Source organism: Perca flavescens, chromosome 5 (assembly GCF_004354835.1).
Source record: "Perca flavescens isolate YP-PL-M2 chromosome 5, PFLA_1.0, whole genome shotgun sequence".
NCBI classification, from domain to species: domain Eukaryota; kingdom Metazoa; phylum Chordata; class Actinopteri; order Perciformes; family Percidae; genus Perca; species Perca flavescens.
Genome location: NC_041335.1, coordinates 13,709,058 through 13,826,327, shown reverse-complemented (window position 1 = coordinate 13,826,327; position 117,270 = coordinate 13,709,058). Strand labels below are relative to the sequence as shown.

General features: G+C 38.8%; 8 protein-coding genes and 1 non-coding gene across 14 annotated transcripts; 5 read left to right on the top strand and 4 right to left on the bottom strand.

Moving 5' to 3' along the window:
• Positions 1 to 7,921: 7,921 nt before the first annotated feature.
• On the bottom strand, positions 7,922 to 11,854 carry shld3 (shieldin complex subunit 3). Its single transcript, XM_028578662.1, has 3 exons — positions 11,699 to 11,854; positions 10,107 to 10,846; positions 7,922 to 8,544 (listed from the first exon to the last, which is right to left on the bottom strand). Exons 2-3 carry the CDS (start codon positions 10,722 to 10,724, stop codon positions 8,341 to 8,343), a joined length of 822 nt encoding a protein of 273 aa, XP_028434463.1. The 5' UTR covers positions 10,725 to 10,846; positions 11,699 to 11,854; the 3' UTR covers positions 7,922 to 8,340.
• Positions 11,855 to 14,975: 3,121 nt separating this feature from the next.
• Positions 14,976 to 27,872, bottom strand: LOC114555270 (serine/threonine-protein phosphatase 2A catalytic subunit beta isoform). The gene is made up of 8 exons (XM_028577557.1): positions 27,380 to 27,872; positions 25,814 to 25,852; positions 23,393 to 23,563; positions 21,566 to 21,739; positions 21,169 to 21,258; positions 20,808 to 20,969; positions 19,630 to 19,748; positions 14,976 to 15,696 (listed from the first exon to the last, which is right to left on the bottom strand). Exons 1-8 carry the CDS (start codon positions 27,479 to 27,481, stop codon positions 15,624 to 15,626), a joined length of 930 nt encoding a protein of 309 aa, XP_028433358.1. The 5' UTR covers positions 27,482 to 27,872; the 3' UTR covers positions 14,976 to 15,623.
• A 606-nt stretch (positions 27,873 to 28,478) lies between these two features.
• srp19 (signal recognition particle 19) lies at positions 28,479 to 34,662 on the top strand. The gene is made up of 5 exons (XM_028578256.1): positions 28,479 to 28,727; positions 30,407 to 30,482; positions 32,739 to 32,810; positions 32,906 to 33,014; positions 34,102 to 34,662. The coding sequence occupies exons 1-5, from the start codon at positions 28,690 to 28,692 to the stop codon at positions 34,230 to 34,232; spliced, it is 426 nt and encodes a 141-aa protein (XP_028434057.1). The 5' UTR covers positions 28,479 to 28,689; the 3' UTR covers positions 34,233 to 34,662.
• A 927-nt stretch (positions 34,663 to 35,589) lies between these two features.
• Positions 35,590 to 40,108, top strand: rsph14 (radial spoke head 14 homolog). Of its 2 annotated transcripts, none has more exons than XM_028578917.1 (6): positions 35,590 to 35,930; positions 36,735 to 36,840; positions 37,348 to 37,466; positions 37,880 to 38,117; positions 38,986 to 39,122; positions 39,750 to 40,108. In XM_028578917.1, the coding sequence occupies exons 1-6, from the start codon at positions 35,756 to 35,758 to the stop codon at positions 40,031 to 40,033; spliced, it is 1,059 nt and encodes a 352-aa protein (XP_028434718.1). In that variant the 5' UTR covers positions 35,590 to 35,755; the 3' UTR covers positions 40,034 to 40,108. The 2 variants fall into 2 exon arrangements, with proteins under 2 accessions (XP_028434718.1, XP_028434719.1); XM_028578918.1 differs by having other exon boundaries at positions 35,591 to 35,930; positions 36,738 to 36,840.
• Positions 40,109 to 41,655: 1,547 nt separating this feature from the next.
• On the top strand, positions 41,656 to 68,236 carry LOC114555741 (dematin). 5 transcript variants are annotated; one of them, XM_028578365.1, is made up of 18 exons: positions 41,656 to 41,735; positions 53,773 to 53,820; positions 56,237 to 56,302; positions 57,571 to 57,605; positions 58,678 to 58,758; positions 58,929 to 59,057; positions 61,159 to 61,203; positions 61,733 to 61,934; positions 62,920 to 62,964; positions 63,294 to 63,449; positions 64,269 to 64,378; positions 64,482 to 64,587; positions 65,109 to 65,167; positions 65,249 to 65,291; positions 65,464 to 65,471; positions 65,645 to 65,701; positions 66,783 to 66,863; positions 67,436 to 68,236. In XM_028578365.1, exons 4-18 carry the CDS (start codon positions 57,594 to 57,596, stop codon positions 67,547 to 67,549), a joined length of 1,248 nt encoding a protein of 415 aa, XP_028434166.1. In that variant the 5' UTR covers positions 41,656 to 41,735; positions 53,773 to 53,820; positions 56,237 to 56,302; positions 57,571 to 57,593; the 3' UTR covers positions 67,550 to 68,236. The 5 variants fall into 5 exon arrangements, with proteins under 5 accessions (XP_028434166.1, XP_028434165.1, XP_028434163.1 ...); XM_028578364.1 differs by having other exon boundaries at positions 61,736 to 61,934; positions 65,109 to 65,291; XM_028578362.1 differs by having other exon boundaries at positions 65,109 to 65,291.
• A 5,088-nt stretch (positions 68,237 to 73,324) lies between these two features.
• si:dkey-220o5.5 (actin filament-associated protein 1-like 2) lies at positions 73,325 to 91,160 on the top strand. The gene is made up of 16 exons (XM_028577797.1): positions 73,325 to 73,416; positions 79,593 to 79,730; positions 81,107 to 81,184; positions 81,420 to 81,478; positions 83,227 to 83,338; positions 83,465 to 83,700; positions 83,994 to 84,173; positions 85,642 to 85,728; positions 86,202 to 86,271; positions 87,872 to 88,095; positions 88,177 to 88,286; positions 88,922 to 89,039; positions 89,190 to 89,277; positions 89,677 to 89,843; positions 90,029 to 90,139; positions 90,937 to 91,160. Exons 1-16 carry the CDS (start codon positions 73,335 to 73,337, stop codon positions 90,961 to 90,963), a joined length of 1,887 nt encoding a protein of 628 aa, XP_028433598.1. The 5' UTR covers positions 73,325 to 73,334; the 3' UTR covers positions 90,964 to 91,160.
• A 4,146-nt stretch (positions 91,161 to 95,306) lies between these two features.
• LOC114555264 (ras-related protein Rab-14) lies at positions 95,307 to 102,143 on the top strand. Its single transcript, XM_028577550.1, has 8 exons — positions 95,307 to 95,487; positions 95,980 to 96,038; positions 97,302 to 97,355; positions 97,636 to 97,813; positions 97,934 to 98,000; positions 98,797 to 98,884; positions 99,029 to 99,059; positions 99,743 to 102,143. Exons 2-8 carry the CDS (start codon positions 95,987 to 95,989, stop codon positions 99,918 to 99,920), a joined length of 648 nt encoding a protein of 215 aa, XP_028433351.1. The 5' UTR covers positions 95,307 to 95,487; positions 95,980 to 95,986; the 3' UTR covers positions 99,921 to 102,143.
• Positions 102,144 to 105,978: 3,835 nt separating this feature from the next.
• On the bottom strand, positions 105,979 to 110,935 carry mak16 (MAK16 homolog (S. cerevisiae)). Its single transcript, XM_028578491.1, has 10 exons — positions 110,743 to 110,935; positions 110,296 to 110,345; positions 109,386 to 109,495; positions 109,193 to 109,257; positions 108,110 to 108,261; positions 107,786 to 107,840; positions 107,590 to 107,664; positions 107,315 to 107,437; positions 107,125 to 107,190; positions 105,979 to 106,480 (listed from the first exon to the last, which is right to left on the bottom strand). Exons 1-10 carry the CDS (start codon positions 110,755 to 110,757, stop codon positions 106,262 to 106,264), a joined length of 930 nt encoding a protein of 309 aa, XP_028434292.1. The 5' UTR covers positions 110,758 to 110,935; the 3' UTR covers positions 105,979 to 106,261.
• Positions 110,936 to 111,531: 596 nt separating this feature from the next.
• On the bottom strand, positions 111,532 to 111,632 carry LOC114556442 (small nucleolar RNA U13). Its single transcript, XR_003692685.1, has one exon. It is a non-coding gene; the product is annotated as a small nucleolar RNA U13 (small nucleolar RNA).
• Between the last annotated feature and the right edge of the window lie 5,638 nt (positions 111,633 to 117,270).

Genomic DNA, 117,270 nt, shown 5'->3' with positions numbered 1-117,270 from the left:
CAAAAAAATCTTGCGAGGTAACTTGTTGTCAGAAGATAACATTGGAAAACGTTAGTGAGAGTTGGAGAAAGGAGTGCTGGGAAGAGTTTATTGTGTTGGGAGATCAAATTTTTGTTTTTGCGCATAAGGGCAAAAATTTCCACTAATTAACCCTGACAAACACACCTGTGACAGGAGAAGAAATAAAACCAAAGAAAATTTTCAAAGGTGACTACCTCAGGTAATGTTATTAACTCATTGTTGAGAGAACACCAAGGGTTTAGCAGGAGTTATCTCCATAATGTAGTCAGACACTAACAATCTAAGCCAGTCAGTGGCAAAATCAGACACTAACAATCTAAGCCAGTCGGTGGCAAAACCAGCAAAAAACACTGATGGTGCTTGATTGCGCAAATCCATGCAGTTGGAATAACTTTGAAAAATCTAAAATTTGGGCATAAAAGACATTAAGTTTTTATTTTCAGTTATTTCACACTTAAATTTAGACTTTTTGTTAAAGTAAACATCAGACAGTCAATTCCCGACATGTGTTCATTCATGCAGGTTTTTATGATGAAGATCCTTCAGATCAGTAAAAGAAACTCTAAAATGGGAATAGTCATCAAAATAAAAAGGAAAAGCTGTCCGCATTTGAATGAAAGCACTTAAGGTGTGTTTGCATAAACTTTTGGCCTGTACTGTATGTCTGATTGATGTTTTGGTACTCACCTTCTGACTGGAAATATGTTTTCCATCTTGTGGTTTAGGCGACATTAGTTTGTGTGTGTGTGTGTGTGTGTGTGTGTGTGTGTGTGTGTGTAAAAAGCTGTTGCTGAGGAAGCAGCTGAAGGAAACTGAAGTGTGTGAGTCACATCGAGCCAATTCTCAGGCTGAAAACAGTTTCTTCAGACCAAAAATGAGACTTTCAGTGACAACTTGAAACATCAACATGATTTATGATAAACATTGGGGTATCCTCTTTCTTTTGCACAATAAAAAAGGTTTTTTTTTCAACATGGATGGCAATGAAAATAAATTAGTTTACCAAAGTTGCCAGTGGACAAAAAGTTGCCTCAGTCCCCTGTCTTTGACACTTCAACTACTGTCTGTTCAAAATAAATAAAAACAAACTAGGATGTTTTTATTGTTTGTGTTTTTGGCAGCCAAAAATACTGTTAATAATGTTAATGTATAATGTTTGTAATATCGTCTAATTCTTGTTTGTTTATGTTACAAAATGAATATCAAGAAATACATCTTTATCAGATTTTTTTTTAACTCTCAAATGTCAAGTGCAAAAATCTAATATTTATCAGACTGCACTGTTAAACATTCAGACTTTTAAGCTTTGGATATTTCCAGAGAAAATTAAAACATTTAAAAAATAAAAAGGAAACGCATTGAATGAGAAGGGCCCTATTTTAACTGATCTAATTGATGTTTTGGTACTCACCTTCTGAAAGTCGGTCCTCACAGACGCAGGACGGCTTAGTACCTTTGGGGCATTGGAATTATGATAAACTCCACGCGGAAAGTTTTCTCCTGGCACCAGAAAGAATATTTTTATTTGTAATCTTTTTGCATGTTTATGAATATCTGCTACATCTTTATCAGATTTTTTTTTAACTCTCAAATGTCAAGTGCAAAAATCTAATATTTATCAGACTGCACTGTTAAACATTCAGACTTTTAGCTTTGGATGTAACAAAACATAAAAAGTGTGCGCCTTTAACGTCTAAGCGCACTAACCTAGACGCATTTTACTAATTCACTGTTAAAATAATAATGAAATGCTGTGTTATTGACTTTAGACCAGCTGCCTCAAGATAGCAATACGCCAAGAATTCACCTTAACACACCTCCCTATAGACCAGCACGCCCATGGGTGCAAAGATGGGCACAGGTGCATTTGCTATTTAAACGATGTGGGCGCTGGACGGGAAACTGACAACTGCGTCGATCTTAAACTAGCAAAGACACTTGCGTCGGGCTTTGCGCTGCGCCGGGTCCAAGATAGGGCCCAAAGTCTTAATTAGCACTGAACCCTTGTGAGTTTAATAGATTCATTTATTAAAATGCCTTTCCAATTTTAATAATTAAATTACTTTAAAATTACATTTATTCAGTCATTTATCAATTAAAAAAAGCAAACATTTGCTACTTTGTAAACTGAATATTGCTGTTTTTTTAGCCGACAGATCCAACTAAACAGGCTAAATCAAAAGAGAAACTGTAGAGATTATTAAATAATCTTTTGTTGTATAATTGTATAAAGAAGCTTAAATGTCTGGTGGGAGGATTCGTTCTTTGCTGGTTGAGTAAGAAAGACTATCAGTTAGGGTGCACAATGAAAGAACGTTTGACATTTAAATTGATAACATCAGAGTCAATACAACCTGTCTGAGCCAACATGAGGGGGAGGGGACCCATTCCTCATAAAAAAGCAGCGACATAAAACAAAAAGTCCATCTACAGTTATACCCAGAATCAGGTGAATATACAAGCAGCTTTTTTTCCACATATGAGCAATTTGCTTTGGTGTTTTGGTGCTTACAGTGACGATAAACATAGTCAAAGAAAATAATTAAGAAGAATAATTAAAGTCTTGTTTCTCTCCAAACGGGTGAAATGGAAACTTTAATCCTCCTGTAGGTGTAAAAAAGTTGTTTGTTTTGCTGTGTGTGAAATAAACTAAGATGAAGAGTGACGGTTGTGTGTCACTGCAGCTTTATTTTTTCTATTTTTGGGTATTTCTGCCTTTATTGGATAGGAAAGCTGAGATACAGTACAGGCCAAAAGTTTGGACACACCTTCTCATTCAATGCATTTACTTTATTTTCATGACTATTTACATTGTAGATTCTCACTGAAGGCATCAAAATTATGAATGAACACACATGGAATTATGTACTTAACAAAAAAGTGTGAAATAACTGAAAACATGTCTTATATTTTAAATTGCTCAAAGTAGCCACCCTTTGCTTTTTTTGATAACTCTGCAAACCCTTGGTGTTCTCTCAATGAGCTTCATGAGGTAGTCACCTGAAATGGTTTTCACTTCACAGGTGTGCTTGGTCAGGGTTAATTAGTGGCATTTTTTCCCTTATTAATAAAAAAGCAAAGGGTGGCTACTTTGAAGAATCTAAAATATAAGACATGTTTTCAGTTATTTCACACTTTTTTGTTAAGTACATAATTCCATATGTGTTCATTCATAGTTTTGATGCCTTCAGTCAGAATCTACAATGTAAATAGTCATGAAAATAAATAAAAAAATGCATTGAATGAGAAGGTGTGTCCAAACTTTTGGCCTGTACTGTATGAGAGGAGAGAGAGGGGGGAAGACATGCAGGAAAACCGTCACAGGTCAGATTTGAACCCTGGCACTTCTGCGTCAAGGAATAAACCTCTGCCTATGTGCACCCGCTCTACCAACTGAGCTAACCTTCCACACTGCAGCTTTATTTAAACAATGGTTGGATCGTTGTTGTTCAGTTTGAGGTCATGACGCCTGACTAATCCCCTGATTGATGATCGGATGGATTTCTCGCAGGTCAGAAATTGTCCAAAATGACTGCTGTATAAAAGGTCTGTAAACTAAAGATTATTTTACGATTATTGGAGGAATATTTTACATGTTGTTTTTTGAGACGGCTGGGATATAGGAACTGATATAAAATTGAACTTTCCTGCAGAACAGACACCATGTTGTTGCATCTTCCACCTGTGATTTTCTTTCCCATTTCTTATCACCTTTTCTTTCTTTCTGTCTGTCTTTCTTTCTTGTCACAGAACTTTCTCTCTATAGAGTCAACAACATTGTTAAGGACATGGACCAGGGCTTCCATGTTTACGTACAGTGTAAACATTAAAGTTGTAGTTGTGCTGAAGGTACGTACAAGATCACTGGAAAACACGGTCTTTGCCCAGCTTAACTGGGACAAACCAGACTTAACTGTGTCTCACCAGTCGGTGTGTTGTCTTACCTGTGTGGTCTCATTGAAGCCCGGCAGCCAGCCGATCTCCGAAGGACGCTCTTCTGCTCCGTTGCTGCAGCCGAGAGCGAGCAGTGCTCCTTTACTGACCAGCAGCATGTCTCCAACATGCAGGTCGATGTCCTCCTCCCTCTCCTTCTTGTAGTCGTACAGCGCTCGGTACTGAAAGCCCTCAGAGGTCATCGTGAAGGCTGACAGCTGAGTATGGCTTTACTATAACTAACAAAAACAGCTCTGAATAGAAAAAAATATAGAAAAATAGGCTTTCTGTGATCCTGAGTAGATTTAATGAGGAGAATGTAGACTGACTAAATATGGCGTCTCCAGCTGTCTGTGTGTTTCTCCTGTCTCCATGTCTACTTAAGTCCTGTCATCCCTCCAGGCCGAGCCACAGCCGCCCAATCAAAGCATCTTCGCCATTCATGAACAGAAGTCTCAGCAGAGGTGGTGGCCACATCTGGGGAGGCGAAGAATCAACCTGTGAGACGAGAGCAGGGCAAAGTTTAGCAGCATGCAGGAGCAGGGCCGAAACGATTAGTCAATCCATACAGAAAATGTCTCAGCAGCTACTTTGATAATTGATACACGGTTTCACCATCGGGCCTTGTTTCAACGGTTCAGGCTGGTGGTGGTGTAATGTTGTGGGGGATATTTTCTTGGCACACTTTGGGCCCCCTAACTAATTGAGCATTGATTAAACACCAAAGCCTACCTGAGTATTGTTGCTGACCATTTCCATCCCTGTAAGACCACAATGCACCCATCTAAGGCTACTTCCAGCAGGGTAACACGCCATGCCACAAAGCTCAAATCATCTCAAACTGTTTTTTTAACATGACAATGAGTGCTTTGTACTGAAATGGCCTCTACAGTCACCCAATCTCAAGCCAATGCAGCACCTTTGAGTGTGGTGAAACGGGAGACTCGCATCACGAATGTGCAGCCATCAAATCTGCAGCAATTGAATTATGCTATAATTTCGATATAGACCAAAATCTCTGAGGAATGTTTCCAGCACCTTGTTGAATCTATGCCACAAATAATTAAGGCAGTTCTGAAGGTAAAAGTGGTTCCAACCCAGTACTAGCAAGGTGTACCTTATTAAGTGGCCGGTGAGTGTATATGAATTGATATTTCAGGATTTCACATCTGCACACGGTATTAACAGCCAAATGTGCACTTACCAGTTTATTATCTCATATGTACCTAATAAACTGGAAATAATGTATATTTTATATACAACTTCTCAAACATGGAAAAGTTCTGTTTTCTGTTTTTGTGTTGAATTTCATAAACGGGTATTTATTTTTTTATCATATTTTGGTTAGTGGTTTGTGGTAAACATGCTATTATGAAACTCAAAACACGTGGGTGTGTGCTCCACATGATGTGGGCACTTCAACATCACAATTTACAATTCTGACACTTTAATTTAACTAAAAATATGACAAGAAAATTAAAACTAGTCCAAAACCCAAACATAGTCCGCTTACACAAATATAAAACTAGAGCTAAAACCATTAGATCAGGGGTGTCAAACTCAATTTCACTAAGGGCCACACTGGAAAATAATAATCAAATCAAGGGCCAGACATGTAAAGTTTATTGACATGGCTTATTTAATCAAAAAAGTAAAGAAAAAAATTGACTGCATTACTAACTGTATCTTATAGCTTTGTCAATTACAATTTGGTCCACACAAAGCCCTAAAAAAACGTCAGCAAAGATTTTCCTGTCTTTTGGTCTGGCGCACAACTAGGTGGGCCAAATTGTATTGTGAACCTATACTGATATGCAGGCCGGACCAAAATTAGCAAAATTAGTTGTTTAAACATTTTTCAAGTTATAAACAAAATATGGCCTAGTTCCAGCTCAATTGTTTGGATTTCTCACTTTTCATTGTTTTGCATGTTAGTAAACTTGAGTATCTGACAAAATAAGACTTTTTTTTCCATCTTCGTGTTTACAAAATTAAGATGGGTATTTATTACCTTATAACCCACATGATTGATTGAGAAAATTGTTGAATAATCAATAAATCATTAAATAAATTGTTAGTTGTAGCACTATGTACAAAACAGAGAAAATTATCAATTCCTTGCATTCTGTACTAAATTAAAAAAAAATTGCAAATATCTTTTCTCTGTTGTATATACTGTATTGTTGTACATATTGTATTTTATAGTTATATTTCAAACACAGTACTGAAGGAGGAAAACAAGCATTTCAATGCAATATATGTTAAGTATGTGACTAATGTGAATAATCAACATGTTATTGCTTGTTTTAATAACTTAAACAGTAATCGATAATCAAACTTGATATGAATACATTCTTGTTTTAAACTGTCATTTTCAGGTTTACAAAATTAAGATGGTTATTTATTACCTTATAAAGCACACCATTAATCAGAAACATGTAAATTAATTGATAGTTAAATGAATCGTCAGTTGCTGAATCTTTAGATGCACATTGAAGAAGCTTGATCATTAGACATTTTTACTTGAGTGAATGACTTGAAAACAAAAATCTATAATCAAACGTATATTAATATAAATTAATAATATTTAAATTAACCTTCGTGACATACATATATTATTAGGCCGATCGTTTTAGGACTATGTACACGTAAGAATAAACTATAGGTCAGTTTCAACATAAATCTATTTATTTTCTGACAGGATATAATCACTTAGAAGCAAATCAAATGTAATATAAAGGAATTCCAGACTATAAAGTATTATAAAGAAGATACAAGATAAAATGCACATAAAACAAGCTTTTTAAATGGGCTTTCGTTAAGTAAACAGAGAACGAGGAAAAACGGATCAGACTGAAAATGTAAGGTACTTTCCGATTCGCGGTGTTGAACAAAGAAAAAAGTTAGTCTGTAATCCTAATCTACACTCCCACAGTTAGCCTTTGAGATAAATAGTGTAACATAGTCTAATAAAAGCAACAGGCATGATACAGACACACTGAATATTTCAGGAAACGGGAAACGACAATGCATGCCAGTGTTAGCTTAGCCTGCTAGCTTGGTATCAGTCGCTCCAAACGTCTCACCTTTCTTTACTTTTTCACCAATTAAAATCTCCAGCAAAGCGAACAACGGACGCCATGGTGGTGCAACGAACATACACGACGTCTAGATGTCCTCCAAACTGAAATATTCCGATATTTAGATCGATATTTTTTAATAAGAAAACACTCATGTATCAGCCGTCTGATTTTTGCAGCTAGACTAGAAGTAGTCAAGTTAGCAAATAGTATAAGCACTTCCGGTACGGACTGTCAAAATAAAACGTGTTTTATTTAATTAAAATACGACAAACTTGAAACTTAAGTCACTTTTCATGTGAATCTGATGTGTTAAAATAAGTTACAATTTATATTAACAGATTAGAAAAGTCTACCCTAATGACACATTTTACTGCGTTACATAACCGTGTAAAGAGCAGAATTGACACGTTCCGGACGGCTTTCAAGATAAAATACTTCTGGCGAACATGTGTTGCAAAATTAATGAGTTACACAGCAGCAGCGACAAAATAATGTTATTTTAAGAGATATTGTTTACGAATACAAACATAGTCCATTATCTTCTTTTAAAAATCACGTTTCCGTAATGTTAAGAGACCAAACATGGATTTAAGAGATTACAACCGATTACAGTTGAGCAGGGAGGCAGGGTACTGACGCCACATCCTTTGACCTAGATTTGAATGCAGTGTGCAGGAGACCATAGCAACAAAAGAGAGAGAGAGTGTGTGTTTGTGATGGGGGTTTACTGTATTCATGCTGTCCTCATTTATTCAGGCCTTATACAAGCAGGCACCGCAGTCTTCTGTGTGTGTGTGTGTGTGTGTGTGTGTGTGTCTGCAGTTTTTCCAGAAAACACTGCACATCACATGCTGGGCCATCCATCCATCACTACACACAGTGTATTTAAACAATTATATCTTTATTTACATTAGCGAGACAATCAATATAAAAATACTATCATAAGCATCTGTTCTCAAATTTATATATATACACACACACACACGTCAACACCATATCCTGGTTTTAGAAACCAGTGGTCAAATATTCCTCACAGCCTGTCACCAGTATATGGCCTAGTAGTTCAGAACCACTGCATTAGATGAAAAAAGTAATGTGATCACTAACATCAGTAGTATTCATAGTTTCCCCAAGATGGGATAAATATATCAAGTAAATTAGTAAACAATCAAGACTGCATGTTTGTCCTCTAATTATGGAGGCATCTTCAGTGTGATCGTAACATCTGGACCTATAAACATGTTAGTCATATTTGATTCTGGGCCTTCTTTGTATTGATCATACTGTTCCAGCTGCTGCTCATCTACATGCTGAAGATGTTTCCCAGTTTGTGAACCGACAGGCAGATCCTCCCCGACAGATGCAGCTCGCCCTTCAGGACACGTCCCACCTGCTCGGACTGGATAACGTCACAAAACACCCAGATCTCCGCCCGCTCCCTCTGGATGTTGGCGTTACACGTCTGCAGCCTGGAGCTCTGCATGGCCCGGCTCAGAGTCCGCCACACCTGCAGGGATAAGGACCAACAGGTGGGATGAGGCAAGGAAGACGATGATGAAACAGAGATGAAGAAAAGAAAATTAGACAAGAAGGATAAGAAGAAGAGAGAAAACGGGGCCTTTATTTTGTGCACGACAGCTAAAGACATGAAAGGGTAAAGAGAGAGGGAATGACATGCAGCAAAGGGTCGCAGCTCGGAGGCGAACCCGCAGCTGCTGCTCTGCCAGGTGAGCTACCCAGGCACACAAATTAATTCTTCTGACTATCTGTAACATTTCATGATGATTCATGAAAAGAAAAACTCAAATTACCAAAGAGAAGTCCAGCTACACAACAAAATCAAACTCGTATAATATACTAAAATATGGCAAAAGTACATTTTGTAGAAACTAAACTTCAGAATGTCAGAAAACAGTGAAAAGCAGTTATAATATAGTTATAAGCAATTTTACACAGCTCAAAGTCATGTAATCTAGTTGCTTGTTTGATTCAACCAACACTCCAACATACAGAAATATTCAGTTAAGTATCATCTTGTAACTTGATTTGCAATTGCCACTTTACCCTGAGCTCAGTCTAAACCCGGTAGTCTCGCAACCACACTGCATTCCGGGATGGGAGAAAAACCTTCTCGGTTTAATCACAACTTTCAAAAGTTGTTTTAGTCGTGCAACAGAAAACTCAGAGTTGACAGATAGTCTAGCTAGCTGTCTGGATTCACCCTGCAGAGATCTGAGGAGCAGTTAACCATAGTCCTCATAAATCCACCGGAGTTTAAAATTACAACACAAAGAAAGCAGAAGATAATGGACATCCGGCCGAAAAGAGTGAAATCCGGCGGAATTTCCGTCGGCATTGGAGCAATCGCGGAAGTGGAACATTGTGGATATAGGCTACTAAAACCTGGTGATGTATTGAGTTGCAGCAGGAACTGAGCACATTGGAAAAAACAAACTGAAGGATCACAATACATCCAATAGTTGTTGAAACATCTCAACAACTATTGGATGTATTGTGATAAAAAAAAAAAAATGTATTTAAAAATTTGCCCTCCATATGAATAGTAATAACTTTAGTAATCCTCTGACTTTTCATCTATCGGCATCATCAGGTCAACATGTTAATGAGTCCAATACTTTGGTTTATGACTAAATACCCGCAGAACTAATGACATTCCCATCATCCTCAGCTGGACTCCATGTTCACGGATAATAAGCTAATAATTATTAATTATGAATGAAACTAAGATGGTGAACATTATTTATAACATAATTTATATTATGCCTTCTAAACATCAGCATGTTAGCATTGTCATTGTGAGTCTGTTAGCATGCTGACTGTAGCCTAATGTTTAGGGCGCATATCACACCACCCCAACGTCCACGGTAAGATTCCCGCCGGTCCAGGGGAACTGAGTTGCATCTCATACCTTCCTTTCTCCTCACATCTACTGTCTCGCTCTAAAGCCTTTCAAATAAAGTTAATGATAATAATTATTCTCCAATAGTATTCAGCCTCAAAGAGCTGCTAGCATGGCTCCTAGTCCTGTTACATGAATAATCTACTGACCTGTTCAATGTCTCTAGCCGCCCCACAGTTGTGCCGACAGATCACCCATTTGGCTCTCTGGTGGAGGTGGAGCCTGTGGGTCGACACCATGTTACGAAACTGCTTGGACAGCGACTGGGAGCTCTGCAGCAGAACTCCTTTATGTGTAAAGATGCTCCAGGACCGTTTGACCGGCGAGTCAGTCACAGGGACGCCGTCTTTGCCTTTGTGTTTTTCAGGAGGCAGTCTGGTGACCTCTCTCTCTGGGAGGAGAGGGTTTTGGGTCTCTGAGACGCAGGCGGCATCTTTAGGTTCTTGTGGATTTTCAGCTGGTGTTGATGGTTGGTTATGAGGTCTTTCAGCAATGAGACGGTCAACTTCAGGTTCTTGCAGTTGGATTTGTGCTGTGTGAGTGTGTGTCCTGCTGTCAGAGACGAGTAAATCCCCTGAGCATGTGATGATGGGAGCTGGTTTGGCCGGTCTGATGGGCAGGTGGCGATCTGCGGCGCTGGGGGACCAGGGGCTGAAGACTGGAGGTGTCCGGCAGGGGAAAGTCTCCAGAAGCTTCTCTGTCCTCTCTAACAGACAGCTGAACCCAGCAGCTGATCCAGGCTGATAGTGCAGAACCACATCATCCATACAGATCAAATGACTGACTGCACCACGCTCCTCCTCCTCCTCCTCCTCCTCCTCATCTTCCTCCTCATGATGAGGTTGGTTTAGCTTGACAATGCAATGAATGATAGTAACACAGCAGGAGTCTGTGGAAATTCAAGTAGAATGCTGGTTTAACAGTTACTGAAACTGTACATGTAAAATGTACATTATTAAATCTTGTGACAATAAAACTTAAAACATGTATCCGAACCAATTACCAAAACTGAGGCACAAGAGTTAACCCGGTCTTAAATGATATGGCAATAGCCATATTAAATAGCACAAAATGAACACTACAGTCAGCTAATACCTCAATTCACCCCATGTCTTGTTTTTATATGTATGTATGAATGTCTCTTTGTAACTGGAGCCTTGGCAAAGACAATTTTCTGGAACCCTGTGTTACAGACAATAAAGTATTATCTTATCTTATCTTATGAACTGCTGCCACCTTGAGCCGAAGACTTCCTGTGGTTGGTTAGAGGAAACGCATAACTTAGCTAGCTAGTAACGATGCAGCATTAATATAAAAATCACCTAACTGAGCTAGCTAAATGAAAGAGATGAGAACAAACTGTTTGGCGAGAGAAACAGAAAGCCGTAACGTTAACTTATTAAAGTAAATCTGATCAATCTTAATGTTAAATCTACGACAATTTTAAATACTATCGACAGGAAAAGATTTGCTCAGCATTTAGCTTATGCTTTAATTGATTTGACGGTTACGGTTTAATACAACTAATTCAGGAGCCCACGGTTTCTAAAGCACCCTCACCGGTAGCTAGCTAATGTTTTTAGCTTATAATGCTAGCGGACGACGGCTAGCTGCCGTTAGCTAAACACAGCTAACAAGCTAAGAAACCCGATGGCGCCGTTACAGGCGTCAATCAGGTAGTTAACACTCACCTGTTCTCTTATTACATACATGGTACAGTCCAATAACACATAAAACCAACCTTTAAATCAGCTGTTTGTGGTCTTCTCTCAACAGCCAACAAGGAGTAAAGCTCCAACCATTGACATATATAAAAGGTTCCAACCAACTAGCAAGCTAATATGAGCTGCGTCCCAATTCTGTTGCGCGCTTCCCGGACACTCTCGCGATACTTGAAATAACGTGATCTTCTTCTTCTTCTTCTTCTTCTTCTTCTTTTTCTTTTTCTTTTTCTTTTTCTTTTTCTTTTTCTTCTTCTTCTTCTTCTTCTTCTTCTTCTTATATAGCTTGAAATCATTATGGAAATCATCCATGTGCTTCACTATGATATTAGGTTACCATGGCTACCAAATAAACTTTTGATGAAAAAACAGTAGGAAAGTGCCTTTATGCAGAGCGTGTTGGTAATTATATACTGTCTATGGTAATGACGGCTAAACCATGGGACATGTAGAAATTAAGCAAAATAAAGTAAAAAATGCATATATATGCTTAATCTGTGCATGTAGTTTATTAGTATCATATTTTTTTTAATTAATTTGTGATAAATAATGTTTGAGATATGGCATGACATGTGAAAACTCTTGTGGCGGACAACACCAAAACACAGATATTGTACCACAAAACACCAATAAAATGTGTTAAAATCATTAGTAAGAGCAGCCATAAAAAAGGTCTAGGCTTGTTTTTGTTTATACTAGTTAGTGGTGCTAAAATATATTAGATTTAATTTGTTTTTAATAGAATTACACCCTGTGGACAGAAATAGGCCCGAATTCTGGGAAATACCCATATACATAGGCGGCGCTAGGCTATTTTTAAAAATCATCTCAGCACCCCTGAAAATAAAGTCCTTATTGTGATAATGTGAGATCGTTTAGTGCTCAAAGTAGTGGCGGTTTTTGGCACAGGCAAACCGAGCAGCCACTTAACTTAAAAAAATGTATAAATAATCCTCTGTGCCGCGAAGCGTTTTTCTGTTTTCTATCATTTCACTGTGTGGGGAATTGGCAGATCAGCGCCCCCAGCAGCTGCAGGCGCCCTGCTTGCTGAGAGAGGTCAGCACCCCCTACTTTCACAATGAAATGGACTAGTCCGTCCCACAGTGCGCCGCCAAAGATAAACGGTCACAGGAGAAATGGGAAGTACACAGAGACGGAGAAAGACGAGTCTAAATATATATATATACTGTCTATGGTCTAAACCTTTTTGTTATGTCAATGGTCTAAACGCCAAAATGAAAAAAAGTTACCCAAGCGGCTCAAATAAAAGAAAAAAGCGAAAAGACATGTTTTCGGGAGTAGCAGGACCTTCATCAGCTCTACTTTGGTAGACTACACAATGCATTCTCTGTTGATTAGTTGATTACATTTGCCTTCTGGTTGACAGCACAAAGGAGCGAGGAGAATAGAGAGGGAGAAGGGCAGAGAGAGCAAGATGAACAAGGTGAGAAAATGGCTAGGTAGCCTATAAGACATGTATATAGTAGGACTACTGTGTTTTATTTTCTCTTTTATTTGAAGATTATTTTCTAGTTGATTACAAAATGTTTTGTATGTGATTGTCAGTGATATGACGGAGGGAAGGAGATAGAGGGAGAGAGGAGGATGGGGAGATAGAGAGAAGGATGGAGAGAGAGTGGACAAAGAGAGGGACCTGGAAGAACCAGGTGAGAAAGTGGACATATATTATACGGGCAAAAACACTTAAAACATTCCATTCACATTATATTTACATATGCATTTCATGGAGGACTAGGCTCTTAAGAAAAAGAGATGTTGTGTTTTCCCCATCTGGTTCAGAGGCATTATTAGATTAGATGAAAAAGTTGAAAATCAACAGCAGAAAAAAACATGAATAATCTTGTCTAAAAATATGTTAAGGCTTATTTTACCATTCAAGGTATGTGCAGGGGTGTAGCTCCAAATTCTGGGCCCTGTGAAAGGCATTTTCTATGGGCCCCTCCTGCAGCCAAAGCTATGAATTCTAGCATATTTTTGGGCCCTCCTCACATGAGGGCCCTGGGCACTCAGTCCCCTCCCCCAGTCCAACACCCCTGGGTATGTGTGCTGCAATAATCATGCTTTGTAGTTTCCATCTTTTTTCACAGCAGATGCCTTGAATCTGTTGATAGTTTGTCATAATTGCATATCTCAATCTGTCTATTTCTTTCCCCAAAACTCACAAGAAGTCATGATTTAAGGGTTTAAAAAAAAAAAATCTTACGGGAGCATGCCCCCAAACCCCCCTAGCTTAACTGCTATCAACTTTTCATTAGGAGCTGAGCACCCCCAAAGGTCAGATCCTAGAATCGCCCCTGCCCATATATATAATTATATTCTCCCATCGAGGTGTTTATTAATATGTAAAGTAAAGGGGTTTGGGTATCGACCAAACCCCAGCAAAATTATCAGTGTAGTAATGAAGTATTTAGATCCATTACGTAAGTAAAAGTACTACACACTAAAAAGACTCTGCTCCAGTAAAAGTCCTGCATTGAAAAGGTTCCTTTAGTAAGTGTGTAAGTATAATCATGAAAATGTAGTTAAAGTATCTACAAAATGTCCCATTTGACTGTTATTCTATTATATCATTAGATCACCCATGCATTAATGTAAAAGCAGGATTTTACTGTTGTAGTTGGTTGAGGTGGAGCTCATTTAGAACTATTAACTAATGATTATTTTTATTATGGGTTTATCGGCTGATTATTTTCTTCATTAATTCATTGGTTTGTTAAAATAGTGAGAAATGGCGTCATAATGCCACAATGTTTTTTGCCCAACCAACATTTTAAACCTCAACATTATTAATGCGTTCATTAACATTAACAAAATGAACAACCTGTAAATGTTTATACATGAAAAATGACCATCAAAATAGTTTCACAGTCATTTTGTCAATCAACTAATGAACTAATGATTTCAGCTGTACTTGTATAACATGTTGGAGTTAAAGTTATAACCAAACGGATTTTATTGACCTCTTTATATGTTGTGTAACAATCTTAATTTGTAAAGTAACTAAAGCTGTCAGATAAATGTAGTGGAATAGAAGTAGATGGTGGTATAAAAAGAAAATATTCCAGTTAAGTACCTCAAAATTACCATTGCAAAAATACTAGCCTGAGGTCATACTGGGTGAGAATATGAAGAACTTCCCGACCTCAAATGTTGTGGGCTGAGCTAAGTTCGGCTGGCATCCAGGCTACAAAAATACAGTACTTGAATTACTAAGTCTCTTTAAAAAAGGTATATAAAGTATTAATCGAGCTAAATAAAAGACACTGACACAGTGCAGTAGTTTGTCAATAGGACATTTTTATTTCATACGTCTGTTGTCTTTATTCAAATAACAGTAATATACTTGCTGAGATGACCACCGGCTGCAGCCTGGACAGCTAAAACTGACAGCTGTACTACTTGAAGCAATTTGTTTTTCCCTCCTTTTTTAAAATTATTCTTGCAACAGAAAAAAGCATATATGCAATGAAGAAGAAGTGTGGTGTGGTGGTGACATTGTCAGGTAGGTAGGGTTATAGTACTGGTCTAAAAAAAAAAAAAAAAAAAAAAACTAAAGAAAGAAACATTGCGCGCGTTGTACATGTTGTAAAAAGGATCAGAATATGGCACATTTGGTCCACGTTGGTAGTTTTATTATCTCGTTTTCAAACATGTAATAAACAAAACAAAAGAAAACTGATCATCATAGTTTTTCCCCCAGAAGCACAGCATTAATGACAGCATATTGAAAACAAGACTGTAGAGGGGGCCGTTCTTTAGGTTTCTCTCTTTTTGTTAAAATCTTGGTTCATCAGCCAATTGTTTATTTCTATTCTCCCTGGTACAGTATTATTTTATTAATATCTTCTTTCCATCCAAAATGAGGAGGTGGGGGGTTAGGTGGGTGGAGGTTTGTAGATGATTGACAGGGATGGTTTTGGACATTCACAGGAAGTAGTCAGGAGTGCGTCTGGTCACGTGGGGCTCGCCGCGGCGGGGGGCGGGGTCAAACTGAAGACTGTGGAGACAGAAAAGGATCGTTATTGACGACATCAAACAATAAGGTTGAGTACCGAAACCCATGTGCTAATATGGCAGACGGTGTGATCACTGGTGAGCCTCGTGGTGCATTCAAAGTTATTATTACCCTACTAGTACTAATACCCTAGTAGTGGTTGTTTTAGTCTAACAGCAATTTACTGGTAAATGTGTTAGTTATAAGTTATTATTACATTAATAAATCATTTAATTATGACCGTATGGCCTTAATAATTGCAATAAACAAGCCGTTCTTTAATGTCGCCGACTGTTTTGTGCTTCCCCCCCCTTCTTTTTAATATTTAAAAAAACTAAAACAAATTGGTTTAGGCACAGTTTTAAAAGTATCGCTTTAGCACCGGTATCGAGAAGAAAACAAACGTTACCCAACCCTAATAAACAATTATACATTAATCTTTAAAGGTGCAATATGTAATATTGTATGTAATACTGGCAGCTAGCGGTTAAAATAGTTAGTGCTCTACCAATTCAAAATACTGGAGAGTCGTTTCCCCCGCCCCCTCCTGCCCAGACTCGAAGTTCACGGGGGTGGCCAGGCTGAGACCGCAGCATTCACAACAATGTTGCTAGACGCTTTTCTCACATAGCCAGACATTACTCCACAGCACAGCAGAGTAGCTAACGTTAGATGCTAGTCTCACATAGCCAGACATTACTCCACAGCACAGCAGAGTAGCTAACGTTAGATGCTAGTCTCACATAGCCAGACATTACTCCACAGCACAGCAGAGTAGCTAACGTTAGATGCTAGTCTCACATAGCCAGACGTTACTCCACAGCACAGCGGAGTAGCTAACGGTAGATGCTAGTCTCACATAGCCAGACATTACTCCACAGCACAGCCGAGTAGCTAACGTTAGATGCTGGCTATATTGACAGTCATAAAAGCCTGTGCTCACGCGGAGCTCTGTAACCAACTGACAGACACACTTTCTCGGCTAAAAATTACAGTATGAACCACTAAAAACACAACAACCTCACCGTCCTCTCCACACGCCAGTCAGGCACACTTCCTCGGCTTAGAATTACAATACGAAACACTAAAAATACCACTACCTTGCCGACGGAACACACTTCATTGGCTTAGAATTACGGCAACAATCGCTAAACACACTGCAAACTCACAGTCCTCTCTTTCCGATTTACAGCCCCCCTCTCGTGGCTTAAAATAACTCACCGTTGTCGGCTCCAGCCGCTGAACTACACGTTGTAAACAGCCATGGGCTGCATGCCTGGTCCTCCCGGTAACGTTAGCAGGGTTATCATGGCGGCGTTAGCCAGGACCAGTCGGGATCACTTTATCGGCTGTCTCAATTGTTTTTGCGAGTAACCAACTCGGGTACTCTAGCTATATAATTCAATGTGAGTACACAAATGTTGAAATGACAAAAAATGCCCATCCCTAGTAGCTGTGATAAATTAGCCTGAAGCTAATGCTTACCTGTTCAGGAGAAAATAAGCCAACTCTGCGTCCTTTTGGGATCTAAGCTGTCTCCATCTTTCAAATACATCTCCAATATTTACCAGGGGGTTGTTACATCTCTGGTCACGCAACTGTTAGAAACGGTTTTCTTTTTTTATGTCATGTAGAATCTATCTCCGTTGATCCTGTTCGTTTGTTTGCTGCTTTCATGGCTGTACTACCGTTACAGCTGTAGCGCGCTGGGTTTACGTTTTTACAGGTATATCTGGCAACCCGGCCTGCCTGTCAAACTGGGCTGTTGATAACAACACACAGATCAAAACATAAACATAAATTTTCAAAAAGAAAAAATACTGACATTAGCATTGTTGTCAGAAAAGATAGTATTTCAGTTTAACATGTTTCCTTAATATCTGATGAGGCATTGGTGTCATTTTTGGATTTATTACAGTACAAATATTACATATTGGACCTTTAAAATGGGGGTGAATCGTATCGGCAGTTGCTGCATATGTATGTTGAATTTATCAGATTGTTGGCTGTGCATCAAGATGCCTAGACAAGAGATGCCCATTCCCAATGTGGAGACTTGATGTTAATGCAACATGTAGGGTCAATGTGGCGGGATGATTTGCTTAATTTGGGGGACGTTTTTTCACTTTTGTGAAATGTAATTTAAAATATTCCCACTTTACATCCTTTTAATCTAAAAAATGGTGACATATTAGCATGCTAATGTGCAACACTGAACCTTTACGCAATAACTAGTTTTGATTGGAGTAAACATTGAACAGATGAGAGCACTCAGAATCTGCTTACTTTCACTTTTACATCCAGCCACATGTATTTAACCTTGTGACAGACAGGAGTGGATATCATTTGACTTTAACCATAACTAACATCTGTTAGTCATGTGTTTAGTTGACCATAATAACGAAGAATTCACAGAGCTTTCCTAGCCATCTTTCTCTCGGAGGTCTCTTAGCCAGGTTTCACAAACGTGGCAATGAAAAACAATTGGCTTGTGTCATGAGACGTGTTTTAAAGCCCAAAATCTTTTTATTTAACATGAGTCTGCAATGAACCGAGAACCAAGGTTCTGTCTAAATAAAAACAGCAAGGATCATCTCTGCTGAATACCTGACAATAGAGCAATTTATCCTTTCATGTTGGGAACAATATGCACTCCTTAGTCAATATTTTGGTTTTAGACACTGTACAGCTGGCCATTATGTAAGGGTTAATGACCGACAGGGTGTCCATTGTCAGGTATTAATGGACGACGGCGAGGCGTGAACTGTCTGACGCGCAGCTCATCAAGTTAATCAATACCTGACAATGGACACCGTCAAGGGCATTAACCCGCTTACATCATGGTCACTTGCCAAATAAAAATCATATTTTACAATCGAAATCTAAAGTTAAACAATAACGGTTTCCCTGGCTACACCTGAAGTCCTCAATCATTCCCATCCCATAAGATTCTTATGCAATGCAAATGTTATTCCCTGCTCAAAGGAATAGAACAGACCTTCAATACGACTTGCCACCCTTAGCAACGGGAGATATTTATAGTCAGCTCAGATTGTAGAACCCTTCAGCTCAGCTCCGAGCCATTAAGCTAATACTATGCTAGCAAGATCCAAAGTCAACAACATTGTGTACAGTTGGCAATCAGTACAAATAATTTGTATATTTTATATTTGTATTCAGTATATTTAACATCAAGAAAAGCTAGCTATCCATTCATGTCATTATCCCAAAAACAATATAATGACTTTTACTAACAATTTTAGCGCCATCCTGTGGTGTTAAGAGGACGAGGCACTGAAGCACTACATTACTACTTCCTTGGAACTTTAGTAAGTGTAAACACTTTTTTATGGACACCATGCAGCCAATCAGAATCGAGTATTCACCCAGACAATCGAATAATAAAATACTTATTTTACATATTTTTCATTGTACATTTCTATTTTATATTCTTAACTTGTTTATTTCTATCATCTTTTACTACATTTATTGGTATGGACGAAAATACCAAGGTAAATTCCTTATATGAAAACCTACTGTAGCAATAAACCTGATTATTATTTTAAGATTTTGCTGTATTTTTCATTCTGCAAATGTTTCAAACAATTTTTGGCCTACATGCGCAGTTGAGCGAGAATAATAAAAAAAAGGAACTGCATCACTTACATAGCCGTCTTTGAAAAATACAGGTTATTCCACAAAGCTACGGAGGGTCAGTACAAGAGGCTTCACTTAGTTTAAGTAGCAGATACTGGCCGGCTGCACGACAGCTAATGTAGCCAGATATTGTCTACGCTACTCTCATTGGTGCACGTTGTAATACATTATGTAGAAAGGTTACAGGTCATGAAAGAATAAATCTAATTTTAAAAATAAATTCAGTCCATCGCTCAGCCCTACCGGAAAATGAGGTAAACATGAAGTCCATATACTTACAAAGAGTATTTCAGAGTGTCGTCCAGTTCCATGATGGCTGCCTGGTTTCCACAGCGGTAACAGTAGTTTGGAGCACTAAAAATGGTCACCACATTCTTATCATGGCCCCAGTTGTAGCCCTGAAGGTACAATAAAATGTGTTAGACCGGTAAAGGATCCTCTTGTATAACTGTGGCGGTATTTGAAAACGCCTACTATACTAGCAATATGTACCAATTTGGCTAAAATGTTGCTTGTAGTATGCAAACAAAAGCCAAACCTGCAGTATGCCAAAAATACCTGGATGTTGTACTTATTCAAAAAAAAATCTCAAGTATGCATTGGAACGGCCTACCTCGCCTACTATGTCCCACCATGCAAAGAGCTCGGTCATAACCACGTTCACTTTCCAAATCGGAATCTGGCTAAGCCTTGCCGAGCATACTGTTCAGTATTTAGAATACAGCCTGTATTTGCCTGCAAATATTTATTTTTTTAACACAAAGTGTGTGTCAGGTGGAGAGATTCTCACACCGAACCAGTGGGAGTAAAACTGGTACAGAAACAGGAATTGGAGAAGCACTGCACCATTACAACTTCATTATATTAGGTTGTCATGGAGATGAGGGGGTTTTTAACGTTCTTCAGTCCACTTGTGGGGGAGCATGTGTGTCAACGTAAATTTTTCAAGCAAAAATGCCAAACATTTTCTGGTTCTAGCTTTTTACATATAAAGATTTGCTGCTTGTTTTATCACATAAAAAGATAGTAAATTTTATATTTTGGACAGATAATATACTAAAAAACTATAAAACTAAACTCACCACGGGCACACAGCGACAAACCCAAATCAACACAGAACCCTGTAATCAAACATTATCTAACAAGTGTAGTAAAGCGGATAACGGTGCTCGGTTAGCACATTGACAGAAAGTTTGAAAGCAACAAACATGTATAAACAGAGTAACATTAGTGTTAGCCACCATGCTAACAGCATTGATAGCTTTGCCAAACGGCACTATCTTTTAGCGGTTTATTAGCAACCCGTTTCTTGCAGACTGTCCCATTAATGAGAATACAGCTACTAGTTAATATATGAAGTCGAAGTGGACACTGACAGCTAAAGGGCAGCTAACATTATCGACTTATATTCAAATCCCGAAATTCGTTCCAACAGCACTAGCGTGTGTGTATGTTACCTCCATGACCAGCTGATGGGCGCGGGACACCAGAGTGAGGCCGTTGGCGTGGTTGAAGGTTTCAGAGATGTCCTGTCCAAAGGTGTAGCCGGCACCTCGGGGAGAGATGCCCCACCCACCACGATCATCAGGGTCTGACCACAGCAGGTCACACATCGGGCCCTGAGACGGAGAAAAAAAAAAAAAAAAAAAAAAAATCACTATTACTATTCAGTGCAGCATATCCTATTTTTTTCTGAGCCAAACACTTATTACCATCCACATTACCAACACACCAACACAGGCTTATTTGGACTCAATCCCACACAAATGCACTACTTGAATTGAAATTCAGTGTTTCAGCATTTCGATGTGTGTGTACCTCATGTGGGACTTCCTGCAGGCGGTCCAGAGCGCGTATGTGATCCAGAGTGTCTATGGAGGGAGACAAACCTCCGTGGAGACAGAAGATCTGAAATAAAAACCAGAAAGAAATGACGCTGATTGAAGATACTCTGCACTATTAAAACGTGAGAGGGCCTCTGCAACAAGGCAAAGACTTCTCTCTATCACATATTTATCACATACACATATTTAAAAACTAAGAAACAGCAGCTTTCTCCCTTTGACAGTGACTACTTGCGGTTACAGCATCATGTAACATCCCGTACCAGAGGATGTACATCACAACACAAAAACACCACATCGTTTCACTGGCAAAAAGATGATGGGAATCAGTAATTAAAGGACAGACACGTTTTCCAGGCTAATCCTCCTACCTGTCCGTCCACCAGCGCGGTGAGTGGCAGGTAGTCAAACAGGTCTGTGAAGTACTTCCAGACATTGGCGTTGCCATACTTCCTCAGGCACTCATCGTAGAAGCCGTAGACCTGCGTGATCTGCCGCGACTCGTGGTTCCCTCGCAGGATGGTGATTCGCTCCTGGAAACGAACCTGTAAAAAACAAAAAAAACTGAGTTAAGGAATATGTTTAAATCTGTTAACTGTGAAAAAAAAAAGAGAAGGTACTTTGTGTTTTCCTAGTCTGTTTTTTTGCACATGTATTACTGAAAAATGAATTTGTAAACTAACTAACTATAGGGATGTAACCGGAATTTTTTTTCATTTAGAGCTATAGAGATAAATCAATTAATCGATTAGATGATAAACTGGTTTCATTACCAATTAATCGTTTTCAATCAAAAATGCAAAATATTCTCAAGTTCCGGTTTCTCAAATATAAGAGATTTGCTACTTTTCTTTGTCTTATGTGATAATAAACTGAACAGAGTTTTGGACTGTTTGTAATAAAAAAAAATAAAAAGGACATTTGAAGAGGTCACCTTGGATTTTGGGAAATTGGAATGGGCATTTTCTGACATTTTGTAGAGCAAACTATTAATCGAGATAATAATCAGCAGATTAATCAAATAAAGAAATTGTTAGGTGTAGCCCTGTTGTAATTATCTGCCGACAATTCTCTGAATTAATACTTTTGTTTGTTCACTTTTGTTTAAGCAAAACCAGTTCAGACTAAGCGGAGGTTATTTTTAGTTGCGTTGACGCAGGCATACCAAGAGGTTCAGTCTCCTGCTTATTAGATTTGTTACAATAAATGATGTAATGTCAGCAGGCCTGTAGCCTCGCAGTGTTAAGACTTTAAATTTAGAGCTCAGATTGATCTTTAAATCGGGAAACCTCCAGAGAATCAGATGCGCTCAATGTGGGAATGGTAAATTGATAAAAGGACACCTAAAATTTTATAATCCATGCTGTACTTTTCTCATCAACTTTATTTTAGAAATCTGACATTTTGTGAACATAAACCATGTTTTTATTGTTTGAAAATTTCATATGAAGACCAATAACAGCCCTGCAAGTGGTGTGTTCATCCAAGCCGGTAATAGTGCGTTCACAGTGCCCGAGTTTTGCGCAAATTCAGCAGCATTTAGCCATTAACGCTGTTAGCGCTTCACGCTCTCTCTCCCTTTAGGATCGGCTCATCAGCTGTATGAGCTCCGTATGTAAATACAAATATTGATTTAAAAATGTTATTTTATCTATGATCAAACCTCCATCAATGGCATCGGTCTGTAATTCTTAGCAACAGTCTTATAAAGATATACATTGTCACATCGCCCAGCTCTAAAGCACATACATTTATATCACATATCAGTTCTTCTCAGCCACATACAATAATCAATGGTAATAAAATAAAACCATTTAACGTGACCTGGGCACAAATAAGCAGCAGAAAAATCAATAATTATTAATTGTGTACGTTTAACTAAAATCTTGACTTCTGAGAGGAAAAGCTTCCCATCGGCTGTAACTAACAGTAGTGACGATGTTTGCTGCAGGTCTAAAGGGGTCATAACAACCCTACTTTGAGTTTATAGGTGTACAACATCTCCTGACAGCCTCCTGCCACATACAAGAAGAATTATAACTAACATCACTATCTACAGCCGGCAGAGACCTTTTTTAATGAAATGTATAACTTTTTAAAGGCTTATTTTGGGGGTAGCTGAACGCTAAGACTTAAGAAATCTGCAGATATCCTGAGATTATTGTGAACCAAACCGAGAGCATAGTGACAGGGTTTACCTTTAGCGTGACGAGCAGAGTGACCGTCTCCACAGAGTAGTAGCCTCTGTCGACGTAGTCTCCCATGAACAGGTAGTTGGTGTCGGGAGACTTGCCTCCGATCTTAAACAGCTCCATCAGGTCGTGGAACTGCCCGTGAACGTCGCCACAAACCGTCACGGGGCATCGCACCTGAGGACACAGGCGAATGGTCCCGGCCAAGTTTAACAGTAATGAAACAATTACATTTCCCCGGCACAGATTAACAAAACACTTATCAAATGACAAGATTTCATTTTGAGATGAAGCTTTGGGTTTTCAATTAGTTTTCTACTTTTCCCATTTCTTCTGCAGCTTCAGCTTCTTATATTAAACATCTGATTAAGTCCTTGCATGAGTATTGGCATATCAATGTCATCCACTGATAATATCACAGATACTATATTTTAACAGCAATGTAAAAGACAGTAGGTCAATTTTTTAAATGCTTATGTCTCATGTAAATTATACATCATTTTTCTTTTTTTGATTAAAATAAAACTTAACAGTCCACTTGACTAAAAAGATCTAGAAGACTTGAGGTATTGGTCAAACAACCATTTAATGCTAAGAATTACAGTTAACACTTGAACATTAGTATATTGGAAAGCAGAAAAAAAAAAAATGCTTTCTAAGACCTCCTAATCTTTGCTCATTAATTTATACATTGAGTTGTTATTTATTAAAGGATATGTTTAATATTTCAGTTTTTATAAGTTTGCTGGGAGATTTGTTTCTAAAAAAGGATAGTGTGCGATAACCTGGAGCTTGGCAAAGACATGGTTTACAGTGTAAACAAGGTGTGATATTGTTCAGAGGCTCAGTCCCATTCTGCTCCAAACACGCCAGAGGGAACCACACAGAGTCAGCACCCAGATACCATTTGTTTTTTCCCTTAAATTATTATAAAAGACATCCATTATAAATAGACAAACTTTAGTCAAACAAGAACTTTTAGTCACTGCTAAATAGGGTTGAGTATTGTTTGGTTTTTTTTCGATTCCGGTGCTAAATCGATACTTTTAAAACAGTAAGTGACTTGTTTATTGCTAAGGCCATGGTCAAAATTAAAGATTTAATAATAATGTAATAACTATAACAATAACTTATTTCACCAGTAAATTGCTGTTGAACCCCAGATGGGAAAAGGGTATTTTACAATTACTGTGGATGCACCACAAGGCTACCTGTTTTAAGTGAATCTGTGTGGTTTAATTCCGACAATGGCAGCTGCAAGTGAACGCACCATCTGTGTTGTTTAATTCCGACAACGGCAGCTGCAAGTGAACGCATCATCTGTTCTGTTTAATTCCGACCATATAAACATACTGTATATCTATGAATTGCGACAACGGCAGCTGCTGCGCTGCAGAGCAGACTGTTACATCCCGCTGTAGAAGTCCTCCACAGTGAAATACAGTCACACTTTACACTGTTTAACGTTAGCTGTCAGCATTTTAACCGTGATTAATCCAGCTGCTAGCTAAAGGTAGGCTAACGTTACATGCTGTCAGTTGTAGTGTAAAGTCAAGCACCGAAATGAGGCACCGAAACTTTCGTTCTTATTCGGTCTCGTTACTACCGTTTACGTCGGCACCGGTTCCCTATTGGCACAGAGTTTCGGTACCCAACCCTACTGCTAAAGCTGTGTAAATACGGGTTGGTTTAATCAGAGGGTGTAAATCTCATTTGGGAACAACTCTCATCTTCACTTGTAGGTGTGCACTTATTTGTGCTGTACAGGAGATTAATGCAATTTCCTGCACAAATGCTCTAAAACGGTTTTATTTTTAGTTCCCCTATGCAGTTTGAATACCTGCCTGCGAAGTTTGAACAGTGTTGTCCTGTTTGATACGTCTCCGTTGGTCATTTTGATGATTTGCATGCACTTTGATTTGTTTCTAAGTGTCTGCACATTAATCTAATCTTTTGTTAAATTTGATTTGATCGATTAACTCAAAATGTGTAGTTAACGTTGATTTGTTTAAATGAAAATCGGTTTTCTCCTTAACATCTGCCGACGCTCCCCTCTGGGCTCCCGTAGTTCTTAACGGGCTCAGCCTCATACTGTTACAAGATAAAACTAATTTTGCTTCTGTGGTTTATCTGCACAAACCGGAACTTATACATTTTCCTGATTGTATTTATGTAACAAATTAATTGATTAAAATTCTACTCTGCAAGGACTTTAACTTATGATATGAACCAATGGCCATTACTGAAGCAAGTCTTCAAACTGGAGATTGAGACAGTTTGACTGGCCGGACAAATTCTGAAATTCAGTTATTGCAGTTAAAGCAAGTTATTTTACGTGTGAAGTAGCTGAAATTTTTTTTTTTATACATGTCGTACTGGAAATCAATCAGTAAGTTAGATTTTTCTCGGCATCATGGGAAATCTCACCTCCTGAACGTTGGACTCCTTGGTCAGAATCTCCTTGGCCTGGACAAGAAATAAACAAACAGATTATTAATTTAATTGGTGCCCTTTTTAAAAGACATTTACTTAAATGTGATCATGCGAGCAGACAGAAGGATAAAAAAACTCTTCAGATAGACAAATAGTAACTCATGTCATATGCATCCACATTTAGTCTCAACAACATACTGACAAGTTATTGAGGTGTTGAAGGCTATGTGACCTCACAGAACACCTGGGGGGTGGTTTATACATTTGACCATGGCTGCTTATTTTTTATCACTTGTTTAGTCTATAAATAAGAGAAAGATTCCAAGGTGACGTTAGATATTAAATGTATGATATAAAAAAGAAATACAGAAAATCCTCACAGTCGACATGATGTGCTAGTGCTATTTTTTTTTCTGCTGAACGACTAACTGAATAATCGCAACAATGAGTTTCTTTTAGTGGTATTTCTGCAATTACTGCATTAACAGTCAACAGCCAATAGTCTTAAGACACAAGTCAAAGCTTAATAAGATCTGGTGATCAAAGTTTACCATCCAACAGAGTGCAAGATGTCAATTAATTTGTGAATACAGCAGTTTGAAGACATCATTTTGCTCTCTGCCAACTTGAGATGAGCTTTATTTTTTAGACATGTTATTGAATATTGAAAGTGTTGTTATTTGCAGGCCTGTTACATGACTTAGTACCTTGATTATCGTGTACATCCCTTACTACTTATCACTAATTTAAATTACCCCCCCTCCCCCAAAATTCACCTACATTGGATTGTTCACCCCTAAAAAAAAAAATTCAATTCTTTCCTCAAAATAACTACAATAAGGTTTTGAGCCTTCACCTTCCTTTTATTTATTTAACTTCCACAGGGAACCAACATAATTGTTCTACACATACAGGAGATAACCTGCAGCTTCTCGGTAATGTGATCTACATCTAATGTTATATAGTGTGTTTTGATAATGTAAGTAAGGTCGATGATGCATAAAAGCTACCGGACGAGTTATCTTGTGGTGCAACAAGCCTGAAGTGACGTCTGTCAGCTTTATGCAATGAACCGGTTGATCGATAAAGACAGGGCGCGGTGCAAATCATAACATTCCCTTATTAATGCACGTTCACTTCCGATATCAAATAAGAGAATACAACTTTGAAAATTTAACATTTGCCGAGTCCTGATCGGTGGGCAAAATGCAGTCATGTTATTAAACAGGCAGTAAAATGGGCTCCGTTTATTTGCTGGTAATGATGTAAAGATGCAAATTTTAGGCCCGACTGACCTGTGAGTACGGTTACCAGGAAACTGCCCATATTAGAACACTTGTGTTGGGTTGGGCAGTGTACATAGGGACAATATTGTGTTTTAATCAAATTATTTAGCTGCTGAAGAGCTGTGAAACATTGGCAATCTTAGGATGACTGGTCGAAAACAGGGCGAAAATAACCGCCTTGCTGTGACTTCATCCAGAAATTAGCCGGAGCCCATTTCGCAATGTAGGCCACATTGAAAGCGAGGCCGAGTGAGACATAATACAACTAACTTACCTTCTCGCAGAGTGTCCGGACTTGGTTTTCTGAGAGCTGCTTACACTCATTTAGCTGTTCGATCCATTGGTCTAAATCTTTAGTAAAAGATTTGTCTTCCATGACAGCCGCGGTAGCTCGCTGAGCTAGCTGTGTTAGCTACCTGAAAAAAAACTGGCCTGAGTCTCAAAGATAGCTGCTTTAGCCTTTAGCTCGTCGTATTGTTAACCCGATCTAGTCCCGCCAAATCGGTTGGAAAATCAACGATAAGACCTAAAATTAACGAGCCGTTCGGTCAACTTCTATCATGATAAATTACCGACGTCAAGTTACCAACGTTAAAAAACAGATTATATTGGCCGGGGGTGTCGAAAGGCTCGAATGTCCCCGATGCGACAGACCGTAGCGGCGAGAAGCAGCGGCGTCGCAGCGACTAGCCGATTTGCTAAAAGAGCTAGCTACAATAACATCCGGGCATTTCAGCAGCGCGCAGAGTGAGCGCACCAGCGACACCGCGTGGACAAAACCTTGGACCGACAAACAGTAAACTTCTTTGGGTTTTAATGGCGTTAGGCAAACCATTTTATAGGCCATTATAGCCACCGGACTGGAATGTGGAGCATTAAATTAACAGAACAAGAAAAGAAGAAAAAAAACAAAGGAAACTAAATTAAAAACTGTTGGGGAGTTTAACTTATAACAAAACATTATAAACTGTTCATATGTTTTTATGCAGAAATCTTAATTTGAAAGTAACTAAAACTGCCACACAAATGTAGTATAAAGTGGCAGGAAAAGAAAATACTCAAGTAAAGTATAAGTACCTTAAATGTGTACTTGAGTACAGTACTTAAGTAAATGTACTTGTTACATTCAACCACAGTTCAGAAGCCATTCTGCTGTGGTATATTACGGTGCTTACTTATGTAAAACACTTTACAAAACTACTTACAAAAACTTAAAATTACTCTCTGTATTAATAAAAATTAAACTATTAAAATCATAGACATAATATAGATTGTATCTATATTATGTCTATGATTAAAATAGCCTACAACAAAATAGGGTGACCTCTTCTTCGCTCTCCATTTTCTAACACGCACGGGCAGACGATGTGCAGCAGCGCCCTACAGTTTCTGATGGGTCACAGCTTTCTGTGCAACACCGGTCGTACATTAAATCAAGCGCACCTACAACTGTCAACAGTGTTGTGCATGTGGAGCGCGGCCGTATGGCTGCGTGTTTTATGGCAATCAAACCGTGTCGATAGTCGCTATAATCAGCCAAGACTCAACCGTCTGCAGTCAGACGAACAACTGAACTGACTAACAATGGCTCATCTAACACAAAACCCCGCTGACAAAGAGAGGTGAGTTCTTGTAATAGCTAGCCTGTTAGCCTAGCTAAGCTAAAGCTAGCCTGCTTAGCCCTTCGCTCGGGCTTTGTAAACTCCTATAGAAGATTTTTAAATATAAGGGGAACTCGGCTATTTGCAAACGTAACTTGCTTCTTAATCATTACGGTAGTAAACGGGTCGATTCTGAAGGTCCACTCTTCAATTCGGCATGCATTTATTTCGGATTTATCTTTTTAATCCAACAAAAAACGACTTTTTTGGTTTACATTGTTTATTGCAGCAGTACCCTGCACGGATGAAGTAAAATGGGCGATTAGAGGAGTAACTAACTGTCGGGTACACAGATTTTGCAGAATAAACCACTTTAATGACTAACTTGATGTAAAGTCCCGTTTTGCGAATGTTTTGTCAGAAACCGTGTCAAGCGTAAAATGATGTAGTTTTCACATCAAGTTTGGCCTGTCGTTGTAACACTAGCATGACGTGTATTAAAGGTTCCAGTATTTGGCCGTCAGATATTAACGTTATATTGATTTTTACGGGGGAAGACGACGGAGGACCAAAATATACTCTATCTCACATTATAGAATTGGGATTAGATTAAGTGTACATGATTAGGTTACTTCTCAGTCAAGAGTTTAACGAATGATTGACCATTTGCCACTCCGAGCCAGTTAGCCATTCATTCAGACCAGCGTTTGTCCCGTCGTACAACTGAATGTAAAATACAGCTTCTTTAAAGTCATTAACGTTACGAGCTCTACAGTAAAGTCAATTAACTGTAAAGAGATGGATTTAAAAAGAAAGCTCAATAGAATCTATCTACTAGAACTTTCCATTCAGTTCAGTTCCAGGTCATATTAAACAGTCACAAAGTCTGACATTAGTTTCTTTTGTCTTAAAGCTATAGCGCGCAACTATTTTATATTAAAGTGCTCATATTATGCTCATTTTCAGGTTCATAATTGTATTTATAGGTTGTAAATTTATAAAATTTTCAAAAACAACATATTTTGGTTGTACTGCACATTGCTGCAGCTCCTCTTTTCACCCTGTGTGTTGAGCTCTCTGTTTAAGCTAAAGAGTGAGGCATCTCGCTTCTGTTCAATCTTTGTTGAGAGTCGCAGATGCGCATTAGCTAGGCAAGCACTACTAGCTAGTCAGTTGCAGAGTATGAGGGCGTGCCATGCTAGCAGCTAGGCAAGCATTATAACGTGTGTTACAAAGTGACGATCGTTTCTCACGGAAGTAAAGGCTGGATTAAAATAAAGCTGTTTGGAGCAGTTTGAACAGTGTTTTCTCTGGAAGATGGTAAGTCCCTTTGGGGTGGACTTTGGGCAATAAAGGAAAGGGGGAAAAAGCATAATATGAGCACTTTAATATACGTCCGCTAATTAATTGGCTCCACAAAACTCTGTATTTCTCACTATGGCTATGTTGATAAAAAAATGTAGTCTGGCAACTTCACACACAAAAGCCTGAGTGAAGATAATTACCTCTTCTGAGGAGTCCATCAAGTGTTTTAATCCTCCGTGTCCTCCTTGGCTACTAGCAACTGCGTGAAGGAGGGGTGGGGGTGGTGTGTGATCACAGAAGGCTTGCGTCATGTGGATGCAACGACAGTGTTGTTGTCAGTGGTGTTGTCATTACTTATGATTCCTCGTGGCTTTAACGTCTGCGATGTGTTTCAGGTTTATCTGCGTCTATCCCATCTACATCAACAGTAAGAAGACGCTGGCTGAAGGACGAAGGATCCCCGCAGAGAAGGTTTTTACTTTCTACAGTTTTTCATGACGTTTAACTAGAACACCTTCAGTTGTTTTTTGGTTTTGATATTTCTACCTTCCAACAAGCTGCTGGTTGTTAGCAGGACGCACCACCGTGATGAGATCAGGGTTGCACAATTCTGGTTAGGGTTAGCAACTCCCACTATCCTTAAGAGACCCATTTTTTTTCAAAGACAACATATTCTTCATATTCTTCATGCAGAAGACAGTATCTTCTAATTTAAATGAGCAGCTTATATGCTGCAAAAAATGCTAAATTTAATAAACTTCAACTAAGTGCATTGTCTCTAAGTGCCGGGACACATCAGGCCGATTATCGGCCGTGGGACAGTCTGGCGAGGTCAGTGACTCAAATCTGTTTGGTGTGTCCCGTGCCGTCGTCCGTCTGGGGGGCTGTCGGCGTTCATTTTGCCCGACCTGACGTGTTCGGTCGGCGGCAGGGCCGTCGGGACTCACCCGGAAATGACGAGTGGAATGAGGTGACTACAGTCTCTCAAAATCTGATGAAAATCTTTTAAACTGACCTTTGTCGATCTGAAATGAAGACAGATTCTGCAACTGCATGGCCTATTTCTCGCTTAAAATGTTTTCAGAAACACGTTTCAGTTAACTATTTTAGTACAATATGAGATCGTATTCTGAACGGCCGCCATGTCAGTCCAGGTCTGAATTTCCGGAGTAAACAAACCCATGTGACGCGTTCGTCCAATCAGCTGCCTGTACTAGATGTCCCCCAAAACACTGAGGACCTTGACCAGGCCTTGTCTCAAGGGAGACTGCTTTTGCAACATTTTATCTGTCGTTAGCAAACTATTTTTTTCCACTTCCAAAATTCAAGCAGGTAAAGAGCTGCTTTAATGCTGTGATCCTCGGGAAAACATAGTCTGTAGACTCACGATGAAGGCCAGACTGTCAGGTTCATGTACGTTATGTTTCCACAGTTCGGGCTTGATCATGGCCTCAACACTTTGTTTTTGCTCGACACTTAACTGTGGTGTGTAGCATTAGAGCAGGTCACACAACATGAAGACAGTGAGTAGTAGGGCTGTCCTCGACTAAAGAAATTCTTAGTCGAATAACACTTATACGATTTTGTCGACTAATCGATTAGTTGATTTAATTGACAGAGCTGTGCGCTTTGAGAGGTGGTTAAGACTAGAAAAGCACAATATAAATGTAGTTAATTAACCATCTGTAAAACTGAGTTTCTCCACAATTAATCCTGCAAAAGCACCACTTTAAATCTTGTTTACCATAAATGTGCTCAGAAGTTTCTTGGAAATGGGTAATTAAGCATGACCTATGCATAAAAAATGACTAAACAACTAAAGAAATCTTAGTCGACTAAGACCAAAACGACCGATTAGTTGACTAAGAGGTGGCAGCCCTAGTGAGAAGTGGTTGTAATCAGACTCTGTAGTCTTTTTAATGCTCCGCTGGATGTTTGAGTCAGAATCAGGTTTACTTACCTATGTAGGTTTTCACATGCAAGGAATTTGCCTTGGTGTTTTGGGCCATAATAATTAACATAGTTTTGCAAAAGTCAAGCATTGTTAATATAAAAAAATTACATGAATACATTTTAAATGAAAAGCGCTGCACAGTGTTTGAAACAAAGTAGAAGAAATGTGCAAACTATTGACCAAGAAATGTGCAACTGTTCACAGAATGGAGAGTGGCGGGGCGACGGGTATTTTCTGCTATTTCTCATCTATTTGTGACGTTTCCGATCAGTGTACTAATTTGCGGTGTTACTTTGTCGTCGTAGTCTTTAAATCCAGTTCCACACAGCAGTCTTAACAACCCTTTACAAGTTTTTTTGTCATTTATTTGTTCTCATTTGTTGATGCATCTCAGAGAGAAATTAGGTCAGCTTACCCCCCCGGAGGTCAATTGGTTTTACAGCAAGGCATATTACAATACATGAAGGTATATAGACACACAGTACACTATAGGGGGAGTTGTCCTGAATACAGGTGGGCTAGAAATCCAACAGTAGTCACTGTTGTCCGACTTTACTATTACCACAGTGTACAAAGCACAGCAGCAATAATACCTAAAATATTTTCAAGACAAATGTGTTTATTTTGATGCAGCCGACCTCCCTGCTACTTCAAACATGGCCATTTTAAATTCATTACGCAGCCTCAGATGAAAGCAGTGGATTGTAAATTTCGTGTAACGTGCAGTAAATAAACCAATGAGGAGACAAACAGCTGATGTTGTGTGTCTGCAGGCGGTGGAAAATCCGTCCTGTGCTGAGATCCGAGACGTGTTGACGGCAGCTGGGATGAATGTCTACGTGGAGGTAAGAAGAACATCTTTATTTTTCCTGCAAGAAATCAGAAAATCACTTCATGAAGGTGACAACAAATATATATATTTATGCGTTTTGTTTCCCAGAACAAAATGCACCCCAGAGAGTGGAACAGGGACGTCCAGTTCAGAGGACGTGTCCGAGTTCAGGTGAAGCAGGCGGACGGGAGCCTTTGTCAGGACAAATTCACCTCCCGTAAGTCCAACAAAACAATGTTTGACTTCATGCGATAATAAAACATATGTTCTGACCATATTTGTCTAGATGAGTTTATAGATTCAGGTTTTTTTTTTTTTTTTTTTTTCAGGGCCACATATAATCCAAAACTAAGAATGTCCTGATCCATTTTTATTTTGTTTACCTCGATCCAATGCTCAAGGTTATATTTACCTAGATGTTGATTAAATATGTATCTGACACACTTAATTTTTCATGAGCTACTTGATCCAAATACTGAAGGTCCTTATTCAAAACTATAGTTTAGAAGATTAAATGATTGATCTGATGTGAAAAAAAGATTACCTGGATTATTACTGAGACATTATTATTATTATTATTATTATTATTATTATTATTATTATTTTTGTCGTTGAGATGTCTCACTCTGACTGTAAGTGGTGTTGAGCAGAGTGGAGCTTCTGCCCTCACAGATGATCTGTGGTCACACGCAAACCTTTTGTTTCTGTCATCAAGTTACTAGCCTCTATCCTTGACGTTACACTTCCAGGATTGCTCCGTTTCCGGATTTTACTCATTTAGGCCGGATATCCGTTGCCTTTGGACTTCCTTTGTGTTGGCATTTTAAACTCCGGTCGATTTCTGAGGACTACGGTTAACTGCTCCTCAGATCTCTGCAGGGTAAATCCAGACAGCTAGCTAGACTATCTGTCCAATCTGAGTTTTCTGTCGCACGACTAAAACAACTTTTAAACATACACACGTTCCACCAAAACAAGTTCCTTCCGAGCTTATTTTGCAACAGCACCGCAGCTTTTCTCTGGTGCTTAGCACCGCCCAAGACGATTGTGATTGGTTTAAAGAAATGCCAATAAACCTGAGCACGTTTTCCTCCCATCCCTGAATGCTATGTGGAGTAGCCAGACACTCTTCCAGTCTGGCAAAGTGAGACTTTCAAGTTACTGACTGAATTAACATTTGTTAGTGATTAGCTGATATGACCTGCCGCCGTAGACATTTGTCATTTTAACTGGTAAAAGTCACGGCAGCTAAACATGAGTAAAGTTCGGATGTTTTTTTTGTTTTTGTTTTTTTCTTCCTTTAGGTAAAGATGTGATGTTTTACGTAGCAGAGATGATCCCTAAACTAAAGACTCGGACCCAGAAAAGTGGAGGAGGAGACACCAGCACTCAGCAGGGAGAGGGAGGAAAGAAAAGCAAGAAAAAGAAGAAATAAAGGCATAGACATTTTCTTTTTTAAATACATTTTTACGTTTGAGTGTCGGGCAGAATCAAACCCTCAACTTATACTGAAGTTTTGTGGGTTTCTATTTTATTTTTTTTTAAAGAGTTTGTTGTCATCGAGACCTCAGAAACTCGTTCATCTGCAGGCTTACAAAATTAAAATATATCTGTTTCCCCTTTAAGTCCTTATATTTTGACTCGACAGAACATTTCTCTCACCTGAGACCTGTGAAACCTGCTCACAGTTGATCTTGTAGTTTCCAAAAATACGGAGAAAGGAACTCATTTCTGTGTTATTTCAAATTTCAAAGTGGATGGTGTGCATCTTTTGCTTCTGTTTAATACCTTATCCCTCCTTACCCACATTTTGTAAAATGGGTTTTTCTTTGAAGACCAGATGAATAAAGAGTTCATTTTCTCACCTTTTTCGTTGATTTCATTTTAGCTAATTCATCGTCCTTGAAAAAGTAACCCAAGAAACGTGTTGTATGGAGCATGTTTGGGTAAATTTATAGTTTATTTTCAAATTTTATAAATCTCAATTTCGCAATTTGACCTCATCCAAACTTATGGCTGTTGCTCTGTCACTTGGCATGTGGCTAGGCAAGCTTAGCTGTAGTTTTTAGAACGAGTCCAGCTGAACCAGAACTTGAGGGAGTTTAAAAAAAAATCAATTGGACCTATGTATTAAATAGTACAGGCTGTGGCTGAGGCTGCCACCTACTCATCAGATAAACATTCACACTCCAATGCACAGCAATCAGGGGCAACTCAGGGTTCAGTGTCTTGCCCAAGGACACTTTGACATGGGATTGCAGGGCCAGGGATCGAACCACCAACCTTCTGATTGGCAGGCAACCACTCTACCACCGAGCCACTTAAAGGTCCCATGGCATGACAATTTCCCCCCAGCCTGCCTATGGTTCCCAGTTGGGGAAAGCTAAGGAAAGCTCATTGTGGGACTGGCTCTAGTGGCTGTAATTCTGCACCAAGGCTGAATTTCGGGAAAGAGACTTCAGATACAGTATTAGGGGACCACTAAGGTCTATATAAAAGAGACTTCACATACAGTATTAAGGGACAACTAAGGTCTATATAAAAGCATCCAAAGAGCACCATGTCATGGGACCTTTAAATTCAGCTGAACTGGATGTTCAATGAAGTTATATGAAGATCCTTAAAGGGACAGTTCTTATTTCTTGAAGTGTACGAATAGTCAATGACAGTTTTGGTCAATGACTGGTGGCTTTAAGAAGAAGCATAGAACCGCTTCAGTGTCCCCGTAATGTAAAACCAGTGACCTGTAGCCATAGACTAACCATAAATCATGTTTACATACAGCATGATGCTTACAGAGGCTACCCCGGACGACACGTCATCTCTTCGGCTCTTTGTATTCGGTTACCAGGTAACTGTGTTTTTGCATTTTGGCTAACTAACCACCTAGCTAGCCCTAGCCCGGTGAGCTCTATGATTAACCAGGGGGTTTAAACTAGGTTAATTAACGAACACCAGATGGCCGGTTGTCTGATAGATCCGAGCCGGGCTCCGGTGGCCTTTGGGCGGCGGGCCGTGCCGCAGCTGTTCGAGGAGCTGCAGCAGCCGGAAGCGGACAGGAGGCTGCGGGCTCTGGCTTCACTCTGCGACCTGATGCACGACCCGGAGCGGATCTACCAGACTGTTAACGGGGGTAATAACTCCGAGTTCATAACTCTCTACTCCACCGCATTTATCGGACAGCTTTAGCTACTTTGCAAGTTAAGATTTTTACACACAAAAGATATAAAGAGTTTGTAAAAATCTGATGTTTTGTTAGCTTATAGTATAAATTAAACAGTACAGCTAAAAAACTAGCCCGTTAATCAATTAGACAGAAAATGAATTGGCTTTTAATTAATTTTGAAGAGTGGGAAAATGTGCTGTTATTATTTTGTAAGCAAAACACATTACATAGTAATGAAATGCTGCATACAGTTAGCTACTTATGTACAAATTGTTATACCTAGAGAGACTTTGGGTTTAGTGGGAATCTGGGCAGTGCAAAAGTTAGTGGTATGGTAATGTGCAAAACCAGCACAACAGAAATTAGGCTACATAAAGCTCATACTACTATATTATTTCTATAATATTAGGATTTTGAAGAACTACTTGTAATGGATTATTTTTTACATTATAGTAGCTAATGTCACTTTTACAGAAGTAAAGGATCTGAGTACTACCATCTGTTGCATTTGTTTTTTAATTCAACGGATTTTGAGGTACCTTGATTTCATTTTTCCTCTGAGTTTTTTTCAGGATTTCTATAGAAAATCATTCTGGTTATCTAATTAAAAGAACTATTAACTAGTTTGGAACCAAACGTATAATTTGGATGATATATAAAATGTAGAGATGGCAAAGGGAAGGAAATGAACTCTACAATTGGAGGAAAAAGAAAATTTTATTTCATTGGACCTCATGTCATACAGAGTGCTGACCTGTTCTTCTTCTTCAGCAGGTTTTCTGGAGCAGTTGAATGTTTTGTTTGAGGATGAAGATTCATCAGTCAGAACAAAAACCTGTGAGCTGCTTCACCTCATGACTGCCCACAGCATCGGCAGGTAGGTAGACAGACAGACGGAAAGACAGACTAGAACAGCCACTCACTGTAGTTTTTTTTTAAATCAAACAAACAGGAGTAAAGAGTGCATTTGTTGGGGACTATTTTCAACGGTGGATGAATCCACATTTGGTGCTGTGGTGTAAAATTGTGGTAGCAGGACGGTGTATGTGAGATTGAGTCAAAATAAACTACAGTATGGTTTTAATGGTAATGAAGGAACATGCTAATCAGTGTTTTTATGGCACAGAGGAAGAAGATATATCAGGCTGTGTGATACACACACAATACTTGTTAATAGATACATTCAGCAGTTTTTTCCTTGCCGCACTCTATGATGTCACCAGCAGGTGGCAGTACAACCCAAATGACTAAGAATCAAACTGTAGTGAAGGCTTTTGTCACAGTGGAGCTTTAACTTAAAAAAGAAATAAGTGACAGCCAGCAAGAAGTGTAACTAAAGTATAGCTTTAAACCCACTGTTTGTCTCTGTTGTCTCCTCCTGCAGACAGGCCCTGCTCTCCTCCTCCCTCCTCCCTCCTCTCTCTCAGCTGGTGGACGACAACTCGTCCTCCTGCAGGAGGAACGTCCACCGAGTGCTGAACCGCCTCACTCTGCTGCCTGCAGGTAAACTCATCATGTCTCAATCAACACGTTGGAGTTTTTAATCAGTGATTTGTTTTGTAAACAATCAGCCAAAACTGATAATTCAGGAATTTAAAACTATCCTTATTCTACTAAAAGGGGGAAAAAATAAGTATTATTTATGTTATTTCACTGAATATATTAATGTGATATCAAACACTATCTCCATTAAATTGTTTTCCCACTAACAGTAAAACTAGTAAGTGATTGTAAAAGTTGTACAAACGTGGCTAATAAACTTTCATTGAACAGGTAAACTGTGTGAGCACAACTACAGTTAGTATGGTAGGTCACAGGTGAAGCAGGAGTCAATGTTTATAACAGACAGTTCTAATATTTCACCTTTGTTTTTTCCTCCCAATAAATGAGTCTGACCTGAGATTATATCACTGCAGGTGCAGACGCTCTCCTGACTCTGGTTCCTAAACTGATGCTGAAGCTGAGAGGGGAGGAAGGTGAGGAGGAGGAGGAAGAGGAAGTGCAGGTGCTGCTCCTCTCCACCCTAAGCTCCTGCTCCAGGCTGGATGCACTGCCGGCTCTGGCCTCTGACGGTGTCTCGCTGCTGGGCCACAAACTCTCCCACCGCTCCCCGAACATCCGCAGGGAGGCAGCTGCAGTCTTGATGGCCCTCAGGTTAAACACCATGCAGGTTCTGTTTCAAAGAGTGGGGAAGTGTGCTGTTATATGCTGCTGCAACGCTGTCATTTCAACTCGCACTTTAACTTCTTTCAGGGCTTATGCTTGCACTTGAACTCAGCGCTTGCCTATAAACTCACACTTCAACGTCATTCAAGTCTTACAACTTTACTGAAACTTCAGAATTCCTCTCGCTGACAACTTCAACAAACTTGAATTTAAAGTCACACTTGAGCTTCTTTCAGCAGGTTCACTTTAACCTCACTCAGCTCTCACATGTAAACTCAAACCTAAAGCTCATTCAGAAAAAACCTAAAACTCAGTTCCAGTCAGCACTAACATTTAAACTCCTTTTAGTGCTTAAGCTTCAACAGTTAAACCTACACTTCCAATTCATTCAACTCACTTACAGTTAAACTGAAACTTCAGCACTAATTTTAGTGTTTCCACTTTATGATTACACCAAAGAACTGCAAACTTTTGATGCTTTTTAAGACCTCAATAAGGTAAAGTTAACAGTCTCTCCTTAGCAGAACAAATGCATGTTAGCGCTGGGCGACATGTTGTTAACCGATTGCAATATTAATATTGATACTTTTCCAACATTGATATGTATCTCATTCATCATACAACAAACACATGCAAAATCCCATTAAAAAATGTCAAAATAGGGGCGAGCTCCAACTCACCCAGTAGCGTTCGCCCCGTGTATGTTGAGTCCTTGGCAGCGGCCCCGGTCCTAATCTGACCTGTGATCTTTGCTGCATATCATCCCCTCTCTCTCCCAGCTTTCCTGTCTGTAATATTAAATAAAAAGCTAGAAATATTATCTTTAAATCTTTTTTTCTTCTTCTGCTTGTTCCAGTGTTTGTGAGGATGGGAAGCTCCAGGTGTGTGAGGAGTCGTTACTTCCTGTCCTGGTCAACCTGCTGCATGACGAAGACATCGAGGTTCAGGCCAACGCTGCAGGAGTCATCATGTACACTGTGATCATCACCACAGGTACAAATACACACCTTGAAGTATTTCTCCTCACTGTGAATTCTCATTTCAAGTTTTTTTAATTCTCCTGGATGATGTAACCATCACACAGCTTCATGTTCTGACCTTCAGTTTGAATTATTACATACTACTTTGTTTCTGACAAATCAGGTTTTATTCTGTCTCTTAATACTACAATACCCATGAGCCTCAGCTGCTGTTGAGAAGAAGAAGCCAAGGAATAAACGTATAAACCTACGTACATATGTCCCACCAAACCAAGTTCCTTCCAGAGGCTATTTTGCAGAGGCACCGTACCTGTGTCCGGCGAAGACAATTGGGATTTGGTTTGATTGTGGTTTAAAGAAATGCCAATAAACCAGAGCGTGTTTTTCTCCAATACCAGAAGGCTGTGTGGACTAGCCAGACTTTCCTCCGCAGCGCAGTGGAGGAAGGTCTGGCAACGCGAGACTATATGTACACAGGCTTCTTGTACTTCTGAGCTTTTATTAGAGGATCAGATATTATGTTGTTACAGTTGTTAATCTGTTGTTCTGATGTCTCAACAGGAGAGTTGTTCTTCTGTCTGAACCTTAAACGCACCATGTGACTCCTCCTGACCTATCAGGTAACAGAGTTTGATTGCAGGTAAGAAGCAGTGTCTGTATCTGGACGTCATCCCCATCCTCCTCGAACTGGTGTCCAAGGAGGAGGAGGAGGAGGAGGAGAAGAAGAAGAAGAGGAAGAGCAGGAAGGCCCTCGTCATGTACTCCCTGCGCGCTCTGACTGCACTGGCTGAAGCTCCGGACGGCCGCCGCCGCCTCCTGGAGCAGCTTCCCCTGCTGCTGAGGAGGAGTGAGGCTACAGAGGAGGACCACGACATCCGGCGGGACGCTCAGACCGCCGTCAGGGTCATCAACTGGAGACCCTGATGACCTCTGACCTCCAGAAGAGACCTGCTGGGTCAACCTCTGCTGATTACACAATAAATAAATGCAACAATTCTATCTATTATTATTCATTAATTACACTACCATTGAAAAGTTAGTAATCTCATGCCACAAAGCTTGATTGTGTCCAGTCAGGTATCTGAGAGGACTACTCTATATGTCTGAATGGTCTTTGGTTGTAGGAACTCCTTTTTACAAATAGATGTTATTTAGTTTTGTACATGGAGAACAAAACACTGTTCAATAGCTTCACCAGACTGATTATTGACAGGGTAGAAAAAGACAAAGATCCTTCTGAGCAACAGTCGAATAAGAATATAAGAAATCAGCAGTCATTGGTAAAAGAAGCTGGAAGCTTAGCATCAAAATGTGTGCAGATTTAAATGCTCTGTTAAAAGAGTTAATATTTATTATTAAAGGAAATAAGAAAAACATCAACATAACTGCTAATTTATAATGAGAAACTCAATATTTTGACTTAGTCCTATGCAAATTTTGAGAATGTTTCTTATTATTTTGAGGTACTAAACGTTTTTCATTATAAGGACTAGGATCTTTTTTCAATCACATTGGCAGAAATGGGCTTCCATAGTTGCACAGCTTCTTTTAATTTAATTTGTTACAGGCTCTTTCTGAAAATCATAAAAACTTCAATACAATGAAATCTGAGTGTCTAAAATCACTGAGGACCTCTGGAGGCCTCGGTGACCCCAGCAGGGCCACATCCCACAGTTTGAGTCCCTCTGAGTAGCATCACCTGCAGCAGTGTGTTTGTCCTGAATAGAGTTTCCTTTCTGACCTGCTGCTCTGAATGCAGCCGTCAGCCTTCAGTCAAATTAAGGCCATGAGCTCAGGAACATGAATGGAGCTCCTTTATCTGAAACTAACACTGAGCTCTGATTACTGCTGGAGCTCCGGGCGCTGACATGAAGAGGAGAGGGACACTGAAAACAACATCTTGGGGAATGTTGTTTCAAATATTTCAATATCAGTGCTAATAATACGATACCTGAGTCTCAGCATCAAAGTGAGTTTTTTCTACAAAATTTTTATCATTCAGCAACAAAAGTTATTGTTGAATGTTAAATGTTGCAAGCAGCCGAACAAGAACTTTGTCTCAATTAAAGGATTTAAATCAGGAACTATCTGATCAAATAAGTCAACATCATGAACCTGACACGCCAATAACTAATATTTGATGGTTACTTTTTAAATCATCCATTTGTTTTTAGACTTAATTTTTATAAACATCAACCTGCAGAGACTCGGCATTGCCCCCCTCCTCCATAGTTCTGATAACTGAACAGAAAAACTGAAAGTTGACATAGACCATCATAGAAATGTTACAGCCTGACACTTCAAGTTTTGCTCAGTATTTACATGAATATACTGAAAAAGATATAGTCTAAAAATGACATGATAGCATAATTTATTAAGTGCCCCCTCCTCCTCCCTCCCCCCACTGCTGCAAATGGACTGGTCCAGAGAGAGAGAGAGAGAGAGAGAGAGAAAGAGAGAGAAAGAGAGAGAGGTGGGGGGGGTCACACTGCTGCTATCATACACATACGCGCGCACACGCTCACGAGCGCACTCAGATTATATTTGTGAGAGAACGCAGAGAGAAACAGTTGATGACGGAGCTGCATGCTGGATGTTTCTGACAAACACCGGTAACAACTAACAGGTAAGATCCGCCTCTTGCTTTACTGCTGTCGGTTTAATTAACATGTTTCTGCGTGTGTGACCGCAAATATCACCTGTAATAAATCAAACTGCAGTCCTCATGTAGAAAATTATAGAAGTATGCTATTAGCCTGTAGCCTAAATACAGATCAGCCTGTTTTCATTTTTTAATAATATAGGCCTAGGCTACATATAAAATAGCTAAGAATGTTATAGAGATGTAGCCTAGCCAATGTTTGATATTCTGATGTCCAACAAAACTGCGAGTTGAAGTTTGGATTGAAATAGTCTCTGCTGTACGCACAATATTAATAGAGATATTATAGGAATACTACTGTAGGATTTAAATGCTGATGGTTTTAGCGGGACTTCGGCCAGACTCTCTCCCTGGCTGTTGTCGATCTTGTCCGGGCGAGCCGGCGCTGTGACACGCCGGGCTGCAGTGCGCCGCAGCGGGGCAGACAAGCTCCGACGTCCCCCCCTCCCTCCCTCCCTCCTGCTGGCGTCTCACTCTTAACGTGTCACCTTAAAAAAATATGAAACCAAACAGTGTTTAATTATCAGATTATAGACAATTGATCAGATATGCTTCAAACACTGTCTGAAGTTATGTAAGAGGGTGCTGGTGAGCACACCGGCGGAGGAGAGGAGAGGAGAGGAGATGAGGGATGGAGGATGGAGGGATGGATGGGTGGAGGGGGGATTAAGAAGGAAAGGATGGTTTTATGTAACAGCCCCCCTCCTCATCCAGCATCAGAACATCTGCCATACAAGTCCCATCATATATTTCAAATGTTCTTGTAATATAAGGATAAAAGCCTTATCAATATATAATAGCCTACTGTAAATGACTGCAGGGCCTTATCGCCTATCTATCTATCTATCTATCTATCTATCTATCTATCTATCTATCTATCTATCTATCTATCTATCTATCTCTGTCTGTCTGTAAATACTGTACTTTTTACTGCACATTTATCTGCTTGATATGCTAGGCTATATGATATGATGCAGTGCTAGCCTACTACTATACCCAACACAAAGTATTTAAAATTGTCTCCACATTGAGGAACTACAGCATTAAAAAGCTCTTACATCAATTTATTAGTGATAAAAACAAAATAAAATATTTTTAATTTTATAATAGGCCTACTATAACATGTTGAGAGGAGCCACCAGTACTTTATGCCTACTTAAATACTTTTTGCTGATAATACTTCTTGACTTTTTTTATTAAGTAGCCTACTTTTACTTGTATAAGGAATATTTTGGACTGTGGTATTTTACTGAAGTAAAGGATCTGAGTACTTCCACCTCTGATATAGCTGTATGTCTGTCTAATTCCTATAATTTATAAACTTACAGAGGACAGATTTATGAACTTAGCCTGTGGTAATTCATGATGACTTTACAGTGTTGACATTAGTTTATTGTATATTTAAAATAGTATATATGTATATTTATACCTAGGTTGGCTGAGTGATTTTTTTAAAGTGAATGTTAAGTTTTTAGTGATATTAGCAGCGACTTATGTTGGTCTGGTTTCTCAACAACGGTTGGATCCATTGTGATAAAATGTGGTTCATCATGTATGTTAGGTTTGAAATGTGGAGAATAGAGATGGTTGTTTTTTGAGGAGGGATGCGAGAGAGGCGTCGTCATGGAAGCACTGAACAACAGAGCCTCTGCTGAAGGACGTTATGTGAATTGTTTAGTTTTAAAAATAGAACTTTTGGTATCTTTTTGCAGAGAAGTTTTAACCGTCTGGTCCTGAATATTTGATTGAAGTCAAAGGTCCCGGCACAGATACACAAACATAATGTTAACTGTTAACTGTAACAGACAGACAGATGACTCTCTGTCCTATTGAACCTGCTGTAGCTGTGAATAATGAGTTCACAGTCCAGTGGGAGCTAGAAAGAATCTGCTGCTGCTGCCTCTGTGTGTGTGTGTGTGTGTGTGTGTGTGTGTGTGTGTGTGTGTGTGTGTGTGTGTGTGTGTGTGTGTGTGTGTGTGTGTGTGTGTGTGAGAGAGAGAGAGACAAACATACTGACCTAAACACACATTTACATTTTATAATAATAATAATAATAATAATAATAATAGTAATAATACATTTTATTTGTTGGCACTTTTCAAGACACCCAAGGACACTGTACAAAAAATAATAAAACATTATTAAAAGCAATAGTAAAATCAAGGTGACCACTAGTTACTAGTTTACAAGTCACTAAAATTTAAGGTGGACATGGTAAAAGTTATGTTGGGTATGCTAATCTAAACAGATGTGTTTTAAGTTGTGATTTGAATTGATGAAGAGAGTCCAGTTGATGGATGTGAGTGGAAGAGAGTTCCAGAACAGTTTAAAGGTCCCATGGCATGAAAAATTCACTTTATGAAGTTTTTTAACATTAATATGCATTGCCTCAGCCTCCCTATGGTCCCCCAGTGGCTAGAAATGGTGATAGGTGTAAACCGAGCCCTGGGTATCCTGCTCTGCCTTTGAGAAAATGAAAGCTCAGATGGGCCGATCTGGAATCTGCTCCTTATGAGGTCATAAGGAGCAATGTTACCTCCCCTTTCTCTGCTTTGCCCGCCCAGAGAATTTGGCCCACACATGAGAGAGAGACATCATGGCTTTCAAACGAGCAAAGTGGCAGTTGGTCAAGGCCACACCCCCACCCTCCACCCTTTTGACTTGGGAGGAGGTGGAAATCGGAGAGCCATCAACCGATAGGGTGAATGGGTGGGTTTTGGAGAATGTGGACTTTGAACCAATGAGAAGAACCTCGATTTTATTTCCATTGAGCTTTTCAATTAAGCTTGGATTTGTAGTATCTTAGGGCAGAAAAAGTAACCCACAAATTTAGTCAGTTTGTTTGTTGGTTAGTTTTGTTAGTTAGACACTAAAATCACACAATGGAGAAAATAATCAACAGATTAATCCATAATGAAAGTAATCATTAGTTAATATTTCAAAATGAGCTCCCGCTTAACCAACTACAACAGTAGTATCCTGTAATGGATGAGTAATAATATTATGATATAATATATAATAGTATAACATTTTTATTCTTTATATACTTATGATTATACTTACATACTTTCACTGAAGGAACAATTTCACTGCAGAACCTTTACTGTAACAGAGTAATTTTGTGTGATATTAGTTACTTTTATTGCAGTAAAGAATACTTTCTCCACCTCTGTTTATATTGTGTCTTTTTTCAGCTGGTCATCATTTTAAGAATCAGCCTGCTGTGTTGATGTTTAGTCTTCCTGTTAGACTTCTGGTTAACATCTGGACCATCACTGATTGGTCCGTTAACTAAACAGGTGAGGATGCTTCAGTCATGAGGTATGTTGTTGTTGTTGTTGAAAGCAGAGACCACTTCTCCCCAAATTGTTTTTGGATGCAGTGATAAAACGTCAGTGAGTCTTTAAACTCAAGTCTCTGCAAGCTTTTCTGTAATCTCAAATCAAGGTTTTAGAACATTCACAGTTTGTGTTTGGTTCTCGCCGGTGGTATCCTGTACTCGTACGGTCCCTGAATGCCTCTGTGCTGCGTGGGCGCTCTCCTCTATTTCTGGACACATGAGTCATCTTCACTCATGTTATACAATAGAAACTTTGCTCCACTGGCACTCTACTGCAGCAGAAATAGAAAGCAGGAGTAGAGCTCAGTCAGGTTGCTGGTTTGAATTCCTCACTGCAGTTTGTGTCTCCTGAAGCATCAGTGAGTTCAACTTAGTCTGACTCTCTTGGAGTTAGTCCATTTGCTCAAATACTATAGTTAGTACAATTCTAGGTTACTTGTACTTTACCTATTTTGACTTTTTTTCTACTTTATGCTTTGAGGCAAATATTTTACTTTTTACTACACTTCATTTATCTGACGGCTTTAGTCACTTTGTAGATTAGGATCCTATAAAACACAATGCTTCTTGGATGTTACTTGCATCACTTATAATAATCCAATACCTTATAATACTTACTGTAAGTGCTTCTACTTAAATATATAATATGTAACTTTTCCACCTGTCCACAACTCGACCTACGTTATGTATATTTTGTTGAGTTGTGTTCTTACATTATCCCAAATGTTTCCAACAATCTTCAAACCCAGAGATGTCATTTTATTCAGGGTAACGGTCCATTACATTTGGTCGCCTGTCAATCGTGTCATATAACCTTTGACCCCTCTAGTTGCTCTAACTTGTGGCAAAACACTGGAAACACCAGATGATACGTTCTAGAGTGATTATAAATCATACAATGTCACAGAATTATACTCAGTAACCGTAATACAGCAGGTTTCTGCCACACAGCATCATCTTTTCATTAATTGCATGCCACTTTGCAATACACTAATACAGTATATACCTAATTTATTGATATGATATTTCAATATCGATCCAGCTTAGGGTTACTACGATGTGCTATGATGACAATTGGCTCATGCTAATTCTTGGTGGCTAAAATGTACTTTAACGTTATAAGGTTACAACAACGTTAAACGCGATCATAAAGTTATTTTTAGTATGATTGTTTTGACCACAGATAACAGCGCTAGGCTAACCCACGATATATTTCACCACATAACGTTAGCTACAGTAGCTGTATGGGGAGTCAACTCCTCTAATTCTAAGTTAACAGGTTAACATTACGTTAGCTAACATTACTATTTCAGTAGGACTTTAACTTTTTGACTTATTGCGACTATTACTTAAGTAAACAATCTGAATAATTCCTCCTCTGCTGCCTGTGATTCTGGAGAGCCAGTAACATAGTAACACAAGTTCAACTGGCAACATGAACAGATCAGAAGCGGAGTATTTAATCAAATTAAGTGCATAATCAGTGAGGTGAAAGATATACAATATACATACAGTACATAATAACTAGAATAACATGCTGCTGTTTTTCTGACACCTCTCAAGCTGCAGGCCTGTACTGGGCCACAATAATTACTATCAGGCTTTGAAGAAATGATATTCATCCACAAAAAAGATGAATAATAATTAGATAAGTTTAAAGTTTTGTGTGGTAAAGAACTTGAACTTGATGTCGTCTGTCCCGATACTAATGAGAGCATATTTTATTGGATTGGTATCGGTTCAAAATAAAGCAGATCGAAATCTGCTTCTTTACTGAACTATGTTTTGTCCTCCACCTTCAAATCTATCTCTTCTTCAGGTTATAGCTTGACCACTTTCCTACCTCCCTCTTTCCTTCCCTGCCTATTTCTTTCATTTCCAAGCTTCTCCTTCTATCCATACTTTGACTCTTTAACTCCTTCATCTTTCCCTATCGCCTCCTTTCCTTGCCTGTGTCCTTCTTTCCTTCCCTACCTCCTCCTTCTTTCCATGCTCCCTTATTTCTTCCCCTAACCCCTTTTTTCCTTCCCTACTGACCCTCAGGTCAGGAAGTCTGTAGCAGGACATCAGGTGGTATCAAACAAGTTGGATGGCTCATGTTGTCTGATAACTGGTGTAAGTTGAATCCAGTATGTTCCTGCAGCAGACGGAGGCCTCAGCTCTTATCTCTGAGAGCAGCAGGGGGCCGAGTGGGGCTGAGGGGGGGTTTGTTGATGCTGCAGGAATGAGGCCACAGGCACAGCCAGCGGTGGTGGTATGTGTGTGTGTGTGCCGGTGCGTGTGTGTTTGTGTGGAGGGGGGGGCAGTTACACTGTTACTGTGATGTTGTGGCTCTAGGGGTTCAGGCTGCTTTCCACTTGCCGTCAGCTCTGTCAGTTGATTCTCAGCTGCAGGAATTTTAAGTTGAATGTGTTTGCTGATATGGCAGAACAAAACCTTCCTCTCTCCTCTAATATCAGAACAGGAACTCTCTCATGCAGATACTTTTAAAGATGCAGCTCTGCTTTGTCATCTCACCTCGGTGAGCTGCTGTCATACGTCTTAATATAACAGTATGACCTGTCAGCTGTATATTCAACTACAGCAGATCACACAATTCAGGTGTGTTCCCTAAACTCGCAGCTGGAGTGTGATTGGTTATAATGAAACACAAGAAGGAAGGGATGAGGTAGTGAAAGAAATGCAGGAGTATGGCAAGAAAAAAGAAATATATTAATAAAGGAAATAAGGAGGCAGGAAAGGACTTATGTTTCAAAGTCTGTTTTTAACCAGTTATTTGTGTGTGTCTCAGTGAATAGTGTATATAAGCTTTTATCATACTGGAGCTGTCATCATGACAACAGAAAGATATGACAACAGCTGAACTGTGTTGATGGGAAACAACAGGTGGGAGGAGGAGGATGGAAGGAAAAAGGAAAGTAAATGAGGGAGCATGTAAGGAAGTAAGGAAGGAAAGAAGGAAGGAAGGAAGGAAGGAAGTAGGCTGGAAAGAAAAGACGGAGGTAAAGATTAGGGAGTATGAAAGGAAGGCTGACATTGGGGAGGAAAGAAGAATATAGCTTGGAGAGGAAAAAAGTATATAGTAAAGAAATGACAGCGTTTAGAGGAGGATGGAAAGGAGAAGCTTAGAAAGCAAAGGAGTAGGAAAGAAAAGGATGAAATAAGGGAGTATGTAAGTAAGGAAAGACAACGTCCTCACTCCTCCTGTCAATCAGAACTTCAGCACAAACATCTTCAGGACACTGTGATGTCATCTGTGTTGGCCAATGAAAGCAGCCGTTGACTTATAGACGACAGGCTGGGTGTGGTCACACCTCTGTGAGGCAAGATAAAAGCCTGCCAACGCACACACACGCACACACACACACACACACACACACACACACACACACACACACACACACACACACACACACACACACACACACACACACACACACACACACAGCGTGCTGAAACTGTTGCGTCTTGTGATTTTATGTATCTGAGTTAGAACGAAACTTAACAGCTCAAGTTGACAGGTGGTCATGTTTACTGTCTGTTTCTGATCAAAACATAACTGATCAATGTGATTGATTTATTCCTTTGAGCCTCCTTGGCTGACAGTGTCAGTTCATAAACCTTCATTATTCGGAGAAAGTAGCTCATAAAAATGAGTGAAAAGTACATAAGGGTCTGAATGTTGTCTGAATGTTTAACATGCCAGTTTATTACATAGCATTCAACCACTAATAGTTAGGGGTGTAAGAAAAGATTGATACACTTGAGTATCGCAATATTTTATTTTGCAATACTGTATTGATTTCAAAAACGCTTCTTTTTTTTTGTGTACGTTAAAAAATATTCATGTAATACAGTGGTTCACGTTTATGTTTAAACCCCCTACCACTAGACAGCTAGAGACGCACCACTAGTGTCCTTCCCTAACAGTGCCTAGCAGTGCCCATAGACAGTATATAAACTGGACCAACAGGACGGAGACCAGTGAAGGATATTAGAAGCACTTTTCCGTTGAGCACTGAGCGTTACTGCGCAGCCTCCAACTGAGAGAGACGACGTAGATGTGACGTGAAAAACCTGTCTGAAAGTTGTAAGTCTTCTGGTAGCCGTGTCAAGAGAAATCTCAGTCATTCCGAATCTTACAGAGATGGAGAGCATAAGTATATGTAAGGAGGCACAGGCTAATTATTGCTAACTAAAATGCTAGTTAACATTAGTAATTAAACCTAAACAGCTCATGTAAGTCAAAACTGCCTGCGAGCTTCTCCTGTACTATACGGTAATTCCTCTACTATACGACAGTAAGTCACTTGGTTATGACACAATCGTTAGCCTATTTTTACAAAAACGTCTGCTACGGAGCCATAACGTGAGATACAAGGTAATGGAGCCTTTTATACATTGTTGTGTTTCTTTAGAAATAAACAATGGACAAATAGAGTCTTTAAACGCTTCAGATGTAAAGTTATTCGCTGTCAAAGTGACGTCAAAATGAATGGCAGTCAATGGGATGCTAATGGGAGGTGATCGTTTTGTAGTACTACAAGTACTGCATTTAAGTACAGTTTTGAGGTAGGCTACTTGTACTTTACTTGAGTATTTCCATAGTTTTTAGTACTACTACTACTGCTGATACTTTAACTACATAAAGCATAAATACTTGTGTACTTTTGCGTGAGTATTTTTACATTACATAATGTATTAGTAATTTTAGTAAGTAAACATTGTACGGTATACTGTTCAGCTCCATCATTCCTCGTTCCTTATCTGTTTTTATCTTCTTAGGCTAATGCACTAAACAGTAAATGTGAAAATATTTTGGTGTGAAAATGTTGCAGATGAGAATACTTGCAGACCACTAAACGCTCACCAACTTACAGAATAATTAGAAGAGTCAGTCAGAGCTGTAAATGTGAAGCTGTGACTCAGCAGTTTTCAGTCTCTGACCCACTTACAGCTTCAGGCATCAACATGTTTTACATTTTACTGCATCACGACTCGACAAGAGCTCTCTGATGACAAATCGTGATGAGACAAAGTGTGAAACCAGCAGGACAAACAATCAGAGGAATTTCTGCAGCTTTGAACCTCAAGATGGAAATAGGAGAGAACATTTTACATTTGTATCTGCAGATAAACCAGAAAAATTGAGCTGAAGAACTGATTTGTCCTTGTTGGTGCATTATACTGTATATGGTCGCTCGTATTTAATGTTACGTTTAACATGCTGTGTGTGTGCATGTGTGTGCGTGTGTGCATGTGTGCATGTGTGTGTGTGTGTGTGTGTGTGTGTGTGTGTGTGTGTGTGTGTGTGTGTGTGTGTGTGTGTGTGTGTGTGTGTGTGTGTGTGTGTGTGTGTGTGTGTGTGTGTGTGTGTGTGTGTGTGTGTGTGTGAGGCATAAATCTGAATGTTTACACATTCTCAGGACCTCAGTGTGTGTTTTCCGTGTAGAAATGTGTGCAGTGACCGGTACTAACGACCTCCTCTGTGATATTAACAAGATAATTTATGTGTTTAACACAAAGAGAGAAGAAGACAGACGCCCAGAGGAAAAGTCAACCAGTCAGTTAATGTCCCTCTGCTTGTCAGTGGTGGAATGTAACTAATAAGTACATTTACTTAATTACTTAAGTAAAGTTTGGAGGTATTTTACTTTACCTGAGCATTCATTTACTCCACTGCATCTCAGAGGTAAATTTTGTACTTTCTGCTCCACTAACATCTGTGTGATAGCTTTAGTTGTTTTTCAGATGACAGTTTTTCATCCCTTTTCTGTCCAGTGAAAACCATGTATCTCCCGGATGTGTTGATGTTCAATGTTTGAGATAAACCGAAGGATGTCACAAAGCTGAAAACAGCTTTTTTTCTGACACCATGGAAAAGTTGACTTTTTAGAGATATGTGGTTCTCAAAGGACAGCAACGCTACAAACTTTTGATGTTATAGAAGATAATGCATTGCTGTAGATTAAACTACCCAACAATATATAAAGGAGTTAAAATTAGCTCAACCTTAAACATCTAGAGCAGTAAAATGCAACATACACATTAATGCAGCAGTAATATTAATCAAGAAACATCAGATATAATAGGAAACACTGGCCAGGGAACATTTGCACAATGAGTACTTTAAATATATTTTGCTGATTACATAAGGTTTTGAATGCAGGACTTTTACTTGTAGTGGATTTTTTTTACAGTAGCCTATTAGTACTTTTACTGCAGTAAAGAATTTGAATACCTTTTTCACCTGTCTGTTGTTATAAAGATTAATAAGTGCGGTGGAAATAGACATTATACTGAATTGTACAAGTAATTCTACTGTAAGTCACTTGGCCTTTATTTGTTCTTGCTGGTTATGGATATTATTTGAATTCTTGCTTTTATTTGAAAATTGACAGTATCGACATTTATCTGGAAATACAAAACCATGATATTTTGCTATTTCTGCTGGATGTGCAGGCACGACTGAGTATTGAACCTCAGTATTTTGTGGTATTTGTGTAAGTTGTTGACTTAATCTTGATTGATTAAGTCATAGTTTTGGCAATTTTATCGTTTTACTTTTTTACGTTTTCTTGGCTGTGGCATAAAAAATTGCAAACGATCCCGATAAACTGATAGCATACAAAAGATCTTTGCTGTTTTTCGTTATTTTTGTCTCCCTTTTGTTTCTTCCACAGAAAACGGTTTTCGTAATCATTCAGGAGTGTGAACTCACACTTTACTAACACTCTTCCTACACACCACCAGCACATTCACTCTGAACTTAAATTGGAATTCTGGGAATTTCAAGAATAATCATTAACTGCTGGAGACAAGGTGGATTCACCAAAAAACGAAATCATGCCATCACATGTGTTGGGCAGGATGAACTTGAGTTTGATTTATACTCCCAGACGTTGCAGCCGGGTGGGGTTTACCTGAGGCTGTGACCCCTGCAGTGTGTGTGTGTGTGTGTGTGTGTGTGTGTGTGTGTGTGTGTGTGTGTGTGTGTGTGTGTGTGTGTGTGTGTGTGTGTGTGTGTGCGTGTTGTATTAGAAACAATGTGATGGGCACACACAATTGGTTTCGGGGTGGTCTGATAGTGGGAGGTCTATTTTAGTACAGCATCTCTCTCTTCATCTCTCCCACATTTCTGCCACCTGATTGGACACTGGGTGTGGTAACCTAGCAACCTTCAGATATCTTCCAGACTCACAGATCTGCTGAACGAGAGCCTGAGCAAACTCTGTTCAACAGATATATATTTAAAGATATCTATCACATATGTGAGTGATAAATACATGAAGATGATGGAGGAGGTGGAGGCACAGAAGATTTTCTCAGAAAGCCTCAGAGATGAATATATGTTATGATTACACTTATATAATGAGCAAGTACCAAACGCAAAATAGAAGTTTGTCCGGAGTCCTAATTTTAAACAAACTGCTGCCAGCTGATCCACAAACAGTATTCACTGTGGAGAAAAAAGTTTTCCATAAAACCTAATCGAGAAATCAGTTTAGTTTAGTTGTAGTATGGGAACGTAATCTTTTAGGAGACAGGCTTGTGATAAATGCCAGTTTTTGGTCCATAAATGGCTGCCAGATGTGACTCATTTTGATGGGTAATTTGGACTGAGAATCACCTCTCACAACCAGACTATATTCATGTGAGTCTGATAATCGGACTGAAGTGCTTCATTCACTCAGCCTGACATAGTGTTCATATTAGCTGTTCTCTTGTTAAAGCTGTGGTAGTGATTGCATAACTAACCATTTTACAACATACATGTCTATTTTTATTTGGCTTTTGCTTTTTACAATTTTATTGAATGCCCCAGTCATAACCTCAAAATATATGCACTGTATAGCGCATGCAAAAGTTCCCACAATGTGACACAAACTGTAGAGTGCATGGCCTTTTATAGATGTGTAATTTACAGTCATGGTTGCACAAAGTCAAACGTTTCCAAAATCTCTGTATTGAAATATTAGTCAGTGGCAGTTAAACAATGCATTGACTCAAATACCCTATTGTTCATCCATATGATTTCCAAAAAAAAATCTTTTGTTCAGAGTCATCAAAAACAAAACTATGTTATATGTAAAATATAATATGCCTAATGGTAAGACCCTAGAAAAGTACTACAGGCCCCATTAGACCTCCTGCCAGACCCTCAAATACTGAATAATACTAGTCGTCAGTTTCTGATGTAAGTACTGTAAGCTTCACTTGCTTACATCACTTCCTGTTAATGCACTGGTGTGCAGGTGATGAATGTCATCGTTCACCTGTTGGAAACAATGAATGATCTGACAGCAGCATTCAGTAAACAGGACAAGTTTTAGTCAAACATGGATGTCAGAGTGAACATCTTTCAGTTACCAGTTTTCATTCATTTGACAGATTTCATTTTTCAGAACAAACTCCTGCCAGCATCGTCGCTTAGCAACAGCGTCGACTTCCCGGAAATAAAAACGTGAATCTAAAAATAGTCACAGAGCAAACAAGAGAAGAACAACTCAGCCTCCGTTCAGAAGTCCATTCAGATATCTGCTGATACTAACAGAGAGTTTTGATCCACTCTGCAGTTTTTTACACATTATTCTGAAGGATGAAGCTGTGTCCTGTCCTCTGTGTGTCAGTTATGTTACACAGTCTGATTTCTCTCTGCAGACTGGTGATCTGAAGAATCTGAGCTGCAGCAAAATCAACAGTAAGGATGTAAGTCAAACTTTCTGAGATTTAAAGCATGATTAGAATTTAAAATAATTTAGAAGAATTTAGAATATGTCTTTAGATGATTTGATTCACACAAAAAGACTTTGTTTGGTTTTCAAAGAGAGTTTAAGTTCAGTTTTGTGTTTATTTATTGTTTGAACCAGAGAGTTTCATACCATTTTTTGGAGCACTATAGAGCAAATGAGTCAAATCACCCACACATTTACAGTAGGAGGACATTTTTACCCTGGAAACCTATCATAACAACCTTAACATAACCCTGACCAAAAACCAAGTCTTAACTCTCATACCTAATGGTTAATCTTTGTGGGCCCTACATTGTAAATATTAACCCTTTAAAGTAATAACCTGGAAGATTTTTTCTTAAGTCTCTACTGTATGTATCGTCGAAATAAGTATGGTGATTGAGCCTATGGCCTATGGTCTGTGGTGACATTCCCAGGAAAAATCACAAGTGACGCAGTTAGTGGCACCATTACTCAGCAGTGGTCGGTCTGCCAGAGAGGGTAGGCGGAGCTAGCGCAACAGACTCGCTCTTTGACTTACTTATGTGTGAAGCGGTTGAGCTTTTTTTCACCGTTCTCTGCTAGTGTTTCAAGTAAATGGTTACTATGGCCGAACGAAGAAAAGAGCGATGTGCCACCAAAGATAACGAAACAGGGATCTTCGAGACTTTAAATCCCAGGACTAAAAGTATGTTTTTGCACTAACATTCAAAGTTGTAATTAGATCCAAACATGGCTGTATTGCACATTTTATTTTTGAGGATAATCAGTCCTGTTTGAAAATGAAAAAAATAATTAATAAAATCAGGTGAAAAGGTGAAAATCTCCTTTTTGAGCCCTTATGGATCAAGCTGAACACCTAGATTATGAATAGTTTATGCAAAACATGAAAAACAGATTTGTCTCTCTTTAATGAGATCACATGTGTCTCTGACCTGCTTCTGAGCAGTGGCGTCCTCTCTGTCTCATCTGACTGAGGAGCTGATACCTGATTCTTCCATTTTATTGATCAGACTATTGGTCACCAGGAGCCATCGGATTGTAATTGATCTGTCTCGGGGGACAGACTGAATTTGTGAGGCTGCTGCTGTTTTGTTTTTTTCAAGACATAAGAGCACTTTGGTTTCTCTCAGAGTGATGGCTTTTTCTACAGCCGCCATTTTAACCCTGTTTTTTTTTTTTTTTTTTAGAAACTATTTTAATAAATCTCTTGTTGTTGATGATGTTTTCTTTTCACTCTGAAAGAAGACACGTGGAAGCAAAATAGCCCAAAATCTCAAAATTGACCAGTGCATGAAAAAAATGTTTTGCCCGCCGTGGCTGGCTTTAAGTACTGATACTTTTACTTTGCCACTACTCATTACTGTATTAAGAATAATGTTCTGTTACTGTTTTGGGTGTGCATTTATGTTACGTGGGTTTTAGTTTTGTAAGATTGATTTAGTGTTCATCACGTTGATCACGTTTGTTGTTGCATTATGACCGAGACCCGGGTGGGGACTGATGTGGTCCGGGCAGTGAGGTAGAGTATGGTCACTCAAATCGATCCGCCCACCACTAGTGGTAATACAATTTTACCTGTTAAGTTAAGACTTAAACGGTTTAAGGCAATGGGTTTTCACGCACATTTCTAGAGTCAACTAAAGTCAACTAATTCGGGATAACGGTGTGACACCAGACACCAGCAGAGATCAATGCAGCAGGTTAAAGACAGTGAGCAGTCTGACCAAAATCTGACAAATCTGCAGAAAATCAGAATCAACGTACACAGAAATATGAAAAAATTATTCTTCTCGTTCTTTACTTTACAGTTCATTTAGAAATCAAACTAATTGAGTATTTTTGTTTTCTGATACTTATACCACACTTTAGAGGGAAATATTTCTTTTAATTGCACTACATGTATTAGTTACTTTACATATTCAGATTTGACCTAAACTAATCATAAAATAAGTTTATAAAATGCATTGCTGAAGATTAAACCAATGGTTTCTAGCATTAAAAGTATTTAAAACTAGCTTTACCTTAATCAGCTACAACAGTAAAATGCTGCTAACACATTTGTAATCTAATAATGTTATATATATATATATATATATAGAGATATAAAAAATGTATCAGTCACATGTACTTTTACTTTGATTCTTTGAGTGCATTTTGCTGATAATATGTATATACTTTTTCTCAAGTATGCTTTTGAATGCAGGACTTTTACTCGTATGTATTTTATGCTGTTACTGTTTCTTCCACCACTGGTATTGGTATATATAGAGAAAGTGTTTGATTCCAATTAATTAATACCAGATAATTGCAATTAATTGATCGGTTACATCCCACAGGATTTATTTATATAAAATTAAATTTAAATAATATTATTCATGTGTACGTTTCAGGTATTGATCAGGCTGCAGAGCCCTGAAGACTAACATTTACAGACATGATCCTTTATTCTCCATGAGGTTTGAACACACACACACACAAACACACACACACACAAATACAGTGTGTGTTCCTTCATTGACCGCATGTTACCCAGACTTCCACGTGCATGTGTTGGACAAAGCTGTGGACTCTGGAATAATCTCTTTGTGTCCGTCGCTCACATCAGACAATACAGAACTGGCAACCCAGCAGCTGCAGCTGAGCCATATATACTGAAAGTGATGTTAACTGTCTGAGATTTACATGAATCACACAATAATCTGGTCAAACAAACACTCGTCAGTCATTTCAATGCTTGTTTCTTTGTTTTCTCCTGATGAACATGTAAATCAGACAGCTAAAGCTAGGCTAGCAGTTACCCCTGCTTCTAGTCTTTGTTTAAGCGAGGCTAAACAACATCCTGGACCTAACTCTCATGTTAGATGAAATGAATGCACTTATGCACTTATGCGCTCAACAGTGATCAGCCACTTTTTGAACGGCTCTACTTCTGGAAGTGATTTTCCCCATTCAAATACTCCATTGACGTTCATAGATTTTAATGGTAGCAGCTGGCTATCGCCGTTCTTGGGTTTGCTATTGCGGTAAACATTTCCATGGTAACAGCCAGTTCCAGAAATCAGAGACGTCACTGTTACGCTTAGGATTGTGGGTAGTGTGGTACTTCTCCATCGAGAATATAACATGTTCTTCTTAAAACAAGGTTGATATCATAAGGACTTCTGGCTTCTACAGGAGCCAAAACCTTCATGTTACAACCTTGTAGCTCATGGTCAGTCTACCTCGGATGGTTTTGACATAATGGCTACTATACTGTACTAGTTTTACTAGTAAAACTAATTTTTTTTTACAGAAATTAATGAATGGGATTTTTACTTCCGGAACCACACTGTTGAGCTCTATAGCAGTCAGTTTTCTTATAGGAGCACCTAGTGGCCGGAACAGGAACTGAAGCTGAACACAAATGTATTCAGAATAAATCTTAAATTAGATGATTCTTCTTATACTTATACAGTGGTATCTTCACATCAGTCGTTCTAACTGTGAATTCAGTCGTTCTAACTGTGAATTTCATTGACTGAACTTTGGTGTATGTAAGGCTCTGGTCGGGCAGCTGTCTGTCATAGAAAGCCTCTGCAGCAGATTTCTGTTTTCCAGTTGCCTCACAAACACACACACACACACACACACACACACACACACACACCTCTCCTACAAGGTTGTCATTTATATCCAGTTTTACTGGCTGTACACAGTAATATAATATATATATTGTTTCTCTCAGGAACTGACCAATCAGCAGCCAGGATGATGCCCAAGGTAAAGACTGTTTTCACTCACCTATGATATTTAGAAAAAACAGCCCGAACTGTTTAAAGTGTTGTTTCTTCTGGTTTCTGCTTAGGTTTGGTCGCCAATTTGTGAAGAAGACACTTAATTTCTCTGGAATTTCTATTTTTAGCTCCTGGAAGCTGAACCTTAGAGTAGAAAATGAGATATTACAGTAATGGATTTAGGGATTTAGGATTTTAGTGCAAAGTATTCTAATTATACATATTGTGTTTTAAATATGCATAGAGACTGCGCTCTACTGGTTAAAACACGGGTTTTGCAATAGAATTTTGCTATTGGCTGATCTGTTGCTGGGTGACGTTTATGGTGCACGCTTTCGTCACCAAAAAACTAGTCTCGCCTTTCCAGACTTATTTCCACAGCGCTGTGTCAGCACTAGAGTATAGTCTGGCTACACGCTTACTGTATCTACTTGGGGATAGAGGGAAAAATAGCTCTGGTAGCTTTGTGTTTCTTTAAACCAATCACAACCGTCCTGGGCGGTGCTAAGCCCCGATGGCAGAGGTAACGAGTGGGATAGGACACAGGCGCAGAATGTCAGGTTTTATTCCAGCAATGCACAACCGTTGAGACTACTTCGGAGAGCACAGACCTCTGCCAAGGCATTCCCTATCTCACAATGTTAGTGCAGTGTGAATTTTTCATTAAATTTTTCTGACACTATATCTCGCAGTGTTAACAAAAGTAAAAAACAATTCTTTTTCACTTTTGTTAACATTTTCTGATAGGGCATTTGGCCTTGGAGGTCTGTGCTCTCTGAGTGCCTTTCTAGTTTTTGTAATAGTTTTATTTTCTCTACAGAGACCATTGCTGCCTCACATGCTTGCTAGCTGTTAGCTTTTTGTGAGAAGGTTTAAATAAATTAATTCAAGTTTAAAAAAAAAACAGCTCTTGATCTCACTGAGCAGAAACCTAAATGTTCTTTATCGCGTCCTTCATTAGCTGAAGTCTTCTTCCATTTGGCAGTTTGTGGTTGACCTCTGACCTCATTGTGTGTGTGTGTGTGTGTGTGTGTGTGTGTGTGTGTGTGTGTTAGCAGCAGCTGGCTCAGACGTCTCCAGGGAGTGTGTTGTCGCTGAGAGGGCCCAGCGTCCCAGGATCCCCTGCAGCCGCAATTGTGGTGAGACACACACAGATCAAGTCATATTATCCTTCAGATTAATCTTGAGTCAGTAATCCGTAATCTGTGGCTCCTTCCCCCTCCCTCTCCTTCTCTCTCTCTCTCTCTCTCTCTCTCTCTCTCTCTCTCTCTCTCTCTCTCTCTCTCTCTCTCTCTCTCTCTCTCCTCAGGCCAGAGTGGAGGACGGGGTTATCGGCTATAAGGATTTGGCAGCGTTACCAAAAGACAAAGCCATCCTGGATATAGAGAGACCAGATCTGATGATCTACCACCAGCACTACAGCTACAGCCCACTGGAGGTGATTCAATATCATGTTTTTTTTCCAGTAGGAGTCTAGTAATATTCTATATTTCTCTTCATGTTCAAAATCAAACCAGCAGTGAATGTATCTACTAACAAGAATTGTGTGTGAAACACAGCCTGATATATCTTCTTCCTCTGTGCCACAAAAACACATCACTGTTCCTTCATCACCATGAACACACACTGTCTTGCTGTCTTGATTCCCCCAATTCTCACTACCCACCAAATGGGGATAAATTTTCTGATAAAAAAATTGTCCTCAACAAATGCACATTTTACTCCTGTTTGTTTGATAAAGGTTTAATGAAGGTGTTTTAGGAAATTACTAATACAACTAAACATTTGGGCTCTTTCAAACATGTAGCACACAAAAGGAGACTGTCTGTTTTAGATGCGTTCTCACTTACTGGAAATACTCTGTTTGGTTTAGTGGTGGCGCCTGGTTAGACTGGAGGCAGGAGGCCGGACATAATGTGAATTTCACTGCGGTCACGTAGCCGGTTCGTAATATGGTCATAAACAACCAAGTCTCTTGCCGTTCCCTGAATTTGTCTGAGGATTTTAGCGTCGGCCCTTACTTACATAAGTTTCCGAATCTCGTCGTCTCTCCAGTTAGACATTTACGTTGGCATCTTTTTTCATCAAGACGCCCACTCGCTCACAATGAATTCTCCGGACAATGAGCTGCTCTATTCACACATGGGCTCAATCAGGCATTACATTATTGTACTTGGGAGCTGGCATGGTAAAGTCTGTTTAATGTCCGGTCCAACTGATTAGGACATTAGCGTTCTCACATAGAGCTCCTCCGGGTAATGTCTAGATACGTACAGGGGTTGCAGTGAAGTGTGAAAGGGGCTTTAGAAGCAGACACTGTGGCTGGTCTGACAGTCGGTTAGTTTATCGGTTGGTTAGTTCTGCATCTGGCTGCAACATGAGACATCAATCTGCTGCTTAGAGACCAGACAGCTCCTTACCACAGCTAAGACCCTGTGTGTGTGTGTGTGTGTGTGTGTGTGTGTGTGTGTGTGTGTGTGTGTGTGTGTGTGTGTGTGTGTGTGTGTGTGTGTGTGTGTGTGTGTGTCTGTGTGTGTGTGGGAGCGTGTGTCAGATTTTGTCTGGTTATGTGTCTATATACAGTCAGTGTATCGGCACTCTATCCACACTTCAATAAAGTTACCTTCAATTAAACAAAACTGAAATAATTGTTTTTCGAGCCAAGCAGACCTACATTTTAACATCTACATTAAAGTGATAGTTTGGATCTTTTAAAGTGAGGTTGTATGACGTATTACCCTTAGTCAGTGCATTACCTACAGTAGATGGCGCTCAGCACACCATCAGTTTGGTGAAGAAGGCAGAAGTACAGGACCGATACCGATAGTACTGAGGTCGTTATTGATGTTCTCTTCACAGTCACCAGACTCTTTTATCATAAATAGTAATTTTACCTTGCCGAAGACATGAAGACCATTGCTGGTCTACTGCTGCCTCGTTTGGTTAGTTTGTCTGTGTTATTGACTGACTTTGGTTAATCCAAACTAACCCTTTAAAAACAAATGAACTAACTGTCACTTGAATTATATATCAAGAATTTCTGAATCAGAAGGATTTAGAAAAACTCAGTGGGCTTGACTATCATAGATTTACCACTATAAAGACGTCTTTACAGGTCTCAGGTCAGTCCTCACTAAGACGAGGAGGGACCACATCAGTCAAGTTCTCAGATCTTTACACCGGCTTCCTGTTTGTCAAATAATTTACTTTGAAACACTCCTGTTGGTTTATAAAAGTACTGTAAAAGTTTCTGATCTGCTGCTCCGCTATGAAGCGTCTAGATCTCTCAGACGTTCTGGTTCAGGTCTGCTTCCTGTCCCCAGAGTCCGAAACCCAACCTGGAGAAGCAGCATTCAGTTTTTATGCTCCGCATATCTTTAGTAACACACAGGTAAAGAAATACATGTCGGCTTGTTCACATCAGAGCTGTGTACAGCATGTAGATCTGGCTTTGTTTCTGTGGAGCTTCTTCCTCGTTCTTTGAATCTATTTATATATTTGAGTGTTTTTAATCTATTTTTATGTTCTTTCCTCCTCAGAGGTCCTTGTCTCCTCGCTCCATCTCTCCTCCTCCCTCCCCGGAGGTAAGACCCCCCCCTCTCTCTCTCTCTCTCTCTCGCTCTCTCTCTTCATATATCATCATCCTCATAAGTTTTCACTCTTCCTGTTTACATCGTGATGCAACAGCAACATAATCTCCAGTTAGCAACATTACAGCTATTAGGCAGGTCAAAGGTCACAGCACCTGACAATCAATAAGTGAATGATCAGAGATGATCAAGAACTGATATTTAAACTGATCGATCACAGAGGAAGTTCTCTCCTTAACTTTACGGACTGAAGTACATTTACTCAAGTGATGTATGTAAGTGAAATGCATAGGTACTTGTACTTAAGTATTCCTTTTTCTGCTACATCTCAGAGGTAAATCTTGTACTTTTTACTGCACTACATTTATCTGACAGCTTTAGTTACTTTACTGGTGTACTAGTAAACATGATAACATAAAATACATTAGTAAAGATTAAACCAGTTCCCAACAAAAAGAAAAACTTTTAAGCAAGGCATCACCCCTCCCACCTGTCTGACTCCTGTGTTTCTCTGTGTTCCTAGAAGGAGTGCAGGGAGTGGCTGGGGAACCGCTCTCCTGGAGGTTCCTCCCCTTGTTCCACCATCCAGACCAGCAGGACACACAGCACACACACACCACCAACACCAAACACACCAAACACACCAAACACACCACACACACCAAACACACCAAACACACACTTTTCTGGTACCAAGAGCACCATGCAGCACTTCCACAGGCCTGGTAATGGCTTTTTATTTTCAGCTTCTTCTGCTACTCTTTATTACAACAGCGCATTAGGGCCATTGTAGGTAAAATAAATAATAATTACGTGGAAAAGGGGTAATATTGTGAGAAAAAAAATCATATTTTCCAAGATTAAAGTCATAAATTTACGAGAAAAAACCCCACCAGTTTACGAGAATTTTACTACACTATTCTCTGAGATTATAAAGTCATACAAAAATAGTTTTTTTTGTCAAGAAACCACATTACTTCACTTAGCAAGGTTCAACCTCATCACCCCGTAGACGCTGCAAGTGAACAGGGAATGATGTAACCAGCGATATCTTTGCATCTGTCCATTGCGTTGTAGTTCCTGATGCAAAAAACAACAACCGTCACCTCATCCAAATCAGTATGTTGTTTTCTCCTGAAGAGGCCCAATTCACGGCAATGTCTCTTCAAAGTGAGATGCTTATGATAATATGGTGATACTGGGCTAAAATCATAAGTATTATCATATTGCTAAATCTGATTGCCAAGTATAGTTTGATTCGGTCATCCACCGCAGGCATAATACACATATGTGGTGTGATGAGGTTGATCCAACCTTGCAAAGTGAGGCGGTGTGGTTCTACGATGGCCATCGTACTTTATCCCACAATTCTGTCTTCTATTCTTGTATTTACTGGGAGAATATTATTGCTCAATTTCACCACATCTTGTTGCAGATATAAAAACATCAGTTTATATTTTGGCTGATAAGTAGCCTAACAGAAACAGAGTTTGTCCACCAGAGAGCGCTAACAGGTTTATATTTACACTGTAAAATGTAGTCACTATTCTTTAATAACCAAATTTAAGGGATCTTTATTATACATGTTTGTTGATGTTATGTGTCTATATTATAAAATGAATATTAACTGGAACCCTCAAATGTAGACATCAGTGTTTTCCTCTTCCTCGTCTCTTTCCTCCATCTTACCTCATTCTTCTCTTCCTTCAGAAAATGGCTCAAACATATATAAGAAGCCTCCCATCTACAAACAAGGTGTGTTACACTCACATTTACAGTAATCTTGATATTTCAGTCCCTCACAACTCAGTCAGTAAACACTAATGACAGATATATGAACCCATTGACATTAACACATGGGCACAGGATCAGAATGTGGAAAATGTATCTTTCATTTCACTTTGTCTTTAACCATGAGCTTGCAAGCCAGAGATGGAAGAAGCATGCCTGTTCAGGTCCTTTACTACAGTAAAAGTACTAATACCACTGTGTGTGTGTGTGTGTGTGTGTGTGTGTGTGTGTGTGTGTGTGTGTGTGTGTGTGTGTGTGTGTGTGTGTGTGTGTGTGTGTGTGTGTGTGTACAGATACGTGTGTGTCCTCTCAGCTTCCTCAGGGCAAACACATTGAGGATCTGATTATTGAGTCTTCAAAGTTTCCAGCAGCTCATCCTCCGGACCCCAACCTGCCCTCCAAGATAGAGACCGAATACTGGCCCTGCCCCCCCTCCCTGGCTGTGATTGGTACGACCCAGACTGAAGCGCGCACGCACACACACACACACACACACACACACACACACACACACACAAACACACACACACACAGTGAAACACATCTTGTGCTGGCTGCGTTCCGTATATGTTAGAAAAATGGTGTTTCCACATTTTTGTTTTAAAAATCCAGTCAAGCTTAAATCCTGACATATGCTTCATGTATTATTCAGACTAGTCACCTCCCCTCTCCTCTTGTTTCCTTTTCTTTTATTTGTTTTCCTTTCTCTTCTCTATTTACTTTTATTATCCTGTTCCTTTTCTCTAATTTCCTTTCCCTCCTCTCGCCTTGTTTCCTTTCATTTTCATTTACTTTCCTCTCCCCTCTTTTCATTGCATTTTCATGTTTCCTTTCTTTTCCTCTCCTACCTTCTTCTCTCTTTTCTCACTTGTTTCCTTTTCTTTTTGCTTTACTTTATTTTCTCTCCCCTCTTCTCCTGTTTTCTCTCCTTGTTTCCCCTCTTCTCTATCTTGGTTTTCTCTCCTTTCCTTGTGTCATCCTCTCCTTGTTTCCTCTCCTCCTCTTGTTTCCTTTCCTAGTCTCCTCTCCTACTCTCCATGTCTTCTCTCTTCTACCCTTGTTACCTCTCCTCTTCTTGTTTCCTCTCCTCCTATGTCCTTATTTCCTCTCCTCTCTATCCTTGTCTCTTCTCATCTATCCTTATCTCCTCTCCTCCTCTAATCCTGTTTCTTCTCATCTGTCCTTGTTTCCTCTCCTCCCCTATCCTTGTTTCCTCTCATCTGTCCTTGTTTCCTCTCCTCTCTATCCTTGTCTCCTCCTCCCTCTAGAGAAGGAGTGGAGGAAGAAGGATCAGAGAGATGAAGATGTGGAGGAGGATGGAGAGCTGGATGATGAGCTGTGGGGACTGAGAGCGCTTCAGAAACAAGAACTCAACAAGGTGGAGGACCAGTCAGTGTACTGTACAGTATCTAAACGCTCTGTGGTGGTTACACCAGCCGGTATAACTCATCAGATTATAACATCTCCCTCTCTCTCTTCAGATTCAGTCTAATCTGGGGAAAATCATCCTTAAGGAGGAGTTGGATAAATCTGCAGCTCCTCTGAGGAGGAAAACTCGCTCACTACCGGACCCACATCAGCACGCTGGTACATTACTGTCACTATAAAAATATCAATTCTACCATTAGATTATTTTTACTCATGCATTAATGTAAAAGCAGGAATTTACTGTTGTAGTTGGTTGAGCTGGAGTTCATTTTGAAGTATTAACTAATTTATTATAGATAGATAGATAGATAGATAGATAGATAGATAGATAGATAGATAGATAGATAGATAGATAGATAGATAGATTGACTTTATTAATCCCAAATTGGGAAATTACTCTGTTATGGATTAATCTAATGTTTATTTTCACCTTTAATCGATTGATTGATTGATTGATTAATAGGTTTGTAAAAATTGTGAAAACAGTGAGAAATGGCATCACAATTACCCGGAGCGACAAAGTGACTTCTTCACAATGTTTGTTTTGTCCAACCAACAGTTCAAGCCTCAGCATTATTACTAATGCATTACAATTATTAACGAGGACCCATGGATGTTTGATGTTCTCCGCTCTCTTTGATTCTCTTTGTAACTCATTTCATTTCCGTCCTCATCTTCAGGGTCCAACGCCACCAAGTCTGTGTATTTCCCAGCATCTTCTAAGAGCAGCCTGTCCAGGGTGAGTGCTGCTGAACAGAAACGTCCAATCACAGCAGAGTTTACAGAAGATGGTGAGGAACATGTTTCTGTTTGTTTTCAGCTGCAGTCAGCAGAGTTCAGCTCGTCTGAGAAAACTCATGCAGGTACAAAGATACTATTTGGACACTTGTCTTACCCTCTTTATTTGCTATATCAATATTGAATGTACGTATGACATTTAGATTGTTTATTTTTTTTATTATCTGGCGTTCACGTCACCTCCTGGAGATTATAAATAATATTTTCTATATTCCCTCTCTTTCTCTCTTCCTGTAGATATTCAGGTACAGTCTGATTCATTCATGTTTAAACATGTTCTAATCATTAATAAGTGTCTGTGTTACTGATGGTGATATGATAATATATAAGTCAGTGTGTGTGTGTGTGTGTGTGTGTGTGTGTGTGTGTGTGTGTGTGTGTGTGTGTGTGTGTGTGTGTGTGTGTGTGTGTGAAACAGAATGGAGATTCCAGGATGGACAGAGGAAACTCTCTCCCCAGCATGCTGGAACATAAGGTGACAGCTCTATCTAGTTTTTAAGATAAGATAGTTGCAACGCAAAGTCAAGAGTGCACATATAAATATGAAATTTTGAGTTTGGCAATTTTGGCTGTCACCATCAGGTTTTTTTTAAACTGTAAGTGACTAGTATTGGACGAGAGGGTGGAGCTGGGGAGGATGACGTGGCCAAGCCAGTGTCGTTTAATGAAACCACAAAGGGATATATACATTTTGATTTGGATTGATTCCAGGTAGGTTAACACATAAATCTTCAGGAATTACAACAAATTACAAATTTATGATACCAAACAGATGAGAGTCTTTGTTCAGAGTTTTTACACCACCTCCAGGTGCTGGCGAAAGGTGCCACTGAAAACTGAACAAGACATTTTAAGGCGACCAAAATGTTCCAATGAACTTTGATAAAGTGAAAACACAAAGTGAGAGGGTCAAGGTTTAAGCTGAAAACACATGGACAACACCCCAAAACAAGTTAACAGCTATTTTAATGGACACAGTGCCATGGATACCCATTGCTAAACCTCTGTCCTGATTGACAGGTGTAGTCACGCCCCTAAAGCATTCCCTGCTTTATTATCAATTTTAAAATAAATGGGACCATCATTTACAAAATGAACATCATGCTGTATTGAAGAAGACTTGAAACTAGCGTTTGAGGCCGTAAACTCGTTAGGAAAATGTTTATTGAGGTAATAAATCAAGTGAGAAGTAGGGTCACTTCTACATTGGCTTCACTTTTCAGACCCGGAAGCTTCGTCCATTATTTTAACAGTCTATGGGTTTGATGACTCCATGGCGCTGTCTGTGTTGCTGAAGTAGCAGGTGGATTTGTAATTGTGACTTTTTCTCCTGTCAGTTTCGTCTCGGATCTAAAATGTTCTCTATAAACTATATAGCTAGGTAGCTGGGGAGGGGAGGGTGAACTGGCCCTTTAATTCTAGAGCGAACTGAAGTCACTAACGTAAGAGATATAACATCAGCTTCATCTTTATTACTTTATGTTACAATTTATTGTAGCTACATCTGTTGATTGATTGATTGATTGATTGATTGATTGATTGATTGATCTTTGTAGATATGCCCTTATGAGATGCTGGTGGTGACCCATAGAGGGCGACACAAACTTCCCCCTGGTGTGGACAGAACCAGGCTGGAGGTAAAACAAAGAGTGTGTTCTCTGCTCGCCACCCCCCTTTGAAACTAGTTATAAAGAATGTTATCAGTTAGTTTAGTTCATTACCCTTTTAAAACACCAAAGTTGCACAATAACACAAACAAACTTAGCGATCAAGGCAGCGGTAGACCAGCAATTCCTGTGTTCTACTGGTTTTGTCAAAGTAGCCGGGTGGCTTTGATGAGAAATGGATATAAATGCTTCAGTTCCCCGGGATTCAGGCATGCCGACCACCATCTACTGTAGGTATACACTGACTATGGATAAGCACCTCATACAACCCCCCCACAAAATATCCGAACCACCCCTTTAAACTACATTTAAAAACCAACCTGACCTCCGCGCTAGAAGATAGACTTCAAGAGCTGTTTGATTAATTGATTGATTTATTGCTTTTCTTATGAGTTCCAACCTATTATTCCACATTTCCCAGAATTTTAAAAATGTTTTTAATGATCTCGATTGGATTAAATGATCAGATCAGATATTAAGTGGATGTTATTCACTGCACAAAACTTCTTTTCTGTCCCACTCAATGTCTCTCATCGCTGCAGAGACACCTCTCGCAGGAGGAGTTCTTCAGTGTTTTCGGGATGTCCATCGAGGAGTTTGACCGCCTCTCTCTCTGGAAGAGGAACAACCTGAAGAGGAAAGTCTGTCTCTTCTGACACTGCTGAGACCGCATCTCTCACAATCCCCCTTGCTCTTCCTGGATCACTTCAGGGTCCTGAAACCACACAGACTCATTATTATCAGCACCACCACCACCACCACCACCATCATCATCACAGTCTGGCGCTCAGTGAGACGTCAAATTTGATTCACAGTGAAGGTTTGAATGAAAGCACAGAGTGGTTTTAGATTCCTGCTGCACACATGAACTCCGCCTGCAGAGCTGCAGAACTTCTGTTTAATACGCTTCAGTTTCTAGATGTCTGTGTAAACGTGTTAATAACAAAACTAAAAGCAAGCACAAAGAATCAACCTGCAGGTCAAGATGTGGAGCACAGAGCAGGTTTAGGTAAAAAACTCCACCTGAGAGCAAAGCAAACTCCAGTGGGTTTAAACTGGGAGTGAGGAGCCCGGTCACACCAGCATTTTTAACAGCAGACATTTGAGCTAAATTCATTTAATTTCGGAGAAATCGCAGCAATCAGTAGATTCTCGGCAAATTAAATCCGTGATCGTTTGCATAAAGTTCAAGCTTGGGCAACTTTAACAAGCAAATTTGCTTTGAAACTGTACGACAGTCCAGAGGATATGGAGCTCAATGCACCATAGTCTAAATCCACGACGTTCCACTTCCGGGATTGCTCCGTTGCCGCCGGAAATTCCGCCGGATTTCACTCATTTAGGTCGGATATCTGTTGCCTTGGGTTTCCTTTGTGTTTGCATTTTAAACTCCGGTCGATTTGAGGATTATTGTTAACTGCTCCTCAGATCTCTGCAGGGTAAATCCAGACAGCTAGCTAGACTGTCTGTCCAATCGGAGTTTTCTGTTGCAAGACTTAAACAACTTTTGAACGTACATGTTCCACCAAAAAAAGTTCTTTCCCGAGGCTATTTTGCAGCGGCACCGCGGCTTTTCCTAGTGCTTAACACCACCCAAGACGATTGTGATTGGTTTAAGTAAATGCCAATAAACAAGAGAACGTTTTTCATCCATCCCGGAATGCTGTGTGGACTCGCCAGACCTTCCACCGCAGCGCTGTGGAGGAAGGTCTGGCAAAATGTGACTAAATGCACCGCAACTTAAAAACACATAATAAAAACACTGCAAATAATTTAAAAAAACATGCAAATTAAGAATAACTTTACACATAACTTCAAAGTGATGAAGATGTTTTTTCTTTTGCCTGTGGTTTCTTAAATTGCAGTTTGTTTTAATCTCTTTCAGCCCCGTATTACCGGACAGTCCATCATATTAGCTGCATCACCATCCAGTTTTATATAAAACTCTGCTCTGCTGGAATTTAAACTTCTCCCTAAAGACGATGCACTCACACAGGAGGTCGATAACCATTTTCTCTAGTTAGCAACTGAGCTACATAGCTGACTTGCTACTGATAGCTTTGCGAGCTATTTTGGCTGGTTAATGTTAGCTCACAATCCAGCCCCTCACCAAGTCAAGGAGTGGGCGATATGAATAATTTAAAATATAATAATAAAATATACATTACAAAGAAATTATTAATGGATAACATATTCACAGAACAGAAATGTCTCTCGTGTTTTTGGCTAATCCAGGAAATTTTATATCAGACATAATTTCATCATGTTAATATTTATAAAGTTATACAAAAATCTAATTAAATCAGTCCTGCAGTCCACTGGTTTACTATACTCAAAGACAAAAAAGGGTACAGATACCTTGGTATAAATGGTATATACAGCAATAAACAGATTTATATCGTCATATTGTCCAACCAAGCTTCTATACCACCTATTTCTCAAAGACACATTGATGTATTTTTATTTTCTGGTGTGACCCAGCACAATGTCAGGGTTTCTTCCAGTTGGACGTTTGTCCTGTTAGAGCCTGCTGGTAATCAATCCTCTGGTTTGTTACTCTGGTCAGCAGATAATCGGCTCTTCCTATCTGAAGCTGAGTTGTTCGGTTGTAGTGGTGGAATTCTGGGAAAGTTGATTCCAAACAGTTGATTCTACTGTTGATATCACTGGAGTCTTTCTGGATCAAAGAAGGTTCATATGTTAATCCCTCTAATATAAGTATTAAAACTTTTCCGTAGTCCAGATTAAACATCTGTAGACTGACATGAGGCTACAGACTGAAGCTGCAGGCTGATCTGTTGCTGCTGTTTGTTCTGACAGAGATCTTTATTTCCATCCAACTGCAGTAAATATTTTATTATGGAGTTTCCAGCTGTAGTTGGGCTTTAAAACAAACATTCCTGCTGACTCTGAATCAGATTTTAAACACAGATTTGACGCTGACCTGTCAGTTCCTACTGGCTTAGCCAGCTATGATGTCATAATGGCAGCATTTCTTTCCCAGCACCTACAAAGAAAAACAAGGAGACAGTTTGGTCACAGTAGTCTGATGTTGTTTCCCCTCTGCTTTACTTTTCAACTTCAGGACGTAATTCAAACGAATACATTCCTGAATGGAAACCTTAAAAATACCATACATGGCGTCTAAACATAAGTTTGATGTGGAGTTTATTTTAGTGTTCAGTTATCAAAGCTTAGCCAGTTTCAAGTGTCTCAAAACACTCAAATAAATATTAAATCAAACTTTATATCCGGGTGGAGCAGATCAAACCTTCAGACTGTTCATCACCAGATCAAACTCAGCTCCCATTGGCTGCGATGAAACTGTCTCTTTCGCGTTTTTTTCTTCGTAATAAAGCAAAAGCCACTGCCCTGTTTGATCTCAGTATATGCACACTAACAGAAATACAAAAACACACATTTTGCAATTAACAATAGAAACCTTAAAACCAGAGATTTAGAGCAGCATAACTCTGTCTCTCTACAGCTCTGGTTTGTCCAATAAGCAGGTTGTAGACATTTAGTGTTGCTTAGTGACCAAATTATGTGCAGCTATTTTTTAATAATACATAGAGAAGTGGCATGTTTGTTAGTAAAATGAAATATAAAACCATATGAAAAAGTGAATTATATCCATACATGAATGTTGAGAAAAGAAGAGAAGACGACAGGTGTGCGGACAGAAAAGCGACAAAAAGGACAAGTTTTACTGGACTTTTCTTGAGGTTTCTAAACCAGAGGACAGAGGCACAAAAATACCTGGAGAACATTTGAACTGAAGTGAACTGAACATCTTCGTCATTGCCACACAGACACCTCCGTACATCTTTAGTTCACTTAGTTATGTATCTAGAAAGTAATATCCATCAGCATCATATCTGATCTCCATAAACATGGATTAGTTAACTTCTTTAGCACCTTTAACTTATTAAAAGTAACCTTGAACCTTGATCTGAACGGACAATTTAAAGGTGCAGCGTGTTTGAGTTTATCTTTTAATAAATCTAATTAAAACAGCTAGCTTGGTATAATGACTATAAACAAATGAGATGATGATGATGTTGGGCTCCATGCACCCACCATGAAGAGGATGTAAACATTTCAAAATAATTTTTTCAGTAGTTTTTTATTCCTCCTGTCATAAGTCTTTGACTTAGCTAGATCAGGTTCATGTGCATATCAGACAGAAAAATAAGTAAAATAATAATAAATATGCAAGAAAAAACCTTATTGTCTCTGTAAATTTGGTTCAGTATCACTCCGAGTAATTCTAACTTTTTGATAGGAAACTCACAATGAAAGGGATTGTTCAGAAAAGTATTCCCAACAACCACAGTGAAGCAGCCATTGGCAATGAAAGTCTGAAAGCAGGCTCCCTCCAACAATGCTCATTAAATATGAATGAAAAGTAAAGTAAAACGTTAAGTAAAGGTATATATAGGTAAACGTGACAGTGCTTATAGGTTTATCTGTCATGTTTAAATTAGTCTAATCCATGAAACTAATTATAAAATGTAAACAATATGTGTTGACGTATAAAGTATAAAGATCATAAATATAATAACAAAAAAAAACAATATAATACAAGCTGGAACATTATTCCAAATGTTATTCCAAACATTTCAGAGTCCGTCAATCTGTTCTCAGGTGTTTACAGTCGTCGTGTTATTGTTTTTGTATTAATGTGATTTATTGAAGGTAAAATGAAACTCACAGCACTTTTTAAATCAGATTTCAGCAGCCTATACCTGTGTCAGAATGAATTTACTCTTACTGCAAACGCCAAAATCACCGCCACCACATTGTGCATAACAAACGTCTGCCTTGCCGCCACACGCTTCCTGTATCTGTGAAAAAAGAAGAAGAAAAAAAGACTGGAGAGAAAAAAATTGGTGGATGAAGATTTGTCATTTGGAGTGAGCGAGCATTGGTCACTTTATATTGATGATTTCCTTTATTATTTCTTTCTTTGTGAGGAATGATTCTGACGCTAGTTGACGATACAGAGAGGATTTACGCTTTGTTCTGATTGGCTGTGTGTTGTTAGAAACAGGAAATGGATTGCTGTGACTAACACCATGATGACACAAAGATTGTTCCATGTTTTTTTCTTTCTTTTTGTACATTTTAAAGTGTTTTTTTTTCTTCTTTTTCTATTGAATTATTTTAACACGCAGGGCGACTTTGTGGACGCATGTCACCGTCAACGTGTCGGATATTTTAAGTGCTGCACGCATGATGTCATGATGATGATGTCATATTCTTATTTAACTAAATGTATTTAAATAGATATAACGACACTTACAGGTACAGGTTCCTGGATCAGAGGCACAACTCTGGATTTGAAACGATGACTTTTTGGACTCTGAAGTAAGACTGAAGTCAGACTGAGGTCAAAGGTCAGACTGAGATCAGACGTCGTTGACGGTGACTCACCTGTCCACAGCCGCCCTGCTGCTGTACATACTGAACCACTGAATGGCAATATCAATATTGTTGTTGTTTTCATATCTGGATGCAGGTGATGTAACAGACGAATGGTGATGTGAATGATTAACATGAGTTACAATAAAGAACATTTCTATTTGCTTTGAGGGGACTGTGTTAACATTTCTGTACGCTGTATGTATCATATGATACATTACAAAAATCACCAGTTTTCATTGGAAGAATTTAGTTGCTAACATCACGTCAGCATGCTCACAATGACAATGCCAACATGCTAATGTTTAGCAGGGATACTTTGTGCCATGTTCACCATCTTTGTTTAGATTGTTAGCATGCTGACATCAGCTAATTATCAGTAAACACAAAGTCGAGCTGAAGCTGACGGGAATGTTATAAGTTCTGCAGGTATTGGTTGACCCGATGACGGCGCTAAACGAAAAGTCACGAGGATCATCAAAGTTTTTACAATTCATCCCGAGGGGAACATGAATGAAACCACATTTCATCACAATCCATCCAATCGTTGTTGAGATGTTTCAGTCTGGACCAAAGTGGAGGACAGATTGGTCATTCTAATTATGGTGTATTGAGGGATGTTTGACAGCAAGGTAAAGCAATAAAGATATTCTAAATGTAGTCACTTAAAACTGATAAAGATTCAGTACTCCTGCCTGCTTCTCCAAACTAGGGGAGTGCCGACTACCATCTACTGTAGGTAATACACTGACTATGAATTAGTAACTGAAACAAACCCACTTCAAAACATCCAAACTATCCCTTTAAGACATATATACATATATACATTAAACTGGTTTGTCTCAGTGAGGTGTTTGACTCTCTCTCTTCAGTCATAATGAGTGTGTGTGTGTCAGTCTGTCCTCTCTCTCCTCCCTCATGATGTCACAAAGAGGCAGGACTCAAGCTTCAGTGCTTCTTCACAGAGCAGAAAGAAAGAGAGAGTTCACTGAGGAGGAAATCTGTTTCTGTTGCTTGATGTTTTGGACTCTGGAGCAGAGAAATGAGAGTGAAGTTCAGCAGCAACTGAGACGACAGACAGACATGGACAAACAGAAAGGTACTGTGTTCCCTTTATTATACAAGCTACAGAAAAATATTACAGATATAACACCACAGAAATACAGTCACATGTTTTTACCTTTTGGACATTTCCCCTGACCAATGGTATATACGATTTCCATTTATTTTAAATGTTATTTCAGTTATTTCTTCTGGGACATTAAGGAGTATCTATCTATACAGCACATGAAATAAGTGTCAAATGTGGCACATGTGTCTACACGTATGCTGTATGTGAATTTGACATTTATTCAATGCAATATTACACGTGAATAATTACATGTAAAAGATAAGATAAGCCTTTATTGATTAATAATTAGAAGTACATCAAATCAAAATATAATAAAAATACAGGAGCAATCAAACTCAAACAACTAAAATTTTCCCTGAAATGTGTGATTAAAACACGCAAGTTCATAAGTTTTTACTAAAGGTACAAATAGGAGGTACATAAAAGTTTGCACTGTTTAATGTCGTTTTATTTATAGTGTGTACACTTTACTTTCCCCCTATTTAGCATTTATAATCAGTATAAACATGTAAGAAATGGTTTATAACACAGTATATTGTAGTTGGAAGCCCATATAAGGATTTTTTTTTTAAAATGTACAGTAATCATCAACAAGTATAACTTTTCATATGAAGACATATTTTATATTTTTCTCTCTATTTATTTTTACTAAATTGACATTTATTATCTGTGTATACAGCAGTTATGGGTGTTGTCTAAAACATTATATAACATAAATTTTTTTTATCTGCAACAACAGCTACATTATTGTGTGTTACAAAGCATATATTAAATGTTTATAGGTTTTACATAGTAAAGGGGGTGCACAGCTTCTGCATAATGACTTTTAATTTTACAAAATATCAAAATCAGTCAAAACTATGGAGTCGTTATCACACTGATGGTATGTAAACTACAGCAGCACAACAATTGGAAACACCCGTCTGTCCTCCTTTATCATCATCATCATCATCATCATCATCATCATCATCATCATCACTTCCTCCTCCTGCTGCCCTCAGGGGACTGAGCTAATAGACTGTTTAGATTCAAACTGAGTGTGTATAAAGTCTCCAGACCCACAATTGAGCATTTTTCTCCCGTTAGAAACACTCTGACTTTTGTACTCACTTTGGGTTTTACTGTATGACTTCATGTGTTAACCGCTTACAATGAGGAAAAATCCAGTTTATTCAGCTTGGGTTAGATTTTGGTTGCTTTGTCAGCCCTTTCTATCAGAACAGTCTGTTTTTATGCACATGTTTAATTGTGTGCATAAAACAAACCTGACTGGAAATTTAAAGAAAAAGGTGTAAAAGTGTTTCCTTAGTGAATAGATGATGACGTACGCACACAAAAGCATGAAGAGCTGAAAACAGAAAATCTGGTGGAGCGAAAAGGAGACTGTAACCTGCCTCACATTATATTAATGTCATATTTCCATCATGTTTTCCTCATGGTTTTACATCGTTTGAGCTCTTTCAATCACCTCTTCTTCTTCTGCAGTGGTTTAATGGCACCGACTGGAGAATTAGCTCCACCAGCTGTTTAGATAGGCCTACTAATATCAACTCAAGTTTTCATTCATGTTTTAATTGGACCATTTTCTGGAAATTTGGGTAAAGTTTGTGCTACATTTAAATTTCGACTTGACTATTGTGCTCATAGCTGAGCTCTGTGAACATCAGATGATCAGCTTTATAAAACGGTCTTTTTTAGTAACAGTTCAGCAGTCCTTAACAGAGCTTTTTTTTCTTTTATCATAAACTGTAACACCACAAAATAACGCAGTTACAGTAGCTAATTATAGTAGTAGTGCTCGGTTAGTGCTGTAGGTAGTAAGTCAGTTGTTTTTGGTTTTCGAAACTCTTTTTATACTGTTTCTCTTACAGCTCAGAAATGCAAATGTTTCTATTTTTACCAACCAGAGGATGAAAGAGAAAGCTGCTCCACACCCAACGACACACTAACATTTTCTAAACCTTTTAACTTCAGCCAGCTACAGGATTGGTTTTGACCAGAAAGACTCAAATCTCAGTTTGAAACTATGTGTTTTCAGTGGATTATCCAAACCTGGACACATAAAACTCTGTAGAGTGTCTTTGAGTGTTGAAAAAAGTGCTATATAAATAAAAAGCATTATTATTTCTTATTATAAAACCCAAACTATCTGACTGGATTCATACTAAAGGAATAGAGGGATGGGAGGAAATGTGCTTTTAGTATCTTGAGTTATCTGAACCACTAAAAACTCTAATTGCAGGACCATGCTAAATATTTTTTTCACATTTGGAATGAAATACTTCTTGTAATTTATTTTTCTTGACAGAGGCATCTTAAAAAAACTTATTTTGTTTTTTTGTTCATTAGTTTGTTTGCTTACTTGTCAGTTTGTTTGTATGTTAAGTCAATTTGTCAGTCCATAAGTTAGTTTATTTGTTTGTTAGTTACAGTAATTCACTAGAAAATTGTCTTTGACCTCAACCCTGAGCAAGACAATTCAGTAACTGAAGACAAATATTATAGTAAGTAGAGAACACCAACAACCAACATATTACTCTTAAAACATAAGATATTACAGTAATGCCAAAATAATTCAGTGAAATAGATATAAAAAGGGCTGTGCATTCTGCTTGTATAGTTGTGTGTGTGTGTGTGTGTGTGTGTGTGTGTGTGTGTGTGTGTGTGACTTCTGCAGCATCAAAGCCAGAGACAGGAAGTGATGTTGATGGTCAGATAGGCAGCTTTCAGTAACACAAACTCTTTATTTCTCAGTCCAGCAGCAGTTTTTCTGTTGTGAAGTCTTCCTCTTGTCTCTGAGTCTTTCTGTTGTTGTTCTCGATATGTTATTGATGTGTTTTTTTGTGTTGTGGGTGTGTTGTTGATGATGTATAGTGGGTGTGTGAGGTATGTGCAGCTCAGTGTTTAAAACAGCATCAAGCTGATAAGCAGATCTGTTGGATCCTTAAAATCAGCAGAGACGAGTTAATCCGCAACATTTAACCTTCGTCTCCCACTCATTCAGAGAGTGACTGGACTCACTCTGTCCTTCTGAATGGAGCTCAAACACAATCCCCATCTGTTTTCTCTGCATTTTCTACATTTTCAACTCCCTTTTGATGATAATTCAGACTGTTGTGAGATCAGTTCAGCCAAACTTCTCATGACCATTCACTTCAGTTTGGTTTTAACCAGCAACAGGAAACAACAGAAATCATGTTGAAAAGATTATTTATTTATAAAGCATTTATTTTTGACAGGACAGATGAAGAGATGAAAGGGGAGAGAAAGGGGGAATGACATGCAGCAAAGGGCTGCAGGTCAGAGTTGAACACAGGCCCGCTGTGTTGAGGAGTAAACCTCTATATATGGGCGCCCGCTCTACCAACTGAGCTATCTGGGCGCCCCCGTTGAAACCTTTTAACCAATATAATTGTTGATGTTCTCTGTGGTTTAACTGGGTCTGATCCTGTCAAACATATCATATGATATAGTCTCGCTTTGCCAGACCTTCCTCCACAGCACTGCGGAGGAAGGTCTGGCTAGTCCACACAGCATTCCGGGATGGGAAAAAACGTGCTCTGGTTTATTGGCATTATTATTATTATTGGCAGACCTATAAAAGGCTCTAGTGGTTTCTTAGGTGGTTCTGGGTCTGTGGTTCTAGTCACGCTGTAGGAGGGTCTAGGGGTCCTTAAGAGGGCGTTGAATATCTTTGAGAGGTTCTAGTGGTCAGTGAGGTTGTTCTAAAGGTTTTTGTTGGTTCTATTGTTTCTTTGGGAGGCTCTAGTATTGAGAAGGTTTTACTATTGGCCTTTTAAAGGGGAACTATGCTGTTTTTATAGCTAAATTTACCTTAACTGAACAGCTTCGGAGTCATTGGAATGGTTATATGACTTTTTTTTAGTTGAACGGTGGTCGTCTAGCTTCCCCCTAGCACCTGTGAGCGGAAAAACCACCCTTGCAACTTTCGGCCGGCGAAGAAATGGCCAAAACTGCATAGTGCCCCTTTAAGTTGTTGGCATTGTGCTTTAAGAGGTTCCAGTGGTAACCAAGGAGGGTCAAGGAGTCCTTCTGGTGGCGGTATAACTCTTTTAGCTCAGTGAAAAGGTTCTTTAGAGGTCCTGTAAGTGGTTCTTGGTTTGTCTATCAAATCAATGAAAAATATCCCTCCTGATGAAGAATTTGCTGCAAACGCTGCAATTATTTTCCACTGCAGACACATTCTTCCTGTTTCTCAGTTATTGTACAGAGACCTTCAGTTAAATGATGTAACACATATACACACACACACACACACACACACACACACACACACACACACACACACACACACACACACACTCTTTATTCTGTGTCAAAATTAGCAGCAGCTTATCAGTGTGTATCCGTCACATCAGTTAACATGTGAAGGCCAGAGCATCTGAATGTGTGTGATGGGAAATGTTACCTGAACAGGTGCAGTCAGTTCAGTGTTTCATTAACAGAATCAATAACCTGAACAACAGACAGCAGCTTCAGAGTTTCACGCTTCAACACCTTAATGTTAGTTTTGGAACAAATATCATAGGAACGTGAAGTCTTCTGTTACTGAAAAACATTTGATGAGGAATTACAAATATATTATATAATATTATATATTGACGAGGACATTTTTATTAATTTATTTAATTTTTACACTCAAAAACATGAGTTTCAGACATATACAAGACACACTTACACCTATAAATAGTCAATAAACAAAAGCTTGTGCAGGAGAGGGAAAAAGCTAAAAGGTTATACAAGGACTTCTCTTAAAAACTCAGGATCATATTATAAATATAGATAGACATTTATTGATCCTTTCGGAAATTCATCTTGCACCATACAGCTCATCAAATAGACAAACAGACCACAGACAACAGACAACAACAGGACCACTAAACCCCCCCCCCCCACCCACCCGCACAACAACAATACACAACACCAAATATCTCTACATTATAAAATAGTAAAGTGCAGTTTCATTAGCACCAGTGGGCTATCAATAGTAAGGTGCCACATCATCAGTGACATTCTAATGTTACACCAAAGTGCAGTATTATCACACGGAAAGGATCACATTATTTTCCCTAACTTATTCAGTAGTGTAATGCTGGTAGGAATAAATGATTTGGACGGCACCCTATATATTCTGCCTGATGGCAGCACCTCATACACCTGGAATAGGGGATGTAGCCCCTATTGTAAATGATGAGACATAGCATAGCCATAGAGATATGAGTTGTATAAGAGGAAAATATTTGGCTTGTATTTTTATCTGTAGTGGATAATAGCGTCTTGCATCGCTGCCTTCAATGATTTCAGCTCTTTACTCTTCTGAAGCCAAAACACAAAGTAAGTATTCATTGAGTGAGAGAGAAACAACAGCTTCATTCATGACACGAACACAGACATGTTTTATCAACCTGCTGACGACAAAGAGAGCCCCCATCAGTTTTTGTGTGTTTATGACTGGTGAAACTCGTGAAATGAGGACAGAAACATTTATCTAACAAATTTCCTTTTTTTAACTTTGATTATAATACATATTTCTAACTCAGCTCAAATAAACATTACGTTTTCAAACAAACCTTGGTCAAACTTTACTTTAAATATCGCAGCAAATCTTGCTTCTCAAAAAAATCTGAGAAGCTGGAAACAATGAAAGCTTTTTTCATGAAAAAATGACTTCAACCATTAAAACAGTTTCCAATTGATTTTCTGTCAAAGGATTAATCAACTAATCGTTTCAGCTGTACATTCATGTATGTCTCTGTCTTCTCTTATAAGTAGGAATTGGCATGAGAACAAATTACTCAAGTAAAGTACAACTACCTTCCATTGTACTTAAGTACGGTGAGTAAATGTCCTTAGTTACATTCCACTTCAGACAAGTGCAAAGAGAATGCTAGAGAGACAGATACTGAGTAATCAAACATGACTCATCGCTCTGCTTCTCTGTCAACAATTAAAATGACTCAGAGATAAAGTCTGTCAAAAAAAAAGTCTGTTTGGTGGTGATTTTCTCTGTTATTTCCCTTTAGAGTTTCCCCCCTTAATGAGGCCAAACAGGCAGACAGCTGAGGAGTCTGTGGGTCCAGCTCTTCACCTGACTCTCTTCCTGTCTGTCCCTCTGTCTTTAGTGCTGGCCAAGCTGATCTGGGATCTGCAGTCCTTCCTGTCTGTTCTGGACTCTGAACAGAACCTGAGTTACATCGCTCAGTCTCAGAAGAAATCCATCTCAGAGCTGCTGTCCAAACTGCAAACAAACGACACTCCTGGTAATAATAATACTACTACTCATAATACTACTACTACTATTACTACTACTACTGTTGCTACCACTACTACCACCAAAGCTAGAGTAATGCTGTTTGTTTTTGTAGAAAATCTGTCTGCTCGCTGCAGAATATTTGCAGGTGAAACATTTGAAAAACAAGAAGGGTACTCAGAAAGCGCAGACCTCCGCCAATGCCAAACCCTAAGTGTTACAGAAAATTAGTTTCTTTATTCGCCCTGTGATGCAAATCCACACCAAAATGTAATGGGTTCTTCCTTGGCCAATGCTACACCCTTCAACCAAGGTAAATTGAAAATTGGGCCACTAGTTTTTCCATCATCCTGCTGACAGATAAATTAACTAACCAACAAACCAAACTGAAAACATTACTTGGTGAAGGTAAACATTCAAATACTGAAATGAGTTGAAGTGGTAGTTAAATACAATTAGCCTACTGCAGTTGAATTGTAGTTTAAAGAGTAAAAGATAAAAACACTACTGTTACTGATAATACTATTTCTACTATTCCTACTACCAATGCTAATACTACTACTAAGTGGAAAAAGGCAAAATTATCAGAAAAACCTTTGTGTGCTTGCTGCTTAATACATGTAATTAAAACTTGAAATAGATGAAATACTGAAAGATGTTGAAGTGGCAGTTAAAATATAATTACTGAAAGATGCACTTAAGTAAGTAAGCACTGAATGACGTTTATGTGTTAATTTAAGTGTCAGCGCTGAGTGAAGTTGAAACCTTTAAAGTGAAAGTGGTTGCACTATAAGCAGTTATAATGACAGTTGGAGAGTAAAGCGCTGTCCACATCAAGAATGATATAACCATACCTATAACTACAACAATGTGAGCATCCACACTGCTGAACGATAATGTACTGTAAACAGTGGCGTCAAGCACGCACTCTAAGACATAGCAACATAAGATTACAGTAATGTCTCTAGTAATATCCTGCATATTCGTGAATTCAGGTACATTTTATGAACAAAAAATAGAAGGTTATAGTCTACCAACACAACTGCCTTTTCCAGGCAACTGCGGCGCACACTCTGACACTGAACGGCCCTTCAGAGATGAAAGCAGTTGAAGTGTCAGTTAACCACTAAAGGAGGAAAATTGTCACTTTGTATGTGATAAATGTTGCTGAAATTTCAGAAAAGGGCTGGAGACAGTTGAAGTGTGTGCATTGTAAGCAGTTGAAGTGTCAGTTGACTGTAAGATGTGAAAGTAGTTAAAATGCTGGAGCCACTTCTACCACTAAAACCAGTTAGCTGACTCTGTGAACTAACTATCATTAATCCAGTAATTACTGCTACTGCTGAGGTTTACTGCCACAGATGAATATGTCTGTTGTGTTTCTAGTGGAAGATGCTGAGTACATGATAATGAGCTGTCCATCATCGTCTCCTAGCAACGAGCTGGCAGACAAACCTGGGACAGGTAACATTGAGCTTAAATCACAAGACATGTGCACTCAGAATTTCGTATTTTCTGATTCTTCAACTTGAATTGAAATGAGACACATTTCAGATAACTTTGGTCAATATTCTACAGAATATACAAATTCATGTTAAACTTAAAAACAATGTTATAATGTTTGTAAAGAAGGAAAATGAAACATGTTACATGTTGTTTGTGATATAAACTTTGAAACCAGATTTGTTTGCTTGTCCAGAAGGTGTCCAATCTGAGCTGGTCTTAAATCACGACTCACCTGTGTGGCTGACAAAAGGGGTGAGTCACCGCACACATCTCTCACATTTCTCACCCAATGCATGCTGGGAGAGACTCCAGCCTGCGTCTCTAAACAAAATCAGAGGTAGAAGGAGTACTCCGATATTTTACTTCAGTAAAAGTAGTAATGTATATTATTGTATTATAATTATTATTGGATTATTGTGTTCATCACTTTAATGTTGCAGCTGGTAAATCTGGAGCTAATTTTAATTACTTGATACACTGCCGGGTAGTTTAATCTCTAATACATCATCATTTATTAGTTGATTATATTTTGTTTTAAAAATTTGAATCTGTAAAGTAACTATATATATATCAAATAAATGTAGAGAAGTAAAAAGTCCAGTATTTTCCTTGGAATTTATACACAAAACATATAATGAGTGTATTAAAAAACATTATGTTTTGTTATAAATTAAACTCTCCAACAGTTTATACAAGTACAGCTAAAACCTTTTAATCTCATAATCCATTAATCCATTAATCAGTGAGTCAAACAATTTTGATGGTTAAAGTCATTTTTCTTGACATTTCTGCAGTTCAGCTTCGGATTCTCTTGACAGTGTTGTTTTTTTTACTCTTCTGCACTGTTTGACCTCATGATGGTTCATGATGGTTCCCCCCGTGGTTAAAGAAAAACTGAAATTTTTTTTTAGATAACAGGAGAAGAAGAAGGAGGAGGGTTTGTGATGTGGGTCAGTAATGACAGACTGAAACCTCCTTAGGTTAGGGAGGAGACGGCGGTGTGTGTGTGTGTGTGTGTGTGTGTGTGTGTGTGTGTGTGTGTGTGTGTGTGTGTGTGTGTGTGTGTGTGTGTTTGTGTGTCTGTGTGTGTGTCTGTGTGTGTGTTGGAGGGAGTGACAGGATGTTCAGTGTTTACATATGAGGCCATCTCCCCTCTATCTGTCCTCCTATTGGCTGAGAGCTCTGCAGAGGGAGGAAGTGGTCATTGATGGCGGGCGATTAGCATCTGGTCTACGTGATGGACACACACACACACGCACGCACACGCGTGCGCACACACACACTCACACTAACTCTGTCTCCTGGGAAATTTTGTTCATATGCAACTAATTTGCAAACGTATTTAGCTCTAGTACAGTTCAGTTCAGTTCAGTGTGACTTTTTTAGCAGAGAGGACAGTGAGAGTATACAGATGTACAAAGGGTTAATGTCTCTAACGTTTGGTTGGTACTTTGTTTAGTGGTTTAGTTGTCTAACTTGACCCATTCAGTGATTCAAAGGTTTATTTGTCCCATACACAAATAATAGAGAAGCGAAATCCCTCCCCTTCCAGTGTCCCCCATGGGACCTTTTGTGGAAACAATATGTACAGTAGACAACGGCAAGGGACAAATAATTTGATGACGTTTGAATTGTGCCATTAATTACACATATGTTTGTCTATTTAAAAGATAATTTTGCAAGTCGAGAAAGTCACAGTTTGTTGCGTGTTGTACCATTTGGTTTTGTGTGAAACATGTTTCCCTAACCCACAACCAGCAACCAGTAACAATATCAAACTTCAATCTTCAGTCAATCTGAATAGTGAAGTTTTACCAAAACATCAAACTATTCCTTTAACACAGGAGTCACATGGATATTCAAACCCTGCTGGAAATGTTTCCACTTCTGTGTTTTTGTTAAATATCTCTAAATACTAAAGTACCAGTAACTTTCAATCTTAATTAAGCCGATAACATCTACAAATATCAGCCTTTAACTCCCCCCCTCCATCCATCCAGGGCCCTGAGGTGCCACCCCTACCTCTAGGAGGTCTTGGAGGGGATGAGGATGATGAAGATACCTACGAGGAGGCGGAACCTTACCTACCTGACACAACCATGTCTAACACTGGTATCTACACACACACACGCACACACGCACACACGCACGCACGCACACACGCACGCACACACACACGCACACACACGCAGAAACATGAAGAAAGCTTTAATAAAAACGTCTTTGTCCCTCCCTCAGAGAAGGCGGAGTCAGACAGCAGTCACTACGAGTCGTACGGGGAGGAAGATGATGATGATGATGATGATGATGATGAGAAGCCTGTGAAGGACAGAGCTCACTACATCCAATGGAGCGCCTCCCAGCCCTGCCTAAGACCCATCCCCGAGTCCCGCCTCTGTGGTTACCTGTGGAAGAGGAAGTGGCTCGGACAGTGGACCAAACAGCTGTTCATCATCAGGAGCGACGTGATGCTGGTAGGACCAACAACTAAGTAGCCTATTATATATATACATATATAGTATAATATATATACTCAAGTACTTAAGTACAAATCTGAGGTATTTGTATTTTTCTTTTGCTGCCACTTTACACATCTACTTCACTTTATTTATCTGACAGCTTTAGTTACTTTACAAATTAAGATTTTCGCAAACAAAACATAAAAAGAGTTAATAAAATATGATGTTCCCCAACAGTTACAGTTACAAGTACAGCTGTGTGTGTGTGTGTGTGTGTGTGTGTGTGTGTGTGTGTGTGTGTGTATTAGTGTTATAAGTGTGCACAGGACCTGCTGCCTCAGCTGGAGTTGAACCTGCGCGGCTGTCAGCTCGTCTACAAGTCAAAGAGCAATAGGAAGATCCAGCACCAGCTCAAACTGGTGTTACTGGGCTCAGAGACACTGGTGCTGGGCTACAGCAGCTTCCAGCAGGCCGACGAATGGAGGAGGGTAAGAGACACACAAAGCACACGCTGCACTCATTACTAACGCTCAATATGTTGTAGGCATATTCACCAGTGGTGGGATGTGACTGTATATATCAGATTCTGTGCTTAAGTTGAAGTATTTATTTGTATGCTACTTTATACTTCTACTTCAGTACATCTCAGAGGGAAGTAATTTTTGTGGGGGTCCTGGGCCTTGTTGATGAGGCCAGCTGCAGTCCGTAAGAAGCTGTTCTTGTGGCGTGCCGCGTGAGGTTTTGGTTCTGATGGATCGCAGCCTCCTGCCTGAGGGAAGAGGTTCAAAGAGTTTGTGTGCAGGGTGGGAGGGGTCTGCCACAATCTTTCCTTTAGGGTGCCAGTATATAAATACTCTGAAAGGGTCTGTTTCGGCTTTAATGGAAACGTTTACTTTTGATAGTTTTCAGAACATTTTGCATCTTGTACTTGACTTGATTATTTTCATTTAATGCTCTTTTATACTACTACTCCACTACATCTCAGAGATAAATTTTGTGCTTTTTAATCCACTACATTTACATATGTAATAGCTGTAGTAATTTGTATGATTAAGATTTTACATAGAATACATATAGTAAGCTTATAAAATATAATACATTGTTAAAGATTAAACATTTTTGTGTTATATTATTGTTGTATTACATTATTTTTGGGACTTCTTATATAAAATCAGTGTGTAGTTGTGTCTCCTTGTCAGGTTTCAGATGTCTCTGAGTTGTTGACATTTCTCCTCTAAACTTCTCACATAGTTTCATTGTATGAAGTGTTCAAATGAAGTTTCAAACATATTATTGTATCCTAACTTAGTTTCTTGTTTTACTTCTCTTCCATTAATCATCTGACAACCCCTTAGATTTATCAGGTGACCCTTTTCAGGTTTTCTAGGTTGAAAACCACTGAACTAAACTAGCTAACTGTAGCTCTGTGCTTTTACCTCAGTAAAGATGTGAAAACTTCTTCCACCATTAAAGGTGCAGTAGGTAAGACTTATAAAAGTAACTTTCTGTCATATTTGCTGAAACTGACCCTATGTTCCAGTAGAACTACATGAAGCAGGTAATTAAAAATAAATCCGGCTCCTCTGGCACCACCTATAGCCTGTGGTGCGATTTGCATAAATCCACCGCTCCCTGTTCTGATGCACCAATCAGGGCCAGGGGGGGATGTCTAACTGCGTGTCAATCACTGCTCATGCACACGCATTCATTCTCCCTTGTGGGGGGAGGGGCTTAGGAGACAGTTTTGGGCTTTAGTGGCAAAGGGGGAGGGACTGAGAAGTTGTTGATGTTCAAATTTTTTTGCCAAGTCCTGGATTCTCGCAATCCTACCTACAGCACCTTTAATTGTTTTGTTTTTTTCAGATAACATTAGTGGTCATACATTAACACACACACATATAAATACTGTATGTATTTATAGTACTGTATATCAGCTGTACATGTTTGTGTGTGCAGGTGATAGAGGAGGTGAGTGCTGGGGGTGAAGTGGAGACTCAGAGCTCGTTGTCTCTGATCAGATCAGACCGGCCGCTGTCCTGCAGGGTGAGGCCATGTTGATAATGTATTCCCTAACTTTAACCAAAACCCTTCAGACAGTAACACATACAAGTAAAAAATCAACACGCATTAAGTCTTCTTCCACTCTTCTGCAGAGCAAACAAGGTTGTAAAATATAACTTTGTTCAATATTTTGATGTGTTGACCTTTGTCTCAAAAGCCTGGAGAAACAGGCCATATGAATTATTTAGTAAGTATTTATTCTGCATAGTGGATGTTTTTGTCAGTGATTTATGAATGTTGTTGTACACAAGGAAGATTGGACCGTGAAAAGATGCTTTAGCTGTTTCTCTATTTCTTAACTTTGTTGTTTGTAAATGTATACACAGCTCTCTGCTCCTGCTTGTATACATTTTTGGTGTCTTGTAAGGCATAGTTATATGCATGACACAAAAACAATAATAAATTGCCTTCATTCAAATAAAAAGTGAAGTTTGCACTGCATGTTGTCTCTTCAGTCCAGTACAGTCCAGACTGACTCTGAGGAAGAGAAACCTTCAGCTGGCTGCAGCCTCAACAAAGAAAAAGGTACTGAAATCATTACTTATTATTATTATTATTATTATTATTATTATTATTATTATTATTATTATTATTATTATTATTATATCTGTAAGCTGGAGAAAAGACTGTTAAATCTGAAGTGTTTAAAAAATACTTTGATTACAGTCAGTAAACTGAAATGTCAGTTAAGTATTACCAACAAAATCCTGTCAGTGTTTTGTTATTATCAATAGTATGGTGCAGTGTTTCAAAGTAACTGGAAACTGATTATCCTTTAATTTGGCTTGTAAGCATCTTTCACTACAAGACCAATGTTTCAACCACTAAGTTTCTGGTGAAATACAATGAGTACATTTCTTAAGTCACTTATACATATCATAGTACAATTATTTCCGTTAAGTTATTGTAACAATCACTTAGTCCAAGACCAAACGATGTAGGATACATGTTTCAAAATTACCCTTTGAAGTGCTAACGATGATCTGTTTGCAACAAACTTTTACTGTATTGCAACAGTATGTAAGGTTTTGTCTAATCAAATACTGTAAATAAAACACTGTAACAGAACTGGAAGAAAACTGTTTACTATAAATACTGTGAAAGTTTTCTGTAACTACACTAATCTGCATCAATTCGGTCTTCTGGATTTGGCCATAAGTTCTCGTCCACATCACAATGTATGTTTTCATAGTTCATGCACCTTGGGAAAAATATTCTTGAATGTTGAATCCAAGCCTGACATTGGTCAGCAGTGATGTCATTACAAGCCTCATCCACACATTTGTATTGTACACACTGTAAGCATTGCAGTGGTTCTTTGTGGCCCTGATGGTTTGAGCACTACTGTAAGTTACTAACACTAAGGTTGTGGGTTCAAATCCCACTGAGGTCACATAAAATCTCACACTTTAGGGTGGTGATTCTGAAGATTTGCATCAGACTATAATAGGCAAACTTTAAAACCATACATATAATATATTAGGCAAATGTTTCGTTGACTATCAGTTATGAATAATGAGCATAGTGTTAGTAAAAAGTATTTTAACAATACAGAAGAAAATCCTATGCAAAGTTATGCATGTACTTTGTATGACCATAGTGAATTTTAAAGTAAAACTGGTAGTTCTAGATGTTTTTTTTGTACACAGTCAATGTCAGATGTACTTAGAGTTGTGAAAAGAGTTTTTTTTTGATGATTTGTTGGTTTATTTGTATTTAAGGTAGTGAAATATTACCACATACTTGTGAGAATAGTACCATAGCATCAGAAAAAACTGTATTAATGACGTATGTGAGCTGTACTTCAATTCTGTAGTTGGTCGAGGTGGTGCTCATTTTTATTGATTTCATTTTATCTGCTTCATACACTGTTCATAAACTGGGTAGTTTAGATCGTTTTTAATCCCAAAAATTGCTGGTTCATGTCATGATGCCACACAAATCAGTCAACTTAGTGGAGTGGGTTAAAAGGTCTGGACCCAGGCAACCACTGGTCGACAACAATGAAAAGAAAAAACAGCTCCTATTGAAAAAAAGGCTAAAACAGTGTTAAGCTCCTTTAAGTCACTAAATGATATCACGTTAGAGTGACCTCGCTCTGACCTCAGGTGTGTTTGACTGACAGGTTTCCTGAGCGTGCTGATGAACTGTCAGTGGCAGAGTTTACTGTGTCAGGTGGAGGCAGGTCTACTCAACATGTTTGGAGAGGAGGAGAAGGAGGAGGAGGTAGAGAGGTCGCCTCAGTACACCGTCCAGCTCAGAGGGTGCGAAGTCAGAGGCGGGCCTGACACCGACCACTCCTACAGGATCACACTGAGCATGCTCGGTGACCAGGTGGCTGTGCTGGAGGTGAGCTGACCAGGCATTCATTTGGTTATGGGTTGGAGTTAGCTGTTTATATTTTCATGTGTCAATACTTCCTTCCTTCAGGTGAGTAGTTCAGATGAAAAGGAGCGATGGCTAAAGCTGCTGCAGGACGGAGCTGCCAATCACAGTCGCCAAGACAACAACACACAGATCAACACAGGTGGAGCTCTCAGGTAAAATAGTCTGTTAATACAGTTACAGAGCATGTTTTCAGGGTGTTCACATACATACAAACATTGTGAAGGTGTCACTTTGGGCTCTAGGTAATTGTGACGCCATTTCTCACTATTTTCACTATTTTTTACAAACCAAACAATCAATTAATGGAGAAAATAATCAGCAGATTAATTCATAATGAAAATAATCATTAGTTAATAGTTCAAAATGGGCTCCACCTCAACCAACTACAACAGTAAAACCCTGCTTTTACATTAATGCATGAATGAACAGTCACAGGGGACATTTCTATACTTTTAATAATTTAACTACGATTTTATGATTATACTTACATGCTTTTACTGAAGGAACATTTTCAATGCAGGACTTTTACTGTAACAGAGTATTTTTACTGTGTGGTATTAGTTACTTTTACTTATGTGAGATTATTAGTTTAATACAATCTGCAAAAAGTAAAAAAACTATCATTAATGTAAATCTAAAAGAGAAATGGTCCAAGAAAAGAACCTTGATGCACCCCAAATGGTATTATACTTGTTTTCTTCTTCTACTTGTTTTCTTCTTCTTCTTCTTCTTCTTCTTCTTCTTCTTTTTTTTCTCTTGTAGTAATTTAATTTTTTTCCCTCCTCAGTGGGCTGCAGACTCGAAAGTTTCCCACCTCCAACACCTACATGGACGACCCCTTCCACCTTAGTGGAGCAGGCCAAGACCAGCCCATCTACTCTAACACCTCCATACTGGAGCTCATGGTATGCTCTGTATAGCAAAGGATTTATGCTCTGTTTAAAATCACTCCTTTGTTCATACAAACAAGGAAATAAAACGTCATAAAACGTGTTTCTTTGTACAAGATTGAATTGAACAGATAATAACAATGATCAGTGTTTGTGGCGTTTTAGCTCCACAGCTCTCAGGATTCAGTTCACTGCAGCTCGGTGTCGTCCAGAGACTCAGTGGCCTACAGCAACACCGTCTTCACTGGCCACAGTGAGTCTCATAAATAAGCATAAAGACTCAATCTCAGTTTCATAGTTTGTAGTTGATTTTCTCACTGAAATCCTCTGACTGTTCAGCCACCACAGTACAGACGAGAGAAGATCTGAGCTGATAAAAATGTTGATTCACTGATCTAAGTTGTGGCCTTCATTTATTAAAGGAGATTTGCAGATGTTTCTCTCCCTCTCAGGCTACATACAGGCTAGTATAGCTGCATCTGCATGCTAATATTTGCGCAGTCACAGAAGGCTTGTATCATGTGGACGCGCCAAGTTTTGTTGTCATTACTTAGAATTCCTCATGGGGGCGGCAGAAACTATGCACTATAGCTTTAAGTAATTTTTAAAATGCCAGAAATACCTTTAGTGAAGATCTTTGTCCGTTTTTCAGACAGGAAGTCGGTGGAAGTGGAACGAGGCGTTCAGAAGCTGGAGTTAACGGGGAAGAGGACGGTGCAGCTGAGGGCGGGGTCAGAGATCAACCTGGCGTCTGTCGGAAAGCAAAACAAACGCACCTCTTTTAGACAGTCGCTGGCCATCTGTGGTGAGCGTGCTCAGGTGAGGAAATATTTTTTACAATTTTACAAACATCTCAATTTACAGTGCATTACAATAAGATGGATGCATAAACATTTCTATATCTGTGGATTCAGAGCATATATGTATTATAACTCAGCCACACTATGGTTTTGACATCCTCTGTTCTCTGGTCTCTGCTGGTCTCTGCTGGTCTACTGGTGCAGGTGGGTTTCCTGAACCCTCTGTTGCGACGGACAGCCTCAGCTAAAAACTCTCTCAGACGAGCTCCTTCAGCGCTGTTCATTGAACATGGGAAGGTTTTCCAGAGGAGGAAGGTGAGTTTCACACACACACACACACACACACACACACACACACACACACACACACACACACACACACACACACACACACACACACACACAAACTTATGTTAGCTGCACATGAATGCCTCCGTTTACAACTCTCTGGGTTAAAGGTTCACTCTGCTGCTTTTTAGCTTATAAACTACAAATGACATGTACTTTATATCACTTATTTCATTTCTAGCTAAATGAACCTGCAGATAGATCACAGTCAACATTCAATCACCTTTATGTTTTAATACAGATTTAGTCAAAACAATCCAGAGTTTTTGTATTTCAAGGCAACTTTTAGGGAATTCAAATCTAGACACGGCTACAGTTCACCAATGGCGGAGAAAGTATTCACATCCTGTACTTAAGTAAAAGTATGAATACCACACTGTAAAAGAGTACTTACTAACTAAAAGTAGTTACTTTCTACAACATTGAGCATGCTAATGCTAACATGGTCACATTAGCATGTTTAGCAATTAAAGTTTAGCTTATCACCATACTAACATTACCGTATTTATTTTATTTTTTTAAAGTAAGCAGGTTGTAAATCAGCATTTTTCTCTCTGGTTAAAAGTTTCACCTGTAACCACAGCCAGCAGTGATGTCACAGGGTCTTGGAGTACACCTGTGCATCACTGCAGCAAGGTGACAAGTTAAACCACTGGAGGTCAGCAAAGATTTTAACAGAAAACAGCAGCATATGAACACCATTCAAAGGTATCGAATCATCTGTCTCAGTTGTCCAGTTAACTCTGCTGTTACTGTTTTCACAGGAATGGGAAACCAAAGCTGCTGCTTGATACCAACCGTCTGTCATCATCATCATCATCATCATCATCATCATCATCATCATCATTATCATCATCATCTACAAACAGTCCTCTCAATTGGAGAACTTTCTGACATGCTTTACAATGAGTGAAGTTACTCATTACGGTCAGAGGTGGAGAAAGTATATTTTACTTCCATAAAAGTAGTAATACCACAGTATAGAAATACTCTGTTACAAATGAAAGTCCTAATCTTACTTAAGTAAAAGTACAAAAGTATTAGCATCAAAGTATACTTAAAGTACCAAATGTAAAAGTACTCATTATGCAGAATAATATATATTATTGGATTACAACTATTGATGCATTAATGTGTTCATCACTTTAATGTTGCAGCGGGTAGTTAATACATCATCATTCATTAGTTGATTATATTTTGTTTTGACTGAATCTGTAAAGTAACTAAAGTTATCAGATACATGTAGGGGAGTAAAAAGTAAAAAGATCTCAGTCTGAGATGTAGTGGGTAAAAGTATAAAGTAGTAGAAAATGGAAACCCTAAGTAAAGTACAAGTATCTCAAAATTGTACTCACACCACTGATTAAAGTCTACATCCAATGTTTTGGTATTATGTTGAATTAGTGCTGAGCAATTACCTAATTTCACCAAACAAGTCACCAAAATCAAGAGACCCTTGTGTGACTTTAAAATGAAACAAATTGTGTCATCTAAATGTCTGCAAGCGGCCCAAAAGTTAGGACTGTTCAGACTGCAGCGACTGTACATGTCAACAAACATGTCTGCATGTGCAACACCTGATTTAGTCTAAACAGAACAAAGTGCGTGGCTGGTTTTAGACCTTTACAAAGTGATGTTGGTAGTTTTCATTTATTTTATTGTTCATTTTTGCAGGCCAGCGTACAATTGAAGGTAATTGCACCAGAGTTAGCTAGCAACTATTTACATCTGTTGCCCCTGGGCAACTACACAAATAATAACCACAGAACAGCAAACATTAAACAGCACAATACATAAAAGTCAATCAGTGCGAGATAATGCATCGAATCAATATGATAAATATTGGTTTTGGGGCTGGTTTTAAAACTGCAAAGCATCCTGAGTATGGAATATCATACTTAATTTCACTTCCCCACTACTTTAACTGAGAAAACAGACTGACCAAAGGCCAAAGGCCCTTTTGAATGCGATACCCAGTCACCCTAAGTAAAGTCTCTAGTCCTACTGGCACTGGTGCTGCCAGGATAGGCAAGGCCTCCTTTAACAGAAGGGTGTGCAAGATTATGAATAACTTTAAACATCAGGAATGCATCAGAGTAAAATAAGAAGTCAAAACTGGGGAACCCTATTTTTTCAGGATATTATATTGATGATGATCCTTTGGCTTTTAGGATTTGTTGAGAGAGTGAGGACACAGGCTTGAGTCTCACACCTGCCTTTGTTTCATAAGTACACACATAAAAGCCCTCACACTGCACATTCTTTATTAACATTTCATCTTAACACTAATCAGGGTTTATTTTAGTCCAATTAGAGACTTTGATTTTGATATCTACAGTATGTATATAATCAATAAACAATTATTATTTTTTGTTAGATCCATCGTAATAATATAGGTGCTTATGAATCCAGTGTACTTCCAGTTGTTCTTGGAGCTCTGAATCAGCTGTAGCAAATGAGCTGCAGGTACTTCTTTCTTTAAAGCCACTCAGAGAGCTGGAGTCTGTACAGTGTGAAAACAGACATGTTGCGGACTTTCCGGTTTAATCCTGTGTGGTGAAGTCTGTAAATTGTAATAGAAATCCTCTTCTCTGTGTTCAGTTTGATGACTTATTGTTGTTAATTTCAGGTCGCACATTTGTTTAAGTTAGTTCTATTTAGTTTAGTACAACATGTTCTCTTTGATGTAATTGTGTTTTAACTGAAACTGTTTTATATCTCTTCTTACTTGTTCTGCACAATGTTATTATACACATGATGATTTAGCCTATGTTTATTTCCATGACTTATATTTACTGGATTTTATAATAATCTCAGGAGAACGTTTCTTTATTGATGTTGGACTAAACTCTGATCTGTAAAATTATACTGTAATATAAAAAACTGCATTTTAGTTTTTTTGTATTTGAAAAGGTTTGAAATTACAGCAGGGATACAAAAAGTGGTGAAAGTACTCTGATGTTTTACTTCAGTAAAGGTAGTAATACCACAGTGTAGAAATGTAGTAGTAAAAGACTTGCATTCAGCATTTTACTTAAGTAAAAGTACAAAAGTATAAGCATCAAAATATACTTCCAAAAGTACAAAAAGTAAAAGTAATTATGCAGAATGATCCATTTCAGAATTATATTCAATGAAAAATGATTGATGCAATAATGTGTTCATCACTTTAATGTTGCCGCTGATAAAGGTGGAGCTTGTTTTAATTACATATGCTGCTGGGTAGTTTCTGAATTTCCCCCGCGGATAAATAAAGATTTGTATTAACCTAAAATAATGCATCATCATTTATTTGTTGATTATATTTTGTATTAGGCCTTTTAATCTGAGTCTGTAAAATAAGTAGTAACTAAATATGTCATAAAAATGAGGTAACGGTACAATATTTTTCTTTAGATGTAGTGGAGTAGAAGTATAAGTAGCAGAAAGTAGAAATACTCAAGTAAAGTGCAATTACCTCAAATTTGTACTTAAGTACAGTACTTCATAAAACGTCCTGAGTTATATTCCACCACTTACTAAACTATACTATAATTAACCCTTGTGTTGTCTTCACCGTCGGCCATGAACTTGTCATTCTGGGTCAAAATTGAAAAAGATTTCCAACGTTTTGTCGCTTTTTTTATGTTTTTGGAGCTTTTGTAAAACGTTTTTGTCCCTCTTTTCAACGCTTTTTTTATTCATGGTAAATACACCTAATTTAAATGACATTATACCTAATTTTTGAGCTTGAAAAAAGCAGAAATTATGAATTATTTTTGACTAATAGAATAGTTAAGATCAGAGGATGTTGAGTGAATCACAGACTGGTTTATGTCAAAGTTTGGTCAGGATGCCGTTTTGAAACTATTTAAAAATAAAAAAATTCAAATGCTGTTAAATTAAATAAAACAACATGGATGCATGGATGTATATGTTGTATGGGTTCCATACAACGTACATGCATGCATCCTAGTTATTTTGGGGCAATTTGGTTGTAAGAAACCCATATTTCTGAAAGCAACTTTTAAAACGGGACAAATTTGACCCGAGGACAACACAGGGTTAAGTTATCTATCTATAAATTGCGGAATGTCTGTCTGTCTGTCTGTCTGTCTGTGTGTGTGTTATGCGCATATCTCTCGAAGCGTTAGTTCGATGGATTTCAAACTTGACAGGTGTCTTGCTACGGGCAAGTGCAGTGCCAAGTTTACGTTGTTTGGATTAGAAATGCAAAAGATATCATAGGTAAAAGAAGAACACATTGGCTTTTGCGCTCTAGCCGCTGGCCCCTCCCCCTCTCACACTACACACTGACTGAACTCAGCACTAGACACAGAGAGGGTTGAAGAAAGAAGCGGAGCTTTGGCAGCTAAAATGTGAAATACACCTCAGACCCACAAAAATGTATTGAAAAAAAAATGTAAAAAATACTTTGGACAGCCTTTGACTCTTTTCCTGCTATTGGTTGCTGTGAGCTGGCAGAACATAACGTAATCTCGGAGATTATTCCTTCACAGCACTGTGCAATGCGAGAAAATGTCAGAGTTGAACCGGGCAGACACATCAGTTTTCATCAGACTCACCCTGGGTCGGGTTTATTAAGTCTACTGCTAACTTACAACACTAATAACATTACCATCACCAAAATACCATACCAATATCAAACCCCCTACTTCACCATTAATCATCAAGCCACTAAACCTGTAGGCCAATGGAAATGAGCACCTCTGCTGAAGTGTTACAACGTGTCTCTCTCGCTCTCGCTCTCTCTCTCTCTCTCTCTCTCTCTCTCTCTCTCTCCCTCCGTGCGCACACACACACACACACACACACACACACACACACACACACACAAAGGCTCTGGTGGCTGATGAACGCAGATGTGATATTTTGTGATTACATTCTGAATCTGCCCCATTCTCTGTCAGGTAAATACAGTAGTAGGCCTACAATGTCTTCATGTAAGTAATTTTCCTGTCTATGGTAATTTTGGGGTACAATTTGGTTTTGAAGAATTCTACAAGCAGCAATACCACAGGCCAAGCAATCGCCTGTTCCAAACAGGCACATTTCCAACGGGCTCTGTACTAGTTAACTAAAAACTCTGGATACAGGCATTAGCCTCCTCTCGTCCGCTGGGCGGCGGTAGACACCTGTCAGTCTAGCGTTGTTTCGCCGCATGATCGCTGAAGAAGAAGAATCGCGGAAGAAGGGAAAGGTTTCCATAGAAGGTTTCCTGACGGATCACCGGGCTAACCAGTTAACAAAGATAACTACCCGTCTTATCGGCAATTTAATCAAGTATACCGGTTAGATAGACACCCGGACCGAAGGTAAACATCTGCATTTATAACTCATCCTCTCCGTCTGTCTGCTTAATTATTTATTTAATATTTAATTTGTTGTGATAAAAGTGGCCTCCTGCTTGTTAGCCTGTTAGCAAGGCGTTGACAGCACTGCAGCTGTTAGCCGGTTAGCTCCGGAGCTAAGCTTAAAAAAAAGGTTTTCTGAGAGAGGAAAGTCAGCTGATTGTGTTTAATACGTCTCCTAAAGATGACTGCTTTCACGCTTCGGGACTGTCATGGTGTTTAACGTCTCATGCTAACTCAGAGCTCGCTGTGTTAGCCTAGCTGTGTGTTAGCCTAGCCGGTTGCTTCCTTTTGTCTGTTGCCCAGTTAAACGGTTTCTGATCAGGTTGTTTGACCGCAGAGGTGATTACTGACACTGGTTCGGTCCAGACTCTCGGACAGGATGTGTACTGATTTGTCTGAAGTCCAAGTTTTGTTTAAGTCAGACTTCTTTTCCTGTTTTCATTTTCCCCACAGTATCAAGATGACAGCCGCACCTTACAACTACTCCTACATCTTCAAATACATCATCATCGGTGAGTTTGAAAGTCTTGTAGTGGGAACTAAGCTTTAGGTGTGACGGAGCCACGGTTCCGTTCATACCCTGGTTCAGGAGTCACGGTTCGATGTGAGTTGTTCGGTACAGCGTAAAAAAACAAATGCATCAGGATCCATTTGTTTTTATTAATTTGACCCTCTTGCTGAGGAATCTGGTACCATTTTGCCCACTGGCAACTATTTTCATTATAAAATTAAGGAATATTTCAAACACTTGTATATTACACTGTACGAACAATGAACAAACACTTTCCCAAAAGACAACAGGTCACAACAGGCTATAAAACTGAAAGCCATGAAACTGATAAAAACACACCAAATAAATAGAATTATTTAAATTCCAAGCAGAATAATCTGTTTTATTACAACCATAGTTTTTAGTTTAGCATATTTTGACCAAGTAACTACAAATTGTGTACGCTTCACTTTGCAGGACAATTTTTCTAAATCACACCATCAGTTTTTAAATTGATTTTCTAACTTCCAATCAGATATTTGCTCGGTTTTATGTCTGGGAAAATTGATTTCTGGAGACATGAAACCTTCCAGTTCCAGATGACCAGTCTGTGACAGACTGGCTGCTTGTGTTAGCTCGCCTGTTAACCCTCCTAGAGCTGTGAAGTTTGAGGAGTTATATCCAGAAGTCAAATTCATTTCCTCATAAAGTTTTGGTGACAGGTTGACATGAAACTCTCCTCGTTGAATTATCCAAACAAAAGATGAACATTTGTATTAGAAAATATTTGGCTCTTTGATAGAAGTTAAAAAGGTGCAAAACATAAAAACTGATATAGAGTAAGTAAACTACGTCTCCCAGGGTGCATTTCACTAACAAACAGCCAATCACAGAGCTTCACAGTATGTGATATGCTCCGCTAACATTAAGATAAAGTTAAAGATAAAAACATTCAGCAGTTTAAATCGGTTCTCGTAGAGCTCAACAGTGACTGCCCCGACTTTTTGAATGGCTCCGGTTAAACCTCTCCATTGACGTTTCATTAAATGTTTATCTAAAAAGTTTTAATCCTGGAACCTTGAAATAATTTAAACTGATGGTCGGTCAGAACATAAACCTGTATGACTGTTACGTTATTAGACTCCTGTGCTTATTAAACACAGACATTATTTTAAAAATAAAACTTTGAAATGAGGAAAACCTCTGACCTCATGTTTTACCTTTTCCCTCTCTCTCTGTCTCTTTTGCTTTCTCTCTCTCTGTCTCTCGCTCTCTCTCTCTCCAGGTGATATGGGAGTAGGAAAGTCCTGTCTGCTGCACCAGTTCACGGAGAAAAAATGTGAGTCCTTTCTTCTTCTTTTCTCCTACTGTCTTTCACCTCATATCGTTTAATGTCCATAAAGCTGGACCTTGAACTAATAGAACATTAAAAAGAAGTAATAGTATGGTGAGACTTGCTCTTTATTGTTCCTGTGGGTAATCTATTCACACAGTTTTTATTTAGCTTTCAAATACAGAATGCAAAGGCTTTTACTCTGAAAATAAAGCTGCTAAAGCTTTGTGTCAGTGTTGATAGTAACTGTCAAAATGAAGTATATTTTCTGTGTGTGATCGTGCAGTCATGGCTGACTGTCCTCACACCATCGGGGTGGAGTTTGGGACGAGGATCATGGAGGTTAACGGTCAGAAAGTGAAGCTGCAGATCTGGGACACAGCCGGTCAGGAGCGCTTCAGGGCTGTCACCAGGTCCTATTACAGAGGGGCTGCCGGGGCCCTCATGGTGTACGACATCACCAGGTACTGTGTGTGTGTGTGTGTGTGTGTGTGTGTGTGTGTGTGTGAGAGTGAGAGTGAGAGAATTAGTTGTATTTTTTTGATGGATAATTTTGTTTTTGTCTCATTTCCTCCATGTTTTAGGAGAAGTACTTATAATCACTTGAGCAGCTGGTTAACAGATGCCAGGAACCTGACCAACCCAAACACAGTGAGTTCACACACTCATATACAAACACGTAAAGCCCAGGGGCTGTATTCACAAACCGGTTCCAGGAGCCACAGTAACTTTTAAGTCCTTTCTCTATGTTCCTATTTGGGTTACTACCACCTCTAAATAAAGACAAAACACATGACTGTTTGAGTTTTCACTTACAAGAGGACATCAGACAGTAATATCCCTAGAGGTGGGACTTTGTTGAGTTGCCTCTTAGTGAACGGCTTTTATTGTGAAAGGTAAGGGCTGAAGCTGTAATGCAGTTGACAATGTGGTAGTCAATAGAGTTGATCGTCTTGGTTCAGACAACTGAGCCTCCATGTTATTATTTTATTACCTTAAGTATAGGCACAACTCATAACTCTCGGCTACAGTAGTATATTGTTCTTTATTTAAGGCCTATACCATGAGGCAAGAATTATTTTTTTTTAAATACCATCGTTATTACAAAATAACACAACCGGTTTCTGCAGTCAGAAAAGGTGACAGCTGAAGCCATAGCTTTTTATACCTTTTTCCAACACACACACACACACACACACACACACACACACACACACACACACACACACACACACACACACACACACACACACACACACACACACACACACACACACACTGTTTGACATCAAACGTTTACATCAAGCAGGAAAAAAAAGATTGTTACATTGGTCCTCACAATTAGTTTTTAAAACATGTTTTCTCCTCTTTTAGAGTTTTTATTAATAAACCTCATGTGATAGACTCCTTGTCCTGTGTAGTTTCTCAGCTGTGTGTTTGTGTCCAGGTGATCATTCTGATTGGAAACAAGGGCGACCTGGAGGCTCAGAGAGACGTGACGTACGAGGAGGCCAAACAGTTTGCGGAGGAGAATGGTGAGAAATGTGTTTGTTTGTATGACATTATGGGACAAATATTGTGTGTGAGAATTTATGAGCAATATAAATATATCCAAGCAAAAATTAGGATTAATTTGTTAATTAATTAAAATGTTATTTCTACTTCCTGTTGTTTATCAGGTTTGCTGTTTCTAGAGGCCAGCGCTAAGACGTAAGTACAAATGCACACATATACACACTTTCATCAACTATTCATCACACACAATAGGCTGGTTGTGGTGGAAAGAAATTATACTTAAGTATATTTAAGTACAAATTTGAGGTACTTGAACTTTACATGAATATTTCCAACATTTTCTGCTACTTCTACTCCACTACATCTCAGACGGAGATATTGTACTTTTTACTGCACTACATTTAGCTTTAGTCAGGTCAAGATTTTATACATTAAACATTTGATCAGTTTATAAAATATAGGTAGACCCAATAGTATGCAGTTGTTAAAATTAGCTTTACCTTGACAACATTTAAATGCTGCTCAGACAGTAATGCATCAGGAATAACAATGCAATAATAAATATATAGTAAAGTTAACACTTGGAATACTTTTACTTGTGTTACTTTAAGTATAATTTGTTGCTAATAGTTTTATGTTTTACTTGAGTAAAATTTTGAATGCAGGACTTTTACTTGTTTTAATTGTCGTATTGCTGCTTTTAAGTAAGAGATCTGAGTACTTCATCCATCACTGCAGTCAAACCCGGTCTGAACTGACTTGAGGTGCAATTTGTTTATGTGCGCATGATAATAAAGTTTTGAATCTGATCTGTAAGATGTTTTACTGTTTGTATCTTAATCTCTCTATCCCCTTCCCCCCCCCCTTTTCTCCCTCAGAGGGGAGAATGTGGAAGAGGCCTTCTTGGAAGCGGCAAAGAGAATTTATCAGAACATCCAAGATGGCAGTCTGGACTTGAACGCTGCCGAGTCAGGAGTCCAGCACAAACCGTCTGCGCCGCAAGGAGGTCGCCTCAACGCCGACAGCCAACCGGCCAAAGAAGGCTGCAGCTGCTAACCACAGACCCATCAGACAGACGGACGGACGGACAGAAGCAGACAGATACGTACACAGAGATCCACCAGGCACTAACATGCGTCTTCTATCCAGAGTGTGTCAAACAGGATTTAGCTGGATTACATTTAACAGTCCAACCAACTGTTGTCAAATCCAGACCTCAGTTCAATACCCAAAACAAGATTCAACCATCCTCCACCCAATCCGATATTTACCAGCTTTGGTTAAATCAGAACACCCGCTACCAAATCCAGAAACATTCCAGATGTCTATGTGCCACCTCTGGATCAGTGTTGGTCAACTCCCAAATCAGGACCACCCTAGACCTTAGCTGGATCACTGTTTGCACAAAATGAATCCCTAAGCATAAATCCCGGCCACTCTTGGTCCACACTTGGATCATGCTAGGTCTCATTCCAGCTTAGTCACTATGCCCATCGCCAGGCAAACTTTTCCCCAAAACTGGACGACCCTCTGGACATTCCAAGATTAAAGCGCTGTTGGCCTGACTCAAGTGAAGGTTGTCCAATTTAGGACTACCCTGGTCACACTTGATAACACAATTTATTCATTATTATTAGTTAACAAATAAAGACACAAGACTCCAACTACAGCCCAAATCTGATCTACACTTCACTAAAATGCAGATCACCCAAAAAAAAACTTAAACATCCAGGCTGGCTTGGCCCAAAGGTAGGCCAAACTTGGACTGTTGTAAGCCCAGAATAGCACCACCCTTAGCCCACCAACCGATAACCATTTTCCCCAAGACTGAACCCAACTCAAGTGAGGGTATTCCAACTACTTTTGTCCCAAATGTTAAACACCAATAAGACAGATACAGATTCAATGCTTAAATTCGGACAAACCTGCAGTCCAAATCTGGACAACACCTCATTAAAAAACGGATCACCCAAGTCTCAACTCCAGACATTCCTATGGACAGATTCAAAGCCTTGGCTCAAGCCAGACTGCTTATTGGTCCAAATCGAGGACCACCTCTAGTCCAAATATTCATATTTAGCTTTAATCTGATCTGCTATAAATCCAGATCGTCCAAACGCCCAACTCTGGCGTTCATGCTTTGATATAAACGTTGGGATTAATAGTCATACTTATGTCTTATGTGTGTGGTATCCCATCATTTGTTGTTCAGTCGGAAAAGTCTTAAAAATTCATGCTTCAAATCCATTAATTCTAACAGAGTGGCCTGGACTCTCCTCATATCACTTGTTCCCCATGCAGGAGTTTCCAAACCGCTGCCCTTCGAGCTGACCCGTTGCATTTACACAGTGTCGGTAATGTGGATCCGAAGATGCATTTACACTGTAGTTGATGATGTGGATTGGAGACTTTTGAATCTGTTGTTCTGTTGGAGTTCCAGCAATATTCACACCTAAAGCTGATGATATAATTTTACTTGTTTGACTACCAATCACCTCGAATGCAGGTTAAATGAGTACTCCATGCTTAGTACACTTAACCTCTGAAAATACTTGTGTAATGTCTTCTGTGGCTATGGAGGAGCTTCCTAAAGTCTGCAAAAAATAACTCTGACGATGTAATTTGGCCTGGGTTAGAAGACCACCTATAACAAAAGCCTATTTCAAACAGCGGGTGTGCAGTTTGAAAGTCGTGGGCATTCACCAGGCTAAGTGGGTCTACCGAAAGACGGTACGAATCTGCTTAACGAAAATTGTAGGATCCATGGTTTTGGAGTTTGTCCTATATTATTTACTAAAAGTCAGAACACCTCAGCCTTTGCTGCTTTAGTTTTGACCAGTCTTTCTTTAACATGTCTCTCACAAGTTCCCCAACTTTATAAAAGTGCGATAAAAGCTTTAGCTGACTTCAAATACACTAGTTCGGTCACGTCTAAATCACTTGAGTAGCCCCTTTAACCCCAGCTGGAAGAGGGAGGTCACAGAGAAGATCGGAAAATGTTAACCGAAAAGAGCCAGGATCTCAGTACAGATAGACCCACATATAAACACACATGCACAGATTACAGGTCTTTGTGGGTCCAACTTTTAGGACCTGATCCAAAACGGACCTGAAACCATATTCGGATCCAACGTGCATAAAGAGTTTTCTTTTTTAAGAGACTAAATCTGAAAAGTTTGTGAGGACACTATTCTGCTTACCAAATGATACTAAACATTATCTGGACCCGGCCTTACTTGGCTCCTGGGTCTGGTCTCTGTTACTAGGGACCGAGTGGATCCTCAAAGACCTCTAACAAACATATGTTCACAGACGGGATCCTCCAAACCCACCATCTCTGCATCTCCACACTTGCCTTTTCTTTTTTTTTTAAATAGTAAATATTTTTTAACTAAATAACTTAAGGCAACTTTGAATATTGATCGTTCTGTGGCGAGATAAAGCAACTGATTGATGAAGGTGACGATGAAGAATAAAATTACTTACCTGAACCAGAATGTCACTACTGGCCCCACAGTGGATCACAAGTTAAGAATAGATTTTATTAAATTCTTGTTAATGTTTTTTTCTAACGTTTTTCCAAATATATAAATGTTTTTTGATTGAACGTTAGTCTGGGGAGTCTGCTCTGTGTTTTCTTACTGCACAAAAGGCGTGATCAACGGGCATAGTTCAAATGACTCTGTACGCAGTTGGATAGTCCTTCAACCAATCAGACCAACGATCCGGGTGACGTAGCAGTGACAGCGGCATCAACGGGTTGCTGCCATTGCTGTAATAAGAGAGCGGTTGCTGCGCTTCGGTGGTCGCCATGTTGAATGTAAACAAGAAGCTGCTTGGTCGCTCCTCTATCGTCATCGTGTTAAACTCGCCAATAGGCAGTTTGTGATTGGTCCCCGCAGATTTGTAACTGAAGCAGGACAGATAAACGTACAGGTTTCCAGCCTGAGCTACAGGGCAAAATCAAATCGCCGGCAGATCGGGCTGGGTTTACCCAGTCTAGCGCGAACTAGCTACAAAACAGAAACCCCAACACTTTTTAAATATTTCAAAGCTGTATTCTTTGATTTTGTGGTCACTGGAAGGGGAGAAAAGCCAAAACCAAGCCGCCAGATGTGCACACAGTATACCATGTAATGTATCGGTCGTTTGATTCAGTGTTTTAAAAATAAATCGATGAATGCAGCTTTGACCTGATATGATTCTGTTCTCGTTGATGGATTAACGTTGGATTTGCATTAAATGGATCAGCTGTCCAGTTTACAGTTCATGTCCAGTGTATCTGCAGCAGGGAAAACACACTTTAATATATTCAGTAAATCTGTTTAAATCCCAAGGAAGGATTTGAAGATTTTTAAAAAGCCTGAGAAATGTTTCCCCTTGAGGTCTGAAGCAACAGATGTCATCTACAAGCTATCTGATGATACACTGAGTCAATTAGTCAAAACAATTAAAGAAAGCTTTTTTTTTTTTTTTTAACCTTCAATCAGTTGATACATTTGATTTTTATGGGTTTTACTCACATTTGGATTTTTTTATTCTTCTTGGTGCAATCATACGTAGTATAATTATTATCTACGTTACATTATCCACATGAATTTCCTTTTTTCAGTGTTATAAAAATGGGAAATGTTGAGGAAAATAAGAAATGAAGGGTGAAAGATATGAAAAGACATTAACAAAATAAAACAAGTCAGTTAAAACTAAATGTGTTGAAAGAATTGTAAAAAATCTGAATTTTAAAAATACTAATGGCAATTTTGAGATACTAAGTCAACATTTTTGCTTTTCTAAGCCAAAGTTATGATAAGTCCATTTTGATTTATTTACTGGCTCATAATCATGATTTTAAAAAGTCACAAGTGATCATTTTGACTTATTAAAGGGGAACTATGCAGCTTAATTTACCTTAACTGAACAGCTTTGGAGTCATTGGAATGGTTATATGACTTTTTTCGGGTTGAATGGTGGCCGTCTCGCTCCCCCTAGCGCCTGTGAGTGGAAAAACCACCCTTGCAACTTTCAGCCGGCGGCTCGCCTAAGGCTAGCTATAAGAACAAGGTAGCGATGGAGTTTTTCACACTATCATCATGGCTGAGCCGGCAAAAAAGAAGCAGAAAGCTAAGAAAGCATTGTCGGAGGAACAGAGAAAGAGGAAACGGCAGATTGACCGAGCGAGTTTTTACAGTGTTGCCAAATATCTATTCCGAAGCTGTAGGGGGAGCTCTATAGAGAAACCTGCCAGCAAAAAGCGTGAAAACAGCGAAGAAATGGCCAAAACTGCATAGCACCCCAATTTTTCAAGTTTGACATTAAAAAATTGACAAAAAAAAAAGCGACATGACTATTTTTTGTTTTGTTTATTGTAATTTGTTAGTAAAGGTAAATTAGTTTTATATTAATTTAAAAATATATATAAATTGAAATTATTTAGCTCTCCTACGTACACACTTAAGTTTCTGTTTACTGTTGACTCCACAGATAAGATGTCAGATAACTCATGAGTGACATTAGTCCCCTCTGTGTACAGATGTCACTCATGAGTACTGTTGTGAATGATGTGGTTCCAGATTCTGGGCTGGTGGTCTCGCTCAGATCTCGTGTACATAGCCACTCACAGCTGAAGTGTTAAGAGTATTAAAGCCTGTGCTGTTTGTGGGTCCAGGTATCACTGAGGTTCTCTGAACCACTTCAACAAAAACCTGATTTTTAACTGTGTCCACATCTGTCTGAATGGGGAGTGATTTTACTCTTCGTTGTCCTCGATTGGTGGACAGCAGCCTTCTTCAACTGTGATGCTTGATTTATAAAATGAAGCCCCCCTCCCCTCTTAAAACGCACCGGACTTTCAGACATCTCGTTGCTTTTCTTCACTTAATAACCTGCACGCCATATTTCACTGGGGTAAAAGAACATAAGGAACTAACTTTCAGTCCTTCCAGAAAAATGCACGGAAATCTGCAATTTATGCGGCGTATTTTTCTGGAGGGACTGAAGTAAAGAGTTTTTGTCGTTGTTGTTTTTTGAAATTTTACACTAAAAGATTTTAACAAGCTTCCAGAAACCAAAAGGTCACAAACGTCAACAAGAAGTCACTGAAGAAAACCCTGTCGTTTAAAGCTCTGGTGTGACCGTTGCCTTAAGCTTCTCTCGCCAAAGGAAAACACAAACGTTTAATTTAAGAAAATATTCAAAAATGTATTAAATGCAACAGCATTGCCGGCCCTGTAGGTGGCAGGGTTGTTTCAGCGTAATAACATTTAAATTGAAAAGATGCATTAAAGAATTCAGTTTAAAGATCCCGGATTTTGTTACAGCGCCAACATTTGATCAGAACATCTTCATATAAACGTAATGGCTAAATTACTTTTCATAACGATAACTGTAACAAGAAAACAGTGCTGTACATTTAAGTTTTTAAATTAGTATGTTTGGAAGCCAAATGGAGGCGCTGTAATCAGGCTGAAAAGTGATTCAATCCGAAATCAAGTCAGAATTGGAGATTTCCAGTTTCATCCCCGCTCGCTGGCTGTAAAACGCTCTGTACATTTTCTTTTTTTTTGTCCTGCAATGTCTTTTTCTGTTTGCTAAATTTATAACATGCTTCTTATGATTCTTTGATTATTTATATTCTAAATCTGTAATGTTTTCTTCAGCTGTACCTTTTCATTGTACGATTGCGGGGGTTCAGTTATTTGTAAATAAAATATATATACTGTATATACCCGGATATCTCGCTGTGCTTCTTTTAGATTGATCTGAATCTGCACTGAAAAATGCATCAAAATGCAAAAATATCACAACTAACTTAAAGTGCCTGCACATTATTTTTCAGTGGAACTTCACTGGCAGTTATTCCTGTTTCAGTTCAAGTGGTTTTAATGCCTATATTGAAATATTTAAAGTCACTGTCCTGGCTCCACAGCAGAGCATCATTAAATGTTATAAATGGGTTTTAACAACAAAATGTATTGGTTACTTTATTTATTTTGGATATGGGTTTTAACAACAAAATGTATTTGTTACTTTATTTTGGACAAAAATATATTTTAGAGAGTTAAATATTTTTCTACAAATGTCATTGTTTAATAGGAACGTATAAAGCAGGTTTACAGTTTGTTTTCTTCCAAAATTGATTTATTGTCATGTTCATCATCTGTTACTTTGTTTTCAAAGAGGATTCTGGACTCAATATTTAACAAAACAAACAGTCATTTTTAAAGTCACTGTTAAGCAGACAAAGCGCCAAAGTCACTTTGGGTGTTTTAATCAGCTCTGATTCCAGGTCAGATCCGTCCTGTGTGTCCATTAACAAAACAAACTTCCATTTACAGTCTCTGTACGAACAAACTGATGACCACCGTGGAGGGGGTGTGTCCTCAGCACAGGGTGTGACATCACGACGTGGCTTTGCTCTTGGCGACGGGCTCTGTCTCGTACTCAATCTCTACGTATGCTCGCTTCTTCCTCGCCGCTGAGCCGTTGGCTGGAGATTTGCCTTTAGACTTAGAGGCCTTCGTTTTTGTCTCCACCTCCTCCTCTTCCTCTTCCTCACTGGACTCCTCTTCCTCGTCCTGTTCCTCCTCATCGCTGCTTGTCTTCAGTTTGTTCATGTCCTGAGAGAAGAAACAAAACAGTCAGATTAAAAATGTTCAACGTGAACAGAAATTTATATTTCCTTGTTTAACACAAGCCCTCAAAATCTTGTTGTTTATAAACTACATTTTGTAATTAACTAAACTAACAGTTGATACTGGTCTTGAAGAGATCCTTTCCCAAATAATTTTAATGGAAAAGATGGCAGATAAAATCCACAGTCTTCATTCTGTGCAAAAATATTCAATAGTTCATCTAAAGCTAATATTAAAATTCATACTAAAAGATCTGAAACGTCTTACGTTCGCTTCAGATAACATTTGGAACAGGGCTGCAACTAACGATTATCTCACATCTATTAATATGCCGATTATTAGCACGACTAGTTTCACTAATGGTGATTAGTCAAACTAGATTTCTTTCCGTCAACTAATTCATAAATTAACTCACAGTTGCAGCTCTATTTTCAAATTCATTTTCACAGAATGAGGACTGTGGATTTTGTCTCATTCTAAGAGAGTTCTTCATGTCCAGCATACAGGAGGAATAATTACAGAAAGTTCAACCTGTTTAAATGTCACGTTGTTTTAAAATGTGAACATTTGAACTCCACTGATCCCTGCACACAGATCCACATAGTTCACCAATCAGTGAGATGATTTACCTCAAAATCGCTCAGGTCGCTCTCATCCACTTCGTCGTCTGCTACAAACTCTCTCTTCCCAGTGTCCTGCAGACACAAAGGAGACGCGTTCACATCACCACACGCTAAACGAGTCTTCTGACTGCACATGCAAACTCAAACACTGTGTAAAGTCAGTTTCAGCAGATACGACGAAAGTGTCCTTCATCACCTCGTCATCTTCCTCCTCCTCCTCCTCCTCCCCCTCTTCCTCCTCCTCAGACTCGCTCTCTGCGTCCTGCTGCTCCAGAGCTTTGTCGAAGGCGTGGACTGGGAAGTTGTAGATGTCTCCGTACTGAAAACACATACATCAAACTTAATACATATAATCGCATTTATTACAAGAACACATTTCACCTCTGCAGTTGCCTGAACTATTTGAACTCCTTTTAATGCTTTATTGTTCTGCTCCGGGTGAACTTGAGTTAAAGTTTCAGAGTGTCGTACCGTTCCCTGTTTGAGTCTTTCCAGAAGCTCCTTCTCGATGGCGTTATCCAGCTGAGCGGCGATCAGAGCTTTCTCCTACAAACACAACACGCATCAATGAATGCCCCTCCATCAGGTTAATGCACCTTTAATGTTTGAGTCTAACCATGTTAAGAGTTAACAACATGCTCGCTCATGTGTGGAGTTGATGGCTCACCTCTTTCCTCTTCTCTCTCCTCTCCACCTTCCTGCTGAGAGGAACCAACTTCCTCCTGAAAAAACGTCAGAAAACATTTTTGTGATCCCTGCCGTTAACCGATTTACATTCCTGGCATTGTGTACATTTGGTTTGCACCTTATTGTTACATCTTTTATTTGTATGTATACTTTGTACTGCAGCTGCTTGACAACAGTTTCCCTCTGGATAAATTAAGTTTGGTCTAACGTTAAATCACTAAAACGTCATTCTTCCTGTTCAGTACTTTAACTGTAGTAGTATGTGTTAGTATTTATTTAGTAGCAATACGTCAGCAGTACTTACTGTCTCTTGAGGACCAGTTTGCGCATGCGGATCAGGTACTGAGTGATTTTTGTGAAACGTTGTTTGCATTTGTGTCGGATGAATCGAGGCCAGTAGATCAAATTCTCATCGATCTGTTCCAGAGCTTTCTCGTAGTTCTTACTGAGCTTCACCTGCACACACACACACACATTTATAAATAAAGATTAAATGTGCGAAACACACAAGTGAAAATGTACATTTTAGTTCGAAAAGTCTGTGTGCAATTGTCCAACCTAAAACAACAGAAGTTCTTCATTCGATAAAAATAAAATGTCATTGAATGTTTGTTAGGATTACAGAGAATATTGGATAATCACAACCTCATGAAAATTTACAACCACAAACTAGAGAACGAAGGCATTCAGAAGCTCAATGGCTTTCCTAGATATATTGACAATAATGGGGTTTCTGAGGAATTTCCAGAACAGAGGGTTCTCGCTATCCAATTGCCGAAAAATGCCGTTCTTGCTGTCATACGTTTTTCATACCAACTCACAGCATGAATTTTTCTGTGGTGTTCCTCAAGGTCTTGGTGTCTTAATGTGGTATTTTGGAGGGATTTCTGACCCCTTTTAAAAACCTTTTCAAAAATTGTTAAAATTAGCATAAATTCTCTGTAACAAATGGTAACAACCCAAAAATGGCTGAGACAACCTATGAGACTTAATAGAAAATGACAATGGGCATCATATACGTCAATCATAATGTTCTATCTTTCTTTTACCCTTAACAAAAACCTGTTTATTACAGATTTATAACGAGAACAACTTCACAGTGCTGAGCTTCATCTCAAATTAATATTAAGGACCAGCCATTTCCCCCTAAACATCGCCCATTTCCCCCATAAAAAAAAGACAAATGGATCTACTAGGGTCTCAGAGGGTTAATGTAATTTTTCTTTAAAGTGCCAGTGTGCTACATCAGAACTGCTTGTGAGACGCTTACATAGCTTCATAATGCTAAACACAAGTCACTGATAGCAGCTTCTTTTAGCATTTAGTAACTTATATTTAAGTATGTTTAAAAAGTCTTTGGACAAACTGTGAAATAAATAAAGCTTACCTTCTCCCACATCTTGGCAGGAAAAGCTGCTCTCTCGATCACCTTCATGTAGAGGAAACACTGACCTGCAAGAAGAAGACACCATTATTAATGAACTGATTGACTATAGTTATTCCTTCTCTTGTTCATCCTGAATATTTCCAACCAAAAGTTTACAGATCGGTCAGATAATGTTAGCGCATAAAGTGTGTACCTTTCTCCTCTCTGATGGTGGCGTACTGACTGTTGGCCAGCGGACAGGACGAGCGGTTACACAACCCTGTGACATTGTATTCATTACGACAGAAGCCCTGACTCTTCGTCCTGGACACAAAGAGGAAGAAGATATTAGTTTACAACTGTTTAATTTCACAGTCTCATTTTGTGCAACGCAAGAAATTCATAAACACGTTACAGTAAATAAAATATGAAACACTGGACAGTAACATATACAATGTTTTAATTTTGGTTCACATCACAAATATTGCAAACAGAAATGTGATTTCCGACTACCATTTTTGTTTGGATTAGGACTAGGGTTGCAAAATTCCAGGATGATATATATATATACACATACATATACATATATATTTGAAAACTTTCCATGGTAATTAACTAGGAACGCTACACTTTTAGCCTTATACATTGAAATTATTTATTTTGGTATTGAGTTGTATATATAACATTGCACATATGTTCACATTCCAACCGCACCTTAGCATATTACTTGTATTTATTTCCAACAGTATTACTTGTATATAACGCCACTACAACTCAGCAATGTGCTATATTCAAAAGTGCAAAGTCTCAAATATGTGTTAGTCACAGCCAATGCATATGTTTTTATTTTTAACATATGTTAATATTTTTAAACCTATATTTGGATTTTTCTCCCTTTCTTATTACTGTTTATATGTGTGTATGCACTGTCAGGATTGCTACTTAATTTCGTTGTGCAATAATAAGGGAATTCTATTTCATTCTATAGCCATTTTACTACCTGTTTACATCTCTGTATCTCTTACACAGACAGTGAGAAATTCATCTTTAAGCTAGTATACAACTCTCTTACTGAATAACTGAATAAATTAATGAATAAGGAGCAGATTAAATTAGAGACTTACTTGACTTTGAAGGAGCAGAACTGTTTGTTTCCAATAATGTCCCAGATCACCTACAGGAAGCAGATTCAACACATTACACACATGCACTGAGTTTCATAAGGAGCCAATCGATTTGCAACAGCACTAGTATAATAATAATAATAATAATTCACATGATGTTCATACTTTTATGTGGCTTTTTAAATAAGAAATGTTTTATAGCAACATAGTGTACGTGTTCAGTCTCATAAAATTGTATATATATGCCTTCCTAAACATATTTCTACGCGTATATAATTGGTAAAGATAATAACTGTTCCGTAGCTACTGGAGCTCTTGAACAACAGCTGTAATTCATAAAAAATAACCTAGATTTATCAGCTTCTAAATAGTTACCGGTTAGCTAACGTTAGCCTGAAGACTTAGCAGAGCACATTAGCAGCTTTACATTTAATTTAACACACTTACGTCGTCGTGTTGCATCTTTAGTTCCTCACAGAGCTGCTCGCAGCTTCACCCAACCAGACTATTGTTTGTTATAATTATATTAAATAAGTAAATGTGAAGTTATGAAGGAATTTTTCTGTCTCCGAAGCCACATGGACGGTGGGTCAGGGAGCCACCATTTCTGTTTGCACGGGCTAGATCTCCGAGTCGTGACGTCAATGTGAAGAAGTATCGCGATAAACTAAGTAACGTTACATTTGCTTTTTTATTTTTGTGTATATAATACCATAGATATACATAATAAAGGCCTTTATTATGTATATCCGTGCATAATACACCATAACTTTTAGAAGAGCAATGCGACCTCTAAACACGTTTAATCACTTGCATTATTTTATTGTATTTGTATAAATCGTTTTAGATTTTTTTTTTCTAGTGTGAAAGTGAACAAGATTCAGATATAGAATACCTTGATTTCCATTTATTTATAGTTGTTATTAATTATGATATAAATTATTAATATTTAATTATTAATACACTTACTATGAAACATGATTTTAGTCCTGGAGATGCTAAGTAAGACTCCCAGTTCGTAATACTACAAGAATATAAACATTGTAACCCTTATTAGTGGGCCATAGTCTCAATCACCATTGTGTTGGCTCCTTATGCAATAGTTGGGTACTGGTATACGCATATATATAGACAATACTAACATCAATTTTAAGTTGTTACATTAACGACATGCAACATTAAGCTTGTCTTTGTTTTCACAAAACACTTAATAATAATTAAACATTTCTGGTTCTGGGTCAGAAGGGCTGAGGCGCAGAGCGTAACAAGTTGAGGGCTGCACCTTTCACAGATAAACTGTGAAAACACCTATCATCATATTCATGAACCAGAAAGATCATACCTTTCAACATGGCGCTGAAGTTGCCTGTGCCGCGTTACCAGCTCTCTGAATGACGGTGTCACAGATTTATATTAAACATTTGTTATTTCCATCTTCTATCATCTCACAATACACACAGAAAACAACATACAATCAGCCCGTGTGTTTGTATTTCGATTGAACAATTAGGAAAGCAGAGTTTTGTACTCTATCTGAAGAGGTGCATTGTGGGAGTGACCGCTATTACTGTCTCCATATAATGAAGCAGCAGCGACACGTGGCGGCGTGGAGGGCAACTGCATCACCATATTTATGTTTCAATGTGACTTTATTTAAATACATCTTCTGTAACACGTCACCACCAAATTATCGTTAGCCTCATGCATTAATGTAAAAGCAGGATTTCACTGTTGCAGTTGGGTGAGTTTCGAGCTCATCTTAAACTATTAACTAATGATTATTTTCATTATGAATTAATCTGCTGATTATTTTCTCCATTAATCGATTGATTGATTGATTGGTTTGTAAATATAGTGCGAAATGGCGCCGCGTGATAATTGCCTAGAACCCAAAGTGACACCTTCGCAAAGTTTGTTTTGTCCAACCAACATTCCAAACCTCAACATTATTACTAATGCATTACAATTATTAACATTGTCAAAAGGAAAACCTGGAAATCTTTTTACATGAAAAATGTCTTCAACCATCAAAATAGTTTCACAACAAGTACAGAACTTGAGTACAAAGTTACATTCCATTGCTGCTGGTACTGGCTCACACTGACAAAGGTGGAAGAACTACTCATATTTTACTGAAGTAACAGTAACAATACCAGTCAGTAAGTCTTATATAATAATAAGTAAAAGGACAAAAGTATAAACAGCAAAATATACTTAGAGTTATAAATACTTGTTGGGCAGAATGGTTCCTTTCAGAGAGTATATCATTAAATGCCTATCATATTATTGGAATATTATTACTAATACTTTAACACATAAGCATTTTAATGTTACAGTTGGAGGTGGAGCTCATTTTAAGTACTTTGTGTTTTGTTGGAAAATGTAATCTATAGCACAGTGTCATATTTTATAAATTGATCAGGTTTTATTTGCAGAATCTAAATCTGTAAAGCTGTCAGATAAATGTTGTAAAGTAAAAAGTACAATATTTTTCTCTGAGATGTGGTGGAGTATGTAGTAGCATGAAATGGAAATACTCAAGTGAAGTATAAGAACCTTATTAATCATCAATTATTATGTAGAAATTCATGTTATTAGCTACACTTGTTCTTCCCTCTGTAACAAATAAACGTTTTTTTTTTCTCCAAAATTCTTTGGGCATTTCTGTCTTTATTGGCTAGGAAAGCTGATATATGAAAGGGGAGAAAGAGGGGGAGGGGGGGGTTGAGACATGCAGAAAAACCAGCACAGGTCAGACTCAAACCCTGGACCATCTGCATTAAAGACTAACCTCAGCACGTGTGCGCCTGCTCTACACATTGAGCTAAACAGTCACCAAATAAATGTTTTTATTCCTAAAGAATTCTGCTGTTCTTCAGCATATACATATCACAGGTCTCAATACATCAGGACATAATTATGGTTACATAGACGTTTAGAAACGTTTTAAAACCAATTAATGTCTTCATGTCCAAAATAATTGTAACTTTTGTGATGAGTATACAGACTCTATAAGCTCTCTACATACTGACTAATTCTGGAAAGATTTGGAAGAATATTTCTCAGTGAAACGTAAAGTCAATATACTGTATGGATATCTTATTCTACTAGTCTCATACATTCAAATCTTAAAGTTAGCAACTTTTCCAACTTCATAATTTATGAGATGAGATGACTCAATAAAAAGCTTATTTACCTCTGAAGATTCATGAAACAACACATGTATCTGACTATAGGGTTTTAATATTGTGACATTAGTATATTACTATAAAGTCCCTTTTATTGAAGAGCCTTTTCCTGATTTGACCACCATGTTGAAGGGTCAGCAGGCTTATTTTTTTATATATATATATATATATATATATATATATATATATATATATATATATATATATATATATATATATAAACACAAACATGTTTGTTTAGATGGATGGATTTTTATGTCCACCAATAAATAAATAATCTGAAACAAGATTATGACAGTTGATCTTGGTCTTTATTCATGGCTAAGAATCCTGTGTTTATTTTTCTTTTATTTGTTAACTCTTTCCCACTTTTCATGTAGGCTATTTCAGCTCATCTTTTAGTAACGTCTCCTCTGAATTGAAGATATGCTCGTTGTTGTGACGTCTCTTTAAAAGTTCATCAAAATCAAATCTAAAAACAGAAAAAAGTGACAGACTCGGGAATGAAAAAAACAGAGAAATGGTTTATTTTAGTAAATAGTGTAAGCTTTTCACTGCTGTACAACACTGGCATCTGTAGTTGGCACACTTTAAAGGGACAATCCACCCAGAAACCGAATTCACACCCGTCATCACCTCATGATAATAACTGCTGTCAGTTCTGTTTGGAGGAGGATTTTTCTTTGTTTTCATTTTCTATTTTTTGCTCAATAACCCCAAAAAACAGCAGCAGCAGCCTCTGGAACACACTGTACAAACAAACCGGGAAAGAAAAACGGAGAAATCAAACGAAAGGCACCAAAAGCCACAACAGATAGAAGTCAGCCAAACAACTGAAAACTACACAGACATGCAACTCACATCGATTTACACCGAGCTATATAGGCATGCAAAAACAACACTTCTCTGAACAGGGGCTGATCGACAGCACATACACTCATTCTCACACGCTCACACACACACACACACACACACACACACACACACACACACACACACACACACACACAGGCACTCACACGCACACAATAGATCAATGTTTTTCTGTAAAATACGAACAGGATGTCGTCTCCGGAACAGACGACTACTGATGTCCACATCATGAAGGGTGAAGATCCACGCAGACACTGGTCTCCACCCCCCCCATCCATCGCCCAGGAGCCTGACTACGGTCTAAACATCCACTGAAGCCAGGTGCATTGTGGGTATCCAGGTTAACTTTGGCGGTTTAAACGGCAGCAGAGATTAAATCAGCAGACACCGGCTGCTTTCTCTGAATGGGACTGAAAGACAAACAGTCCAACAACTTCTGGACGTTTCCTTGGTGACCGGAGTAAAGATTAGATAGAAGAAAGCGAGGAGGGAACCAAGGACAGGAGCAAGGCAGAGCTAGCTAGCAGATCAAACAAACATTTCTACCTGAAACAAAGAAACAACAGTGTCTGCTCTCTGAATGTTGGAACTGTAGAGGTTTCCTCTGTCATAAGTGGTTTTCTTGTGATTACAATGCTATTAATTGTGGTTTACGGTTTTGACGCCAACATGTTTATGTAGTTAATAAATCACGTTTGCCCTTTTTTGTCCTGTCCGTCCGCAAATGTTTTGAATAGATTTTCAATTGAGAAACCAGACGTGTTCCTGAATCACAACGCGTGGGTTTCTGGTCTCAAGTGTTCGAGAATTTGTATTCTGTGTTTTTTAGGGAAATCAACAACAAACAAAAAAAAGATTCTAAAAGGAATGTGGTAAAATTATTCTAGAATCCCAGACTCCAGATTTGAGAATGCACAAATCCAAACCAGATTACAAAACCAGTCTCAGTCTCTCTAGGATCTGAAGCTGAAAAAAAAAATGCGTTCACCCTTCAACGTGTGTTCGTATAAAAATGGCTCACACGATTTTTTTTGGGATGCGTTCTAGGAAATTAATCGAACATGTGCTTCCTTTAACATTTTTTTGTCAGAATGGGAGGGTTCTATACATGTTGCACACATTGGGATAGGACACATTCCACAAAATCAAAGTTTTCCAAAAAACTGAAGAAAATGTTTCTGGAATGTCACAGCCTGACACTGATAATTTAGTATGTGTGGGATCCATTGTGAGAATTTTGTGTTATTAAAAACTCTACAGAATGAACTTTCATATTCCGGAGTTTGCATGTTCTAGAATTAGAATTGGCAGGTTGATGGAATTACGTTTCACAATATCAAACGACATATTCTAAAACAGTAATGCAGGTGCTTTCAATTCTAGAATCAGAACACATCATCTGCATAACTGAATGAAATGTTGTGGAACCCATATCATGGACTTGAACCAGGAGTGTCCTAGATTTAAAACAGTTGGCATCCAAAAAGAAAAAGCACTGGTTTGGAAACATTTACGCTCTTTAAAAAAAAAATTTAAAAAAATAAAGGAGTTTCAGATGTTTGAGTCCCTTCAGGCACACGGGACGTGGATCAGGCAACATGGCTGTTTATGCTAATGTTAGAGTTATGTCTGTGGTGGGTGAAGCTACATCAGGTAAGAGCACAGGATTGTGGGAGATTGAGTATCCTCCATCAACCCCTGACTGAGTTCTAACTGTTAAAAAGGGGGAGTGGTTTGTAGGGAGCTAGGAAGTGATTGCAAGGGAGGAGCGCCCCAACCCAGACTCCATTCAGGGAAGGAGAGATTTGTCAGTCAGCAAACAGTTAAAGACAAAATAATCCTACACACCAACAGATCTGTGGAGTGCAGTTCGGATAAAATCTTCAGTCATTTTGGATGAAATGTGAATTTCAGCCATAAGCCTACAGCTAACTGGGTCATATACAGTATACACAGATCAGAAGAGATGTGACATAAAACCAACAAAGAGATAATATACAAAGAAAACAAGGCGATCTGAATGTGCCGGCTCATATAAACAAAGAAGTAACTATACAGGGCTTTGATGTGAAAGCAGAAGAAGAGATAAGAAGGGAAAAGATTTTCTTTTATAAAAACATATAAATCAACTTCCAACAGATGAACACTGGATGACTGGTTTGGACCGTAACAAACCACAGCTGTGCTGGAGTCCAACCAATCAGAAAAGAGCGCCTCAGACAGGGGGCGGGGCATCACGACTGCTACAGTTTTACCTTCAGGTTCAGTGATTTGTCAGTTGTGCCAGCATTTTGGCTTTTATTAAACTGATCAATACTGCATCAGCTGTCCCAGGGAAGCCATTAAAGGAACATTCAGACATTTTGTCTTTGCTCCAAAATAAACTCAACACCTTATTTAACATTCATAAGCAGTAATAAAGATGTAATTAAAGGTTTATAACACACCATGTGAGTGTTTATTAATGTATTACTTAAAAACTATAACTCGTAGAATTATTGTCTTCATAGTAGAAGTTAAAATTGTTGACAAATACTTAACATTAATAAACCTATATCTACTTACAACTACATCCTAGTTTGTTATAAACCATTAAGTAATGGTTCTATACTGATTATAAATGTTAAATAATCTAGGACCAACAAGAGTGTTTCTTTGACCTGAACTAGTTCTCATCTGGACCAGAATCCATGAAAAGTTTGTGCGAACAATATTTAATCATCATCCTGCTTATTGAGGTTCTAGACCACTTGGGAAGTAGCTCGTCAGCATCATTAGCATTCCTACTGAAAACTGAATCTGGGCGGCGACCACCAGCACTACCTTTGAGCAGCAGCTAACCAGTTTATGACAGCCAACAATGCTAACAGGCCACTTTGGACCAACTGATGCAGCCAAACAAACACACCTGAGC

Excerpts from the sequence above, each read along its gene's own strand:
- mak16 (XM_028578491.1), bottom strand. Across the intron at positions 107,841-108,109 it reads AAACTGGTCCTCAAGAGACA|GAGGAAGTTGGTTCCTCTCA; the intron begins GTAAGTACTGCT and ends ACGTTTTTTCAG. Across the intron at positions 107,665-107,785 it reads GGAGAGAGAAGAGGAAAGAG|GAGAAAGCTCTGATCGCCGC; the intron begins GTGAGCCATCAA and ends TTGTGTTTGTAG.
- LOC114555270 (XM_028577557.1), bottom strand. The coding sequence starts at position 27,481 with ATGGAAGACAAATCTTTTACTAAAGATTTAGACCAATGGATCGAACAG. Across the intron at positions 25,853-27,379 it reads TCCGGACACTCTGCGAGAAG|GCCAAGGAGATTCTGACCAA; the intron begins GTAAGTTAGTTG and ends TTTCTTGTCCAG. Across the intron at positions 21,740-23,392 it reads CTCTGCTCGTCACGCTAAAG|GTTCGTTTCCAGGAGCGAAT; the intron begins GTAAACCCTGTC and ends TGTTTTTTACAG.
- LOC114555264 (XM_028577550.1), top strand. The coding sequence starts at position 95,987 with ATGACAGCCGCACCTTACAACTACTCCTACATCTTCAAATACATCATC. Across the intron at positions 97,814-97,933 it reads ATGGTGTACGACATCACCAG|GAGAAGTACTTATAATCACT; the intron begins GTACTGTGTGTG and ends TCCATGTTTTAG. Across the intron at positions 98,885-99,028 it reads ACAGTTTGCGGAGGAGAATG|GTTTGCTGTTTCTAGAGGCC; the intron begins GTGAGAAATGTG and ends GTTGTTTATCAG.
- srp19 (XM_028578256.1), top strand. The coding sequence starts at position 28,690 with ATGGCTCATCTAACACAAAACCCCGCTGACAAAGAGAG. Across the intron at positions 30,483-32,738 it reads GAAGGATCCCCGCAGAGAAG|GCGGTGGAAAATCCGTCCTG; the intron begins GTTTTTACTTTC and ends GTGTGTCTGCAG. Across the intron at positions 32,811-32,905 it reads GGATGAATGTCTACGTGGAG|AACAAAATGCACCCCAGAGA; the intron begins GTAAGAAGAACA and ends TTTGTTTCCCAG.
- shld3 (XM_028578662.1), bottom strand. The coding sequence starts at position 10,724 with ATGGATGATGTGGTTCTGCACTATCAGCCTGGATCAGCTGCTGGGTTC. Across the intron at positions 8,545-10,106 it reads CGGCTAGAGACATTGAACAG|GTGTGGCGGACTCTGAGCCG; the intron begins GTCAGTAGATTA and ends TTATCCCTGCAG.
- LOC114555741 (XM_028578363.1), top strand. Across the intron at positions 58,759-58,928 it reads CCCCTGCAGCCGCAATTGTG|GCCAGAGTGGAGGACGGGGT; the intron begins GTGAGACACACA and ends CTCTCTCCTCAG. Across the intron at positions 66,864-67,435 it reads TGGACAGAACCAGGCTGGAG|AGACACCTCTCGCAGGAGGA; the intron begins GTAAAACAAAGA and ends TCATCGCTGCAG.
- si:dkey-220o5.5 (XM_028577797.1), top strand. The coding sequence starts at position 73,335 with ATGTTTTGGACTCTGGAGCAGAGAAATGAGAGTGAAGTTCAGCAGCAA. Across the intron at positions 79,731-81,106 it reads GCAAACAAACGACACTCCTG|TGGAAGATGCTGAGTACATG; the intron begins GTAATAATAATA and ends TTGTGTTTCTAG. Across the intron at positions 88,287-88,921 it reads AACACAGGTGGAGCTCTCAG|TGGGCTGCAGACTCGAAAGT; the intron begins GTAAAATAGTCT and ends TTCCCTCCTCAG.
- rsph14 (XM_028578917.1), top strand. The coding sequence starts at position 35,756 with ATGGCCGGTTGTCTGATAGATCCGAGCCGGGCTCCGGTGGCCTTTGGG. Across the intron at positions 35,931-36,734 it reads CTACCAGACTGTTAACGGGG|CAGGTTTTCTGGAGCAGTTG; the intron begins GTAATAACTCCG and ends CTTCTTCTTCAG. Across the intron at positions 37,467-37,879 it reads CCTCACTCTGCTGCCTGCAG|GTGCAGACGCTCTCCTGACT; the intron begins GTAAACTCATCA and ends ATATCACTGCAG.